The 134,091-nt window shown below is 47.2% G+C and overlaps 24 protein-coding genes and 1 pseudogene across 30 annotated transcripts in view; 14 read left to right on the top strand and 11 right to left on the bottom strand.

Annotated features, from left to right (window-relative positions):
- Positions 1-1,496, bottom strand: part of LOC112881889 (peroxidase 2-like) — a 1,513-nt gene extending 17 nt beyond the window's left edge. The window contains exons 1-2 of the mRNA XM_025946798.1: positions 1,115-1,496; positions 1-998 (exon numbers count right to left, since the gene is read on the bottom strand). The exon at positions 1-998 is cut by the window's left edge and continues 17 nt beyond it. Of these exons, the coding sequence (XP_025802583.1) occupies positions 237-998; positions 1,115-1,432 (1,080 nt within the window). The 5' untranslated portion in view covers positions 1,433-1,496 and the 3' untranslated portion in view covers positions 1-236. The remainder of the gene's footprint in view (positions 999-1,114) is intronic.
- Positions 1,497-3,286: 1,790 nt separating this feature from the next.
- LOC112879305 (peroxidase 2-like) lies at positions 3,287-4,777 on the bottom strand. Its single transcript, XM_025943528.1, has 2 exons — positions 4,382-4,777; positions 3,287-4,271 (listed from the first exon to the last, which is right to left on the bottom strand). The coding sequence occupies exons 1-2, from the start codon at positions 4,700-4,702 to the stop codon at positions 3,510-3,512; spliced, it is 1,083 nt and encodes a 360-aa protein (XP_025799313.1). The 5' UTR covers positions 4,703-4,777; the 3' UTR covers positions 3,287-3,509.
- Positions 4,778-11,762: 6,985 nt separating this feature from the next.
- LOC112879304 (peroxidase 2-like) lies at positions 11,763-13,692 on the top strand. Its single transcript, XM_025943527.1, has 2 exons — positions 11,763-12,606; positions 12,742-13,692. Exons 1-2 carry the CDS (start codon positions 11,776-11,778, stop codon positions 13,486-13,488), a joined length of 1,578 nt encoding a protein of 525 aa, XP_025799312.1. The 5' UTR covers positions 11,763-11,775; the 3' UTR covers positions 13,489-13,692.
- A 6,437-nt stretch (positions 13,693-20,129) lies between these two features.
- LOC112881986 (peroxidase 2-like) lies at positions 20,130-21,516 on the top strand. The gene has a single exon (XM_025946925.1). It carries the CDS (start codon positions 20,202-20,204, stop codon positions 21,324-21,326), a length of 1,125 nt encoding a protein of 374 aa, XP_025802710.1. The 5' UTR covers positions 20,130-20,201; the 3' UTR covers positions 21,327-21,516.
- Positions 21,517-23,223: 1,707 nt separating this feature from the next.
- On the top strand, positions 23,224-24,696 carry LOC112882110 (peroxidase 2-like). Its single transcript, XM_025947102.1, has 2 exons — positions 23,224-23,621; positions 23,737-24,696. The coding sequence occupies exons 1-2, from the start codon at positions 23,286-23,288 to the stop codon at positions 24,484-24,486; spliced, it is 1,086 nt and encodes a 361-aa protein (XP_025802887.1). The 5' UTR covers positions 23,224-23,285; the 3' UTR covers positions 24,487-24,696.
- A 1,382-nt stretch (positions 24,697-26,078) lies between these two features.
- Positions 26,079-27,864, top strand: LOC112882286 (peroxidase 2-like). 2 transcript variants are annotated; one of them, XM_025947309.1, is made up of 2 exons: positions 26,079-26,743; positions 26,936-27,864. In XM_025947309.1, exons 1-2 carry the CDS (start codon positions 26,117-26,119, stop codon positions 27,707-27,709), a joined length of 1,401 nt encoding a protein of 466 aa, XP_025803094.1. In that variant the 5' UTR covers positions 26,079-26,116; the 3' UTR covers positions 27,710-27,864. The 2 variants fall into 2 exon arrangements, with proteins under 2 accessions (XP_025803094.1, XP_025803093.1); XM_025947308.1 differs by having other exon boundaries at positions 26,079-26,812.
- Positions 27,865-28,616: 752 nt separating this feature from the next.
- LOC112881961 (peroxidase 2-like) lies at positions 28,617-30,145 on the bottom strand. Its single transcript, XM_025946895.1, has 2 exons — positions 29,775-30,145; positions 28,617-29,686 (listed from the first exon to the last, which is right to left on the bottom strand). The coding sequence occupies exons 1-2, from the start codon at positions 30,084-30,086 to the stop codon at positions 28,916-28,918; spliced, it is 1,083 nt and encodes a 360-aa protein (XP_025802680.1). The 5' UTR covers positions 30,087-30,145; the 3' UTR covers positions 28,617-28,915.
- Positions 30,146-31,454: 1,309 nt separating this feature from the next.
- LOC112881962 (1-Cys peroxiredoxin PER1) lies at positions 31,455-32,937 on the bottom strand. Its single transcript, XM_025946896.1, has 2 exons — positions 32,342-32,937; positions 31,455-32,253 (listed from the first exon to the last, which is right to left on the bottom strand). Exons 1-2 carry the CDS (start codon positions 32,457-32,459, stop codon positions 31,706-31,708), a joined length of 666 nt encoding a protein of 221 aa, XP_025802681.1. The 5' UTR covers positions 32,460-32,937; the 3' UTR covers positions 31,455-31,705.
- A 135-nt stretch (positions 32,938-33,072) lies between these two features.
- Positions 33,073-35,346, bottom strand: LOC112881960. The gene has a single exon (XM_025946893.1). The coding sequence runs from the start codon at positions 35,253-35,255 to the stop codon at positions 33,261-33,263; it is 1,995 nt and encodes a 664-aa protein (XP_025802678.1). The 5' UTR covers positions 35,256-35,346; the 3' UTR covers positions 33,073-33,260.
- Positions 35,347-36,733: 1,387 nt separating this feature from the next.
- Positions 36,734-48,104, top strand: LOC112879486 (kinesin-like protein KIN-12E). 2 transcript variants are annotated; one of them, XM_025943747.1, is made up of 33 exons: positions 36,734-37,244; positions 37,636-37,791; positions 37,879-37,962; positions 38,043-38,162; positions 38,240-38,353; positions 38,431-38,523; positions 38,634-38,794; positions 38,857-38,931; positions 39,277-39,364; positions 39,477-39,535; positions 39,637-39,700; positions 39,785-39,850; positions 39,928-40,074; positions 40,162-40,266; positions 40,407-40,603; positions 40,740-40,809; positions 40,888-40,944; positions 41,168-41,247; positions 41,413-41,470; positions 41,542-41,598; positions 41,688-42,758; positions 43,746-44,945; positions 45,028-45,135; positions 45,409-45,560; positions 45,653-45,737; positions 45,827-45,901; positions 45,973-46,209; positions 46,659-46,757; positions 46,847-46,921; positions 47,009-47,067; positions 47,164-47,275; positions 47,451-47,546; positions 47,622-48,104. In XM_025943747.1, exons 1-33 carry the CDS (start codon positions 36,825-36,827, stop codon positions 47,760-47,762), a joined length of 5,781 nt encoding a protein of 1,926 aa, XP_025799532.1. In that variant the 5' UTR covers positions 36,734-36,824; the 3' UTR covers positions 47,763-48,104. The 2 variants fall into 2 exon arrangements, with proteins under 2 accessions (XP_025799532.1, XP_025799531.1); XM_025943746.1 differs by having other exon boundaries at positions 45,650-45,737.
- Positions 48,105-48,607: 503 nt separating this feature from the next.
- Positions 48,608-54,439, top strand: LOC112883626 (serine/threonine-protein kinase haspin homolog). The gene is made up of 15 exons (XM_025948963.1): positions 48,608-48,634; positions 48,727-48,838; positions 48,946-49,026; positions 50,183-50,282; positions 50,358-50,896; positions 50,988-51,111; positions 51,182-51,297; positions 51,529-51,640; positions 51,753-51,845; positions 51,934-51,995; positions 52,381-52,523; positions 53,423-53,493; positions 53,573-53,625; positions 53,867-53,936; positions 54,041-54,439. The coding sequence occupies exons 1-15, from the start codon at positions 48,619-48,621 to the stop codon at positions 54,200-54,202; spliced, it is 1,854 nt and encodes a 617-aa protein (XP_025804748.1). The 5' UTR covers positions 48,608-48,618; the 3' UTR covers positions 54,203-54,439.
- A 110-nt stretch (positions 54,440-54,549) lies between these two features.
- LOC112883627 (novel plant SNARE 13-like) lies at positions 54,550-58,245 on the bottom strand. The gene is made up of 10 exons (XM_025948964.1): positions 57,944-58,245; positions 57,631-57,723; positions 57,336-57,429; positions 57,212-57,249; positions 56,954-57,045; positions 56,780-56,859; positions 56,527-56,583; positions 55,616-55,708; positions 55,460-55,534; positions 54,550-54,904 (listed from the first exon to the last, which is right to left on the bottom strand). The coding sequence occupies exons 1-10, from the start codon at positions 58,018-58,020 to the stop codon at positions 54,803-54,805; spliced, it is 801 nt and encodes a 266-aa protein (XP_025804749.1). The 5' UTR covers positions 58,021-58,245; the 3' UTR covers positions 54,550-54,802.
- A 7,789-nt stretch (positions 58,246-66,034) lies between these two features.
- On the top strand, positions 66,035-69,621 carry LOC112880139 (pyruvate dehydrogenase (acetyl-transferring) kinase, mitochondrial-like). Its single transcript, XM_025944633.1, has 6 exons — positions 66,035-66,359; positions 67,154-67,415; positions 67,772-67,952; positions 68,131-68,278; positions 68,527-68,731; positions 68,884-69,621. Exons 1-6 carry the CDS (start codon positions 66,123-66,125, stop codon positions 68,940-68,942), a joined length of 1,092 nt encoding a protein of 363 aa, XP_025800418.1. The 5' UTR covers positions 66,035-66,122; the 3' UTR covers positions 68,943-69,621.
- A 153-nt stretch (positions 69,622-69,774) lies between these two features.
- On the top strand, positions 69,775-74,937 carry LOC112880135. Its single transcript, XM_025944627.1, has 3 exons — positions 69,775-71,239; positions 72,140-73,694; positions 73,786-74,937. The coding sequence occupies exons 1-3, from the start codon at positions 71,008-71,010 to the stop codon at positions 73,970-73,972; spliced, it is 1,974 nt and encodes a 657-aa protein (XP_025800412.1). The 5' UTR covers positions 69,775-71,007; the 3' UTR covers positions 73,973-74,937.
- A 454-nt stretch (positions 74,938-75,391) lies between these two features.
- Positions 75,392-76,752, bottom strand: LOC112880141 (chaperone protein DnaJ). The gene is made up of 6 exons (XM_025944635.1): positions 76,687-76,752; positions 76,385-76,477; positions 76,018-76,048; positions 75,877-75,903; positions 75,655-75,775; positions 75,392-75,561 (listed from the first exon to the last, which is right to left on the bottom strand). Exons 1-6 carry the CDS (start codon positions 76,750-76,752, stop codon positions 75,507-75,509), a joined length of 393 nt encoding a protein of 130 aa, XP_025800420.1. The 3' UTR covers positions 75,392-75,506.
- A 72-nt stretch (positions 76,753-76,824) lies between these two features.
- On the top strand, positions 76,825-82,883 carry LOC112880137 (pentatricopeptide repeat-containing protein At5g48910-like). Of its 4 annotated transcripts, none has more exons than XM_025944629.1 (3): positions 76,825-79,100; positions 81,949-82,079; positions 82,233-82,883. In XM_025944629.1, the coding sequence occupies exon 1, from the start codon at positions 77,075-77,077 to the stop codon at positions 78,902-78,904; it is 1,830 nt and encodes a 609-aa protein (XP_025800414.1). In that variant the 5' UTR covers positions 76,825-77,074; the 3' UTR covers positions 78,905-79,100; positions 81,949-82,079; positions 82,233-82,883. The 4 variants fall into 4 exon arrangements, 3 of the variants coding, with proteins under 3 accessions (XP_025800414.1, XP_025800413.1, XP_025800415.1); XR_003226240.1 differs by lacking the exon at positions 76,825-79,100 and adding an exon at positions 80,458-80,556; XM_025944628.1 differs by lacking the exon at positions 81,949-82,079.
- On the bottom strand, positions 79,095-83,923 carry LOC112880138 (CBL-interacting protein kinase 21-like). Its single transcript, XM_025944632.1, has 13 exons — positions 83,446-83,923; positions 83,285-83,347; positions 81,680-81,751; positions 81,444-81,551; positions 81,257-81,337; positions 81,129-81,182; positions 80,879-81,004; positions 80,581-80,790; positions 80,385-80,486; positions 79,945-80,061; positions 79,787-79,858; positions 79,567-79,641; positions 79,095-79,450 (listed from the first exon to the last, which is right to left on the bottom strand). The coding sequence occupies exons 1-13, from the start codon at positions 83,593-83,595 to the stop codon at positions 79,346-79,348; spliced, it is 1,335 nt and encodes a 444-aa protein (XP_025800417.1). The 5' UTR covers positions 83,596-83,923; the 3' UTR covers positions 79,095-79,345.
- A 4,769-nt stretch (positions 83,924-88,692) lies between these two features.
- LOC112880140 (dirigent protein 5-like) lies at positions 88,693-89,553 on the top strand. Its single transcript, XM_025944634.1, has one exon. The coding sequence runs from the start codon at positions 88,800-88,802 to the stop codon at positions 89,409-89,411; it is 612 nt and encodes a 203-aa protein (XP_025800419.1). The 5' UTR covers positions 88,693-88,799; the 3' UTR covers positions 89,412-89,553.
- A 4,989-nt stretch (positions 89,554-94,542) lies between these two features.
- On the top strand, positions 94,543-95,418 carry LOC112882399 (dirigent protein 5-like). Its single transcript, XM_025947452.1, has one exon. It carries the CDS (start codon positions 94,577-94,579, stop codon positions 95,204-95,206), a length of 630 nt encoding a protein of 209 aa, XP_025803237.1. The 5' UTR covers positions 94,543-94,576; the 3' UTR covers positions 95,207-95,418.
- A 3,029-nt stretch (positions 95,419-98,447) lies between these two features.
- LOC112881335 (dirigent protein 6-like) lies at positions 98,448-98,869 on the top strand (the record flags this gene model as incomplete). Its single annotated transcript, XM_025946001.1, is given in 2 exon segments — positions 98,448-98,643; positions 98,646-98,869. Coding segments are annotated over 2 exon segments (420 nt in total), but the record flags the coding sequence as incomplete, so codon positions are not given.
- A 7,179-nt stretch (positions 98,870-106,048) lies between these two features.
- On the top strand, positions 106,049-106,694 carry LOC112881334 (annotated as a pseudogene).
- Positions 106,695-108,033: 1,339 nt separating this feature from the next.
- On the bottom strand, positions 108,034-110,329 carry LOC112882313. The gene is made up of 7 exons (XM_025947339.1): positions 110,118-110,329; positions 109,844-109,961; positions 109,672-109,731; positions 109,539-109,596; positions 109,296-109,436; positions 108,611-108,778; positions 108,034-108,525 (listed from the first exon to the last, which is right to left on the bottom strand). The coding sequence occupies exons 2-7, from the start codon at positions 109,900-109,902 to the stop codon at positions 108,466-108,468; spliced, it is 546 nt and encodes a 181-aa protein (XP_025803124.1). The 5' UTR covers positions 109,903-109,961; positions 110,118-110,329; the 3' UTR covers positions 108,034-108,465.
- Positions 110,330-111,211: 882 nt separating this feature from the next.
- On the bottom strand, positions 111,212-121,102 carry LOC112879483 (DNA annealing helicase and endonuclease ZRANB3). 2 transcript variants are annotated; one of them, XM_025943741.1, is made up of 24 exons: positions 120,709-121,102; positions 119,831-119,885; positions 119,652-119,743; positions 119,514-119,569; positions 119,314-119,389; positions 118,772-118,841; positions 118,416-118,482; positions 117,934-118,000; positions 117,517-117,600; positions 117,374-117,415; positions 116,486-116,641; positions 116,138-116,215; positions 115,845-115,913; positions 115,701-115,766; positions 115,492-115,620; positions 114,986-115,042; positions 114,259-114,348; positions 113,664-113,729; positions 113,096-113,164; positions 112,916-113,020; positions 112,164-112,289; positions 111,900-111,958; positions 111,776-111,812; positions 111,212-111,666 (listed from the first exon to the last, which is right to left on the bottom strand). In XM_025943741.1, exons 1-24 carry the CDS (start codon positions 120,991-120,993, stop codon positions 111,517-111,519), a joined length of 2,151 nt encoding a protein of 716 aa, XP_025799526.1. In that variant the 5' UTR covers positions 120,994-121,102; the 3' UTR covers positions 111,212-111,516. The 2 variants fall into 2 exon arrangements, with proteins under 2 accessions (XP_025799526.1, XP_025799527.1); XM_025943742.1 differs by having other exon boundaries at positions 118,772-118,838.
- A 2,117-nt stretch (positions 121,103-123,219) lies between these two features.
- On the bottom strand, positions 123,220-124,955 carry LOC112879450 (probable transcription factor At3g04930). The gene has a single exon (XM_025943698.1). The coding sequence runs from the start codon at positions 124,703-124,705 to the stop codon at positions 123,587-123,589; it is 1,119 nt and encodes a 372-aa protein (XP_025799483.1). The 5' UTR covers positions 124,706-124,955; the 3' UTR covers positions 123,220-123,586.
- Positions 124,956-125,683: 728 nt separating this feature from the next.
- LOC112883327 (H/ACA ribonucleoprotein complex subunit 4-like) lies at positions 125,684-127,879 on the top strand. Its single transcript, XM_025948609.1, has one exon. The coding sequence runs from the start codon at positions 125,749-125,751 to the stop codon at positions 127,498-127,500; it is 1,752 nt and encodes a 583-aa protein (XP_025804394.1). The 5' UTR covers positions 125,684-125,748; the 3' UTR covers positions 127,501-127,879.
- The last annotated feature ends 6,212 nt before the right edge of the window (positions 127,880-134,091 follow it).

Raw genomic sequence — 134,091 nt, 5'->3', positions numbered from 1 at the left:
CCAAAGGAGCTTTATTGCATCATCTGATCTCTAATCCAGTACTACATCTCGCAATTGCAATTGAAAAAGAGAAACCATTCTGAATTCCTGATGATCATCGGAATGCAGTAAAAGAATAAAAAACGTGCGTCTGAAGAAACAAATGTACTGTAAATAAAGATGCTAGCTGCAACATGAGCGGTCAATTATTAACTGCAAGTGGTAACAAATGTACGTTGTCTCGTCGTAGCTAGTAGCTAGTTGACGACACGGCAGTTCTTCCTGATCTCGCCATTGGCGAAGTTCTTGATCTCGATGAGCGACATCTTCACCATGGCTCTGGCGAACTTCCTTTCCCACCTCCCGCGGATGACCGCGTTCTCTTGCACCTTACTCGCCGTCTGCGTCGACGTCAGCAGGGCCGCGTCGGAGTTGAAGAGCACCTTGCGCCTCAGCACGTTCTTGTAGTACTGGTTGTCCAGCCTGTTGGCGGTGACGATGTCCTGCACCACCGTGGGGTCGTTGGTGAAGTTGGGATTGGACGGGCATTGCCCCCTGAGGACGGTGGCGAGGCCCGGGTCCATGTCGGAGGGCGGCGTGGAGATGCGGTCGGAGAAGGAGGAGCAGTGGGAGCGGCCGATGCTGTGGGAGCCGGAGAGCACGACGAGGTCGTCGACGTCGAGGCCCTTGACCCTGAAGTTCTCGACGAGCTCGGAGAGGTTGAAGGAGGGCGGGGGCAGGAAGGCGAGCGTCTCGTTCTCGAAGGAGACGCGGCCGTCGAAGCGCCCCGCGGGGAGCCTGTAGCTGACCCTGTAGCCGCTGAGGAAGAAGGCGGCGTCGCGGGCGGCGAACTGGACGACGTCGGCGCAGGAGACGACGCCGGGGCAGAACTTCTCAAGCAACGCCTTGGCCGTGTCGATGACCTCGAAGCCCCGCAGGCTGGGGAAGTTGGGCGGGCCGAGCTTCTCCGGGCGCGGGTTCGCCGGCGTCGCGTCGAGCAGCACGGACCCGTCACAGCCCTGCAGCAACAAGCCAACAACACGTACGCACGCATGCCACGATGTCAGCTAGGAAAACGCCCATCCATGCAACAATGCTTCGGAACAAACAGAAGAAGAGTCGTTAGAGGACGTGCCTGGACGAAGCAGTCGTGGAAGGCCATGCGGATGAGGCCGGCGCCGATGCCGGGGTTCTTCCGGATCGCCTTGGCGACGACCTCCCTGACGAAGTACTCCGCCGGGGGGCACGAGCGCCTGTAGAAGCCGAACCTGAGCCCTGGACCAGGGGGCGGAGGGGTTTGGGTCGGTGGCACTGGAGTTGATGTGGGTGCGCCCTCCGGCGTCATGACTGGAGCTGCAGCTGTATACTCGACATAGCCAGAGCCTGCTTGAGCCGTCGCGGGGCCCAGCAGCGCAGCCAAGATCAGGACGCCGACACCGAGCCTGCTCGCCATCTTCTGCTAGATAGAATCGTACCCTAGCTAGACCTCGTGCTCCGACAGGCTATACTGCTGCTGCTGCTGCGAGTTGGAGTGACACTCGTCTGTACGGCTACTTATACACACCAAAGTCTTCGGGCATGCAGAGGGTGGATGATGAGTGCCGGAACTGCATGTTCTCAACAGCTAATTCGTCCCGGGATGCACGCGCTGGGAACATGCTGGTGACACAGCTCGGCATTTTCTTAAAAACCCAAACACAACTCAGCATCTGACGACGATGATCGTCGATCGCTCTGACTTCCAGGGCTACCAAGTACCAAACCAAGCAGGCGCCATGTGGAGTAGTGGGCATCTCTCGATCACTACACGATGGATAAGCTTTATTTTCTGTCAGAGTGTTTAATCTACTTCCATGACAGGGGGCTCGCGGCGCCGCGCACATTCCGAACAATAATTCCCATGTAACTTATGCTCAGTTCTTGCCGAGAGTCAAATGGTTCTTGTGTCTTTCATGCGAGTCAAATGCTTTCAGCTGTTAGCTACATGCTCGCACCGACGACAATAAGGTTGGGTCGTTAGCCAGTAGGTCGATTGGAGCTAACAAAAGTTTGTGATTAGCTAAGGTTGTCATCACAATGCTCTGCACAAACACACATCTAGATCGAGCCACATACCGTCCTTTCACCAACGAGCATCTACATACTCGCACAAATGTTTCAAGGTTACAGTGGATCTATCAGAATATTGTGTATTTGCAACTGTAATCGGATAGTATAGAAAGTCAACACCAATGATCAGTAGAATTTACGGCTACACGAAGCCTTGAAGATATATAGTTCTAGACCTAGTAGAAAAAAGCATGGCACAAAGAAGTCGATAGGGATTTGGTTTTATGATGAACAACGAGTAGTGTTTTTTTTCCTTTGCAAAACGTACCCAAATTCTTGGTAGTTTCAGAAATTAATAAGATACGATCATTGTATTATGAGCTCTGTTTTAAGAAAATTCATGGATTAAATGTTAGGTCCATAGGTAGGCATATATATCAAACTGAAATAAGATCAAAGATTGATACAATAATGGTTTATCATAAATAATTGCCAGAAAGGCCTTCTTGGTTAAATGCCCGTAGCTTGAAATTTTTTTATTTTGTCAGGAGGACATGGGGAGAGTATTAGCAAGCCTCTGTCGCAAATTTTCTCCCTGCCTATAAAAATGGGCTCCTGATAACTGTCAAAACAACGTCAGGAAAGTATTTCCTGTCACTCTAAACTCGCTAGTAGAGATTAGCTAGTCATCTTTCCTATTAGTTAGCCGGCCGTCAGGAGTTAACAATTTTTTCTTGATATTTCAGATGCTCGTCATAATTATACCTTCATTCCGGTCTGGCCAGAGGCGGCCATCACTCCAAGAATTTCCACCTTTCCCAACATTTTATTTTACTGGTGGCTAACTGTATTTCTGTAGCTAGTTAACGAAATGTACTAGAAACTGCTGGTCACGTTAAAAAACTATTGGAAAAAGTAAAGAATCTAGTAGTGTGTCAGGAATACCATGAACCATCAGGATCGGAATTGATTTTGTATTGAAGTTAACTGAATCCATCTCATTTGGCTGAAATTGATGGCTAATGTTATAGCTTACTTGGCAGTAGGCTGGGCATATATATGGATTCTATAGTGCTACTACCATATCTACTGCCAGGCACACAAACTTTGCCGAGTCAGGATCATATTGGCAAGCAATTGGCTTTTTCTCTCAGCATATGTGTCAAGTGTTATCAGGCGATTAGATCGGTTCAGTACTGTGCATTACATGGAGAATCAAACTCATCACAATTCACAGTCTCAAAAGGGAAGATCCAGATTCAGCCAAAAAAGACAAGTAGCTTTATTGAATCATCTGATCTCTAGTCGAGTACATTATCTTCTGGCGAGTTCAATTAAAAAAAACAACCTGATCGATCATCTGGATGCAACGAAAGAATCGAACAACGTACGTGCCTCTGAAGAAACGGGTGCAGCATACCAATAAGATGCTGCTATAGCTGCAGGAGGATTAGAGGAATGGTCAATTTTTTAAGAGACATCTAGTTGACGACGTGGCAGTTCTTCCTGATCTCGCCGTTGGCGGCGGTCTTGATCTCGATGAGCGACATCTTCACCATGGCCCTGGCGAACTTCCTCTCCCAACTCCCGCGGATGAGCGCGTTCTCTTGCACCTTCCTCGTCGTCACCCTCGACGTCAGCAGCGCCGCGTCGGAGTTGAAGAGCACCTTGTGGTTGAGAACGTTCTTGTAGTACTGGTTGTCGAGCATGTCGGGGGTGACGATGTCCTGCACCACCGTGGGGTCGTTCGTGAAGTTGGGGTTGGCGGGGCACTGTCCCTTGAGGATGGTGGCGAGGCCCGGTTCCATGTCGGACGGCGGCGTGGAGATGCGGTCGGAGAAGGAGGAGCAGTGGGAGCGGCCGATGGTGTGGGACCCGGAGAGCACGACGAGGTCGTCGACGTTCATGCCCTTGACCTTGAAGCTGTCGACGAGCTGCGTGAGGTTGAAGGAGGGCGGGGGCAGGAAGGCGAGCGTCTCGTTCTCGAAGGAGATGCGGCCGTCGAAGCGGCCGGCGGGGAGCTGGTAGTAGACCCTGTAGCCGCTGAGGAAGAAGGCGGCGTCGCGGGCGGCGAACTGGACGACGTCGGCGCAGGAGACGACGCCGGGGCAGGCCTTCTCCAGCGCGTCCTTGGCGGCGTCGACCACATCGAAGCCGCGCAGGCTGGGGAAGTTGGGCGGGCCGAGCTTCTCCGGGCGCGGGTTCGCCGCCGTCGGGTCGAGCAGCACGGAGGCATCGCAGCCCTGCAACAACAAAAACGTGTGAACGGACGTGCCAGTGTTAGTTAGCTCCTCCCATGCATGGATGGATGCACGCACGGCGAAGTATAGGTAGCAGTAGCATCGGCACGTGCCTGGACGAAGCAGTCGTGGAAGGCCATGCGGATGAGGCCGGCGCCGAGCCCGGGGTTGACGCTGGTGCCGTTCCTGACGGCCTCCCTGACGATGTCCTCCGCGCGGGGGCACGAGCGCCTGTAGAAGTCGAACCTTAGCCGCGACGAAGCAGGGGGCGGGGGAGTCTGGGCCGGTAGGATTGCAGTCGGAGCGGGTGGGCTTGGGCTCGGCGGGGTCGGGCTCGGAGGATAGCCGTAGCTGGAGCTGGACCCTGGAGCTTGAGCAGCCACGGCGGCGGCGCCGAGCAGCGCGACCAGGATGAGAACGCCAAGCCTGGCCATCTTCTCTGGTAGCTGTTGCTCGATCACTTGCTCGGCACACTGTGCTAGAAGTCCAGAACAAGCTGCCGCCGCTGCTGCTGCAGTGAGTTGGAACACTGCACGGGTAGCTTAGCTATTTATACACGGGAAAGTCAGAGGGCAGAGTGCTGTTGGCGAGTTTCTTAATCTGGAAATTAAAAAGTTTAGTGCATGTTCTTTCTCATCTAGGTCATCCCGGGATGCACGCGCCGGGAACATGCCTCGGCGTTTCCTGAAACCAAAACACAGCTCTGACTTTGGGGGGCTGCCAAACCATGCACAGCAGGAACCATCCATGTGGGGGTAGTGGCAGGTTCAGTAGTGACCAGCCTTCTCCCTCACTGGATAAGCCATGCATTTTGCTCACTATCTCTGCCGCGCGGGGCGCTTAAACTAATTAAATCTCCTGCTGACAGGTCGTTGCGCACTGCACATATCCTTCCAACAATAATTCTTGGCCTCCTTCCCTAGCTTCCTGCCGAGAGTCTGCTGACAACTTGGCATGTGTGTCAAGGAACGGAGTGGCAGGCAGACTGGCAGAGACGACGCTAGCTTCCTTCGTGCGAACCTGCTGATGCGAGGTGTTTCAGGCTTCAGGCTTTCAGTTTCAGCTAGCTAGCCCCGAAAGATTGGAAGGTGCTCATAATGCAAGGACGACGCACTGCTGAGAAATGCCAGTCGAGCGTTATGCTGTTAAGTTGTTGTCAGACATAAAAAAAAATAAGTTCAGAGAAAATTTGCACGAATTTGTAAGAGAACAGATAAATCTTTTACACTGGAATCTGCCCTGACGGAAGGCCTTCTTCTACCTTGAAACACGGAAGAAGAAATTAACAACAGTTTCGCCAAAAAAAATAATAACAACTGAAACGAGCAGTACTAGTGGTGCACCGACAAGCGTTTAACAATGTGCAGCTAGCTAGGATCGTTTCAGAAAGAAAACAACCTAGTAGTGCAGCTCGGATCCTTAACCTGTTAACCATTACTGGATTACTGGACCGATTGGATCTAAGATGGCAGAGATGTCCCAGAAGTGGTATTAATCATATCGATCATCTGGCTGCAAATTGCATGCATCCGTTGCTTACCGACCGGTAGTTAGCTAGACTCGATCGATGCATATGCATATGCACGCGCAGTGTCCCTTCTTCTGTAGATCGAGTTCCTTTCTTTCCGGTATAGCATACTATGCGCAGAATGCAGCTGGGAAACTGTGGAAGCTAAGCTTCCCCCCCTTTTTTTTTTTGAGCAAAGCGGACGCTTCTATTTTGTACGCAAACAAAGTCATCTCGTGCTAATGTGCTGCTACTAGCTAGTACATGAATGTCGTCTCATCTGGAGCTTATAAGCTGTCGGTGTAGTGACTGTCGGCTAGGGTTGTGAACTAGAAATAGCACTGCAAGTATACAATGCAGCCTCGATCGTCGGTGGTGGTGGTTTTTATTAGTTTGCTACTACATTACTAGGCTGCAGAATCTCAGCTCGTCTTGTATATTGGTTGCCTAAGTGTAGGAGGCGGCTCGCACAAAGACTCCTAAATCCATCCCGAGTTTTTATTCCACCTCTCTCCTCTCCGATCCTCTATCAAACGTGGGCTGAAAAAAGGCACAAAGGCGGGAGGAAGCAGGAGTTTTTTTAAAAAAAAAAGGATAAAAAAATAAAATTCGGAAAAGGGGGCCGGTTGGGAAAAATTCGAAAAATAGGTACCTCCCGCCCGTTGATCAGGCGGGAGACGTGGGGCCGGGGACCTCCCGCCCATCCAGCGGGCGGGAGGTTCCCCGAGGGCCTCTTCACAAATAAGAAAGTTATCTTATTCGCGAAGACGTCCTTGCGGGGGAATTCCACCCATCCAATGGGCGGGAGGTGGTGCCGAGGGGCATCCCGCCCGTTGGTCGGGCGCGAGGTCCCCCCGGCTATATAAGGCCCCACCTGCCCCAAAATTTCTATTTTATTCAGCAAAAATCAGAAAAAAAAGAAAGGGAGGAGAGGAAGAGAGAAGAAGAAGCCGCGAAGCCCTCTTCACACGTCGATTTGGAGGTATATTCTCATTCTAGCCGTATAATTACTTGAAAATAACTATAATCTAGGAAATATTTCTTAGAATAGTTATGTTTTGAATAGTTTTTAGTATTTTCAATTGTTTTTAGTATAATTTATATTACGAATAGTTTAGAATCTGGAAAATATAATCTGGTAATCGCTGAAATTTAGGGTCGTTGTGTATTAATATATAGTATAACTAGTTTATTAATGATTGATAGATATGTCTTCCAAGAAGGGTATTTTCAGTATATATTACGGAGAAGCAAATGTGATTTATGGGCCGAATGGGGTAGATTTAAGTGAATCCAACTGTGCGGTCAGAGGAATTACCAGACCGCACGAGAGGATATTTGAATCCCTATGCAACTGGTTAATAAGGGGATTAAGGATTAATCAGAAGACACACACTGTGAGTGTTCAGCGCGTCATAAATCGTACCACTCACGCTTTGATCTAGGAGCTGATGCCACTTGCAAGTAACGATGACTGGTTAACTTATCTGCAAAATGCAAGTCATTGGCAATGGCCACTGGTACTTCTTATCAGTGTGCATCAGAATCCTTTGATAAACATTGAAGCTGCTCCGGGGGATGAAAATATTGATGAAGAATTTAAGGAGGCAAACATTGAGGCAGGTGGCACCGCAGCACCTCAATGCATGGCTGATGAGGGCGAGAACATACCCTTTATTGTTGAACAGCTGCAAGACGAAGAACGTGAATTGGATGAAGCAATGAATGCCGATTCGTCGGATGATGACGATGATGTGCCTGAAGAATGGGTAGGCAGCGACTTCAGTCATCTTGTCGTAGATGACGGATCTAGTGTGTCTTTGGATTGCAGAGAGAATGAAATTGTCCAGGGTGTGAGGTACCACTCAATTGAAGAGGTGAAGGAAGCTATTAAGTGTCGGTCTCTCTCTTATACGAGAGTTTAAAACAGTCGAGTGCAAATCTCGTAAGTACGATGTGGTATGTGTGAAGGAGGGCTGTCCGTGGCGGGTGCATGCCTATAAGGGTAAATGGAAAGATTATTGGTAATGCTCAATTGTCACTCAGCATACTTGTCATTTGCCGGGGGTGCAGAAGACCCATCGCAACCTTACTACGCAATACATCGCAAATGATATGTATGGGATGACAGTAGAGAACATGTCATTTGAACCAAAGTCTATTATCAGGCATATTCAGGAAAAGTACAAGTATACCATCTCGTACAGCAAGGCGTGGAGTGCAAAACAGAAGGTGTTGGAGATGAGATTCGGTACGTTCGAGCCTGCATATGATAATATTTCTCGATTGCTGGCCGTCCTATGTCAGAGAAATCCTGAAAGCTATTACGACCTGAAAAGTCTAGACAGAGGAGAAGGTCCGCCCTACATATTGCAGCGGATCTTTTTCAGCTTGGGTCCATGCATTAACGCATTCCAGCACTACCGGCCTCTCCTATGCATCGATGGAACCTTTCTCACAGGAAAGTATAGATTGCAAATGCTGACAGATATTGGAGTGGATGGAAATAATCAATTGCTTCCTATTGCTTTTGCTTTTGTTGAGAGTGAGAACAAAGACAGTTGGTACTAGTTCCTGGAATGGGTTAAGCTTGCAGTCGTTCGGGATAGGGAAGATGTCTGGCTGATTCATGATCGTCACGCCGGCAATACTGAGGGCAATACTAGATTTGCAGGAGGAGGAGGGGTGTGTGGAGACCGGAGAGCCGCCCAAGTGGCGTGATGTTCGCAGTAGGTGGTGCATGAGACACATTGGTGCAAACTTTTTCAGACAATTCAACAACAAGCACCTTATGGATATGTTCAAGAGGCTATGCAAAGAAATAAATCAGCAAAAATTTAATAACCAGTGGTAGAAACTTGATGAACTGATCGGGAAGAAAAGAAGCGATGACGCAGCAAAAACTAGAACTGCACAGAATGAAGCAGAGGCTTTATATCTTTTACCAACGGATACTACACGTACTCGCAGAAGGTCTGGGTCAGCGGTGAAAATCTTTTCTGAATGGATTGAGAATGAACCGAAGGAGAAGTGGGCGTTACTTTATGATACCGATGGTGCAAGGTACGGCATAATGACCACCAACTTCACCGAGGTTTACAATTGGGTGTTGCGAGGTGTTCGTGGGCTTCCACTGGTTGCAATTGTGGAATTCATCGTCCGCGGGTGTACCGATTACTTTAGGGATCGGTTCACTAAAAATCAGGCATTCATGCAAGATCCTGACAGATATTTAAGAAAAATGATGACAGAATATATGACTAAGAAGGCAGTTAGCGCCCAGCTACACCACGTACGGCAATGTGGTACACAGGAGCTCAAGTTTGAAGTAGCTCCCAAAGACAGAGCACGACGTGGCATGAGACGTCAAACTCCTCTAAAGGAGTGCATTCTCAAATTTGATAGAACTTGTTGTTGCTCGTGCATGAGGCCAAAGTTGCAGCACATATCTTATTTTTATGTAATGGCTGTTTGTGCGGATATTCGACATCCTGTCGATATATATGTTTCCCATTACTTCAGAAAGGAGACAATTGCCAGCACCTGGCAGCATGAGATCTACGGGTTCCGTATGGTTGGATCGTTCACTGAGACAACGAATCATGTGATATATATTCCAGATACAGGATCAGCTCGCGTTAATAGAGGGCGCTGTGAGACACGGCGTATTCATAATGATATGGATGAGTCAGAGCTCCGTCCGAGGATACAGCGCTGCAGTGCATGTAATCAGAGTGGACACATGTATAAACATTGTCCAAACAATGATGCTGGCTCCAGTTCTGCCGAAGCTGGCCCTACAGGTGATGCTACAGATGGAAGACCTCCGGTTGCATCAAGAAGTGGGAGACGTCGACGATCGAGTGCTACTACGTCATTAGGCATCGTTGAGTTGTAATTTTATTTGAACGTTGTTTGCTCATGTGTAATATTTGCCGCGTTGAGTTTGTATCAGACTTGGATGTGTATTTGTAATTTTAGTAGACCATTTGTAATATTTGCCGCATTGACTTTTAACATATCATTATGTGTGTTTGTAATTATAACCGTGACTTGACATTTGTATATTTAAACTTGTTTATTATCATACTATTTTATTTTTAGTGGTTTCATGTACCGTACTATCGTAATATTTGAATTCTACGTTGCAAAACGTTATCGCTTAATGATCTTCATACGAGCTTTAGATACCGTAATCTTCTTCGTAAAATTGAACTAAATTTTTTAATGTATACAAAAGAGTATGGCAAATAAATCTTGTATTTGAAAAAAGTTTGAATTTTAAATAGTTTGTAAAATATAAATTCCAACAAAAAATAATAATAAAATAAGTAGGGGAACCTCCCGCCCACTGGCCGGGCGGGATGCCTGCCTCAGGGGCCTCTTCCACCCGCTGGATGGGCGGGAGGTTCCCGGCCCCACAACTCCCGCCCGATCAGCGTGCGGGAGGTACCCATTTTTCAAAATGTTCCCAACCGGCACCCCTTTTTCGAATTTTATTTTTTTAAAACTCTTTTTTTTAAAAAAAGTCGAGGAAGCAGCCCGCCATAAAAAAGGACAAGGCAGACCGGGCCTTTTTCTTTTGTGATCACGCGGTGGAGTTTTGGGCCGGTTTTGTATGTTATGGTTCGCGGCCTCCGAATTCGAGCTTTTCTTTGGGCCGCTTCACTTCGTCGGCCTCCTTTTTTAGCATTTTGGGCCTCTTCCTTTACCTTCTTTTTTCTTTTGTTGCTTCGTGCGGTCATACCAGAATTATGAATATTCAGTGGAGTATTTCATACACTGACTGGACTGGATACCGCCAGGTTGCTGCGTGTGTACGTATGGAAATCTACGTGCACCAACCGGGTCGGTGGTTCGATCAGGCCGCCACTGTTCGGATCGCTCTCTAAAACAATTTTTGTACTGCGCACAAGTCAGATACGGTGGGGCGGCGGCATATTTAAAGCTTGGCGCTACTCGCTGTTTTGTGCAAGCAAGCATCCGGTGTATCTATCTGCTCAGGAGTGAATCCGTGTATGCGCTGGGCGTACAGAGTCCGATCGATCCAAGTTGCGTTGTAGCTGAAGCCAGCCAGAGAGTACAGTGACGGGTGCATTCCGGTGCTATTACCTTTATATTATTTTTTCATTACACAGTACAACTCAGACACTTCCGATATACACACTCACCCTCATAAATGTACGTACGCAAACCATACTCCAATAAGCATCTTTAAAGACTGAGCTGGCAAATTCTCAAGATTGACGAAGTAAAAAAAACACCTCGCTGTCAATAGGAACGCCGCCTACCACTGAAAATTCTAGAATATTTGCTTCCATGAGAAGTCGAACCTAGAACTTAATATGCTACCGAGTAACCACTGGGCTGTACAGGCTTTTTTCCACGGTGTGTCCAACGAAAACGAGCTATACTGCATATCATCATGCATCACTTCGCGTTTAGTACTTGGCTAATTGCACCGACATCTATCACATGGTCCTTGCGCATAAAACTATGCGCCGACACGGCGCGCGGCTAGCATAACCACCAGCCCCCACTTTCGATCAATTACATACATACGCATACGAGAAGAGAGATGTCGAGGTAGGTGTCAAACGGGAATAATGGCCATCAATCGGCTGCTGTGGTCGCCCACATCATCAGTACCTGCATTGTTTAAGCCAGGCAGAAGGACTAATCCCTGCCGCGATTTCAGAACCAATCATGCATGCATGGTCGTCGTACGCGCAATTCGATCTACCGGTCGTCATATCTCAGTGCGTGCCGTGGCAGTTGGTTGAACGCGCCGAGGGTCAACGGCCTGAGCTGTGTGCCTTGTGTCCTGTCCTCCATGTTACCCTTCATGCACCCCGTCCCAACTTCTTGCGGAGCCCACCGCGACGCGCGGGAACATTCCCTAGCCTTCGCGCTCTCTCCGCCTCCTCGCTCGCCTCAGGGCTATAAATCCAAGGGCGCGCGTGATCTCGAGCCAAAGCACACGAAGATCATCAGCCAACCATGGCGACAAGCTTTGCCATCCCAATAGCTCTGCTTGCGCTCCTGGGCTCCGCGGCGTGCCAAAACGTCGTCTACGCTCCGAGCACAAGCCCACCCGCCAGCCTGAGCCCGCCGAGCCCAAACTCAATCTCCAGTCCTCCAAGCCAAAATCCACCGGGCTCAAATCCACCAGCATATCCTCCGAGCCCAAGCCAGCCCGCTAATCCTCAGCCTAGCCCCAGCCCGGTGGCTTATCCACCAATCCAAAGTCCATCAAGTTCGACTCCACCACCAGCTTATCCTCCCACCCCAAGCCCATTGGTATCGACTCCACCTACATATCCTCCTCGCCCAAGCCCTTTGAGCCCATCGGTCCCACCTACTTATGCTTCCAATGTGAGTCCAAGCCCAACCGCATACCCTCCAGGCGCTAGCCCAAGTCCAACAAGCGCAAACCCACCAACGATGTATCCTTCACCAGGTCCAAGCCCAACCAGCTATGGCCCGAGCATGAACCCCAGCCCGATTCCACCATCTCACTCTCCGAGTGCAAGCTCGCCAGCGTACACTTCCCCAAGCCCAAGCCCATCAATCCCGATTCCATCCACCTTTCCAGCTCCAAGCCCAGGCCCGATCCCATCTAGCTCAATCTCAAGTCCACCCAATTACCCTCCTGCTAGTCTAAGCCCTGGCCCAAGCACCGCTCCATCAGGGCTTAGTGTCGGCTACTACAAGTACTCGTGCCCCGATGCGGAAAGCATCGTCAGGGAGGCCGTGAAGAGCGCCACGGACAGTAACCGTGGCACGGGCGCCGGCCTCATCCGTTTGTTCTTCCACGACTGCTTCGTTCAGGTAGTATTCCCCATCTCCCTCATTCAGCCAACGACGGCCTAGCCATTGATGGCTACCAATAGTTGATTAGATGTACTTATGTAGCATGTTCTGAATCTCTCTGTTCTGATTACGTCCTGCGTTGATGTGATTCAGGGGTGCGATGCTTCTGTTCTCCTGAACACGACTGGCTCTACCCAACCCACGGAGAGGGCCAGCGCGCCCAACCTGAGCCTGCGCGGCTTCGAGGTGATCGACTCGGCCAAGGCGGCACTCGAGGATGCCTGCCCCGGCGTCGTCTCGTGCGCTGACATCGTCGCCTTCGCCGGCCGCGACGCCACCTACTTCCTCAGCGGCAATGCGGTCGACTTCGACATGCCGGGCGGCCGCTACGACGGGCGCGTGTCGCTCGACAGCGAGGCCCTCGCCAACCTGCCGCCGCCGTTCGCCAGCCTGCAGGAGCTCAAGGACATGTTCGCCGCCAAGGGGCTCGACACCGAGGACATGGTCACGCTCTCCGGCGCGCACACCGTCGGCCGCTCCCACTGCTCGTCCTTCTCCGACCGCCTCTCGCCCAACGCCTCGGACATGAACGCCACGCTCGCCGCCTCGCTGACCGATCAGTGCGGCGGCGGCGGCGACCCGACGGTGCCGCAGGACTTCGTGACACCCGACGGCCTGGACAGCCAGTACTACAGGAACGTGCTCAACCACGAGGTGCTGTTCGGGTCGGACGCCGCGCTGCTGGCGTCGAACCAGACGGCGGACATGGTGAGCGACAACGCGTTCACGCCGGGGCTGTGGGAGGCCAAGTTCAAGGCGGCGATGGTGAAGATGGGCCGCGCCGGAACCAAGACCAGCACCAACGGCGAGATCAGAAAGAAGTGCTGGATGGTCAACTAAGTAACCACTACTAATCGGATGGTTTGCTGTGATCACGTACTACTACTTCATCATGCATGCCACATTAAATTATGGTGCCTGCATGTGATTGAGGATTATATAACACCGTGTATACAATTATATTTTTCAGCCACCACTGTACATGTTCATGTCATAGAACACACATATACAAATTATAATGAAATTTATTTATTTTTTATTGAATGCTTGGAATTTTGGTTTATTTGGTTTGGTGTCATGGAAATCTTTCCCGGTGGTCTCCAAGCAGAACAAAAGCAAATATAAACTCTTAATAAGTTGAACTTTCACCATTGGGCGAATTGAAACCTGATATCTCTCTTTTCACAGACCTTAGACTTTAACTTTCGTCCAAAAGAGATATTTTATTGGGTGATGATGGGAAGTGACAGGCGTTCTCAGCATACCTCACTCCAAAAAATGCATCTCTATCACTAGCTCTATGCAAGATACGTTGGAGGTCTGTGAGGTCAACTAAAAAGTTTTTTTTATCTCTCTCCTTTCAAAATTATGACACCTAAGGTAGATCGGTAGATTATTAAAACCATCAAAAGCTTTTCGCTGCTCTTGGTAATCTTTGTTCTGCATTTTCTCCGCCAAGCATAAACCGAGCCTGAAGGGAAGGGCTTATTACAGGAAATTGAGGACACACTTGCAAAAAGAAAAAAAACAGAACACACGTCGTGGATCCAATACGGAAATTGAGGACAGCGATACTTGCAACCCGTTTTCTTTGAAGTTTTAGGGCCACGCCTCAGCTTTTCATTCAAAGCCGCAGCATAATGGTTAACAGTGTTTACACCATCTGGATGGCCCTGCCATCAACACCCAGCATGAAATAGCAACCGCACGCCAAAGAACAAAGCTGGACAGAGAAAAACTAGCAGAAACCACTATCCACGAGCATACTTTGACAGAAACTTCTTCCGATGATAGCTCCAGATCCTGGTTGTGCGTTTCCTCTAGCGTATTTATCAGCATCCTCCACTTTTTCATGAACAGAGATGCCAGTTTAGGAGTTTCTTCCATCCATTTCCCTAGGCTCCTCCGGTTCATGCTCATGCTCAGCTTCTTGAAGTTGTTAGACCCCAGGATCTTCACAAAGTCTTCATCAGCTTGTAATTTCTTCAGGTAATTCTAGGCAGTTCTCCCAGGATTGAGAGCTATGCGCTTTAAAGCTGAGGTAGCAATCACGAGATTTTTTTTTCCTTCTCCGAGCATAAAATTTGCTAATTCTGCACCATCCTTACTATTCTTATGAGTAAGACCTTCGTACTCTGCCAATCAGCATTACGAAAATAGAGGATATTTCTTAATTTCCATAAACTTTAAAGCGTAGCAGCACAGACCATATTAACAACAGTAAACTTTTCTAAACTAAACCAGCAAATACTAATAGATTCAAAATTATTCCCCACATATCTCCCCACTGCTTGCGAGACAGCATCCCACATTTGTACTGCTACTACACACTCGAAAAATAAATAGCGACTAGTTTCAGTTTCAGAGCAAAAGAGATAAGTAGGAACCCGTTTTGTACACCAATGCACAAAGAGAATTACAGGAAGCACTTTCCACGGGAGTTGGCAATGATCTCTGAGCATATATGGCCGTCACAGATGAAAAGATGGGCCGGTTGGGCCTTTATTTTCTGCCGCTCAACAAGCAAACTTATCGGCGAGAGCCTCGCCTGCTGCAAAGGCGATAGCCGAGGAGTAAAGCAGAGCCCAGAGTCTTCTCGTCTCTTCCTCCGCTACAGTTGAGAGGAGGCGAAAATCGGGCAACCAGCTTCCGGCGCCGATTTCCGCCGTTCCCTTCTGCTCCGGTAGCTGGATCGGCACCGGAGCGGGTGGGGAACGAGGAATGTGGTGGCCGTTGTACATACTCCTCCTTTATTTGAGTAGTTTAGGTCTAAGCAGTGTTTCTAGGATGGAGGAGACGCTGTTGCCATGGAATAAACTTCTCCTGCCCCTTCTCCGTCTTGCTGGTTCGGGTTCCGGTTCATCCGAAGAGCTGGAATGCTGCGACCTTGCCCGGATCTGAAGGTCTCCATGCTTCGGATCTCGTCGGGTTTGCTTGTCCCTCCCTCATCTCTGTTGATGTTGGCGTCGGCTATGGATCTGGGAGGTATGCCTACCAACTCGTTACTGAGAAATCGGGTTGGATTTTGCTTCCCGCCTGTTTAGGTGGTACAGTTCCCCGATGGGTTGTCTCGTCGTTTGGTGAGTCGGCGTTCTTGGTGGATCTTGAGGAGTCAGATTTCTAGTTTCTCGGCGAGGTGATGGCCGACGGCCATCTTCAGCCAGGGTGTTCAGCGTTTCTACGGTATGTCGATGCTTTCAATATACTACTCTTGGAGGCAATCAAAAACTATGGTGTTTCATCGTCCGGAAGGGGAACGGCTTCAAGCTGCAGGAAGCTCCGTTCGCCGGCGACGAGAACGACCGGGATGTTCTTGCAAGGGCAGAGTTGTAGTTTTCCTATTTCCAAGGATGTCTTTGTAAGAATGTAAACATCAAGAATCATAGGTAATATATTAACCCGGTTTCTAAAAAAAAAAACTAGCAAACTTATCGACAGAAGAGACGAGACCTCCTACTACGAGTTTCATGGTGGGCTGGTGCTCCAGAAATGAGACAACGGCCCAAATGTAGTAACAGAGCAGACCTCAATTTGTTCTTTCTCATTTTGGCCCGCCCCTGTCGACACCTTTCATCTATCTATTATTACAGGTGGCTCCAAAGAAAACTATTATTATATACCCCGGCCACAATCATAAGTCAATTCCCACACGCATCATGATGATAAAAAAGAATACTAGTTGATCACAAATGTTTAATTTGGAAGGTTGGTCCACATGGCTGCGTATATCTCACCGCCTTGATACGAATACGGCCGAGCGGCGGAAAATACGGGGCATCTCGTAATTAATGTACAGCACCGACCGGTGGTTCGGCCTGGCTGGTGGCTGCAAATGCTTTTCCGGTTGCACGCATTCTCCATTGTTATCGATCGATATACATTATATAGAGCGAAAATATGTGTGCGCTGCACGCATTATACTAGTTTATTTATTTATAGTAGCAGTACCAAGACTAGGAAAAACGGCACCATACTGGATTGCAAGTTCCAGTACAAATTGGCACATGCATGGTCTCCCGAGCCTCTACCTACAAACGTACTGTATATCTGACTACTCAGCTATATATAAATTGGCACACGCCCGTGCCACGATGTGCAAGCCGACACAGTAGCTAGGATTGTTTACTGCTGAAAATTAAATGCCTTCGGTGACTGCGACACAAACGTGGCTAAACTAATATATAGCGAGCAGTTAGGTGCCCATGGCTTAGCATCCCCAAAGAGTCTTTGTAAATTTTACTCGCTAAATTATTATTTGAAGAGCGTTCTGCATAAAAATTATTATTTTTATATATTTTTTCTCTCCAACAACTTTTCTATATCTTGTGTACACTCTAAAATATCATTTTCGTTATCTATATTTGGCTACCGAGAAATGCGGAATGGAGGATGGCTACATTTGGATAACCACTTAGACAAGCTGTTCGATGGTATTGTCAGACCCGGGGCCACGGGACTGTGTACATAACGTAGTTTAAAAAGGTTTAAGAGATTAAGTCCATCTTATCTCTTATTTATCTCGTTTATCTCTTATTTATCCCGTTTAAGTAGGAGATAAAGCTAACCGATATAGAAGTAATCTGCTTAAGATATGCTCTGGTACGATTTCTTAGCTGGTGTTGGTTAGTATCCTTATAACCCTGACCTCCCGGATATATAGGGGGGACGGGGACCCTCTCAAAACAAGATCTCCAGATCATTCTACACTAAAGGCAATACAAACCACCACACCGTACGTAGGGTATTACGCACCTCGCGGCCCGAACCTGTCTAAGTTTTGTGTTCCTTGCACCTTCGAGTTCCTGATCTCAGCGTCTCCTCACCTAAAACTTATCACCTTGAGTATATCCTTCGGTGGGCAGCTGGTTAAACACCGACAGGTATTTTTCCATCAAAATCTCTATTCCTAACAATAAGGAAAGATATAGAAAGTTTCTTAAAGTTGCTCTTAATTTGTATATATCTTAGCTCGCTACTATACCATGCATTTCTGTACTCCTACGAGAGAGTCGATGTAACAGTATCTCCACTCATAAGAGTAAAGAGCAAGTATTATTAAATACTGTAATCAGTCTGAATGCTGAGGTGGAGGAGAGATAAAAAGGAGAGAAAGGAGAAGCGGGCTGTAAGCTTACGGCTGGCTTCGACACAAAAATCAATCAACTTTATGAGAGAGACAAGTGGACCATGTATTAATGGTGAAGAGCTCGCTATTGTACAAGTGTGCTGACAAATACGCTGCAAAGATCCTTGCAGCCAATAGCTGGCTGTATTATTAACCTTACTATAAGGATAGAATTGTATGCGTATATTCCTAAAAAGTGAGTTATTAATTTCCGCGTGTGTTTATGTATTTCATAAAAGAAAAAAAAAGATATCTGTGTTTTGTCCCGGATGCCATGCTTATCCCTCCCTACCGCAATAATTGTTCCAGCAAATATGGATCGATTAGATAAAACCTCTCGAGCATAATCAAGCGCGTGTGCCGCGGGGCGAATTTTTTAACGAAGCTCAACGACGACTAGATGACGATTGGGAGTAGACATGCATCCGGAGTCAGCTGCTTGAGCTGTACGTGAGCTAAACTAGCTAGCTTCGTGGCCGCAGCGCCATGTTCCCTCCCCTATCTTCATGGGATCTCGATCGCGTGCCTCCATCGCAACCTGCATGCGCCGCCGCGCCGAGAGGGAAACGTCATCCCTGTCGTCGTCGTCGTCGACGGCGCAGAAAAGTCAGAGTTGTAGACCCGGGTACGGGTGTCTATGGGAGTGGAACTGCGAATTCGCCGTAGGTACATTATACGTCTCAGAACTTTTTTTGCGAGTGTTATACGTCTCAAAACAATTATAGATATTCATCACCTGCACAAAATACGATCGTTATGAGTCTTTTTTTCAGTTTTATCTCCTAGTGATATTTTAGTCTATTATTATTAAGCTCACGTCGATAACTACAACACATGTTTACCATTTTCCGAGTGTTTTTCTTAAATGGTCAAAGATTGCTCTTCTTCAAGATATTTCTCAAGTGGCCAATAGTTGTCGTTATAGTATAATTTGGACAACCAGGGAAACACCAATTAGCAACTAGCAGGAAAAACTCTTAGGCTCCAAATGTAGCTATTGGAGGGTATGGTATTGAATTGGGTTCAATACCAAATTGACCATGATATTGAAATGGGTATAATTTGAATTATGTTGTTTGGATGACCATGTTATTGGATTTTGGAATCCTAAGAAGCAATCCAATGCAATTCATGTTTGGATGTAAAAATATGGAATTGAAAGAAAAAGGGGAGGCAAAGGGGAAGCGCTGCACCGCGAGTCCGCGAGGGGAGGCAGAGGGGCGGAGGGCAGTGCGGCCGGTGAAGCGCTGTGCGGCACACATGTGTCAGGGCGGGAGCACGACGGCACAGGGGTGGGACGGCGGAGGATGGGACGCACCGCATGGCCGCATCACGAGGGTGGAGGGGTGGGAGAGTGACGGCGGGCTGGCGCAGGGCGGAGGGGCAGGAGGGGCAGAGGAGCATGAGGGGCGGGAGCGGGCCAGTGCAGGGCGGATGGCGGAGAGGCGGGAGCCGGCTGCAAGGAAGAACGGAAGGAGCCAGCTGTGAGGAAGAAGGGAAGGGGCCTGCCCCGAGGAAGAACGGAAGGGGCGCTGGGCCCTCGGCCGCGAGGGAGAAGCGGAGGGTCGCCAGCTGCGAGGAAGAAGGGAAGGTTCGCGGCAGCGGTGGAGGCGTCAGGGAAAGGTGTCGTGCGCGGGGAAGAGTGGCCTGCGGGTGGAGAAGCACGAGCTGCAATTCTGCCCATACGAAGGGCATGGCTCGGTATTGAGGGAGGGTGCGCGAGTATTTTGAGTGCCGGTTGGTATTGAGGCCCAATTTCAATTCTGAATTATAAAGCAACCAAACAACTACAATTGGATGTTATAATTGCTAATTCCCAATTCCGAATTCTGAGACTGAATACCTACGTCCAAATAGAGTGTCAGCTATTTTAGAAAATTCTAAAGAATATCCATTATTGTCTCCTTTTTCTGAAGGTGAACAGCTGAACACATGTATGTTCGAATTACTCTCAATTGTATTATCCATCTAGTAGAGAACATCTGGAAAATGGACAACAGGTCATCACAAATACAAAATCAAGTGATGCACCGCCGCACCGGAGTGCAGAATCCCGACCACCCTATCATCAACGCCCGTCGTCCCCGGGTCCAATCAGAGGGTGCCAAAACTAGCAATCAGAACGCGTGTGCCGCGCGGCGAGCTTAACAACGCCCAACTTGATCTCGGACGAAGCATCGCCGGTCAGCTGCTTGAGCTGTACGTGCGCTTCCTTCCGGTGGAATTTCGCGTCCATGGCTGGCTAACATGCGCCGCCGCAAAGCATGGAGACAGTATGTCGTGGCCATGCCACACTCCTCTTCTTTCCAGGACCTATAAATTGCACCCCAGGACAAGCACACTGCACACACGATCAACTTCAGAGCAAGAAACCACAGCAGCAGAGCTAAGCTAGCTAGCAGGCCGATCGAGCAAAGATCGATCGACCATGGCTGCCGCTGGTAAGAAGCTTGCCGTCCTCGTCGCCTTGCTTGCGCTCCTCGTCGGGCCCTCGGCGGGCCTGTTGGGCTCCGGACCCGGTTGCTCCGTCTACGTGGGTTGGCCGGTCCCCGTGTTCTTGCGCTCCCTGATCTGTGGGATCCTGGGCCAGCCCTACACTCCTCCGATCTGGAGGGCCGAGCCCACAGGCGCAGGGCTCAGTGTCGGCTACTACAACAACCCCAACAACACCAACTCCTACTGCCCCGGCGCGGAGGCGGCCGTGAGGAAGGCCGTGGAGAACGCGATCTACCAGCAGGGGCGCGGCATTGGCGCCGGCCTCATCCGTCTCTTCTTCCACGACGCCTTCGTTCGGGGGTGCGACGCTTCCGTTCTCCTCAGGAGCACGGCCCTCGCGGGGAGCGCCACGGAGATGGAAGGGCCCCCCAACAAGGACAGCCTGCGCGGATTCGAGGTGATCGACGCGGCCAAGGAGGCCACCAAGGCCGCCTGCGGCGGCCGCAACGTGGTCTCGTGCGCCGACATCCTCGCCTTCGCCGCGCGCGACGCGTCCGACATCCTCAGCGGCGGCAAGATCAGCTTCCCCGTGATGGCGGGGCGCTACGACGGCCGCGAGTCCTTCGCCAACGAGACCGTCCAGCTGCCCGGCCCGGACTCCTCCCTCCAGGAGCTCCAGATGATGTTCGCCGCCCAGGGCCTCAGCTCCGCCGACATGGTGACGCTCTCCGGCGCGCACAGCATCGGCCGCGCCCGCTGCCTCTTCTTCACCGGCCGCCTGTCGGCCATGGACCCCGACTACGCCCGGCGGCTGAACGAGAACTGCAACGGCACCGGCAGCCCCAACAACAGGGTGGACCAGGACCCCGAGACCTCCGACGTGCTGGACAACCAGTACTACAAGAACATCGACAAGTTCGTGCTGTTCCGTTCGGACGCCGTGCTCGTCTCGTCCCCGGCGACCAAACAGCAGGTGGACGTTAACGTGGCCAATCCGAGCAGGTGGGCGAGCGACTTCGCGGCGGCGATGGTGAAGATGGGCAACATCGGGGTCAAGACCGCCCGCATCCCCAACGAAACCGAGATCAGGGATTTATGCTGGAGAGTCAACGCTTAGCTTTGCCCTGGTCGTGCGTAGCTGCTGCATGCATGTGATCGAGGATATGCATGAAGACTATTTCCTCACCTAGTACTATACTACCATGAACTGCTGTTGTTTGTTGTTGTGTTTTATAATAATACCATTCTATGTGCTGTGTTCACTACTTTTTATTGCACATATATTTCAGTTTGTGATTTTGCTGTAAGGGGACTTATTTTACTTCGAGTATTCTAGTGTTTTACTTTGTTAATTTTCCAAAAGTTTACCGTTCCATCTGCTGACAGCTGACAGCTTCCCAGTTCCCCACACAGGGAGACACAACTCCATAGTGGCATGCCAGACGCCCGGCACGCGAGTAGAGCAAGCTCGGTTGACGGCACGCGCAGCAAATATAGGCTCCTCCTCCTCCTCCTCCTCCTCACCAAAGAAACGAAGTGACTTGTTTCACCACTCACACCCACCAACCAGAAAATGGGCTCTTCTTCTGGACCAAAGAAAGAAGTGACTTGTTTACCCACCCACACCCACCAACCAGCCAAATGGGCTTTTTCCCTGACTAAGAAATTCTCCATGCTTAAGTAGATCAGAGCATCGATGGGCCGCTCAGCTCTTGAACACGTCGACACGAGAATGAAACCGGCCCAGATGAGTTAGCAGAAACCACTTTGAACAGTGCAAGAGTGGTTCCCTCTCGAAACGCAGGCACGCGTACGGAATTTCTAAATATCACCCGCTAATTATTTGTTAGTTTTCACCCTGATTTGAACGGCCACAGTGCTTTTTTCTTTTCGCATTCCTTCCTTATTTCTAGACCCCATTAAGATAGGAAAAAAAAAACAACTGAGAAATTAGTTGAGAAAAAAAAACAATTTCTCATAAATAGCTGAGAAATTAGTACCATCGATCTAACAATGTCAAGTCTACCTATCCCTCTCCCAAAGAGAAAGTTCACCTGCAATTGGGTGTGCTCTGATGCAACTGCTGACACGCGCGCGCGCATGCGGTGATCAGTTCATCATTCATACTGTGACTTGTGAGTCTAATAAGGGGTACTATTTGCATGCACTCGCTTTAATTCGTTTGGTAGCAGCACCACCGCACGAAAAGATTCCAACAGGAGGTCGCGAGGTTTCATACTCACCGGTGCATGCACAATGCATTTACTATCTCCATGTAATTTAATGGTCAACGGTATGACTTCGTGAGGCAGTAGAGCTCTGACACACCACGCGCGGCAAGACCAAGACTTGGGGACGCTTAGGAGGGGTCCTTGCACCGAGGGAGCCGGAGCTACGTTTTTAGCTCTGCCGGCTCCGCCTCCTACGTGTTTCATGCAATATGGAGTTAAATTTATTTTTCTATAAATTTTGCAAGTTGCATGAATTTTGATGCACTAACATTGTAAGCCTGTACTGTTCACATGGGCCATTTTCGTCAGCTCCACCAATACTGGCCGTACCAAGGCAGATTCAGAGAAAAGGAAAAATCGTCCACTTGTCCGGCGAAACCCTTTAGTTTCGCCGGGCGCCGTAAGACAATGGCGTTTCTTAAAACTTCCTAGATTCTAGAAATAGCTAGCTTTGTAATAGCGTACTGCAGCACACAAAAATGTACTAAAACTAAAAAAAGAGTTTCCACCTTCAAATCAGATCCTCCGGAGTCCGGCCGGAGCCTGCCAGCAGTCAAATGACCGCACATGCACTCACTGCGTGTGCCGAGTTTTTGAGACGGCGCCTAGCTAGATTGGATTATTTGGTCAGCTGCGGCGGTCCCTACGCCGACTTCGACGAAATTCGCGTCCTCCTCCATCGCAACGTGCGAGCACTGTGTCGAGCCATGGACACTGGACAGCACCCAGGCCACGAGCTATAAATTGGACCCGTAACCCCTGGAGGAGAGCACACACAGTTTGCATTGCATTGGCGCAAGAAACCAACAGCTTGTAGTTGTAGCTAGCAGACCGAGCAAGCAAAGATGGCTGCTAAACTTGGCGCCCTGATCATCACCTTGCTCGCGTTCCTCGGGTCCGTGGAGTGCCAGCAGGGCTCCGGCATCCTTTGCCTGGGTGGTTGGGTTCGTCCCGTCCCAATCCTGGGTGGCCTGATCTGTCCCGGAGGCTTGAGACCGAGCCCTAAAATTTTCAAGGGGCCGAGTCCTGCCCCCTCAGGGGCAGGTCTCAGGGTCGGCTACTACAATTCGTGCCCCAACGCGGAGGACATTGTGAGGAAGGTCGTGAGGGACGCCGTCGACAAAGAACCTGGCATGGGCGCAGGGCTCATTCGTCTCTTCTTCCACGACTGTTTCGTTCGGGTTCAACCAACTTTTCTCTTCCAACGTAACACAAGTTTGATTTAAATAGTGGGACGGAGTAAGTTTTTGCAACGTTGGGTGTGTTGTGGCCACGTGCTCATACATTATTCATCAGGGGTGTGATGCTTCGGTTCTCCTCGTGAACTCGAGCGGCTCCAGCGACCCATCGGAGATGTTTGGCCCACCCAACAGAGAGAGCCTTCGCGGCTTCGGCGTGATCGACGAGGCCAAGGCGGCGCTCGAGGCGGCCTGCCCCAACGTCGTGTCGTGCGCGGACATCGTCGCCTTCGCCGCCCGCGACGCGTCCTCCTTCCTCAGCAACGGCAGGGTCAACTTCGCGATGCCCGCCGGCCGCCTCGACGGGCGCGTGTCCCTCGCCTCCGAGACCACCGACCCCCTGCCCGGGCCCTTCTCCGACCTCGAGACGCTCAAGAACAGATTCGCCGCCAAGGGGCTGAACACCAACGACATGGTCACGCTCTCCGGCGCGCACACAATCGGCCACGCCCGCTGCATGTTCGTCTCCACCAGCCGTCCGGGCATGAACGCCACCCTCGCCGGAGAGCTGCGCCAGAGGTGCGGCGGCGGCGGCGGTAACTCCTCGGTGAAACTGGACTACAAGACCCCTGACGTCCTGGACAGCCAATACTTCCAGAACGTGAAGGACAACGCCGTGCTGCTGGACTCGGACGCCGCGCTCAGGGCGACAGAAACGGCGGCGCTGGTGGATACCTACGCCGCCGGTCTAGGGAGCAGGTGGGAGATGGAGTTCGCGGCGGCGATGGTGAAGATGGGCAACATCGAGGTGAAGACAAGCCCCGGCGCGGACGCGGAGATCAGGAAGAAGTGCTCGATTTACAACTAGCTACCATTAGATTGGTGGCTGGGACGATGCTCCTCATAAATAATTAATCCTGCTAGCTCCTCCCCGTATTGCAACAGTCTGCCATTTATGTGATTTAGCTGGATCAGGAATTTCTCACTCTAGCTGGTTGCTGCTCTCGGTGAAATGTAAACTCGCTCGGTAATGTAAGCTGGCGTCCCCCGCTGCTACAAAACTGCTCATTGGTTTTTAGCATTTTTCCGGAACGTTGTAAGACCCGGGACTAATCAATGTATTAATCCCAAATCCAATGGCTAAAGGACGAGAGGGGATGGAAGGGACCTTAATCCGTGTTGGAGCTATCAACCGGGACTAAAAGTCTCTCATTAGTTCTGGTTAGAGACTCCAACCGGGACTAAAAGTTAAGACTTTAGTTCTGATTAGTGTTACCAACCAGGACTAAAAGGGTTCTATAGGTTAGTTTAAAAAAGAAAAGCATCCTATCAAAATTCTATCAAAATCACATGTGTTGTGTAGGTGGGATGGCAAACAAGATATACGCGAGATAAAAGATTTTAGGTTCGAAGTGCAGCGAACTGCAGAATTGGATGGAGGTGCTCGTAACCGGGTAGTGCCCAACAATGGGAATGGAATGCTTTTTATAAAAAAAAGGGAAAATGGTAAAGGAGTCTATATCCAAGCATCAGAAGAAATCACTGCTAATAATTTTGACTGCAAGAGTGATTGCCAACAGTTAACAAACAACACCATTGCATTCTCGTACTAGTATATCATTGCATTCGTTCCGTTGCGACGGTTCATTTCTTAAGGGAACAGTCCATGGATCCTTTCAAATCGAAACAGTAAAGGCCCCGTCCATATTTTCTTTCTTTTCAGGCCCATTGAGCGTTTGTGATGGACCGCAGTTGCTGCTGTGTCTGGTCGCTCCTCGTGGCCTGCTGCATCGGGGGACTCTGTTTCGGCCCAAATGAAGTGAAAATTTTTCCTCCTTTTTGTCTTTTTTTCTTCTTTCGAACAGGATGATTTGAAAGAATATAGATCAGCTGGCGGATCCAACCTCCTCCATACAGTTGAGTTTCATTTCATCCATCGTAATTCCATAATAACGACCCGTATTTCTGACCGTGCACTTTAATTTGGATTCCAAAGTGGCCTTGACTTTCTTTTTTTTTTTAAAAAAAAGGTGGCCTTGACACATTACCTGGTCAGTGTAAGTACCAAATACTTGACGCGTTGGCTGAGCATGTCTGCATGTACATGTTATCATGTTTTAAACAATGCGCCTGCCAGGGCGCAAGCGCAAGGAATCCCTGCTATTATTAGATGCAGGAAAACACGCATCACTTGCGCCGTCAGGCGCATAGTCACCGCACTGCCACCATGCATATGCTTTGGTTTATCATGTCAAACAAACTAGCAGCAAGTCAACCGTCCGGGCTGTGCCCTGCTGCCTACTAGATCTCACTCACCTACTCGCCATGTTCTCTATCGGTTGACTCGCAGGGCTCGCAACGTGCGCGCTCCAGAAAACATTCCCACTCCAGATCGAGCCGGGGCTATAAGACAGACGATGGCGACCACTCTTCATCCCACTGTTCCGGCTTCATTCTCTCTCTAGCCAGCAAGTCGATCAAAGCAGGGACAAGCAACGATGATGGCCACTACGCTCACTGTCCTCACAGTGCTCGCGCTGCTCCGTTCCGCCTCATGCCAAGCCGGCTACAGAGTTGGTAACCCAGCCCCAGCGCCACAGCAATCAGCTTACACGCCGAGCACCCTAGCACCGCCCACTTATCCTCCGACAAATATGAGCCCTCCACCATCTATGCTTCTACATCCACCTACATATCCTTCGACGAGTCCCAGTCCACCACCACCTATGATCCCGCAGCAACCCACCTCTCCTCCGACGAGTCAGCCACCCACGAGTCCGAGCCCACCACCACCTGTGATCCCAAAGCCACCTACTTCTCCTCCGACGAGTTCGAACCCACCACCAGCTATATCTCCACAGCCACCTACTTCTCCTCCGACTAGTCCGAGCCCACCACCGCCTATGGTCTCACCAGAGCCACCGACCTATCCTCCGACAAGTTCGAATCCACCACCAGCTATATCTTCACAGCCACCCACTTATGCTCCATCGATTCCGAGCCCGCCACCACCTTTGCCTTCACCTCCACCCAGCTCAGATGATGCAGGGAAGAAACTCAAGGTCGGATACTACGAGAAGAAATGTGGTGGTCAGGTGGACGTGGAGGCAATCGTGAGGAAGCACGTAAGTAGCTTCGATGCCAGCATGAAAGCAGGGCTTATTCGCCTCTTCTTCCACGACTGCTTTGTCCGTGTAAGACTTCGATCAAGCTAGACGTTCATTGCAACATTGTGCAACGGTAGTCAATACACATGCTAATGATCGTAAATTAGTAGTAACCGGTAATGGCACCGTGATCGATGTGTGGCGGTTCAGGGTTGCGATGCTTCCATTCTGCTCGACCCGACCGGCGACAACCCGCAGCCGGAGAAGTTGGGCATACCCAACTTCCCGAGCCTGCGCGGCTACGAGGTGATCGACGCGGCCAAGGCGGAGCTCGAGGCGAGATGCCCCGGCACGGTCTCGTGCGCGGACGTCGCGGCCTTCGCCGCCCGCGACGCGTCCTACTTCCTCAGCGGCGGCGGCGTCGACTTCGCCATGCCCGCGGGCCGATACGACGGGAACGTGTCCCTCGCCAGCGAGACCCTGCCGAACCTGCCGCCGCCGTTCGCCGGACTGCAGCAGCTGGAGAAGATGTTCGCCGACAAGGGGCTCGACGCCTTCGACATGGTGACGCTCTCAGGCGCGCACAGCATCGGGCGCTCTCACTGCTCGTCCTTCCGCCGCGACCGCCTCCCTCCCGGCGCCACCGCCTCCGACATGGACCCGGCGTTCGCCGCCGAGCTGCAGGCCAACTGCACGTCGGCAGGCGGCGCCGACAACACGGTGGTGCAGGACTACGAGACCCCCGACGAGCTGGACAACCAGTACTACCAGAACGTGCTGGACCGCAAGGTCCTCTTCACGTCGGACGCCGCGCTCACCTCGAGGGACATGACGGGCTACCTGGTGCGCGTGTACGCGATGTTCCCGTGGCTGTGGCAGCAGAAGTACGCGGAGGCCATGGTGAAGATGGGCGGCATCGAGGTCAAGACCGCCGCTACCGGTGAGATCAGGAGGGCGTGCCGCGTCGTCAACAGCAGGACGTGATCGGATGGCCGGTCGTGCGCCTGCCTACTACTGATCGAACTCTCTGACCCTGTTGTTTTATCCACTTTTTTTCACCTAATTCTGGTTCATTCTTTCGTGGCGTTTGTGCTGTAATAATAATATCATAGGTTAATCATTGTTTCTATTGTGCTGTAGTCAAATCTTGGCAGTATCTTATCCTACTTGACAGCTGCTCCATGTGTCTGCATCGTTCAGGCTACTTGTTCAGAAAAATAAAGCAAACTGTACTGTCGGTGCGTATGACAAGGGTAGTAGCGCCTGTATCCCTTGCAATGTTTCCTGAAAACTGAAGATCAGCGTGATGGAGCATCTGGCGAGATTGGTCTTCAGCAATTCAGCCTGAATGCGTTGCCGAATATAGTTAGGCAGTCAAAGCACTATATTTGTTCCATCCAGGCATCATCTTGGTTTCAGATGCATGATAAGCAGGCGTGTGAATGATCAAGCTCTAGCTTGTGAATGCGATCATTTACGCAGAACCAAACTGTAGGATTCCCGGAAATTTGAAATCCTTCACAAAATAAGATCAAATAAAAAAAAATCCTTCACAAAAGGACCTCTATTTCCCCCTTCTTTAGGCAGACAAAAGGAGTCTGGTAGGCCGCAGGCCCATGTCATTCATGGGCTCATATGGGTGCGGAAACTTTTCAGGCCCCCCTGTTTTTTCATAACGGGGTCACTTGGCGACAACTTAAGAAGGGATTTGGATCCCTTTCCCAGCTTTTGCAGGCAGTCAAATTCTGAGCTGTGCTCATGATATGTGAGCATAAATACAGATAGCAATTTTTTTTGTTAGCCTATACAGGTAGAAAGTTAGTAATTTGAAAATACAGGTAGAAAATTAGTAAGCACATGATTGATGACATGATACAAGTGAGCTCTGGACTTCTGAAGCGTATAAGTTTTGTTTCCTTGCTGATGAAGATTGTATGTAAACATCAGTGATATCGCTTCAGTACTTTCTGGAATCTCAAATGGTAGTACAATTAAATTTGCAGCATATAAATGCAACAAAATAATGAAGCAACATTAGGGGGGAAGGATAAAGAATAACAGGATTTGAAAATGGAAATGATGAATGAAAAAAAAGAAATATCACAGTGGACAGGAGAGTAGACGCGTTGTGTTCTCTCGATCTCACACGTCAAGTTCGAACCCTCGGCCATCTGACGGTAGTTCTGACCATCAGCCGGAATACGGCTTGTTGATGAAGCCGCACATCTTCCTGATCTCCCCATTGGCAGCGGTCTTCACCTCGACGCCGCCCATCTTCACCATGGCCTCCCCGAACTTGTACTGCCAGCGCCTCGGAGAGAGGGCGGCTGCGTACACCAGTGGGATCGTCTCGTTCGACTTGAGGAGCGCGGCGTCCGACGCGAAGAGCACCTTGTGGTTGATCACATTCATGTAGTACTGGCTGTCCAGCTGGTCGGGGGTCTTGTAGTCCTGCACCACCGTGTTGTCGGCGCCGGTCGGCGACGCGCAGTCAGCCTGGAGCTTGGCGGCGAGCGTGGGGTCCATGTCCGAGGTGTTGCTGGGCGGGAGCCGGTCGGGGAAGGACGAGCAGTGGGAGCGGCCGATGCTGTGCGCGCCGGAGAGCGCGACCATATCGACGGTGTCGAGCCCCTTGGCGGCGAACATGGCCTTGAGGCGCGGGACGTCGGCGAAGGGCGGGGGCAGGTTGGGGAGGGTCTCGCTGGCGAGGGACACGTTGCCGTCGTAGCGGCCCGCGGGCATTGTGAAGTTGATCGCGTAGCCGCTGAGGAAGTAGCTGGCGTCGCGGCCGGCGAAGGCGACGATGTCGGCGCAGGACACGACGCCCGGGCACGCCGCCTCGAGCGTGGCCTTCGCCGCGTCGATGACCTCGAAGCCGCGCAGGCTCAGGTTCGGGATGCCCAGCATCTCCGGCTGCGGGTTGGCGTCCGTCGGCTGGAGCAGAACGGAGGCGTCGCAGCCCTGAACGTCGCATATTGTCAGTTGGAGAAGCGCTCGTAGTTCGATGCAAGCCGTACATGAAGCGAGTCGTGATGATTGTTGAACTTACCCGGACGAAGCAGTCATGGAAGAAGAGGCGGACGAGGCCTGCTTTGATGCCGGCGTCGGCGCCGCGCACGGCCTCCCTGACGATGCCTTCCGCTCCGGGGCACTTGTCATCGTAGTATCCGACCCTCAGCCCAGCGGCAGGAGGGCTTGGTGTGGGAGAAGGGTAAGTGGTGGGTGGGCTGGGTGCCGGAGGATAAGTGGGTGTCGGCGGGGTGGGATTGCCGCCGCCGTAGCCGTAGCCGCCGTAGCCCGCTTGGCACGACACGGAGCCGAGCAGCGCGAGTACGGTGAGGACGGCGAGCTTAGCGGCCATGGCTGCTTCGCGATCTCTGCGCCTTCTGTGTGCTCGAGTGTTAGAGACGGAGTTAGAGAGGCAGGGACTTCTGGGACGAAGAGTTGTTGTCGTGTTCCATGTCCATTTATAGCCAGGCACGGCGAGGAAGAAGAAGGCGGTGCCGCTGACTGCTGTGATCGGAATGTTTTTGGAGCGCACGTCGCCGTGACACGGCGCGAGTCAATGCGGGACATGGCAGCAACTCAAGCGCCGCGCCGCGAAAAAGGAGTACACAATTGACTTGTGGATCAAGGTACGGTGGTACTCCATGTCTCCAGCTGCGGGTAGACAGCTAGTGTTGCAGATGATAATTTTGATACATATGTATTGCAGCTGTAAGCTAGATTTTGATTTGATTATTACTAGACAGTGCAGGCATACATACAGCTATTGGAGTGCGCTTTTGTTCAGGTCTTCAGGATGTCTACCGTTCATCAGGCTGCTTGCATGCAGCACAAAATTGTTAATTATTGTTGTCGGTGCGTGTATCCATACATGCATCCATGTACGAGTATGTTCTAACCCTGCCCTGTTTTTATATTTAGTGATAACTAGTTTATACTGAAATCACTAGCGTTTTTTTAAACTAGACAGGAGCACTGCCGATGCATTTAGGAGAGAAGGCATAGTTTGAAGTTAATACAAGAGGTTGTGACTACATGAAGCAAAAAAGAAACTCGACTCGTGAATACAGACTAAAACACCACCGGGGTGCCACAAGCAACCCTACCCTTTCAAGGTTAACCTCCTCCTTGATTAGTTGAAAAACTTGCAGTGGCTGCAACAGCTTCTGCTCGAAGATCCTTCTCCTGTTCCTTTCCTTTCAAAGATTTCATCATGCAATATCTACATCTGGATAGCAGCAACCGATCGCTTTTACACTTCGCTTTTACGCTTGTGGATCGCTTTTACGCTTGTGGTAAAAGTTCCAGACTTCTCTTCCACCAATCTCCAATCCCTTCCTCTGGATCAGCTGGAACTTGGATTGCGCCGATGTCCAGTTACTGACAAGGAGCCAAACTTGCTCGGCAAACAGAGACGAAACGCAAACGCAGAGCCAAGAAGAGAGCGCGAGTAATTTAAGCGCGAGCAGCGCTGCCCGCACCGCGGTCGTGTCGCGTGTCCCGTGCGACAAACGGGGCGCACGAGCGAACCGCTCGAATGGGCTCCACGCCATCCACCTCCATCATCGCCCCTCGGGCCTCACCTCACAATTATTACTTGAAACACCGGAGCCTGCCAAAACATGTACAGTCCAGAGACGTACACGGGCACGCGTAGATGATGCGTCATGGCATGCGTACACGTACTGGCCTGTCCAGGCACACATAAATATGATACCAGCCGATCGAAACACGTACGGTTACTGCCGGGCGAACACGTACAGATGTGTACACAGGCACGACACGTTACATTTCAGCCAAGTCCGTCCAGGTCCAGGTACATACCACTACTACTGACACCACCGTACCACTGCTCGGCGGTGACGTCACGGCACACATACGTACAGAGCCATGACACAACACTACTAGTAGTTCACAGACACCACCAGATCACACAGAAGACGCCATCACGCCACGCCGCCGGCGACGGGTCGTCTAGACCTTGGCGAAGCGGAGGTAGCCCTTCTTGGATGGCAGGTCGGCGGTCTCGAAGCCGTCCGGGAACAGCTTCCTGGCCTCCTCGTCGGAGACGCTGGGCCCGATGACGGCGCGGTCCCCGGGCTTCCAGTTGGCCGGGGTAGCCACCTTCCCCTTGTGCCTGGCGGCCGTCAGCAGCGAGTCCACGGCGCGGAGCACCTCGTCCATGTTCCGCCCCGTGCACGCCGGGTACAGGAAGCTCAGCTTCACCGTCTTGTCGGGGCCGACGATGTGCAGCGTGCGGGAGGGCAGGCTCACCCCGCGCGCGTCCTTCTCGTCCGGGTCCACCATGTTGAGCTCCCTGATGGCATTGCGATCCGGGTCCGCCATGATCGGGTACGTCAGCTTGGACCCCGGCTTGAAGGCCTCGATGTCCTTGATCCACTCCTTGTGGGACGCCACGTCGTCGCAGGAGATGCCCAGCAGCTTCACGCCGCGCTTCTTGAACTCCTCGGCGTACCCCGCCATCGCCGCCATCTCCGTCGTGCACACCGGCGTGAAGTCAGCTGCAGATCTCGAGATGCCGTGATGAGGATTGTTTCGCACGCACAGACGACAGCCAACTAGCCGGGGCAGGCAGGGACAAGCGCGTACCGGGGTGGGAGAAGATGATGGCGTAGCCGTCGCCGACGAAGTCGTGGATGCGGATGCGGCCCTGGGTGGAGTCCAGCTCCAGGTTGGGGATGGTGTCGCCGATGGTGAGCCCCGGCATGGTGGCGTGCGTCGAGCTGCGGGGCAGCGAGCTACCGAGTACCGACTAGCTACTTGCTGGTGTTACAAGCGGGCGGGCGCTGCTGGCAAAGGTGCGAGGCCTTGCTTGAGACGGGAGAGGCACTGGGCGCAGCATATGTAGCCGAGGTCGGTGACGGACTGCGTGGAGAAGTGGCACCCGGCGCGGTGCATGGGCGCCGCGTACCCGTCCTCGTGGCAGCTGCCTCGGGCTCCTGCGCTCGGTGCGTTTGACCTGCCGCCTAACTGGTCTGGCCGTCAGACTTCAGAACCCGTGTGGCAGTGTCCAGTACTCCAGTGGCGCTGCAGCAGCATTTGGTTTGTTCTAGAGTGGGCCGTGCTGCATTCAGCACAAGAGAATGGGCTTAACTAGTTTCCCGGCCCAATTCTTTCCACTGACATGGAAATGGGCTAGCTAGCCAGAGGTATTCTTTGTGCAAGTGAGAGCAGCCTACTCGCACCAAAACACCAGTACTTTTGTATCGTTTTTTGCCCTTTTTTGATGTTACAGGTCGGGATCAGGCTAGTGTCAAGACGTCCAGCCCTTGTCACTGAGCAAGAGAAGCACACCGTACTCCACTGACACTGAACTTTACTTGAAAAAGTGACGATGGACAATGGAGTCCACGCAAGCGCATCCTTTTTATTCATTCAGCAACGAAACAAAGGAAAGCGTCCCCAACAACATCATTATTCCAATCCAGCTTATTACCATCACGCACAATCATAACTCGCGCACGGAAAAGTGAAAAAGCGACCGCCATCACAGTCGTCGTTGATCTCCTCAGACGTCGCAGGTGAGCCACAGCGGCTCGTCGAACTGGCCCATCGGGTCCTCCCCGGCGGGCGCGCCCAGCGACAGCGCCTCCACCCCGAGCCCGGCGCTCGCGGGCCCCCACGCCGGCGTCCCGTTCTCGTAGGCGTTGCAGGTGAGCCGCAGGAGCCCCGACCCGTCGAGCCGGCACGCGTACAGGTCCCCGTACGGCTGGAACTGGTTGGGCCCCGAGATGGGCTCCGCCATCACGCCGCCGAGGTTCGCCGTGAACAGCAGCCACCGCGAGTCCGGGCTGAAGCACACGTGGTTGATCCGCTCCTGGTCCGCCTCCGCGCTGCCCTCGGGCCCGGCCACGTACACGCGACGGAGCCCGGACCCGTCGGGCCGCACCAGGTAGATGCTGAACACGGCCGGGTTCGCCGGGTCGTGCCGGTTCGACGAGAACGCGATCAGGCTCCCGTCGGGGGACCAGCTCGGCATCGTGTCGATCCACTCGCCCTCCGTCAGACGCCGCACCCCGCCGCCGCCCTCCTCCTCCTCGCCGCGCGCCGTGTCGATCACGTACAGGTTCTTGTGCCCCGTGCGCCCGGACCGGAACACCAGCCACCGCCCGCAGGGGGACACCGCCGGGAACGCGTCGTTGCCGGCCTCGGGGCGGGTGAGCGCCCTCACCGTCGCGCCCACCTCCTTGCGGTCGTCGGTGAGCTCGCTCGGGTCGAACTCCACCCGCGCGATCCGGACCGTCGCCTTCGGGGTCTCGAAGATGGGCCCCGCCGAGGTGAACACGACCCCGCGCTCGCTCGGGCTCCACGTGGTGTAGAACAACCCGGGCTCCTTGCTGATCGTCCACCGCCTGGTGCCGTCGGACCGGAGGACCATGACGCCCGGCGTCGCGAAGAAGTCGCCGTTCACGGCGATGTGCGACGCGTCGGGCGAGAAGGACGGGAACGTGCCGTTCACGCGGAGCATCCGGAGGGAGCTCACGGGGCTCCGCACCGTTTGCAGGTAGGGGACCACCGATTCACCCGGCGCGCCGGCGCCGCGGAACCGGTGGTACCCGAGGCGCCCGCCCGACGGCGAGAAGAAGGGGTTGTAGTGGTGGAGCTCCGGGTTGAGGAGCTCGGTGAGCGGGGAGAAGCGCTCGATCTCGAGGTCGAACAGCTCGACGTGCCGCTGCGCGCGCCCCTTCCGCCGCGTCGCGACCGCGATCCAGCGGCCCCCGCCGCGGCCGACGGCGGCGGGGGTGAAGCAGTGCAGCCCCGGCGGCGTGACGCGGCGCTCGCCAGCGCCGGTGGGCTCGAGGGTCTCCGGCGAGACGTCCACCCGGAACACGCTCCACCACCCGTCGTCGGCGACGCGGTGGAAGAAGAGCGTGCGCTCCCCGTGCCAGGTCGGCCACCCGCCCCGCTCCGCGACGACGACGCGGCGCGCCGGGTCGGCCGCGCGGAACACGGCGACCTCCGTCTCCAGGACCTGGAAGTCGAACGCCCAGGGCCGGTCCCCGTACGACGCGACGGCTACGAGGTCCCCGGATGCTGACACGGCGGGGCTCATGTCCACGACGCCCCGCGGCGTGACCCGCTCCACCGCCTGGCCCTCGCCGCTCAGTCCCGCCGCGTACACCGCCGCCCAGCTCCGGAACGGCCGGTCCGGCTTCTCGTGCGCGGAGACGAAGTACACCCGGCCGCCCCGCACCGTGGGGCGGTCGTGGAACAGGCTGCCCTCGGCCGCCGGGAGCGGCTCGGGGCGCTCGGACCCTGGCCGGGACAGGAACAGGCCCGCGGCGCCCGTCCGCTCGGAGACGAACGCGACCGCGTCGCCGGCGTCGTCCGCGAACTGCGCGTTGAAGTTGACGGACACGCCGTCCGTGTGGCGCCTCTCGTCGAGCTCCGACGCGTCGGGGGCACCATCGTCCGAGGGGGCCGGCACGGCGACGGAGAAGACGTCGAAGCCGAAGCTGGTGACGCCGACGGAGGCGAAGAGGATCGTTCCCGTGGGCTCCATCGGGGCTCGGGAAGTGATTGGAGCTTTGCTTGGCTTGTGTGATGGACACGACTGATGGCGCGCGAGCCGCGAGCTGAGCTGTGAGTAAAGTGCCGCGGCGTGGCCCTATTTGTAGGTTAGTGGTGGGGCCCGGCCGCAGTCACGGGGTCCACATGGAAAACGTTATCTGCTTGGAACGTGGCTGACTGTTGGAGTGGTTGTCGGGGCAGTGCAGTGATAGTGATGTGGCGGGTGTGAACGAGCGTGTGGCAAACGGAATCTGTGGATCACGTAGCCCCGTGCACGACCCGATCACTCCTGCGGGTAGAGCGTCTCCTCCGAGCAGCTCGTGACAGAGGGCCACCGGCCACGTCACTACAATGTGTAGTTTAGTGGTAGGGAGGTTAATTTTAGCTTCTACGAAACTGCCGTGGTTAGAGAACGTGTAAAGCCAAAGCCATCGGTGCTCTAAACTTGGGACTCCACGAGCAGACAGCCGAGTGTACCTGACGCGAAAGGGAGGAAAGTTCAAGGCATTGCATTTGCACAGCACAGGTGTGTGTGAACGCAGACGAGCAACAGGCCGGGTTGGCAGATTCGAGTTTTGGTCGAGGACACAAGGATGGTCCTGCATAGTTTGAGCTTGGTGGCCGAGAAACATTTCCGTAACCACGCTGTGCGCTTGCTCATCATCTGTTGGACCATCCCCACGTTAGGCCAAGGAACTTTTTGGCAATCTGTGATCGCCTCTGCTTGCTACGAGTAGACTACGCGGAGACATCGGCGTCAGTCATGCAGATGTGAACGCAGGCTCATCGTCGGACGATTCCCATTTTTCGGTCAAAGCGAAGCTTTCGATCTTCAAATTCGTGCAAAATATAAGCTTCGCATTGGTGTGCATCAGACAGGCACGGCAAAATTCTGGGTCCGGCAATGATGTTGAGCCAGAACTAGGCACGGCCAACAGCCCAACAAGCTTCTATGATGCGTGGGAAAAAAATATTGTAGCCTACAAACTATAACCATTGTTTTTTTTAAAAAAACAAGTGACAAAATCTGACTTCTCAAGGGTAAGTGACTCAGGCCATTTCTCATCAGCCAATGCTCATCTCCAGTGGGTGCTGTTTTTTTATTCGAAAGTATTATTAATTTCTAACAGTATATGTTTAAAATGTACTTTATTTGAAACGAATGGATATATTTTACTGCATTTAATTTGACCAAATTGTATAAAGTTGGATTTTGTTCTACATTAAAAACAACACAATTTACAGAGAGTGAATGGTAGGAGCACTTTAATCTTCACCGTCAAACAACCAAAAGTGGAGCTCACCATTAATGAACGAACCTAAGCCAACGGCTTTCCCGATAACCATTTATCAGAACTGTATCAACGGTCGAGCCGGAAGCCTTCGTCCGATCCAGCTCCTGCCACGCACTCGCAGTTCAAATTTGAATTGGAGCGGAGGAGGGCCCGAAGACCAGGCAGACCCCATCGGCCATTACTGGTCGCCGCCTCCGACCACCCCGCTCCCACTCGCTCTCTCGCCACCTCACTCCGCCGCATCACTGCCCCGCCCGCCTCCCGCCATGGCCGCGCCCGGCGCCAGCGCCGGCGGCCGGCGCGCCTCCGCCTCGCGCCCCCGCCGCGCCGCGGCGGTGGAGTCCAACGAGAACGACGACCTCGCCGCCGCGCCCTCCTCCTCTTCCTCCGCGTTGGCACACCCCGCCGCCTCAGTCCCGCATTTCTCGCTGCCCCCGAGGTCGCCGCTCGCGGCCATCGCGGATCCCGGGCGGAACCCGCGGTCCGCGCCGGTGACGCCGAAGTCGCTGGCCGGCACACCCAGGGCCTGCGCGGCGGGCACTGGGGCCAGGGACCGGATCTCGTCGGTTGGGACGGCTAGGAGGGTGTTCGATCTGAGGGATGTCGCGGCGCCGGAGGTGCCCCTGGAGGTGCCGCACTTCGAGCTCGATGAGGATCCCGCGTTCTGGAAGGATCGCAATGTGCAGGTCAGGGGTATCTGTTGCTTGATCCTTTGCCCTCCGTGATGTTTCCCAGTAGAAGCAATGCAGAAAATACATAATCATCCTATGTCAACTAGATTGGCAACTGTGCCCCGCCCCCCTTAAATCCCTAATAATAATGGTCCAGATGACGATCAAGTACTCCTTGTATTATGCTGGCTCAACTGAAAAACTGCCAGCATCACATAATTATATCTAAACATCATGTAGTAATGCTGAGTCATGCTCGTTGAGTTCTAACATTCCATTTATCAAGGACCGTACATCACGCCAATTGTGATTAAATATGTGGCCAACTCGATAAATATACGAAACACTCGTAAGGTTTCTGAAGCTAATACAGTGAATGCTTGGACTTCTGATTTTGTTTCTACAGGTGTTGATACGAATAAGACCAATTAGTGATGCCGAGAATGCCACTCATGGTCACAAAAGATGCTTGCTGCAGGATAGCTCAAAGACATTGAGCTGGACAGGACCTCCTGAAACAATGTTCACCTTTGATCATGTTGCATGTGAAACAATATCACAGGTGTCTAGTGTGCTAGCACTGTTTTCTATTCCTTTCTGGATCAGTGTCCCTTTAGCCTAATCAATTTTTTTGTCAACAACAATTTAGGAAAAGCTATTCAGAGTTGTGGGTCTGCCAATGGTGGAGAACTGCATGTCTGGATACAATGGCTGTTTGTTTGCCTATGGTCAGGTAAGACAAAGTTGCACTATTCTGTGCTTGCAGAAGAATTCATCTGAGAAGTATGTTGTTTGATAACTACACTTTTATAGACGGGAAGTGGAAAAACTTACACAATGATGGGAGAACTTGCCAAGTTGGGCAGTGAGCTTAGTAAGGATGCTGGCTTGACACCTCGCATCTTCGAATATCTATTTGCACGGATAAATGAGGTAAGGTGTCTGTATGTCAGGTGAATACTTTACTGAATTATTGTTGATTAATAAACGTAAATGTAACAAATGTGAAGGAAGAAGAGCGCCGGAGAGAAGAAAAGCTTAAATATATCTGCAAATGCTCTTTTCTGGAGATTTACAATGAACAGATAACTGATCTACTCGAACCATCATCAACCAATCTTCAGGTGAGCTAATTATGAGTGGGAATTGCTTCGTCTTGTATGAACTGAATGTGAAATCTGACATCTATTTTTCTCTGTAGATCCGTGAAGATATAAAGAAAGGTGTATATGTTGAAAATCTTATGGAATGTTATGTGTCTTCTGTCAAAGATGTTATGTTGCTATTGCTTCAGGTGATAGAATGTTTACTTCTTTATTGTCCATCTTTTGGATCTGAATATCTAGGTGCTGTAATTGTTAATTGATAGCTTACTTCAATGAAGTTCCTAAACTATTTTTCTAGGGGGTTGCAAACAGAAAAATGGCTGCAACAAATATGAATAGTGAGAGCAGCCGCTCGCATAGTGTCTTTACATGTGTAATTGAGAGCCGTTGGGAAAGTGATTCAATGACACACCTCCGTTTTGGGAGGTTGAATTTGGTTGATCTTGCTGGTTCTGAGAGGTGAGTCATATATAATGTAGCAATCTTTTCTTGCTTCGCAATATTGACTGTGTTCAAACTAGGCAGAAAAGCTCAGGTGCTGAAGGAGAACGCTTGAAAGAAGCTGCAAACATTAATAGATCATTGTCGACCCTTGGGTAACCTTTTGTTCTCTGACAATATTCTACGTACTTTTTGGTGTTGATCATACTGTTTGGACCTGAAATAAGAGCAAATAACTGCACGTGTATATCCAGCTGTGAACATGTTGTATTTAGCAACGCAAACTTCATACTTATATTATAACACTAGTATGTTAAGTTAACTGTACTTTTTATCTCATGAAAACTGCCCTATTTCATGACCAGACGAAGACTAGTCGTGAATAATAATGTTGTTTACATTTTTAGAAAATAACATATGCCTGGAAGTTCATAATTTATGTAAACCTTTGTCATTATATCAGCATGTCACAATTATAATCCATCCATATCCTGTTTCAGGCTTGTTATCATGACTCTAGTGGATGTCGCAAATGGGAGAAACCGTCATGTTCCCTATAGAGATTCTAGGCTTACATTTCTCCTCCAGGTTAAAATACATAATAAAAGCAAGCTCCTGAATACCCCCCCCCCCCCCCCCGCGCGCGCGCGCCCCCGGCTGCGTCCATTGCTTCCTCTGGCTCATTATCATATTTTGCCAGGATTCCTTAGGAGGGAACTCAAAAACGACAATTGTTGCAAATGTCAGCCCATCTATTTGGTATCCATCTTCTCTATTTTTAGTTTTGCTATTCAGTATTGTTCTAGATACTTCACATTGTGCTTAACGCCTTGACCAATCTATGAATTACTCTATTGCAGTTCTTCCAGTGAGACACTGAGTACCTTGAAGTTTGCTCAACGTGCAAAGCTGATTCAAAATAATGTATCTATTCAATTATATCAAATTTTTTAATATATGGGGGCTTTTCCTTGTTGACTTAATTGGGGATTCATCTACTTATTCTAGGCAAAAGTAAATGAAGACGCTTCTGGAGATATTATGACTTTACAAAGGCAGATAGAGGAACTAAAGGTAAAGATTGTTTATGCAAAACTCCTTTATTGAATTAGAGGTGATTCTTTGTATAACGCATGACTTCATCCTAGCAGGATCAACTGACATGCTTGAAGAAGCAGCAAAGCTGTCCTGGATCACCTAGCTTGCAGCTGCTTGATTCAGACATTGCAAATGAATTCAAAACTTTGTGTGGAATAGATGATCAACCATACTGTGATCTGAATATCCTAAAGCAAAAGGTCACAGTGCATGATTTGCCCTTTGGTAAATTATGATAATTATATATAGTAACACATACATCTAACTACTCATACATTTAATAACAGGTTAGTCATCTAGAAGATGTCTTGGTTGGGAGCCTCAGGAGAGAGAAATCAGCAGAGACCAAGATTGGGAAACTGGAAGCAGAAATACAGCATTTGAACCGTTTGGTAATACTACATTCTATTGATGATATCTCAACTGCATCAAAAAAGAGAACTATCTGTTTTCATACTGATACTAGCTTTCTTCTTATAGGGAAGAGTAGTGTATGCCTTTTCATACTGATACTAGCTATCTGTTTTGAAAGGTCAACCTGATGGAATCTGATGCACAACGCTTGAGGAGGAGGCTTGAACTACGTGGTGAAAAACAAAGATTACACTCAATGGATGAAAATGCTGCATTGTCTCAGGAAGTTCAGCTATTGCAAGAACAAATCAATGAAAATCCTCAATTGACTCACTTTGCTTTGGAAAACAAGAGATTGATTGAGGAACTTACAACGTAATGTTTCACTAGTAAAGTTTTGAATTCCTAGTGGTTTTTGTTGCAGACAACAAATTTTACATAGTAACTTGGGATCTTTTGTGCATTTGATGAATAAACCGGTTGTAGCTTATTCTACTTTACTGACATACAGGCTTCAAAACTTCTACAAGCAAGGGGAAAGAGAGATGTTATTGACAGAGATATCTCTCTTGCGCAATCATGTATATTCAACCTTCCAGAGTTTTTCGTCTCATTTTTTCTAAATCTTACATGCTATTCTGATACTTCTCCTTCTGTAGTTCCTTCATATTCTTGAGCAGAAATACACAACAGCTCCAAAAAATGTAGAAACTCAGGTGTGTTCTCATTGGTTTTGGTTCATTACTTTTTTGCATCGACGTGATTCCTGTTCTCTGTTGCTGAGGAAGCCAAAAGCTTAGCCTAAAACTTTATCAAGCAATATAATAATATTATAACCTGTAAGGGAAAGTAGGATAATTCAGAAGTTAGCTTAATTTGCCTCAACATATAGGAGGAAACAGCCTAAGTTTATTTTCTAATTGGATGCAATGGCTTTAGGGTGATGAGATCATCAAGGAGCTTGACAACTGCAGGAAGGAACTGGATGCATGCTTAGAAAACAATGTTCTGTTAGCTCGGTGAGTACTTTCACATCTATCCTACATCTTGATGTGTATTTACACATATATAGTTTTTTATTATCATGAACTACTTCTTATGTTAACTGTTACACAACTTATGTCTACTTGTTTCTGGGACCTTAAACAATCTAATAATCAATTGACCATTCGTGTTGATTGCAGTGAAGTAAATAAGCTTCGCTGTGAACTGATACAATACCAGAAGCCTTGCACAAATCAAGTAAGTATGCATCTTCACAACCTCCAATTAATCACCGCTTGGATGCTCATATTCTTTCAACATATTTTCAGGTTGCTCCTGAGGCAAAGGATAATGTTGTGGCCACAAGCATCAATCTGATGCAAAATGTGGGATATTTACTCTTTTCTTGTATATAACTCATAACCATAGGTCTCCAGATGGCTTACATTTTGCTGTTGTCTTGAATTCATAACAGGATCAAGCTGGACAGAATTTTTCGTATTTATCATCAAATGATGTTAACAAGCAGTTCATGAACGCAGGGACCATGACTAATATTTCAGAATCATTTCAACTTGAGTCACCTTATGAAATTGATAGCGAAGATCTGGAGTCACCTTCTCATTTGCATGATCCAGAAACACGTGATTTCAGGGATCCAACGACAGTGTCAGAGTATGATGGTGTATTGTCTCCATGCTTCAACTTTGCTATGGGGTCTTCGCATAATTTATTTGACAAAAACACTGTTCTAAATGAGGCAAATTTTCTAGAGAAAGATGGCAAACATCATGTCTATGAAAAAGCTCCAGAGATGGGTATACATTTACATGACGAGACTTTATTGTGTCAAGAGATTGAAATGGTGAACTCAGGGAATCATCAATCACAGGATGAGTTGGAGCACCTTAAAAGAACAAATCAAGAGCTCAAAGAGAAGCTAGTCATTATGGCTGAAGAAAGTAACAGGCTTTCAGAGATTATTGTTGTAAAAGATGTAGAAATTGCTTCTCTGTCTGAAGAATGGGAGGCTGCTATTTTTGATCTAACAAGCTTCTTAACAGATGGGTGTAGATCACTAGATGATGCATATCAGAATATTGATAATATGATTAGCTCATTGCCTCACAGTAATAGTTCTGTAAGTGAACATGTGGAGAAGGCTATGAAGGTTAGCATTGAGAAGGAAAAGATGATCTTCAAACTTCAAATTGAATTACAGGCTGCGCAGAAAATTGGCAGGGAAGTGAAAGAAAAGTTGCACATTTTAAGAGGTGCAACTCTTGCAATTACTGAAGCTCAGCAGCTGGATAATGAAGAAAGCTCTCAGGAAGAACTGAAACTAGTAGGTTTATTGCACCAAAAGGATTGTATAATACAAGAACTAAAGAACAATTTGAAAGTGGAAAAATGTCTCTCTGCAGAAATGGCAGCAGGACATTCTTGTGATGACCCAATGTTGCCTGATAGTTCAGTTGACATGATTGAGGATCATCCTGATGATGAAAATCGACCAACTGTCAGTCAAGCTGATCCAGATTATCAGGTAAGCTCCAAGCTAATCAACAGCCACATACCATGTTTGGAAGCATGCATCTGATGTGTTATGTGAATAGTGGAAGATATTATTTGCAAACTAACCTGGTCAAAACAAGCAACGATTGACTTTAACCTTTCAGAATGCATTGTTCGTCATTAAGCTGACTGAATCCATTATCCAAGTTTCTACCTGCTCTTACTATCACTTCTTCAGCTCTACTATAACTAAATGCCAAGTCGTAGGCTGCTTCTGTTTTCTATTTACATTCTTTTGCTAAGAAACGATCACAATTATGGTTCACAAGCAGATTCTGCACTGCTATATATAAAGTATTTATTTCCAGAACTGGTGATGTACTTGGTCACTGAATATATATTTATGTCTTTTGTGGTGTTGTAGAATGTGTGCATCTGTATTTAAATTCTTGATCATTACTAAACACAAAAGTTAAACTTTTTCATGTGGAAAGATACTGGTATATTTGCCATCAAAATACATGCTCATGTTCTGCTAACATGTATTAATGGTCATGATGTCTGTTGGATATTTTGTCAGACATTAATGTAGAGGCTGTATCATGCTAGACCAGCACAGAAAAGTTAAATTGAATAGCATTTTTCAGGCAATAATATTAAGATCAAGTGCAGGCTAGGAATTATGCTACATAGACCTTTGCTATATGAAGACTTACGATATTTGCAGCTAGACACTGACCAAATGCTGCACATAACAATTTGTATAATCAAATAATCAATCATGCTTCTACATATGGACAAAGTGTTTTATCTTCCATACCATCTGTAAACATATATTTTAAATGGGTGATGACATCAGCATCACCAATTAAAATATGTAATAGAAATTGTGTTTTTCTTGAAATTCTATACGCATAGAAAAGTTACAGCTTTCTTCGTACACCGCAGCTAATGTTTTCTTTCTGGGTCATGAAAATCTGATCTATAATGTGGAATGTCATTGTATTAAATCTTGCAGTCAAAGCTTGACAGTGTGATACATCTTGTTGAAGACAAATCAAATAAGGTTCTCACTTTATTTTCAAATTTTGAGGCGGCTCAAGAAACCATGGAAGAGGCTGAACTTATGCTTTCAGCTCTGTTGAAGGCCAATGAAGAATTGAAATTTGAAAGAGATAATTGCAGGCAAGCGGTGGAACTGTTATTGTCTGAGAAAACCTCTCTGATTGGTGAGTTGAAGGAACTTGAAGCATCAAGTTCTTGTGCATCACAGAGGTATGACAAATTCCATCAACAGATAAATGATTGTGTAGTAGAGATGGCAAAGCTTGCTGCTATAATAAGGGGGTCGTTTCAGCAAATGCAAAGGGTCTCTACAGTAGAACTCTTTGCTCTTTGCTCGGAGATTATTACTTTTGGCCAAGAATTGAAGAGATGTATAAATGAGTCAAGGTCATATATAGTTGACATGGTATCACTTATAGAAGAAAAAGGCATATATACAAAGCAGTTTTGGCACCTCAATGCAAATGCTTGTGGCTCTGCTTGTCAACACATAGAGTCGCATTGTCAATGCGGTAGCAGTAAACCCGACTTTTCTCGATCTAATTATAGCACAGATTATGCATCACTCAGAAGAGAGTTTGACAGGAAGAGTAATATTGCAGAAGGATTGTCTTTTGATCTAAAACTACTTCAAGAGTCTACCTCAAACGCGAAAGATATGAAAGATAAAGCTGATGAAATATCTACTGTGCTTAGCAACATTCAAAGAGAACTATATATAAAAACTAATGCAATGGAAAACATGTTGGAAAAGCAAAAGGCACTTGAGGAAGAACTGGCTGAAAATGGTGCTGAACTCACAATTTTAAGATCAGAGTTAGAGCAATCTCAAAGTTTATCATCGGCACTATTGAAGGAGAACAAAGATCTGAGATCGATGTTGGATGAGGAAACTGTGAAGAGTAGTGAAATAAAAGTGCTGTTGGAAGACAAAGATGGTGTCATAAAGGGATTGGAGAGCCAAATACTTTTGCTAAATCGTTCTGAAGTGGGGCAGTTGATGTCAGATATTGAAGAATTAAATAATAGCATTAAAATAATGAGTAGTGATAAGGAAAATCTCCAGGCAGAGATACTTACGTTAAGGGACAAGCTTGAGATGGCAATGGCTTTATCTGAGGAAAATGAAGCTGCTGCTATTGAAGCTCGTCAAGTAAGTGTTTTGTATTTGGTTTTTGCCCCATCCATAACTCTGAATTTAATTGAAAATGGGTTCACTTGTCATGCTTCTGTAGATTGCAGAGACTAGTAAAATCTATGCTGAAGAGAAAGAGGAGGAGGTTAAGATTCTTGAACGATCTGTTGAGGAACTTGAAGGAACAATAACTGTACTCGAGGAAGAGGTAGGCTCTTAATTCTCTTTTTCCTTTGGTGCTTTCTCTTATTACCAGGCAACTTGTCACAATGAAATACATGGTTGCTAAATAGGATTGTAGTTCATATATCACATTGATTCGAATCAAGCAACACTAAAAGCACAACTTTCCATTTTCCATTAGACTTAAGAGCTTTTCTGATGTAACTATGCATGGATTAATGTGTGAACAAGGAGAATCATTGACTCATACACTTTTTTGCACAGTATTAGCTATAACACATTCTTGTTTTCACTAAAGGTATGCAACCTTAAAGAGGAAGTAAGGAACTATCAACTACATAAACAATCTGAAGACCAATTACAAGCTGTTGATGACATGCTTGCTGTAGAAAAAGCATCAAAATGTGATGCTGCTGAGGAATTGTGTCAAGGGAGATGTCGTCTAGAAAAGTAAGTATTCTGTTCAACTGCTTTTTGTCGTGAGGCCTGCATAAGATCTCTCTGTGAGCTTGTTTCACTTGATTGCATTTTCAACGTAGGAGATTGCAAGCTGAGATTCTTGCACATCAAGATATTAGAAAGAAGATCGAAGTTATCACGATGGAAGCAAAACGTAAAGATGTTGAGGTACTTGTCGAACTATGCACAACTATTTGAGATTTTGAACCCTGTCTCCTCTTAAATAATCTTCCAATACCTACGTTCCATTTATACAGATTAGGCAATACAAAGAGCATATTGCTGAGTTGGTCCTGCATTCAGAAGCACAATCTTTGTTGTATCAGGAGAAGGTATGGAACACTGCTATACTATTTTATAACTATTCGTTACTGCAGATATGCTAATAATTCTTGTTGTACAGTATCATGAATTGGAGCAAATGGTTTCTAGACAGAAGTTTAGTCCACATGAATCTAGTTCTGAGACTGTCCATGCCAAAATTGAAAAGCCTTCAGGGAGAGCAAGAGGATCTGGTTCGCCTTTCCGGTGCATATCTAGCATTGTTCAACAAATGAACTCTGAGAAGGATCAAGAAATCTCAGTGGCACGTCAACGTATTGAAGAACTAGAAGGGTTGGTTAGTGGTAAACAGAAAGAGGTAATTTTGTTCCTTTGCTATTGATAGCATTTTGGATTGAATTACTTAGCACTGGTCAGTCATGATATATTTTTAAATCAGAAAATATTGTCTCAAATTGTCACAGTGTTTCTGTTGCGTAAGGTTATAATGAGGTTTACTATGCTTACTGGTCTGAAACCATGCAAGCTAGTTGGTTGAAACCAATTGCTTAAAAATGTGATACATCAGGCGCCATCTCTTGGCTTAAAAAAAAGGTTTAATGATGTGAACATTACTACAAGATTTTGTGCCTGTGATAATAATTTGAGAACTTTTCATTTCTCCAATGATCCTCTCAAAAAATATACTAGTGACCATGCTCCATTCTTCACGGTCAATTGTAAATCACAGTATCACAATAATTCAGTGTCCAATATTAACAACATCCCTAAAGTTTATGCTAATATTTTTTCCCTTCTTGAGCATAGATATGCTTGCTGACATCGAGACTGGCCGCTGTGGATACCATGACGCATGATATTATAAGGGAACTACTTGGCGTCAAACTAGACATGACAAACTACGCTGTAAGTGGCAGAAGTTTCTCCAGGCTGTTAGATATTAGGTGTTATTGTTAAGCAGTTTGCTTAGTGAGATCTGTTGTTCACATGTCTAGAATTTGCTTGACCAAGAAGAACTGCAGAAGTTGTTAATAGCATCTCAGCAACAAGTTGAACAATCAAAGGCAAAGGTAGGCCACTAACAAATCTGTGTTTTACTAAGTTGCATTATAGAGTGAGATGGCATTCCTCATTTTTCATCTGTTTTGCCACTGCAGGGTGCAGAACTCGAGGTGCTCAAAGAAGAACTTGGTCATCTCATTCTGGAAAGGGACAGGTGAAACTTCTATTCCTGAATTGTTCATCTGATCATTTTTGTTTTTAGCTGAAATTACTAAATCAAGTGACCATGCTGGATTTTTGTTTCTTCAAGCTTGCTTGATGACATGGACCAAAGGAAGACAGATCTATTGGAGACTCAACTGCTAGTTGAACAGCTTGAGCAGCGGGAGCAAATGTTGGAAGCACAGATAGACATGTTGCAGGTCTGCATTCAAGAACTTCCTTCCCAATATCGTTCTGCTACTGACCTGCAAGTTATATGGGAAAAAATTCCTCATATGCCATCGGAAATTTTGAGATTGAAACGTGGATAACATATTGCTCCGTTAAACCTTTCCAGACTGACTAATGCTAATCTGTACTTGTGTCTTCTTGTAGATGGAGAAAGATAACCTTCAACAGAAGATCATGGAAATGGACGAGACCATCGAACTGATACTCGGATCAAACCAACCAGATACAAAGCCACGAATGGTGAGACACCTTCACTAGAAAAGCTGACCATTTGGCGGCAAATTCTGCGTCCTAATTACCGAAACATTTCTACAGGGTGGTAACCAGCATCATGGCAGCAGCGAGTTCAGCAGGAGGCTAGCCCAGTCGGACATGCTCCTCTCCCACGCGAGGCACGAACACTCTCGCAGCCACGCAACCAGAAGCTCGAGGACGCATCACGGCCGACATCGCTGAAGGATTGCTGGTGCATTAGCCACTTAGCCGTCGGACACTGCTTGTGTTTGCAGATTGGCAGCGGCATGGCCACGCTTGCTGGGACTGTACAGATTGTTTTGAGAGCTGTAAGGTCCAAATGGCATTGACTAGAAGAAACCTTACACGTGTACATCACGCCTGTAAATTTGAGAATGCAATGCACGCGTTGCTGCTTGTGTGTAGAGTTGCGGTTGCATGTCCCCATACTATATGAACCCGCTCAAAATGACACGATCTCGCCGAGATCGTTTCTCTCTTGTACAATTGTGACCGAGGGTTACGGCTCCAGTTGAAATGTTCAGAACTGGTTGAACAGTTGAAGTTCTGAATCTTGCTAGATTTCAGCTTACTGGTCATCAACAACAGGAATGTTCAGTACTCTAGAAATGGATTAATGTGCAGGTTCACGAATCATGCAGACTATTCGAGACGCAAATCGCAATGCGTCACAAATCTTCTGTTAATTATGGCAATAGCGATACCAAGCAAGTAACTCAGTATGTATGACGGAGTGTCAAAAAAAAACAGACGCGCGGTACTTGACCGGCCCAGTAGAACCCTTGTGGACCCGGCCCAACCCAGTTCTCCCGAGCCCACGAGACCGCCGCCGCCGCCCGCCCATCGTCCTGTTCGTCTTCTTTGGTTCTTCCCCTCCTCGCTCCCTCAGTCCCTCGGCCTCGCAACGGCCGCCGAATTCGAATTCACACGCACTCCAGTCTCCAGAGTCCAGACTCCATTCCATTCTTCCCCGCCTCGACTCCTCCCATCCCCTCCCTCCACCCCAACCCGACGCTCCATCTCCTTCCACCTCCCCCCCCCCCCCCCCCCGAACCCCATGGCGTTCCGAGAAGGTACGAGCACGCTGCGCCCCACTCCATGGCCGCGCCGACCCCGCGGAGAGATAGCGCCGCCCACTAACCTGCTCGCCCCTCTCCTCGTGCAGATGACACGTGGTCGGAGATCGTGGCCAGCGGCGGGCTTCGGCTGCCCCACATCGGCGTCGTGTACGGCCGTCGCCGGGTCGAGGAGTCGTCCGGCCGGAGGAACATGGATGTGTAAGGGCTCCTAGCCGCTGCCGATCGTTCGGTGGTTTGGTTCTAGGTTTTGTGCATTTAGGATTGCCTCCGGTGCAATTCGGTGATGCGTTTTTCGGTTCGCGCAGGACGGGCAGCTTCGGCGGCCAGCAGCGGCCAAGCTTCGCGCCGAGGAAGCGGACCAGCTGGAACCGGTCGCTTTCCATCAGGTGCGCATACCTTCGATTTCTCCTGCGCAATAATCATGGGACGGGCAGCTCTTAGTTTCACCATTTTGGCTCCATTTTAGTTGATACATGTCTGTTCGCGATATCATATATCATTTGGGGCTTTCTGTAAGACTGTTATTATAAGGGCTCCCAAACTCGAACCTGAGTAGGTATTGTTATGTCCTTGGGGAAGAGTAAGGGTCACAGAGGATTTGATCTCCACCAAATCAATCCACTTTGAGTAAAACCGTGGGAGTTTTGAAGCCTCTCCTTGTTGGGTCCTACGGTCCTACCTCTCATATTTGGCTTTATCTCATAGTGGATTGCTTGTATTCAGAGCTCTTATTTTAACTTATAGTAACACACTTCATTGTCTTCTTTTGGAGAAATTTCCAAGAGGACACTCTACAATCATTGAAATTGCTACAGGGTACTGAGGTGGACTCGATTAGCCCTTATTAAACTTGTATTAGGGTATTTCGCCAGGCTCTAGGGTGAGGTTGGAACCTGGACCCTCACAAACACGGGGAGATGTCCCTCCTGATAATTTTTTAGAAGGGAGAAATCAATCCCGGGTTGGCTAGCTCACCACGTATGGTGCTAGGCTGCCAGCCAATTCACCCATATTTATGATCTTTAGGTTTTTCTCGATGCTTTGGACCTCTATTTATACCATAAGCAGCTAAGCTTTTGGATTCAAATTTTGGAATAATCATTAGGTTCATGTAATGCCATTCATTTCAGTATGTAGCTAATGAATGAGGTTAAGCGGCATTATTTTAGCAAGTTCACAAACCCTAAGCAGCATTAACTCAGCAAGGTCATGGACCTCTCTAACACAAATTCAAGTAATTAAGGATTGAAATGGAAGAAACCGGTAAAGTCTAGAGACCAATTGTGAAAACAAGATAAATTTATGCTCAAGAGATACTATAGCTAGTTGTATTATATAAAAAAAATGGAAAGCAATTATCTTATCTCTGGAAGTTGATATCCCGTCATCTTGGTACTAGAATCTAATATACTTTCTGTGCTTTAGCTTATTCCTATCATATGTGGAGATTTTTGACGTATCAATTATGAAGTTTTGCAAGTTATAGTGGCATAATATGACTTAAGTTTTAGTTTCTAATGATGTTTTGGTGAAACTTAACAGAGGAAGAGAAAGTATCTTTGTTGCTCCTGGTGCAAATCTTCAACATCAACAGAAACCCTGCAGAGCACCAAAACGACCACCCAAACCGTGCAACCGAGTGGTCAGTATAATATTGCTACAGGCTTATTTACCAATGTAGTGCTTTACTTGTTAAGCTTGCCAACACTGTTTACAGAAGAAAACTCCAAGTGGCCCTCCCGACTTGAGGAAGGAGAAGGCATATTTTGAAGAAGTTGATGCATTTGAGCTCATGGAAGAAAGTCCTTCTCCCAAGGCCTCATGGACCAGAGGAATGGAGCAGAATCACATTGATCATGATCTGCCTGCAATATTGGAGAGGTGGAAAATTTCCAAGATTGCAAGACGTGTATCATCTGAGCCCTTGTTTCACATCATGGAGACGCCGATCATGCCATCAGTCCTTAGTAACAATAGTACATCTAGTAGTTTATTTAGAACCCCTGAAAAAGATACAGGATCAGGGACACACACCACAGGAAGGGCAATCCCTCTAGGATACACTGATATCAGTTTAAAGAGTACTGCAAAAGAAACCAACATTGTTTCATCATTCGGTAAACTGAACATTAAGGAGGAGACTGTTGAAGCCAGCATTCGATGGAGTAGTGAAGCTCTGACTGCTTTTGAGCAGCTCCTCATGGTTTGCAGGCAGTCTAAACCAGCTACACTGGCAGAAGTTTTCTCTGCTTATTGGTAGGTGTTTCAACCCTTCAACATAAATATTGTTCCACTTTCTGTATGGTTTTGTGGTTCACTGTTTTAATGAAGTTGTTCATGAAAATAGTGAGCTAGGAAGCATCAAGAAGTTGGGTGAAGGAACATATGGGGAGGCCTATAGGGCTGGAAGGACTGTTTGCAAAGTGGTTCCTTTTGACGGAGACTTAATTGTCAATGGAGAAACCCAGAAGGTTTATTTCATCAATTGGTGTTCTTCAGTCTGTATTTTTCTGGTACTCAGGATGTGCTGCTGTTTTGTAGAGGTCGGAAGAAATACTTGAGGAAGTCTTGCTTTCTCTAACACTTAATAATCTAAGATCAAACCGGCATGATGATGATAAAAAGGATTCATGCAATGGCTTCATCGAAACAAAAGAGTATGTGCCTTTCATAATCTTTGCAATGGGAAAATACTTAGATAAAACTTAACTGTAATTGTAGCTTATCTGAAGAACATGTGTGCTTTCAAACTTTTGCAACATCATTTATTTAGAAATTGTGTTAAATGATTAAAGCCTGGCGTGGTTGCCAATAGTTTTGACCTTGTCTGTACAAAGGCATAACAGTAAATACCCTGGTTTTGAGTGCCTTTCATACATTTCTTGCAGCTTTCGGGTTTGTCGGGGACCATATGACCCTTGTCTGATTAGTGCTTGGGAAGACTATGATGCCAAACGTGGATCCGAAAATGATCATCCAAAGGACTTTACAAGTGAGCAGGTAAGTTCTGATTTGAGAGAAACAAAATATCGTTATATAATTGTGGTGGAACATCAGAAACGTACGGTGCCTATAACTTATCTACTTCTTACATAAGCAAATTTTGTTTCAGTGCTACATTGTATTTGTGCTAGCTGATGGTGGCACTGATCTAGAAAGTTTTGCTCTGGTTGATTACAATGAGGCTCGCAGTTTACTGGTTCAGGTATGCACCATGCATTGCCTAAGAGTATATCTGTGCGCTGAACTAGAAAATGTTTAAGCATAACTAATATTTCTTTCTGTTGATGTAGGTTACTGCTTCCTTAGCAGTAGCTGAAGGTGCTTGTGAATTTGAACATCGAGATTTGCACTGGTTTGTCTTCTCACCACAGCTTTGGTTGATTCATGTCTTTAACTTGGAATCTCAGAGCCAATATCGCTCCATATATAATGAAAACAGAGCTTCCATTTATGATAAAATTGAGAAAATGCATTTCTTACTTAAATGTATTAACTTCCACAGTTACCATGTTATTTTGAAATGCCAAAACTGTTTTTTGTCATTAGAGTTGTACAAGTTCGTGTGGTTCTTGATAGAGCAGGTAGGTAGAAAATATGGTCATGCCTGAACTGGTGCCAATTCTAGGTAGTGGAGATTTAAGGAGTGGATCGTGTGACTTGCTATGAAAATTTCTAATGAGAATGTTACCAAGGGTTCTCATATTTTACTTACCACCACAATGTGCTTGGAATGGCAGGGGTAACATTCTTTTGGCTCAAGATGAAACTCCAGACACAAACCACACAATGAGCTTTGCTCTTCAAGGGAAGAAGATGCATGCAAGAACTTTTGGTCTGAATGTCTCCATAATTGACTTCACTCTTTCTCGGATCAACACAGGTGCTCCTTTGAATTTTAGTTCAGAATTTTTTGTGCTTATTAACAGACTAAAGTTTATAATTTATTTTTATTTTTATTTTTTGCATTGCATTTCATCACTCTGTGATTTAGAATGTTGAAACAGAACAATACTCCTACAACTATTTAATCTTTATCTGATATTGGTGATTAATTTTATCTTTTTGACAATTATAGTACTTTTTTCCCACATGAAATTCAAATGAATAATTTCTGCAACTGATAGAAGGGAATTACAAATACTTGGGGCCTTAATTGGATCATAGAAATCCCTTAAACCTGGATGTGACAACCTTCTAAATTATCTAAGTATACAATTTCATTCACAGAGCACTAGGTAGACATTCAACAAAAACAACACGGATATCACCTGGGATTGTGGGTTGTCTACACGCTAGAAATTTACCGTGGGCACCAGTGCAAAATCTAGGACTCAAGCTCTGGTGGGCTGGGGTGCACACCCATCCTATCCGTGCAGTCATAAGCCGGCTTCACAAGTGTGTTACTTCTGGACCTTCATGGTGAATGGAGAAATGAGAATGTTTTGTAGATGATGACAAGACACAATATATGTTTATTCAAGAATAGGTATCACTTTCGCTCTTATTCTGCTGCACTTTTTGTCATCTTCATAAGTTGAATCTGCGAAGAGAGTTGGGGAGCACTGAGATAATATGGTAAGAGCCAATGAGGTAGATTCATGAGACATCTATTGAAGTTTGCACCTCACACAATCAGCATCAATGACCTTTTGAAAGTCAGTTTTTCCTAGTGCATAAGTGATTACCGGTCATTTGAAGAAAATTTGTACATCACTTTAACATTTTGCTGCCTCTCTTATGTTCCTTGTCCTCATGGTTCTTCACAATGTTATTCTCCAGGGACCGCCATTCTCTTTCTTGACCTGTCTGCGGATCCTGCATTATTTCAAGGGAAAAAAGGAGATAAGCAGGTTTGCTTCTGATCTTCCCGAGATTAGTATGATAAAACATTGTGTGTTTTCTTAACCTATATGGATCCCGTGTGTGCAGGCAGAAACATATCGAAGGATGAAAGAAATTACCCAGGAACACTGGGAGGGCAGGTATATAATACTCAAGAGTCCTCTTCTGTTGCACATGCCAAGTTGGGTTCCATTATAATTTCTGACATGAAAAAAAATGCTAATTGTGCGTGAACATGAAGTAAAATTTCCCCAAGCTTGATAAATAGACTGGTAAAAATAATTACTCAGAACAAGAATTTTGAAATGCCTCAGGAATTATTTTCCATCTGCAAAACATGATTGCAGGACTGTTACTGATTCTCTACTTCTTGTATTGCAGCTTCCCAAAGACCAACGTGGTGTGGTTAATTTACCTTGTAGATATGGTGCTGCATAAGATGAAATCCCTTGTGAGTTCATCTTTGCCCTTCACTTTCCACTAGTTACTGATTTACCTGTGGCCGGCTCAACGAATCCACCTGCATCTGTAACCTTTGTTTACACTTTATACTAGGCGCTTGGTGCCAAAGTGGACCGGGAGCTTCGCTCTTTCAAGAAACGTCTGGCGTCGTGTGAGTCCGCTAGAGATTGTCTCGCCGATCCCTTCTTCAGTGATCTACTATCGGAGGAGGACGCACAGCTCTGTCCAATGCCGCAGCTGGAGTCTGATCTGTGAACTGGCAGATAGAATCGCTGTGGGGTTTAGGGTTTTAGGGTTTAAATTTATCGCCATGTGCGACCACTAATCACCTGACATGCGCGTGGTCCAGAAGAATAGAACGGATCGAACGCAGGTTCGTCAGCCCTGGGCATGCAAGAGAGCTTGCTGTTGGCTGTTGCCCAGGCGCCTTTTGTAACTTGAGTGTGTAATTTATCACGTTGGTGGTACTGGCCGTGGCCAGATTCGGGTGTTTCTGCCGGAGTGATCGTCTTTCTCGGCGTATTCTGCAACCACGTCGCGCCGAGTACCAAACAGAGACCTTCAATCAAGCTCACAAACCACACAGTCGCAACAAAGAAACATGAAAAACCTGAAACCTCACATTCAATCCCACATCACTACCGTGTATGCACAGACAACCAGAAAGCCGGGGGGATCACGAGCGATACACAACACGAGTGCCGCTAGGAACACAGCTACTACTCACCAATAGGGAAAGAATGGATCGATGTAAACACCGAAACGAGACAATTTACAAGCGATAAAGAATGGTGTCATCGTGTTATGTGGATGAGCGGGTCACAAGAGCACCGTGCTGCCCCTGCCCTGCAGCGCTCAAAGTCCTCCCAAAGGGTCGATGGAGAGCAGCTTCCTGTTCATAGCAGGAGGTGCCAGGCCCGGGATGTCTCTGATGCTCTTGTTGTGCGGGTTGACAATCTGCGAGAAAGGCAGACTTGGTTATTGATTGTACAGTGTAGAAAACCTTATGAAGTAAACCAACAATGGCCTAAATGGTTAATGGAAAGAGATGAGCAGGGTATCAAAATAAAGACAAATCAGTATGCTTGGGTGCCGTAAGAGCTAAATTGTATACAATGGTGGGCAGTTGCATCACCATTCAGATTTCAAACCATTCTCGGTCATCATTAGACTAGTTTTAAGTTAGTTAACAATCGTCTGCTTCTAAAGATGCAAGGTCAAACTTGCCCCACATTTATTTCCCAAAATTTGATGAAAACTTTTTTAATAACCAAAAAATTAGGTATTCTGAATTTTTTTCATGGATTATGGGGAAAGTTAGCTTAGATGTCACAACGATAGAAGTTAGAACTGACTCAGGCACATGGAATTGCACTACTAGAGGTACTGGCTTCTAACTGTCCTTTATACATGGAGGTCCTGTTTCTCAACTTAACACCAAGCACAACTAATACTGTTTAGGTAGAGCAAAAAACAAGCATCAAATCCTACGTTGCAAAGAAAATAACATACCTTAACAACAATTATTGCAATAACACCACAGACAATCAGAAACAGGAACGCCATAATGCATTTGTCAGTTGCAACCTGAAATGACAGGTCTTATCAGTCCAGGTACTGTCACTTCACATATCAAACAATGCGCATGCATGCTGACAGAAAGACTACCTGGCGACCAATCTCTTTCACCATTTGACTAGCTTTCTTCAGGGAGAAGTGAACAGAGTCAAGCTCATTGCCGATTCTCTTCATTTGTTCTGTCTGTAAAATTGGACAGCAAAGATATAACAAATTTAGCCCAGAAACTAAAACTTAATGAAGCTAACCCTGAAAACCACAGGTCATACAGGTAACACATCAAGAAATCAGATTCTAACAAAATGGAAAAGCTGCTCTGTCTTTACAAACATATCCACATTGACCCAAACTACAATATAGAAGAATCTAATGGTGGTATTATCGTCCCACCTCATGATTAAAATGTGAAGCTATGTTTGTGCTGGAAAGTGTGGATATTGACTGAAACCACTTTCTTGGAGGAAAATGGAAGTACAAGGCATGTCGCTCTTTGTTCTAAAGAAGTCTTATGAGCATACTTGAAATGGAGAAACGTAACACAAAGTTTTATGCTTTCACTGAAGCTGTATGGTAAAAAGATCATAGAAAGAGTGCCAATCTCAAAACAGATAGAGAGCAAAACTTGCATTAAAATCACCATGGATAGGAGCACAAGATGGTTATTGAGCATGAAATTAAAGCCCTTCAGGTTTTGGCAGGATAGACTGGCAATGAGTATCACAAATCACCTCTTTAAAATTTACCCAAAAAACTGTTCAAGACCGACTCTTTCAGGAGGATAGAGAAGCGATATCATTCCAAGTTAATAAAGCATAGAAAGTAACAAAACCGATGTCTAAAATGAGCACAGATAGCCCATAATAGTTCAGTAGCATATCCAAGTGAAAAATGTTCAGTGCGCCCAAGTAGGGGTTAGCAGAAAGCTTAACGAAAAAGTTTGTGGAGAACAAGCAGGCTATCATGCTCATGATTGGAATGAAAACACCATTCTGAAAACTTACTTGCTGTGCCAGACTTGCAGCAGTCTGAGCTCCAACTTCAACAGTTTGTGCTACAACCTACAAGAAAAAGGTTCTTAGGTTCCTGTAGAATTCACTAGGGAAGAGCTGAAGAAATGCATTGTTCTTTTTCTTCTGCTTTTAAAGGCTACCCAAGTATGTGGATTATGGCATCTTTCTACTCCTCAATGCAATAGCAGAGATTCTGCTGGTTGGTTAAAAAAAGGAAAGAAAAAGGAGTATGTTAGTTGCATACCATTTTTGAACGCTCAATAGCTTGGTCAGTTTGGTCCATTTGTTTCCTTCCAGCGCTAATGAGCTCTTGATTTGACATTTCTGTAAAATCATCCGGACACTTTAATGAGAAGGTCAACACATATACTGTCTCGAGAGGATTTTACTAGTAATATTAAAAGTTAGTGATGACCACCTGATGCCATTTGAGCTGGTGTGTCCTCAGCCACTTGATCGTTACCAGTATCGAATAACTCAATCCTCTTATTACCAAGGCTACTTTGGTACCTGCAAGACCAAAAGAGTTGCAATGGATGCGTTTTAGAATGAAGCGAACTGCAACAGGGCAAAACATCACTGCAGGTGCAAATATCCAAATGGGGCATTGAGTTTTAGCATTTGAGACATCCCAAACTCTGAGGGCATCATAAGGGAGAGAATTGAATGCACTTACGTTTTCCTCAAGGTGACATAGGAATTCAACTCTTTTATCTGTTTTAACACGCAAGAAAGAACATTATGCTTGTGCTGGATAACGACATAAGATACACTAGTGAAGTAGTGACTACAGTACCAACCATGAACTGCTTCTTGTCATTTAGCTGCTTGTTGACATCAGGAGGGTTCTTTTTCTCCTCATCTTTGAGTATGCGATCAAATTCTTTGATTAAGCTGCAGAAGAACAGGACACGTTTACAGAGCTTAAGACATCAGCGTGACTGAAGATTCTAAATTTGCTCATTCAACGGTCGCGAAAATAAATTTGCTCTACAAGTTACAAAGGGCTCATAGACTGAAAAGGTAGACGGATTGTTCAGTTCACGCAGGGGTGTTGCATCGACAGAACACACGGTGGAGTTTGGCCAGACTCACCGCTTGCACTCCCTCATCTTCCCGGTGAGATCTTCCAGCTGCTTGGACTGCCTGTTGGAGTCCTTGATCTTGTCCATCTTCTGGAACCCATTCCTGCAGCAAGCAGCAGCACGCGGAGTTAGCACACGGGGGGTAACTTTAACGCAGCCGGCTGCAATTGCTGCCGAAATCCGCCGCCGCCGCAACGTGGCGAACAATCCCTCCTCAGCTCAGTCGACTTTGTTCGAGCCGACGGCAGCTAGAACTAGAAGCATCCAGCAGGGACCGAATTGACAGGGAGAGAAGCGCATTGCAGCGGGGAGATCTGACTCACTGGAGGGCGCGGAAGATGTCCTGGATCTCGCCGTCCACCTGCTCGAGCTCGGGGCTCATGGGCACGTCGCTCGCCATGGCTCCGCGCTCCGCCTCGCGGGGTCCACCCACCCAGAGCAGAAGAGCAGCGGCGGCGTGCGGCGCCTCCTCGTGGTCGGGCTCGTCAGCCGTCAGTCAGCCCGGCATTCCGGTGGAGGGCGGCGGTTGGCGTCGGGAGGAGGTGGGAGCCTGGGAGGGGTGGGTTTGGTGCGAGCCGTTGGGTGAGCTGGGCCCGGGCCGAGCTGTGATCCGACGCGCATGAGCTGTATTGCAGCTCAGGTGTATCTTTATTTTTATTTTTACTTTTGGGGAATAGGACAAGAGAGAATTCGGGCCCTATTCGCCACAAAATTTGATGGGTTGTTTGATGCATGTGCCTGCAAGCGAACACGAAAATGCTTCTTTTTTCAAACATAATAACCGGATCCCTAAAGGATTGATGATTTCTTTGCCACAAAGCAATGCGACGGCTAGGTGGCATGCGCTGTCACGGGCCCACACTCCTCCCAAGCCTTCGGGTTCGGGATGATCGGAGGAGGGAAGTGTGTGGAATTTTTTAAAAAAAGTTAAAAAGATTAAATTCGAAAAAGGGGTACGTGGTGAAATTTTTTGAAAAATAGGTGCCTCCCGCCTGATCAACGGGCGGGAGGCATGGGGCCGGAGACCTCCGCCCGTTGGATGGGCGGGAGGTCCCAAAATTTTCCCAGACCCCTCCCGAGAGTCTTTTCGCGAATAAAAAACTTTTCTTATTCGCGAAGAGGCCCCTGACGCGGCCGCGGCGGCACCCCGCCCGTTGGAGGTCCCCCGAGGGGCATCTCGCCTGCCCAACTGGCGGGACGTTCCACTATCACTATATAAGCCCCCACCTACACCCAAAATCCCATATTATTCAGCAAAAATCAGAAAAAAAAGAAAGGGAGGAGAGGAAGAGAGGAGAGCAAGCGGCGTAGCCCTGTTCACACGTCGGTTTGGAGGTATATTCTCGTTCTAGTCGTATAATTACTTGAAAATAACTATAATCTAGAAAATATTTGTTAGGCTAGTTATATTTTGAATAGTTTTTATTATTTTCAATAGTTTTTAGGAAAATTTCTTAGGGTAGTTATATTTTGAATAGTTTTTAGTATTTTCAATAGTTTTTAGAAATATTTCTTAGGGTGGTTATATTTTGAATAGATTTTAGTATTTTCAATAGTTTTTAGGAATATTTCTTAGGGTAGTTATATTTTGAATAGTTTTTAGTATTTTCAATAGTTTTTAGAAATATTTCTTAGGGTAGTTATACTTTGAATAGATTTTAGTATTTTCAATAGTTTTTAAGAATATTTCTTAGGGTAGTTATATTTTGAATGGTTTTTAGTATTTTCAGTAGTTTTTAGAAATATTTCATAGGGTAGTTATATTTTGAATAGATTTTAGTATTTTTAATTGTTTTTAGAAATATTTCTTAGGGTAGTTATATTTTGAATAGATTTTAGTATTTTGAATAGTTTTTAGAAATATTTCTTAGGGTAGTTATATTTTCATGCAGATATGGCGCAGACACCGGAGCTCCTTGACGCGAACACTGACGAACGGCACAGGTCGTATCTTGCAGCGGTGGAGGGGCAGCAGCTTCATGAGTTGCGCCCTTGTATAGCAAAGGAGTTGTTGCACCTGGACGACCGCTGGCTTGACAGGTGATATTTTGTATTTTTTTACGGAATGAATGTATTACTTGTACAACAATTGTAACCATAATGCAAAATATACAGGTTACGTGAGACTGGTTTGCTGCCACTCGCATGTTTGCTTCAGACCGGCGACGGCCAAGACGGTGGCGCCAAGAAGCGGATGCAGCTGGACCGCTCTCTACTTGCGGCGTTGGCGGACAGGTGGCGTCCGGAGACGCACACGTTCCACTTGCCGTGCGGGGAGATGGCCCCCATGTTGCAGGACGTGTCGTACCTGCTCGGGCTTCCCATTGCGGGTGAAGCTGTTGGCCCGGTTGCCGTGCCACCTACCTGGAGGGCGGAGCTTCAAGAGCGGTTTGCTCCAGTGAACCCGCCACATTTTTTGGACGTACCTGATGCGCCCGGCCCCACCAAGCGTTAGGTAATACAATATAGGGTACGTACAATTATTTTTAATTAATTTAATTGAATCATATGTGGCTACCTCTAAACCTTGAACAAATATATCTCCACCCTCTGGCTGGGCAGTACGAGGTGTCGCGCTGCCTGGAGGCATATCTATTGTGGTTGTTCGGCTGGGCTCTTTTCTACAACTCTAGCGGCAACTATGTGGTCAAGGTTCTCATCCAGTACGCGCGCGCGATTGCCGATGCGGAGCCGGACCAGGTACCTTGGTGGAACTGGGGATTGGTAGCGCTTGCTACCACGTACCGAGACCTTTGCCAGGCCTGTTTCAAGACGGAGAGGACCGCCGTCATCACAGGCTGTCCACTTCTGCTGCAGCTATGGTCGTACGAGCGATTCGCCATAGCACGCCCCCTAATCAGCGAGGAGCCTTATCCGCCCGAGATGTATGGGCTGTGGCACGAGGATAGCCCCACGATGGATTCACTTTGGACCGATCGACGGGTAAGCTCTTTAATTTACTGTTGTACATTCCTATATATGCAAAGTACCGAGGCAGTTGTATAGTTATGCAGATGAGCTGGGCATATCGGCAGGTTCGAAAAGCATACCCACAGTTCGTGTTCGAATTTGATCGGATGCGGCCACAGGATGTCATCTGGACCCCGTGCACCGCTGCGGCTGTCCAGACACGTGCGCCGCACAGGTTGTCCTCCCTCTGCAAGCGTGACGAGACGTATTGGCTCACAAAGATGAACCTAGTGTTCAATATTGTCGTGGAGCCATAATGCGTCGAGCGAGTGATGAGTCAGTTCGGGCGACGACAGCACTTCCCTCTCCTACCCCGAGCGTTCCAGGCCGTGCCGCGGAGCGTACACGAGTAAGTTTGTGATAACTCATTTTCTATTAATTATATAACCATTATCATGAAATAATATTTTCTTCCAAATATTTGCAACAGATATTCGCGCAGGGGATATTATGCCAACGAAGTCAACTGGGTTGTCAAGCTGCAGGAGTACGTAGGATGGCTAGACGCACCTGACGATGTGTGGGACGAGCCGCAGCCACACACAGAGGCGTCTTACGGCGCATACCTCCGCTGGTACTTCACTCGCACGCGTCCGTACGTCAATCTTTCACGTATCCCTTTGTACCGTGATCAGGCGCAGCGTGGCGCGGTACGTCTTTCGCAACTTCAATTATTAAATTTTTTAAAAAAAATCGACAACAATATTACTCTGCTTCCCATTACTCATGCAGATCGATCTGATCAACTGCGCGGAGGTCGAAACTGCATCTCAGATCACGTTGTTTGAACGTGGAGTACGTGTACCGGATGCACAGTACAAAGAGAGCTTTCGTCGGATTCATGACAACTTGACGCGAGCGTTACGTGCATTGACGTGTTGCAGCAGAGACGACGTGGGGGCCTCCAGTTCATCTCATGCGTCCGCCCACGTGTACACAGTTGGCCCGTCGACCTCTGCAGCACCGCACGCAGCGTCCAGCGGTACTGCCACCAGTTCAAGCTGTAAGTACTTTATAATTGCCATTTCGATCAATTTTAATTTACACGACTAATTTCGTTTATTTTTATAGTCATGCACTCGACGGCAATGGGGCCTCCTCCTGCAAGAATGGAGCCTCAGACGTTTGGCGCCTATGCTCCAGGAACATCTCTCCCGTCGGGTTCGACGCCAGCTGCTCCGTATTCTCAGGGCTATATCCAGCATGCTTGGTCCATGGGAGCTTCTGCACACGGTGGTCTGTTCGGTGTGCCAGACTGGGACGGCTGGGATGGCGGCTCCGTCAGTTTGTCGGAGTTGGTGGGCAGCGGCGTCGGGTCTGACATCATTGGTCCCTCCCAGACGTATGACGCTCCATCTCCACTGTCTCAGGATGACCCGTTCACGCCGGCGCCTCCTCCGCCTCGTCCTCACCGTGCTCCAGATGCACTCACGTACTCGGAGGGGCACATACGCCGAGTCGCCGACGGCCTAGGGGGAGGGCCAAGAGAGCGCGAGACTCCTCCGCCTCGTCCTCACCGTGCTCCAGATGCACTCACGTACTCGAAGGGGCACATATGCCGACGGCATAAGACTAGGGGGGAGGACCAAGAGAGCGCGAGACTCCTCCGCCTCGTCCTCACCGTGCTCCAGATGCACTCACGTACTCGGAGGGGTACATACGCCGACGGCCTAGGACTAGGGGGGAGGACCAAGAGAGCGCGAGGACCGGGACACGCGGAGTAGATACTCCTGATTCAGTGGACTCTATATATTTAAACTGTTTTTTGTATGATACCAATTTATTTTTAATGGGTTGATATATTGTACTATCGTAATATTTGGATTCTACGTTGAAAAACGTTATCGTTTAACCATCTTCATACGAGTTTTAGATACAGTAATATTCTTCGTAAAATTGAATTAAAATTTTATATGTATACAAAAGAGTATGGCGAATAAATCTTGTATTTAAAAAAGTATGAATTTTAAATAGTTTGTAAAATATAAATTCGAACAAAAAATAAGAAAGATGGGAACCTCCTGCCCGTTGGGCAGGCGGGATGCCTTAGGGGACTGCCGACTTTTTGGAAAAAAGTTTGGGACCTCCCGCCCGTTGGATGGGCGGGAGGTCTCCGGCCCCACGCCTCCCACCCGTTGATCGGGCGGGAGGCACCCATTTTTCGAAAATTTCCAAAACGGCACCCCTTTTTCGAATTTAATTTTTTAACTTTTTTAAAAAAATTCGAGGTGTGTGTGATCGTCAAAAAGCGCCGTTTCGATCCGGAACCACCTGCTCCAGCCCAGTGGGCCGCCGTGATGTCGTCTCTATCTGCGGCAGAGGCCCACCCGATAGATGCTTGTCGTGGGTCCATTTGTATTTGGGCCCTGCTGGCCTCAGTCAGATCGGTGAGAGGCGGCCCAAATATCGACAGGACTACACTACCTACAGCTCTCAACATGTGTGCGAAAATGCGCGCCAGTCATCAACGTCACGAATTGCATGATTGTGGCAGTACAGGCTCTTCGAGAATCGGAATTCGGGCTGGTTGCATGGTGTCGGAGCCTCGGAGGCTTTGATCTACGAAGTCAAGCGATCAAGAGAAAAGCACACGAGCTCCTGGAAAACTGGAAGGCCAGCGCCGCCAGCAGAAGCCAAGAAAAAAAAGAAGACAAGCAACTGAAATCTAGGGCACATACAAGACAATAGCTTTGCAGTCCGGGGGTCCCAAGGCTGTGTCTGTGTGCGTGTGCCCTACGCAGCCACCAGACAGAAGAATATTCATCCAGTACAAAGCCTGACCCAGCTGTGTTCCGCCCGAGCCGAAAGCACGGCGTACATGTGGCCCTTCTCGTGGCGCCTAGATGCCGGTCGATCTGTCTGAGTGGCTGGTAACAGTGACCGGTCGATCCTTTCGGCATCGGGGCACGCCCGTTGTTGCTGTCGCCCTTCTTCCTGCTCCATCCAAGCGTCCATCGCACGCAAACTGTACTACTCACTCACATCCTCATTCTATTCATCAGGACCGCGCATCTTTCTTTCTTTCTTCTTCTTTTTTTGCTGCAGAAAAAGAAAACAGACACCTCAGCTCATCACAGCGTGTTTAGTTGGATAATCAGATAACCTCCGCTGCAGGATAGGATCGAGGCCACGACCAATCACTGATCAGCTCGCATCAATCAGGTGTTGCCCAGTTTTACTGCAGCGATGGGCTACCACGGACGCCCGATTCCGGCCGATCCGCCGTTTGCGGCCACTGCGCGAGCGCACGACAGGTGGGCCCGCGGCTCGTACCAAATGGACCGGGGACTGGGGGGAGCCGGGAGATGTGTCCCTTGGGCCTCCACGTCTTACGCTGGGGCCCGCTAATAATTCCGGCCGAAGCAATGGCTGGGGCGGCCTGGATGGAAAAACACTGACAGCAACGGGAGGGCCTGGGCCTTGCTCTTAGCCATGGATTTGTTGTGATGGCGGGCTTTGCATTGTCCTGTGTCTTCGTTGTCTGATGGCGGCTGCTCTCCTTCCGTAACCGTAATGGCTGCGTACACACAGTTCATCTAGGAAGGTGATGTTTTGCCCCTGTGTTATGCTACTCCACACTCATTTCTTTCGGTGTCAGCTTTAATTTCTTCCTTATCCCAATTGCTACTGGGATTCGATGGGATCCAAGTGCGTGGACCCACCGGGATTCGAAACCAGGAAAAAGATCTCGGGTTGATCGCTCCGATCTCTATTGCGCGTAACTTGGGGAGGTTGCATTCTTGCTTAGTATTAATTAGGACCAAAAATATGATGCATTATTATGTCTGCCTAATTCATTCAATCGATAGCGAAGTGGACTTAAGTGTGATGTTTGTACAATCAATTGTACATATGGTTCTTTTATAACTCAATATGGCTGGAGCTCACCAAAACCACACGTAAACATGTGGTCCTGCCGATTTTGCTCGATGGTTGGAACTCTCTCCATGGACCATGGCCTTAGATACTACTTTCGAGCTATTATTTCCCCTTTCTAAAAGATTCTACCGATTGTGGTTTTCCTTTATGAATTTAATTATGGATTCTTCGGTTAAGATTGAGGACTAAAATACTCTTGGAGTAATTGCCAAAAATTCACAACATGGTGAAAGCTCTAACCTCTTCGATGAGGAACCGTGTAGGCTTCAAGAGTTACCCTCCATCCTTCGCCTGACCAAACTCATGCAAACTTATCATGGAGTCGTGTTTTATTCTTTCTCCTCAAAGTGCTACAGAAGAGTGGTTCCGTGGAGTTCTACTAACGCGAAAAAAAAATCCACAGATTTATTCCCGTCATAGCATTTACATAATTTTTTTAGTCAAAAGCATGATGCATTGTGCTTGTCCATTTCAACAGCAATAAAGAAGACCTGAGTGAGATAAGTTTATCATATGAAATATATGGTTTTTCTTCTACTGTGCCGTATAGTTGGAGCTCCACAGAGCCACAGATAAACATGTGGACTTGCTAATGTGCACTATGCATGGTCAGAACTCGCTTCGGAGCCCCTATCCTTAGATACAACTTTGGAATCGTTTTTCTTTCTCGCGACCTCCAGCAATTGCGATCTTACTACTCAAATTTAACCACGGATTCCTGGAAGAAGATTGGGGCTCAAAATCCTCCCACAAGTAACTGTTACAACTCATAAAACTGCAGAAAATTCTAATACGCTAAGTGAGAAATCATGCACCCAAAGCTAGGCAACCGGTCATTTTCTACGATTGTTGTATGTGTGGGGATGACTTGTGGTGTGGATCCAGCCATGGATACTGTCCACTAGTTGGTGCAAATGAATCACAAAATCTTGCTAGTGGCCCTGTACCAGAAATTCCTCCGAGAAGTCATGGTCGCCTGTGACATTGACTTCAATGAGTGAATCCTCACAGGTCTGATCATCCCAAATACTGGCCGGATTAGCACTAATGCGCCACTCGTTGCTTAACCGATTATTCGATCTTTAGCAAAACGGGTATGCAAAGCCCTGTCAAAAGCAGTTTAATTTCACACCCAGCATTCTGCCTAGAGCCCTGGACACTAAAGTTTCAACACGAGGGCACTTTTCTTTTGCAGAAGAAAATTAGTGAAAAAAATCTCGAGATTGTTCGATGAAAAGCCCTTGATATTCACTCACCTGCTGATTGTGGCGGACTGGTAGTGTGGTTCACATGGGTTCTGAATTCTAATTCCCACATCCTCGTGGATAAGCCCATGTGTCATCGCACGCTGTTGGGCCAGCTGCTAAGCCCTGCTCTTTAACTGATTTGATCGACTCGGATACCGGCCACACAAACCGTTACACAGTCTGACACCTGGGCCAGCACCCGCCTAATCACGAGATACCGGCCGAGCCGGCCCACTGACAAGCGGGCCCACCAGAGATCCCTTCGGCCACCCCTCTCTGGCCCGCCTTTATAAGCCGCTCCGCCATTTGGCTCTCTTCTCCGTGTCCTCGTCCCGCCTGCTCGCTAATCCCACCGCTGATTGGGCGGTTACTGGCTGGTTAAGTTGGCGGCGAGGTTGGGGGCGCGATGGCGTCGGAGCCGGTGGCGCGGGCGGTGGCGGAGGAGGTGGTGCGGTGGGGGAGCATGAAGCAGACGGGGGTCAGCCTGCGCTACATGATGGAGTTCGGCTCTTGCCCCACCGATCGCAACCTGCTCCTCTCCGCGCAGTTCCTGCAAAGGGAGCTCCCCATCCGCATCGCGCGCCGCGCGCTCGAGCTCGACTCGCTGCCCTTCGGGCTCTCCAACAAGCCCGCCATCCTCAAGGTGCGTCGATGCATCCCACGCCTCCCCCTGTCTCCGTCTCCGTCTCTCCGAATTAATTTAGCTAATTTTTACTCGGTGTTTGAGTGGGTGGCCATTTCGTTGTCCTTATTGTTTGTCCTTGCTGCCCATCAGCCCATGGGTGATTTGACAGGCTTGGTGCACCTCTGTTCATGGATGAATTTTTCTCTCTCTCAGACTGATATCTTTCTTTCACTGTGGTTGGCTTTCGGTTTAGTTCACAAGTAACTGAAGTCAGTTAAGGATATTGGGATTCTTAGCAGGATTTTGATTCCGAAATAATTCTGGAAACGTGGTTCCCTTATGGGTAGATGCTGCTTCCTTTTCTTTTTCGTAGGTCTGTTTCTTTCGATTCCACTCGTGGAGTCGTGGTCCAACAGTCACTCATGTCTCATTTTGTTTTGCCACTCGAAGATTTTAGCTCTGCTTCCTTGTTCTTACGAGATTGTACATGCATTTGTTGGAGGAACAACAGGTCGTATTGTTGGATAAGAAGGAATCTTTAAATGTGGGAGATTCTTCCTCTCCTTTTTAAATGCAAATTTTGGGAGACTCTTGCTTGGTGACTTGCTTACCTTTTTATTTGGCCTGAGTGGGGTTCTGCATCGCCTTTGCCTTTCCTCGTCAATACTATAATATCTGAAGTCAGCAAAGAATGTATGTTTTATTGAGAGATATTTCTTTAACCAAATGAATATTCTTACCATTACCAAATTGACCATCTGATGGGGGAGTAGCACTGATGTTTGGTCTTTTATCCATTGTTCTTTCTTAAGGTGAGGGATTGGTACTTGGACTCGTTCCGCGACATCAGATACTTCCCTGAAGTGAGGAGTCGGAACGACGAGCTTGCTTTCACACAGATGATTAAAATGGTCAAGGTGCGGCACAATAATGTGGTTCCAACAATTGCTTTGGGAGTGCAGCAACTGAAAAACCAAATGTGTCGCACAAGGAAGGTTCCCTTTGGATTCGACGAGATCAACGAGTTCCTTGATCGATTCTACTTGTCAAGGATTGGCATCCGCATGCTGATAGGTTTGCAACTGAAACTGTTTTGCCAGGAGCTTACTTTCTGAAGGCTACTTCGTTCTTTTCCAGTTTAATTAGTTCTTGGACATGCTATATTAAATATTCTTTTATGTTCTAATACTTCTAACAGTAACAGTAATACTACTTTTTCCCCAAAAGCAGACTACTAAAAAAAAGTTCACTGTAAATCTATCAAGCAGAGCACGCTTTTCGGCTGGTTTATTTGTTACTAAACTCAATTTTGGAACATGGAGCATATTATTGGCCTCATGTGTAGGTCCTAAGTCAAATGATACATAATAATCGAGTGTCTGTTATTATTAGATACGTGGTCTGAGTTATCCGTCCTTGCTTAATTTCAGGGCAGCATGTGGCTTTGCATGATCCTGAACCAGAGCCTGGCGTCATAGGCCTCATTAATACAAGATTGTCCCCCATACAGGTGGCTCAAGCTGCCTGCGAAGATGCCCGTTCTATTTGTTTAAGGGAATATGGATCAGCGCCTGATATTAACATTTACGGTGATCCAAATTTTACATTTCCGTAAGTCTTATAATCTCTCATGAGTTACCTTCGTGGACTTGATCTTGTTGAAGATATCAGTATAGATTGTTTCTGGTCATGCATCTTTATAGTTATAGCTCACTGTTTATGTTCATTTTATTTAAAATACAAATAAAAAATGAAATTCTAGCTTACTCTTTGACTTCATCGAATACAGATACGTCGCATCACACCTACATCTGATGTTACTTGAATTGGTGAAGAACTCGCTTCGTGCAGTGCAAGAACGATATATGAATTCTGATAAAGATGTTCCCCCAGTTAGGATTATAGTTGCTGATGGAGAAGAGGATGTTACTATCAAGGTAGTCGTCTGACATCACCTATCAAATTTGATGGAACTTACACAGACATTTCTCACTGAAATTTGATGGAAAGTGCAATACTGTATCAAACAATTACAAAGTCAAGTGCTAGATATAATTCTCTTTTATGTGACAGATGTTTTCTTAATCTTGTTTGTGGATCAAGCCGATGCATATTACTGTAAATGGAAAAACTAAATATGGTGTGCACAATGTGGTTTTTGAGTTTGAATGCTTTGCTAATGCAGGTTAGTGATGAAGGTGGCGGGATAGCAAGAAGTGGCCTCCCAAGAATTTTCACATATCTGTATAGCACTGCAAAGAATCCACCTGATCTAGAGGGACCTAATGAAGGAGCAACTATGGCCGGATATGGTTTCGGGCTCCCAATCAGCCGCCTTTATGCTCAGTATTTTGGTGGTGACTTGCAAATCATTTCTATGGAAGGTTATGGTATGTTCATACTCCACTCAGTCCATTGATATTCTGTCAGTACGAATTAACCATGTTTAGCTGCAGTTCATGAGCTACATTTTTTTTTGTCTCGGATATAATAAACCACTAGAGTGGCGATCAAATATATAACTGCAATATCTTTGTTGTAGGTACAGACGCTTACCTCCACTTGTCACGTCTGGGAGATTCAGAGGAACCCCTGCCTTGATGACTTGATTTAGTCCTGACACGACTCTCTTCCTGTAATTAGGCTGCCCTTCATCTTGTAATAGAATCCAGTGCTGGTCTGCACGTATTGTTCTAATGGGCCAGCCACCTATAGCTATAGTTGGTTTCATCTTTCTGCTCTGCTGCATTGTGAGCACGAGCACTCCTACTTCCTATGATCCCTGTTCCGGGTTTCAGAAAAATAGTATACGATTATGATCTCTCATCCTCCCAGAAATTAGCATTACAAATAGGCTCTTGGAGCGTTACTGATAATCGCAAAGTGCAGTTTGTTCTCAGTAGAAGCTAATTTCATCACCTGCATCCCGTGCTGTACAGAGTCTGGATTCAGCATTGTGCAGTCTTTTAAGTTGTACTAGTTTCATCAACAAGCAATGAACACATGGAGGTCTCTACAAGGTGTGGTACCATCTACCTAGACAGACCAAGCTCTGCTCTGATGCACTGCACCGTGTGATCAGTCTTTACATTGAGCCCAGCTCAAGTTCCCGTGATGGAGAAGCACCGCACTGATGTAAACAGGGATGTCTCAGCCTCAACCAACCTCAGTGACATTTGCGTCAGCAGATTAAGCTCTCTGGTCTGCTGCACCCGCGGTGTCTGTGTAAATATGTAATGTTATCAGTCCTATTCCTGGAGGAATAAAGTTCGGTTTCCCAGATAGCAAAGCAAATGCGGAGTGTCACTGGCTCGCGGTTGGAACCTTCACCAGCAGCTTGTTTGGTTGCTGAGAAGATCTTTGCACGATGATTGAACATCTGAACTCGATAACTGCCTGTTAATAAACTAAGAAGACTAAAAGCTTGAAACCGAGCATGATCCTTGGTTCTTTTAAGCTCGAAGGTTGCCCCGTCTGCTCGATCAGTTACGGCAAAGGGGCACGGATACCAATCTTCTCTACAAAACAAAAAAGGCAAAAGAAAGAAAAGAAGATGTAGTTCCGTCTGTCACTGAGCAAGGGGTCCCAATCACGTGACGTGCAGGTGGTAGCACTGGATGGAATAGAACCTTCTGCTCTCCTCCCGTTTGGTGTGAGATTTCAGATTTGCAGGGTGGCGGCTGCAGAGGATCAGGACTCGGGACATACAAAAATGACGCACGGTTGCAGCTCGCATGCAGGCGCTCCCCTCCCCTGCTGCAGAAGATCGAAGCTGCAGGGAATGGCACAGTGCCAGCAGCCGTGGAAAGCAGACGAGCTCCGGCAGCCCCACGAGAGGAGCAAGCCAGCGAGCAGCTTTCCGCTCCCCCGCAGTCGCCTCGGTGTAACTCTTGGGATTTTAGCTTTCCGGTTTTGCCTTTTGACGCGGCGGCATTGGCTTTGTTGTGTTTTGCTTGTCCTCAGATGTCGCAACTTGTTCCTGCCTAAATGGAAAGTCTTCCATCGATTGGAAAACCGAGAGGGTTTGCATATCAGAATGAGATGTGTGTAGATATCATTTAACAAAGCCTTTATTTATTCGTTCAACAACATTTCCGCTACACCTTTTTTATAGTAGAATTTTCTTTTTTGCTTTAACCGATCCGGCACATCATTTAGGTACTACGTTATTTTTACATGAGTTGAACTATATTAACCATTATATGACATTTAGAAAAAGGTTCATCAACTGAGCTATTAATATTTTTATCTATTATCTATATCTAATAAGTGGATAGTGGTCCCCATGAAATATTTTTTCCAAGAAATTTAGAAAGACAAATTTAGCCTTAAAATCATTGTAAGGGAGGTAAAATTGAATGAAATTGTAATCTAAGTCAGTCTAACTTGGGGATATGAGGATGATATTAGTATGCAAAACCTTCCGTTAGGGAATATCACAAAGCTTAAACAAATTTAGTTTGGATGTAAAAACGAGGAAACTAACGTGCCCTTATATCCTGCAACTTCTCCACCTGGCAGCAAATTTGTAACGCTTTTTTAAACAGAGTAGCACAATACCTTCCTTCAGGCCGCCTCGACGCCGCCGCCGCCGCCGTCGCAAGCCATAAAAAACCCCCCAACCCCCCTCTCCGCCGGCGAAACCGGGCGGGCGGCGGCGGCGACTATGGGGGAGTACGCAGCGGTGAAGACTTCGGTGTGGTGGGACATCGAGAACTGCCAGGTCCCCCGCGGCTGCGACCCCCACCTCATCGCCCAGAACATGAGTTCGGCCCTCGCCGCCGCCGGCTACCTCGGCCCCATCGCCATCTCCGCCTACGGAGACACCAGCTGCGTCCCAAACCACGTCCAGCACGCTCTCTCCAGCACCGGCATCGCCCTCAACCACGTCCCCGCAGGTACGGATCCCCCCCGCCGTCCCGTACCCTCCAACCAGGCAACCACCCCCAATTGTTCCCTAACTGCTCGTCGCGAGTTGATCCGCTGACCCCTGACCAATGCATGCGGATTGAGCCGTTCCGATTGCATCTGAACTGGACAGCTCGGTTGCTGCTCTACTCACTCTCGACACTTTGGTCTGCGTCTGTTTGATGGATCTGTTGCGATACTTTAGGATAACTGTGGAAGCTTAGGGTTTGGAAGTTTCCTTATCGGAGATGTTTTCATCTGATGGTATCTACTTTTCTTAACTCGTGGATTATGCTGGCATTGGTGGGGTTGCCGCGTCTGGGTTGGGAAAGTGATTGATTTAGGTTTTATGATGGCTGCTGCGATCGTGGACTCTGCTGTGTTTGTTTGCTATTGTTCGTTGACCTGACTATTGATTGTATTTACAGGGGTTATGTTTTGAATTTTCTAATTATCATGTATTTTCTTTTTGCTTTGGCTCAGTGTATTTACTCATAGTGTATTTGTTTTATTATCCAGATTTTCTTAGGACTAGTATAGTATCTGAACAAATGTTGATTACAGTTACAAGCATGTGTGCTATCTGTCAGTGATGCGATTTTTAGTCTTATATCTATTGTGAAAGCTACTTTCTTTATGAATGAGTAATGAAAAGTACTGTCTTAATTATCATTCCTATCTGTAAGATTCACAGATATTTCATTGTTGCCATCTGTTTCCAAGTTTAATTTTAACATAGCTTGCATACAAGAATCTTGGTACACTCGAGCATTTTCTCTAAAACTCATGTGTTTGTCCTGAATGTTCAATGGTTCTCTGTTTATCTATGTGATGACTGAATGTTGTCTAATTATTATTATTATTATTTGTTTTCTCGTAACAAATGGCAGGCATTAAAGATGCAAGTGATAAGAAGATCTTAGTTGACATGTTAATCTGGGCTATTGACAACCCTCCACCAGCAAATTATTTGCTAATATCAGGTGACCGGGACTTCTCGAATGCCCTTCATAAGCTAGTAATGAGACGGTACAATATTCTACTAGCTCAACCTCCAAATGTGTCTCAAGCGCTTACTGCTGCAGCAAAACATGTTTGGCTATGGAAAAGCCTTGTGGCTGGGGAACCACCATTGGCAGAGTCACCATACATAAGTAGCATAGCAAATGGCAACGTGGATCATTCTGATGCATTGAAGAACATGCTTTCAGATTCTTCAGATGCAACTCCACACAACAGTACACAAGTGCCAAATAGCATTCCGTTTGATCAGCAAAAAGGTGGTAATGGAAAGGGAGAAAAACAATATAAAGTGAGGCAACCCCGGAAAAATCAGTCAGACAATGTATCTAAACCAACAAGGACTGAGGAAAACTCAGTCGGTGGAGTATCTGATAGTTCTAAAGGAAGCGCTGCTTGCCAGCCAAATCAATCTCATATGCCATCATCATCATCATCATCATTACCGAGTTCCGATTCGCAAGATGGGACACAGGTGGATCAGCTGAATACACCAAAAATTCAACCGTTTTCCCCATCCAAAAAGCCTGCAAAATCTGCTCTTTCCCATCAAAAGAGTGCTCCTCATGACTTTTATCATGGTAAGAAGCCTGGTGTGTCAACTGCGTCTTCGTCTAAAAATGGCACTTCTGATGTTAATAGCCATGGTCATCCAAAGTATCAGAAACCTCAATCCTCTCAGCAACCAAGACCGCAAAATCCAGTCAATCATCATCCTCATGGTGGATCTGGCAATTTTCAATCATCAAATTCACATAGAAGCAACTCATGTCCAGCACCAGCTGGGCATAATGGTATTCCTACTGCACCATTGCAATCCTGGCCAGGCGGTCCACCTTATGGACCACCAATCAATTATCCTGATATGAGTCGGATGAATATTTCTGAATACCCTAGAGGAATTCATAATAACCAAGGTTTGAATGTCAATTACCATCCAACCAATCCTGGTGCCCCACATATGGCTCAGCATGGTTACAGTGATTATAGTTACAGACCTCCAACTCAGCCTAACATACCTAGCAACATGCAAAATACTGGACATTGGGGTGCTAATCTGGGATGTCCACAGCCATCTTCGGACCCTCAAGGTCTTGTTAAATATATCTTAGGTGCTTTGGAAGTATTGAAGACTGAGAAGATTCCCCCAACAGAACAAAATATAGCAGATTGTATACATTATGGGGATGCTAATCTACCAAATTTTGATGTCAAGAAAGCTCTTCAGGTTGCCACGCAGCATCAAGCTGTTGTCATGAAAAAGTTAGGGAAAATGTCATTCTTTCTTGGGAAGAATGAAAATCTCTGGAATTGTGTCAATATAATGGATGATAATGCAAAATACCCAAAAGAAACTCTAGATGCTGTTCATACTTTCATATCTTCTGCCCATGGCTATTCTGGGATAAAGAATTCTCAATCTAGGTGAGCCTCCATTACCCAAAAATATGTGTCAAGTTTTCGATACATTCCTTGAGGAGCATGGTTTACTATTGTAATATTTGTTTTCTTGTAGGTATCAAGCCGCTACTATGTTGAAGAAAACATGCCTGAAACATCTTGCCCTTGCTGAAATTCTTCAGGTTCTGAATATCATTATCAATAAAAAAAAGTGGTTTGTGCCCCATTCTTCAGGGTGGCAGCCACTGTCCTTCAACATAATAGTGGCTGATGCTACTACACATGCTAGTGGGAAAGCATAGCATCGGTACATTTGTCTGCTCATATCAAATGAACACTTTGAGGTTCTGGTGGTTGGTGCAAACTGTGTCTGCAAAAGCTAAGTTACATCTGCATTTTGCCATGTTTAGGGATATTAAGTAGTTCTACACATATCTTATCAGGAGTGAAATAGTAAGTAGTCTTAAAGACTTGTTATGTCTTAGAGGGAGTCAGTCTGTCAATACACCATCTGGCCTGTTAAAAGAATTTGTCGGTTAGCCTGGTTGCAGTTATTCTTATGGTTGATAGTTGCTGTGGTAAGATGATTCTGCAATCGACTATAAAGCGGTTCGGAAGGACTATCGCCTTTTGTTCAGGCAGTAAATCAGTGCCTGATGCTAGTGGTTATGATGTGCTCACTTTGTACCTAGATGTTTTAGAAGGCATCCTCAAAATCTGAGTTGATTTCAAGGAAATATTCCATAGTACTAGCATGGCTGCTGCTATTAAGCTACTCAATGAAGTCTTGAACTATCATATTGAAGCCCCATTTTCTGCATATATTCACTGCAACAAGCATGGATTGATGGATCATGTGAAGTTCAGTGAATCTGGGTGCCTTTGGATGATTGATCCTATCTAGAGGACTTGTTCTTTTGCTGCATGGCAGCAGAGTCTGAAATGCAAACAAACTGCATTCAAGCCAGTCATGCTATTTGCTGCAAGGTTAGTATGTTACCATCGGTGGCTGCCTTTGTTGGGGGAAGGTTTGGAGGAAATGTAAGCGCCTATGACATCTTTATTTGCTTCTTCACACCTTAGATGATGGGATGCATATTGTAATGCTGTAAGTTCTCAAAACTATGGTGCTACTTGTAAATCTCATTCTGGTGCTGAATTCTGCTCAGCGCTTTGGTTGCCATGTTGCCTGGCAGTTTAATGGTTGCTCATTTTGTTAAATGCTTCGATCACGATATTACTGGATATATTATTGCTGTTGCACGTATGATCCTTTTTGCAGTAAAAAACTTACTGCAACTCAGAATCACTACGTTTCTGAGAGATGCTGTCACGACTACATTTTGTGGCTGTGCTTCAACACAGCATATGTAATTAACAGGTTTTGGTTCATATATCGCACACACTTGTGAATTGTACTGCAGCAGAGCAGATCATAATTTTGAAACGACTAGTTGAAAAGCCTTCCGTCGTCTATGGGTATGTCTGAATTCTGAAAGCAGCTTTTGTTGCAGGAACATTTTGACAGTTCCTTTGATCATTGAAGGCAGCAACAATAGTGTATGGGTATACTGTACAACCATGGTGTCTAGCTGAGCATAAAGAAAGCTTGCCATGAATCACTTCCAAAGAAAGGTCGTTCATTGAAAATAGAAACAAGAAACTGCAAAGTTAGACGAAATTAGAAAACCAACACCAAATGATTTTACATGCTCTGGAACAAAGTCACAAATCACCAAACTGTGCTTTTATTCAGGGTGGATTGTTTTACATCTGTACAATGTAACAAGACACTCTTCTCGCCTATGAATATGGACACAGTACAATGGTCTTCCACTATGGTAGAAAGGGGTTCTGAGAGGAACAGAGTTCCTTTTGCCGTTGATATGCTCTTCACAAATCCAAAATGATTTCATCAATTGGGTAAAAAAAAATAACGTGTTAAAAAATAAGAACAAAATAGAAAAGACTAGGTGTGGGTTACCTTGAGGCGCTAAAGGCACCAAAAGAAACTGCCGCAAACATTATGAGTATAAATGGGGCTTTAACCAGTGCTTTATTTGATCTTCCGTATCCAGACGGAACACCAGACGGCATAACATGTACTGTGTGAATGATATATCTCATTAGCTTTGCTGCTCCGGGTAAGAGAACTCATTAGCTATAGATGTTGTGTGAATAACTTTCATCATGCAATCAAGTTTACCTTCCATCCTACTCCCTGATCTTCTTCCTGCAAACGATGGATGAGAATGAGATACAACTCATCAGTCATACCACAATAAGCAACTTACTGCTTCTAGCAGTTTTTTCAAAGCAAGTAGTGATTATCTGAGTAAGAACATACCATCCTTCAGACAAGAATATGCTTCGGCTACCTGCAAAATTACAAGCACAAGTTTTGTAATTACAGGGGAGGAAAAAGTAAAAGCCAGGAATTGGATTACAGTGCTTGTGCAATATACTTAATATTTATGTGGAAATATCAACATGGATTATTGGATTACTTCTCATCTCTGATCAGAAATGCCTTGTGTTGGTCAGTTTAAAGAAGTTGACATCTATGCTCACTATATAATGCCCAAAATATAAGTGCAGATGAGAAAGAACCTAACAATTTCAGTCTCTGTACACGGATTCCACGATGAGCAATAGCAAGCAAAATTGACGAACATACATGGGATATAAAACTCTTAGCTAAAACTTTACCTTACCTCCTTGAATTTTGACTCAGCCTGAGATTTCAGATGCGTTGGGACACGATCGGGATGAGACTCCATGACCATTCTTCTATACGCAGCCTTTACCTGCATCAGAAGGACGAAGAGTGTATAGAAACAAATAATCGGAAGCGTACAGGCAAAATCTCCTCAACCTTTGCCCGTTTTGACCAGGATATACCAGAATTAGCTCAGAAATCGGCGCTGCGGAGCAACGACTAGGGAAACCAGGAGCAGATCAGTGCTAAATCGCATTCGCGGGGTAACAGCGAGAGACATGGGAATCAAGGGCGGACCTCGGAAGGGGACGGCCGGGAGTAGGGAGGGAAGCCCAGGAGCTCCATGGCCTCGCTGCTCCTCATCGTGCCGCGCCGACACCGTCTCCTGCGCCGGCAAGGGCGGCGGCGAGGCGCTGCCCGGTCGGTGTCAGGTCGGTGGAGAAGGCTCGCGAGTCGCGCACGAATCGGGCGGCGAGAGCCGCTCGACGTGCTTTGCTGCCCCCGGACGCTTCGGTGGCATCTCAGCAGCCGTCGGATCTCTCGCGGGCCGATCAGACGGCCAGAACTCTCCCTGTAATAATAACTGTGAGAATAGCAGGAAGCCAGCAAGCGCGGGCGGTTCCCGTTCTCCCGCCGCAGCAAACATCGAACGCCTCGCGACGCGAGCTCTCTCGGCTCTCGCGCGATGCGCGCGCGGCGCGGCGCAGCGGCGGCGGCGCGGCCGGAGCATCTAGCCGCGCGCCTCGTCAAGTCGGCGTCCCCGGACGCGCTCCTTGTCACCACTGCGATGCGCGGCTACCTCCGCGCGTGCCTCCCGCTGCAAGCCCTCCTCCTACTCCGCTCGCTGCTGCCGCGGGCGCCTCGCTTGCTCGGCAACTCCTTCTCCCTCTCAATCGCGCTGCAGGCCACCGCCGCTGTCTCTGGCTCCGTGCTCTCCACGCTTGGCCGCGGCCTCGGCGCCGCGTCCCTCCACGCGTGCGCGCTCAAGTCCGGCTTCGCAGCTGCTGACCTCTTCGTGCGCACTGCGCTCGTAGAGGCCTACGCCAAGGCTGGTCGCGCGGACCTCGCGCGCGCCGCGTTCGACGAGGCGCCACGCCGGGACGTGTTCCTCACCAACGTCATGCTCGCGGCCTACGTTGCGCGCGGTGAGGTTGCGGAGGCGAGAAAGGTGTTCGACGGAATGCGAGACAGAGACTTGGTCTCATGGAACACGATGATCCACGGGTACGCGGTGAAGGGGGAGGTCTCCATGGCAAGGGAGATATTCGATGGGATGGAGGACAGAGACGACTTCTCCTGGAGCTCGATGATGTCAGCATACGCCAAAGGCCGGCGGTCCAAGGAGGCGTTGGAGCTGTGGCAAGAGATGCGCGCAGCCTATGTCTCCCCAGACCGCATCACCATGGTGAGCGTGCTCTCGGCATGCGGCGACATGGGGGCGCTGGCCGTTGGTGCAGAGGTGCATCAGTTTGTGGAGAGCAACGGGATCGAGGTGGATGTCAAGCTTGGAACTGCTCTGATCGACATGTATGCCAAGTGCGGTGACATCGAGAATTCACTGAGAGTGTTCCACTCTATGCCAGCAAAGGATGTGCTGACTTGGAGCTCGATGATCATCGGGTTGGCCAATCACGGGCTTGGACATGATGCTCTCAGCTTGTTCTCAAGGATGATATCACAAGGACTGCAACCAAATGATATTACCTTCATTGGAGTTCTTATAGCCTGCACTCATCTTGGTCTCGTGAGTGATGGCAAGAAGTATTTCAGCTCAATGAGTGTAGTGCATGGTGTAGCACCAAAAGTTGAGCACTTTGGATGCATGGTCAATCTTTTGGGGAGATCAGGTCATATTGAGGAGGCAAGGCAGCTCATCAGGGACATGCCATTTGAGCCAGATGCAGTAATATGGAGGGCACTTCTTGGGGCTTGCCGCATCTATAAGAATGTAGAAGTTGCAGAGGAAGCTATGGCTAAACTGCGAGTATTGGATCCTCATGCCGATGGGCACTACGTCTTACTGTCAAACATATATGCACAAGCAAATTCATGGGAAGGTGTTGCAGAGATGAGGACGATGCTTAGAAGGGAGAACATTCAGAGAATTCCTGGAAGAAGCTCAATTGAGTGGCAGAACACAATTCATGAGTTTGTTTCTGGTGATAGATCACATCCAAGGTCCAAGGAGATCTACGAAATATTGGAGGAGATGATGGATCGCTTAAGACAAGCTGGATATAAGCCAATGACAGGCTTAGTGTTGCAAGACATTGATGAGCAATCTAAGGAGCGTGCATTGGCTGAACATAGTGAGAAGCTGGCCATTGCTTTTGGTCTGCTAACCACCCCTGCAAGGTCAACTCTCCGAATAACAAAGAATCTTAGAGCTTGTGAAGACTGCCATTCAGCTATTAAGCTTATTTCCTTGGTATACGATCGCAAGTTGATCATTAGAGACCGTAACCGTTTCCACCATTTCAGTGAAGGACAATGCTCATGCAAGGACTACTGGTGAAGTTGCAAACTTGTACCAAAGGAGTTGTTATTCATGAGCTTGAGAGGTGTTCCTTTAGTTGAACACGCATCTGAAAGGATTTCATTCAAAGAACAACATATCATACTCTCTTTCTTTAGTCATGAAAGTCGTCAGGGGCTTCAGAAGCAAAGAATCTTACATTCCGTTATCAATATGTAAGAGAAACAGAGACCAGGTAACTCTGAAACTCTTATATGTATAGTTTACTTGTTTACATAATTACATCATATTATTCCTTAGGAGAAGTTCCATGCATGTCAGTTGCCAATTTGTAGTAATCTAAGCCTCTTAAGGCTAGATTCATGAAAAAAGGCGTAAGAGAGCACATTTGTAATAGGTGCATGGCCAATATACTGTTTAAAATTCAGTATATTGTTTGTGTTAGTTTCTGTCTATAGCCTAGTTAGTAAGGGCTTTTTGTTAGAAGCTACTATTATATCTACCTATTTCTTGTTTGATAGAATCTTGCTTCAGAAGTTGCTGGCTTTTGCATATACCCAAGTCCTCTGAAAGCGTCTCACACAACTGCATCATTGAAACAAGATGACAGACACAATAAATCAAATATTTGCTAAAAATCAAATGGCCAGGGACAAAACCAAGCCTTTCAAGTACAGAATCATCAAGGGAGGGAGCAATACCTTTCTGTACAGGGAGCAGTCTCCAGATGACTTCTTTAGCTCGACAACATAAAGAGATTCATTTATCTCAAACACCTGGAATCATAATACCAAAATGTTCAGAACAGGAAGGTCAAGTATAAATATCATAAACAAGAAACAAGAAATTTCTAATAGGAACACATTATGAATCTGCATTAATTTATTTCTAAACTATGAATCTGTTATGTACTATAAATACCTCCGCAGAAACTAATAATGATTCTAGCCCTCTGGAATTTGCTGGTCCCTTGCAATCTTGGATCACTTTTAGCTGCATGACATGATATACGATTTTCAACATCCTGATTCTGAACACATAGAGCCTGAAGTCCATAGACACGATAGGAGATCACTTACCTTGCCATTGCTCTTATGTACTTGGAACCCCATTCTTCTGACAATGCTCTCAATCTTCACAAATAAATAAGCTGGGGAATGATTTGATGCAAATCTGATTTTCCTTTCCGAAGCATCCTGCAGTGCAAGCCACATGCCTGACTTTAGAGGAAGATCATAACAACAATGAAAAACATCTACATCACTAGAGTTTTAACAGTATCAATGCCCAACAAAGACACGTAGACAACTAAGGGAAGGTAGGCTTTGTCAATTTCTGGTTCCTGAATGCTATTTTTTCCATGCATTTTATTAGCATTTTACCATCTCAATTGGGACTCTTCCAACTTAGAACTTGCTTTGTATGTTGGTCTTGGACTTAGTTTAAATTAGGTATCTAGTACATGTGAGGAAATTAGAACACACTAAAATAATTAATTGAAACAAATGTTTGAACTAACCTCTTTCTCAAAAAATCCAGATAAATCAAGGCAGGAGGACATCCCAATGAGCTGGAAAGCATTGATTTGGTTGATTGCTATGTTGTCTTGAATGCCATTATGCTTCAGAAACACAGACATATTTCAGACTTTACCATTCTGCTAAAAGCCTAAAACCATGCTATTATAAAATGTAAGTACGTCTCACATAGGTTACCTCAGTCATATTTAGACTGCCTTCAGACATACTGATATCTTCATCATCATTAAATGGCACAACAGGAGCATAACCTTGCTTGAACCAATCGTGTTCCCTTATTCCATCCAAGTCTATGCGGGTAATAGGGTTAGGATCCAGAATTTTCCGCAGTATATCTTGGGCACCTTGTGAGAGCCATTTTGGAATGTGAGCATTCCCCTTCAGAATCTGAGAACAAATAAATATCACACTGAGATATGGCTGCATCAAATGAAATTAGCCAAACATTTTCCTGTAATGCTTCCTTGCTTTATACCTTCTGGTAAAGGACAACCACATTTTGGTCATCAAATGGAAGATTCCCTGTGAGCATTACGTATAGAATACAACCACAGGACCATATGTCAGACATCGAGCCATCATAACCTTTGTTCATCAGGACCTAAAAATATAACGTCAGTGATTCCCTCTTCCATGTGCACCAAGCAGAACTGAAGTAGATAGTAATGATGGAACCATGCATCCTAGTAGGCTCAACACCAGAACAAAGAGTGCTTAATTCTTACCTCAGGGGCTATGTAGTTAGGGCTGCCACATGTAGTATGCAACAAACCATCTTTCTGGAAAAAGGGCCATCATTTTAGGCACAAACAAAATGATTCAGATTGAATTGACGTCCAAGACAATGCTGTACCCTTTGATTTTGTGGAAGTGCACTTAGTCCGAAATCAGAAACCTTTATGTTTCCTTTTGCATCAACAAGGACATTTTCTGGCTGCAAAAGGTTCAGAAGAAAGGGTCACTGATGTAATCTGTTTACCATTTCCATCATTGCATGGTACCAGAAAATGTGAAGTCTCAAAAGCTAGGCTAGTGATTACCTTGAGGTCCCTATGATAAACCCCCCTCTCGTGGCAATAGCCTATGGCATCCATTAGCTGCTGGAATAGTTTTCTCGCTTCCTTCTCTGTCAGCTTACCCTTTAATGCCTGCATGTATCAAAGATTGAGTTCGATATACTCCTACATCAGAAACCCTTTGCTATTGAAGAATTTACTTCATTGGTTCACAAAGCATGTGGTGTAACTAGTTTACAGTTAAGGGGTAGAATCCTTACGATTTTGTCAAATAGTTCTCCTCCATTTACATACTCAAGGACCATGTATATTTTTGTTTTACTTGCTGAAACCTGCACGAGAAAAAGGTTAAATAAAGGTTTAGTCCATTTCTGAAACGAATGGATCAGTTCTATATTCTCCCACGACTTTATACTTTAGTCTATGTGCCATTTTTAGCATAGACCACTATTCGGTGTAATCCTTGTCAATAAAGCATGCTCTTATCTACCCTTTCCCCCTTATATAACAATGGATTTACTTAGAACAGCTTTTCCTAGCCTACATAGCTTTGGGGCTTCGTCTATCTAAAATATCGGCCAAGTCACATTAGTCTGCAGGCAATTACCAAAGCCGGCAGGAAGCAAAGCCTGACGTGGACACCACCCACAAATGAAATCAGTCAGTGAACCGAACACATTCATTTGCTTCTCTGATTGACACTTCACCTATGCATTATTGAATGAAATTCCTAGCGATGTGGGACCATAATCCTTGAAGATGCATATGTGAAACAGTGGGCTCATGCTGTGCAGCCTTTCTTTTGCCTTGCAGGACCGAAAGCTGCCTGAAGAAATGCAGAGAGGATGAGTACTGGATGACGCAGTGCATCCAATTATTGGGACCGTGCACGCCACCTCTACAATCGAAAAGCCATTTTATCCACTCGGTGGCTTCCGGATTTCCTAGAGGTAACCAGGCAAGCCTCAGCCCTCAGGAGTCAGGACAAGACAACTCCGTCGCAATCTCGTTCATCGGTGTGGCGTCCTGGGAGCAGCAGACGCCATCGGATCATCAGGTCTGACGGCTGGGATCTCACGTGACCCCCGGGTGTAGACAGTCCTCACACGATGATCTCATCGCCGTCAGCAGATTTGGAGGATCCGAGACGTGACATCCCGGAGGTTTGTTTTCGTTGCGGGCTCTTTTTCTTGAATTATTATACGGCTATAATTCTGCTCTGCACCAACTGGAAATAGACCCGGGGAAATAAAATGAATTGAAATGAAATAAAAATAAGAGGCACGAGGACAGAAACCATTCTTGGAATGCAACAGGAGGGGAGTCTGTGCTGGGCAGTTGGGTTTAACTGGGTTGGGTGATTGGGTCAGCCGGTCAGGTGGGTGGAAATTTTGTACTTAGGCAGGTCCTTTCGGGCGTCCGGCGTCCATTTGTTTCTTTGTTTTGCATGGGTGTCCAAGTCAAGGAAAGGGAACTGAAAAGGGGCACAATTTTTAATGCTAAATCTATGGAGACTAAACTTATTCAAAGAAGGTTCTCTGCTTATTTTTTTGGGCAAAAATTGAAAGAAGAGTAGACAACTGAGCTGCGGCCTGATTTTTCTATGTTTGGCCGCAGCCTCGAGGTCCACACGCAACTCGTACAAGTTCAACGGCACGGCAGCTGCTTGCTTGCCATCAGCCGCGCACGCAAATTAATTGCCCAAACTACCCATCCCCTTCGTCCTCTTCCAAGAACATTTCTTTATCCAATTCAGCAGGAACGGAAAAGAGCAGCATGGAATCATGAAACGGGCATGAATTCGAGGGAGAAAGTGACGGAGGATTTGGAGAGGGGAGAGGAGGATGTGAGGGAGTTTCGTTCACCTCGTACAGCCGGACGACGTTGGGGTGCTTGAGCAGCTTCAGCGTGGCGATCTCCCTCTTTATCTGCGCCGGCCATCCCATCAGCACCACAACAATCGAACTTGGATGAGCAAGAGGAAATCGATCGCCATCGATCAGAATGAATCAAGATGGACACGCACCTGCTCGTCGATCTTCATAGCGAGGATGCGCTGGCGGTCGAGGATCTTGATGGCGAAAGCGCGGCCCGTCTCGGCGTGCCGCGCCAGCCTCACCTTGCCGAAGTGGCCCTCCCCCAGCGTCCGCCCCATCTCGTACTTCCCCATCCGCATTCCTCCGCCGCCCGCCGTCGCGCCCCCGCGGTGGCGCTCGCCCGCCGCCGTAAGCACGAACGCACGGCTCTCGGCGGGTGGAAGAGCTAGCCAAGGCTCGAAAACGCTCTCTCGCGCGCGCGGTGAACTTGAGGCTCTGCGGCGCCCGGGCCTCGGCAAGTGGAATCGTCGAGACGTCGAGCTCGCAGGCGGCCAGGCGCGCGGTGGACCAGAGGCTGACCGGCCGGTGTAACGTTAGGTGGGGAGGGGGACTTGGTGAGCTAGCTCTGGCTGGGATGCGGAGGGAAGCTTGCGGCGTCGAGCCGAGCGGGTTTATACCGGTTGATGGATGGCGATTGGCGAGGCCCCGGTGTGTGTCCGCCGGGTAGGGGACGGCGACCGGGCCCCGCCTCTCACTATTTTAGCGTGCGTCTACTAGTATTTTATTTTATTTATTTCGTACTTTTCCCTTTTATTTTATTTTATGAGGAAACTGCTCCAGATCATGAGTGTCAGTTTGATGGTGTTCTGTTCATGATTTGGGGGAGATATAATCTTTTTTTATGTTAGTTTGTGTAGTTTTTTTTATAAGAGTTAATTCGTGTGTATAAGTTGGTTTGATTTCGCTGGTGTGGAGACGTGGATCGGTCAGTCTCCAAGATAGTGCGAGGATGTGGATAAGAGGAGCTAGGGTTTGATCTTTCAAGACTCCATTATTGTATAAGACTGCCGGTTGCTCATTGTTTGCTGAGTTGCTTTCACCACCTTGCGCTGTATCTCGTGGGATCTCTCCCCCAGTAGAATATTGTGTACCATAGATTATTGATTGTTTTTTGGCTTACTAGTTAACAGTGATGTGAGAAATATTTGTGTTTTATATAGGCTTATTTGACCGGCTGAAATGTGAGGGGCCAATATTTTGTGTGTTTTATTTGTTTTTTTGCCCCATGAGATATTAGAGCAACTCTAAGAGCCTATGTAAAATAAATTTGATCGGCAAATATAGCGAAACGGCGCAAAAAACACAATCCAACGGTCTCTGCATCCCGCTCGCTTAGCTATCCGGCTCGTCATCCCCCTCCTTCCCTCGGCAAAAATCCCTAACATACTCGACTTGCCATCGGCCCTGCCGCGCGCGCCCGCGCGCTGCGCGCGATGCCCTGGGCCCCTTCCACCTCACCTCCGCCGCGACGACCCCCGGCGGCCTGCCGCCCGTCGCGGGAGCTCCTCTGCCCGCCGCGTGTTGCCGAGGGTGTCTTGCTGCTGCCGAATAGATAAGGGTAAAGGGAAAGAAAAATATACGAAGAGTGAGATTTGGCTAATTAATTGGAGTGTACCTAAATATGTAGAGAAAATTTTGGCTAAATGGATAATTAAATAAGAATATGGAGAGTAGATTTGACTAGGCTGTTGGAGTCGGTCGTACCACCTTTCGCGATCCACAGTGCAAACTAACCATTATGCATGCGTTCGTGCACTGTTTCTAACTAGTGCTCTCTTCTTCTGCAGATCAAATATTATTTTTGGAGTTAAGTCTCCATATTGAACTTATCATCGCAACAACTAGTCAATCTGCTCTTCAAGTTGTAAGACTATTAGATCCAAGTGGTCACGTGTCTGGCGTTGTCATCCATGCGCCTAAACAAAAAAAAAAAATCATTTGAATCATAATCCTAGTCCTCTCAAGGGCTTGCTCGGTTCGGCGTGGATTTAAGAGGATCAGAAGGAACTGGGGAATCAAATCCTTGAGGATCGGAGATAATCGAACAAGCCCTAATAACTATACCACTCAACATTAAACTGGTTAAAATTACTGGAAATTTTCCAGGTATGCTGTCGATATTAATATAATTTAGGAAGATAGTATCACTCTTTGTTTTTGTTTGATTGTTTTTTATATGTTTGCAAGCGTAAAGATGTGGATAAGAAAAAAGTTGGAGTTTGATTTTTCACTCCATTCTATAAGACTGTTGAATATATATGTTTATTAGGCAAATATGTCCGTGCGTTGCTACGGATAAAATTGATATCAGTATCGGATACGTATAGTTGCTTATGCGTTAATTTGTAAGGATTTACGTAATTGAGTCGTGGATGGTGGCTGATCTGACTCGCATACGGAATGGACTAAGATCCACATGTCAATGACACGAGACGAATCATAGATTTGTCGTGTTGCTGTCACCGGGCAGTTCTTGTGACTTGTCAAATTGGCCGTGGAATATACTGTGACGGTTTTGGGCTCGCTCAGTTGTGATGATGTGAGAGCTCTTATGCGTTTTGTTCTCGACCAAGGGGTTCTTGACCTGCAAAAACGTGAGAGGCCGTTTGTGTTATTACATGCTGCCGACCTGGCCAAGAGGCTCTGACTAGTATCTTTCGATGTCCGCAGTAAATACTACGTGCAACCCGGATGATTTATAGAGGGTGCAAACATTTACGTGCTGGTAGCTACTTGGCAACCACTCGTCTCCGCAACGCAAACGACCTCTCGATGCACGTAGCTGCTCTGGTCTGATCTTCTCCCGAGTTCCAGACTGCCATCGTCAGTTAGCTCTTCTCCCCAGCACCGCAGAACCAGGCAGCTGGAAGGGGAAGCAATCAACCGCTAGCTGCACATGGTAGAGACGAGAGAGAGGAGCAGGGGAGTGCGTGGCTCGTGCTAGCTCGAGGCGCTGCGTGTGCGCAAGAGGTCCATCTATCCGTGCGTTCGATCGAATCTCGCCGCCGCGTGCGTGCGTGGTGTGGGCCGACAGCGGCCGGAGAGCGATCCGTATCCGTAGCGGCTTCAATTCACGCGTCGCGGTGGCGGCCATGCCGGTCGCCATCCGTCCGGCCGTCGGCGTCGACCCCGCGCATTATTGTGTTCACCCCCCGCGCGCGCATGCGGTGGGAGTGGGACGAGTCGTCGCGAGCTCGTGACCCCACCCCAGCCCCCCCCCCCCCCCCGGCGCGGTGTACGGACTGGTGGTTGGCCGGTTGGTCACTTGCATTGGTTGGTTCGCGGTGACCGGCAGCGGAAGCCGCAAGCCGGGAGTGGTGGTGGAGGGCCTCCTCCGCGCCCGCGCGCCCTGACTGCGGAGCCGGAGCGACCGGCCGCGTCGCGACTCGCAGCGGCGACGCGTCCCCCGGCCGTTGGCGCGGGTTTCTCCGGAGATTCGGGCAGCAGCAGCGCAGCAAGTCGGCCACCGGATGCACTGGTGATACGTTTGGTGGCGTGATTATGAATGATATGGTGCGTGCGTGGCAGCTGCTCCCGCGGACACGTAGCGGCGCCGGCACCTCGGCCCTGGAACGCGCGCGACAGCGTGTGCTGCCGTGCCGGCTTCTCCTTTCCTGGATCCCCGCGCCGCGTATACGTTAGATAGAGGACTCCTCATCTGCATAGCCGCACGGGCGATCGTCGCCGTTTAAATTAAAACCGGAGTGGCTTGCTGAGGCAGCTGATCGACGGCCAGCGCCCGATAGGCCCGTGGCGCGCCGACGCGACGGCCGGGGGAGCGAGGCCAGAACACGCGCGTACTCCCTGCGGGCGTCCTCCGTCGGTGTCCCGGGCCGGAGCCCCCGGGGGGGGGGTGTTCAACGGCGGTGTCGTCAGTACCGAGCACGAGCGTACTGCAGCGGCATCACGTCTTACATTGCCCCGGCCTGTACGTGTAGCTGGGTACGTCCGGCATGTGCTTCCCCACCACGAGGCGAGGCCGCGCGACACGACTCCGGCGCGCGGTGAGGGTCGATGCTCGGGTAGAAAAGCGCGCGCGCGCGCGCGGGTCTCGTGGCGCGCGTGAAGCACGCGCTCAGCGCTCTGATTGATGCGGCTGCGCACGAGCTAATGCGCTGCTGCTGCAGCGGCGGCGAAACCGGCCGGCCGGCCATGCTATGCTGTGGCGTGTCCCACCACAGCTCCACTCCACCGCAATCTTCATTCACATGGCAGCGCCGACGCGGGCGGAAAGCGACGCGCGCTTCCCTGCCGGGTGGGGGCGAGAGAGAGAGAGAGAGACGCCGTAGTTCCCGTCAAAAAAGAGGGAGAGAAAGTTCAAAAAAAAAGGAGGGGGAGAGAGAGCAACGGGCCACGCCGGCCACCCACATTTTTGGGCTTATCACACGCGCCGTCGCACGGCCCATCCCACCAGCCCGCGGCGATCCGCCCGATTTGCGCCGGCCCGCGTGCAGTGGCCTTTTCTCTCTCATCCGCGCTGCGCTTTCGCTGCACGCGCCTCCTGGAGTGGTGTCCATCCATGGTCGTCGCCCTCACGCAACCAGACTTCGGGGCCGTTTTGATCCCGGACTAAATTTTTTTTTTCCGGCAGATCAGACGTTTGAATAAAATATAGACTAATTATAAAATTAATTGTATAAATAAAAATTAATTCGCTAGATGATTCTATTAAATCTGATTAATTTATCATTTGGCAATATTGTACTTCAGTAAACATACAATAATAATAGATTAATAAGCTTAACAATTCGTCTAGTAAATTAATCTTCATTTTTACTCCTAGTTTTACAAATTTTATAGTTAGCTCATATTTAATTTTTTAATTAGCATCCTAAACCCTATGCGATCGTGGCTAAAAATTACTCTTCGGATCCGCAACCCTAAGCAACACACGTCCCATCACCGGAACGCGATGGCGCCATCGGGGCCGAGCTCGACGATGGCCTGACACCATGGAGCGGATCGACCAGGGGATGGGGATCGGAGCCGTATCGAGCACACACACCAACCAAGCTCGTCATCAGCGATTGGAATTAAAACTGCCACTTGAGTCTAAACAAATGAACTGATCGATTGCCACTGTATATAAACCTGCTGTTGGTACGACGCCAAGCTACAGTAATTCAGAAATGCGCACGCATGACACCGAGATTCGCCTAACACGCATATACACGCAAAGCACACCAAATCAAACAGCGATGTCACGGCACCAACCGTGCATATTTTCGTCAATAACTATGACTTTCATGTTGCATCCATCCATGTCCCAACCCTTCCCCTCAATGCTTCATCCAAAAAAAACTTCGGACAAATTTCACATCAGCTGTACTGCTCCCCATTCTCTTCTATAAATAGGCATAGGCGACACATACTCTAAGTCAGCGAGAACACAAGATCGAGCTAGCTGCTCAACCTGTAGCAGCTCTCCAGCCAGCAGCTACTAGCTAGCTCTTATCGACCAAAATAAAGAGTCGTTGCATTATATTGATCGATCGATTTAACAATGCAGGGCCACACTATTAAGCCATCTTCCAAGCAGCTCAGCAGCATGGTCGTCGTTGCTGCGGCTATCATGCTGGTATTGCTCGCCGGAGTCGCCCACGGCGGCAGGAGGCGGCTCGTCTCCAGCAGCGAGGACGAGCCGTGCAAGAAGATGACGGTCTACTACCACGATATCCTCTACACCGGCAACAACACCGCCAACGCGACGTCGGCGGCGGTGACGAAGCCGGCGGCGGCGCTGAGCACGTCGCACTGGGCGAACGGCACCTTCTTCGGCCTGCTCGTGGTGTTCGACGACCTGGTCACGGAGGAGCAGGCGCTGTCGTCGGAGCCGGTGGCGCGCGCGCAGGGCTTCTATTTCTACGACAAGAAGGAGGAGTACAACGCGTGGCTGGCCTTCTCCCTCGTCTTCAACTCCACGGCGTACACGGGCACCCTCAACCTCATGGGAGCCGACCTCATGTACGAGAAGACGAGGGACATCTCCGTCGTCGGCGGCACCGGCGACTTCTTCATGTCGCGCGGCATCGCCACGCTAAGCCTCAACGCCGCCGAGGGTACCGTCTACTTCCGCCTCAAGATGGACATCAAGCTATACGAGTGCTACGTCTGAAACCAGCATACTGCTGCTTCACATGCATACACATCTCGCAACAAGATGCACGTACGAACTTATATAAGCACGGGCGTTTTTATGATTGTATGTACCATAGTGTTGCATGCCGCGACACATGGGTATTTGTATCAACTTTATTTAATACGCTTAAAAATAATAAAACTTTCTTTATCAAAAGAATGGATGTTTTTTTTATCCTTGTCACTCTGAGCCGGTGGATTGTGGATGGCCAAAAATATGTCTAAAAAATTGATTCTTGGACGCTCCCTCGGGAGGGATAAAACTCAACACCAATGCTGGTTTCTATCCTAACAAACGACATGCTGGCCTGGGCTTTATTGCTAGAAATCACTTGGGTGAAGTTATCTTTTTAGGTTGGTCTAGTGACCGCCTGTGCTACTCAGCTGAAGAAGCTGAATGTCTAGCAGCCCTAATGGGCATCCGCAAAACCCTCTGAGTTTATAAGGGCTGTATTTAGCCGGAATCAAACTGCTTGGCGACGGTACAAGCACTAAATGGTAGTACTCCAAACCGATCCACCGGTTGCATCATCATAGAAGAAGCAAAAAAGATATGTTGATCAAGTGCATGATGAACACAAGATTAAAGCTTTCAATTTTACCAATTAAACCAAAATCCCCACCATTACATGTTGGTTTAATATAATCCTTTTTTACAATCTCTAGTACCTCCAAGATTGCCTCCCACGTTACCAAAATTCAAAGCAATCTTTTAACATGTGAGCCCCATCTTGTACCTCTCATATTAGAAGCACCGTCATAACCCTGCCCACGAAGCATAGAGATGGATAACTTGTGGCTGGAAAGCATATCGACCGAAACTTCTTCCAATGCGGCTGACGTACATTTCTCAATATGTTTAAATCCAAAAAACCTCTCCACAACCTTTCCTTCATCATTCACAAACCTGCATAACACATTCCATTGTATATTACTACTAAATAAAATCTAAAATTGTAAAATCAAAATGACATTCCATGAGACTACTAACCTCAAAATCATAGCCATTTGCTCCTTTATTGATACATCTCTAGACTCATCAATTAGCACTGAGAAATTTCTACCCCGAATCTCATCCATAATCACTGCAGTGACTTCCTTTGCACCAGCTTCGGTAAGGTCCTTTTGTATGTGAGGAGACAACATTTGACAATGTTTAGAACCTTTTTCATATGCATCCTTCACCTTCTTTTTCTTGTTCTTGTACCAGTCAACCATCTCTCTAAATGTACCTTTGTTTAGAGAAGTAGAAGACCCATCATGCCCACAGAAAGCTTCTCCTTGCTCAATGAGAAATCTTACAATTTATTTCTAAAGAAGATATCAAACGAATTTTGTATTAAGCTTCTTCCTCTTTATTGTACCTAACAACTTTGTTAGTCACACTTCTCCTCTGGTTCATGAAGTCATCACACTTCATAATTACATTGTTGTGAGATTGGAAAGCAGCATGCTTATCAAATCTTTCCAAAGCCATCTTCCATTTCTCATAACCTTTTTTTGCAAAGACATCACTCCCAAATTTTTCAAGCTTTCCAAGCTCAAAAAGAAAAGATAACTGTACAAGAAAAAAAAATGCAGCATCCTTTGATTCACTATACTCTAATCAATCATATTTTGCAAACCAACTTTGTTGGAAGGATCTCCATTCACCACTTTGCCGTTTGCGAGGAAATGAAATACCAACCGGTTGAGTTGGTCCTCTCAAAGCATATACTCTTTTCACTTGATCTCCAATTTCAAATGGATGCTCATCAATTGGTTTGCGCATTCCTAGCTCACTAACAATATCCGAAGAACAAAATTCCACTCGTGATAATTTTGGTGGCCTTGTGTTCTCCTTATTCTCTAGGCTAGGAGTATTGCTACTGCTTGAATAATAGTTGAACAATGTTCTTTTCTACATCTTGCAATTTAGGGATGAATTCAAGGTTGTATACTAAAAGTAACAATTTCAGTATTAATTTTTAGTTAATTGCATTTCTGTAGCATACCTTTTCTTGTTGCAGGGTGCCAGCCACGGGCCACTCCTCGTACTGCGGCCTACTGCCTGCGGTCACCAGTCGCAAGCTCGCGCCACTCGCCTAGCCCCCAAAGTCGTGTTGGCGGCTCGATGCATGGTGGGACCCGGGAGGCGAGCAGCGGCAGACGGTCGGACAGCGAGCAAGCGGCGTTGGCCGTCAGGCTCGGGATCGGGGAGTCGGGGAAACAGGGGTCGGGAGGGGATCGGTAGTGGTAGGGTTTAGTGGGGTGGTTGGGCTGGGAGGGGTCAGAATTGGGCCAACGTAATTCCTTTGGGTTGGGGCTATATGGGCTAATTTAGTTCGCTTTGTATTGCTGTTCCGCTGGCCCAAGGTGACCAATAGCGCAGATGCACCCTTGTTCAACCTGCAGGACCTCCTAAATTCCTTTCCATGGCGCAAAAAATGGAGGGGGGCTTGGGGGGGGGGCACTGCTGCATAGGGGGTAGGGGGCTCAAGTCCCCCTGCCCCCACGTTGGATCCCCCTTTGGCTGTAGCGTAAAAAGATGCATAATAGTTAACAGTTGTCCTCCCACGTCTCCTTCAGACTTTCACTCCATGACTGCGCTAACAGTTAACTAAAAACGACACCATGAAAAAATAGGATCACAACCAGAAAAACAATCAGAAGCAACCGAAAGAGAAAAAAAAGTTTTTTGGATTTCGATCGTGTCTAAGAGATCCTATTTTATCTGGGTTGCTAACTCAATGGTAGAGTACTCGGCTTTTAAGTGCAATGGGATGTAGCTATTTATCTATCTCTTGACTCGAAATGGGAGCAGAGCAGGTTTGAAAAAGGATCTTGAGACCTCCTAAAACAACTTTATTAATTATAATACCACAACCCACAAAAAGGAATCGAAGTCCTAATATAATCATTTGCTTATACTAGTAGTACATACTTAAGTCGTGAAAAAATAGTACATAAGACATAGTACTAAATGAGTAGATAAATAACTAAGAACCCGAGAATCAGTATCGTGGATTGGCAAAGAGATACTGTATCCGCACGCGCTCAAGGTGGTTAGGTGCATGGCTCTCTGGAAGGACTGCAGCAACATATACTGCAGTAACCCAATGTGCCAGTGCTCGTAGGCTGGCACCACCAATGCCGCCGGGCTGCGCGGGCCTTGGCTGGAACTTACGGGGTAGTGCGGAAGGTGGTAGGGGATTCGTCGGCACTGTCGTTGCCTCCACAGGTCCAAAGGGACCGCCCCATGCAGCCCGTGAGCGAAGGGGTTCCGGAGATAACGGAGGACGTGGTACGCCGGGACTTTGCGCAAGGGGCTCTATTGACTGTATGTGTTGGTGTTGAGGAAGGATTTGGTGATGTTGTACACTTTTGCACGCAAGAAAGAAAAAACAGAGCGATCAGGGGTGGATCTGGAACATAAAATAGGAAGGGGGGCTGACGTAACTAAAATCTATAATATCTTAATTCTCATAATAGACCAGCATCATAGTTCAAAGTAGCGTATATAAAAACATAGAGAAATAATATAAATTACATACTAAAAAGTAGCTAAAAACAAATTGATAAGTTTTCCACACCAAACACATGCTTAATACCCATTATTCTTTATGAAGAGCAATCTATTGACTGTCCGCAGAAAGGCACGAGTACAGTACCGTCGTCGCCTTTTCTTTTCTGTTCAGAAATGGAATTATGCCTATGCTATGAAGGGTATCTCTGTCGATATGCTTTGCTTGCACCTTGACCTCCTCACGTTACCCTGCGCCTGCAGTGCTTTTCTGTTCAATGATGATCATATCGTTGTTAGTGTCCTGTTGCTTCTTGGGCTGGCAGGCGTCGCCCATGGCGGCAGGAGGCTCATCGTTTCCAGCAACGAGGACGAGCCGTGGAAGAGGATCACGGTCTACTACCTCGACATCCATGATCTACGACGGCGGCTGTGCACGAGTGACGAGCCAATGCAAGCTGCTGCGGCGGCGGCGGCGAAACCTGCCGGCCGGGCATGCTATGCTTGCGTGTCCCATCAATCCATCGTATCAAGGGTAGCTCCTCGTTCGGTTTACCTCCACTCCACCACAATCTTTATTTACATTATTTTTAGATTATGCAGCATAATGTACACAAATTCTATAAATTCTCAAATTTTGACGAAATCACCACGTATCGTTGTCGACGGGAATATCGTCTGAAAGTATAATACCGTTAAATTTTAAAAAAATCACTTTTACATAAAATTAAATCCAAAATCTACTGAAGTTCCTGTAACCACTGCACTACGCATCCTTTCGCCGCGATCTTCATTTACATGGAAGCGCCGACGCGGGCGGAAAGCGACGGGTGCTTCCCGGCCGGGTGGACAGAGAGAGACGGCAACGGGCCACCACCAGCCACCCACATTGTTTGGGCTTGGCGCACGCGCCGTCGCACGGCCCGTCCCACCAGCCCACGGGGGGATCCGCCCGGCGCCCGCACAGCTGCGCCGGCCCGCGTGAAGTGGCCTTTCTCTCTCATCTGCGCTGCGCTTTCGCTGCACGCCTTCCCCGGTACCTATCCATGGTCGTCGCCCCAGCGAGGAGCTTCTCAGGCAAGGCAACCAGTCTTCCTTCCCAAGCAACTGAGCAACACACGTCCCATCCCCTGAACGGATAAAATCAGACGGCTCATGGCCGCCGCCGCCGCCGAAGCAGCTACTCGCGCTCCCCTGGCCAGTACATCATCGTGCGCATCACCAGTGAATATTGTAATTAATTAAAACTACATGCAGTCGACTATAAATAAATGAATGCATCGTTGGCACGGCGCCAAGCCAAGGTACAGTAATTGAGAAATGCCTGCACATGACAGCGAAACCCTACCCAACACGCATGTATACACGCACAACTTACCCAAATGAAAACAGTGCTGATGATGCCGCGCCAACCGTGCATATGTTGGTCTGAAATATTGCCTGCAAGTTGCATCCATCCATCCATTTCACAACCCCGGGCGTCACCTGAATATACCGGCGACCAATAGTAGTCCACATCATCTATCAGCACTGTACTGTATGCACCACTCCCCATTGATCTATAAATAGGCACAACATGCGCATGCTTGCTCCAACACAACAAGTACACAAGACCAGCTATAGACTACTAGCTCTTAACAATGCAAGGCCTCATTATTATTATTAAGCCATCGTCTTCCAAGCTCAGCAGCAGCTTGGTCGTCGTCGTTGCTGCTATGATGCTGCTGCTAGGGCTCGCCGGCGTCGCCCACGGCGGCGGCAGGAGGCGTCTCGTCGTCTCCAGCAACGAGGACGAGCCGTGCAGGAGGATGACGGTCTACTACCACGACATTCTCTACAGCGGCAACAACACGGCCAACGCGACGTCGGCGGCGGTGACGAGGCCGGCGGCGGCGCTGAGCACGTCGCGCTGGGCGAACGGAACCTACTTCGGCCTGCTGGTGGTGTTCGACGACCTGGTCACGGAGGAGCAGGCGCTGGCGTCGGAGCCGGTGGCGCGCGCGCAGGGCTTCTACTTCTACGACAGGAAGGAGGCGTTGAACGCGTGGATGGCCTTCTCCCTCGTGTTCGACTCCGCGGCGTACAGGGGCACCCTCAACCTCATGGGAGCCGACCTCATGGCCGAGGAGACGCGGGACCTCTCCGTCGTGGGCGGCACCGGGGACTTCTTCATGTCGCGGGGCGTCGCCACGCTGAGCACCAAGGCCATCGAGGGTGCCGTCTACTTCCGCCTCAAGATGGACATCAAGCTCTACGAGTGCTACGTCTGAGACTGAGACCATGCATACTGCTGCTTCACGATCTTCAATTCGTCACGTACTTAACATGTTTACTTATATATACGTGTGTGTTGCCGTTTTTTCTGTATTGTGTGTACCACAATGTTGTGTATAATATGTATGGCGCTATATGGGTATGATGTATTTGTATCAACTCTATAATGATGCACTTCCAAACATTAATAAAGCTTCTTTCTCTCCTCCCTTTTTCTCTCACCAGACATTCTCATGAATAACATGAAGAAGAAGGTGGTCAAAGATCAATGCAAAATGTGTTTCGCCTTTGCAGGTGTTCCACAGCATCACAGTCAGGATTATCTATGGAAGCGTTGGGACAACCTGAGCTGACTCACCATGGGCCCATGCATGGCTGGGCGCATCGCTCACGCTATGGCTTTCTCGCAATTCAACGCAAAGAGTGAATATATAGCCTTTCACCACTCATCTACGCATGCTTCCGATCGAATTTGTTTTCATGTGCATCCTTGCATGTCACATCATGCTTACGAATTGTGATATCGTCCGCAGAAAAGACACGAGTATGGTGCCGTCGTCGCCATTTCTTTTTCTACCCAAGAAATGGAATTATGCCGGGGGCCCGAGGGTATCTCTGTCGATATGCTTTGCTTCCACCTGGACTCCTGGAGTACGTCCTACTAACTACTCATATATTTCCGGAAATAATAAGAGTCACGCGCATTACTGGATATCATTGCATCACAGAAGACCCAATGTACGACGCCCACACGGCCCACCATAACAAGGAATTTTTAGAAAATAATAATATTATTTTAATGGAAAATTGCAAAAATAAATGCTGAAAAAAATAATTGCAAATATAGCAGCCTGTCGGCTACCCAATTACCGACAGGAGACCTATCGGCTGTTGAAGGACCGACAGCCCATATGGCATCTGATGTGATCCGTCGGGCTCCGCCGAAGACGAGCTGTCGGTGCGGATAGGGCCTGTCGGGTCCTAGTGGGCCAACTGGAACCTGTCGTCCCGACAAAGCAATCGGCTATTTGATAGCTGATAGACCTATCTGCCATGTAGAAGCGATAGGTCCCATTTCATAGTTTCTTTAAGTTCGTACCTTGCTGAAATTTTTATATAGGATTTATTGTAGTTGTCATGTATATCTCAACCTATTTTCAATAAATATAACTATGAAGTCTTGTTTCTAGCTCTGATTCGCAACGAATCATGAGAAGTACAGTATATTATTAATCTCTGACTTTGATAGATATTGAAATTACAAGTGTGAAAGAATCTAGCCTTTTCATTATGTTTTCAAATAGGCTTTTCAGTCCGATTTAAAATAGCCTTTGCAGTTTGATTTTAAATAGGCTTTTCAGTCCTTCGAAATAGGCTTTTCAGTGATACGGATATAATTTTTTTAGGTGCATTTACGCCTCCACACAACGGGTTCTAAACCGCCCTCCACCTATATATATGTATTGCTGGATGCATTGCTACTTACTTCAAAATGAGAATTCTGAGAATTTTGCTGGAGTAGTAATGTCTGGAGGGTCATCTAGTGGAAAGGGTTTGGGCACTAGAAGAGGAAATGGGGAAGGAAGGGACCTCCCATTGTGTGGGAGGGGTGTCTTGGTCCTGATTTCTTTCAGAAAGTAGTGTATGAGTTTCCTGTTTAGAGCAAGAGTGAATTCACCAACGAGAATCCTCTCAAAGGATAGGATAACCGCAAAGAAGATTGACCAAAATGCATGTGCGGTGAGGACTGCTTAGTGCAGATGTGCACCGAGGGGGATGGATAGAGGTCGTCATTTTTTCAAATGCCCGCGAGCATAGGTAATTGTTACTAATATTCGTTTATTAAATATATTTCTCTACTTTTCTACAACTTACAAGATATATTTGTTACAATCTTCTAATGCTCTAGAAAACTATAGGTTCGTTAGGTGGGTCGATCCTCCTCCCATTTATCTGCACTGGAGTATATCTACTACATGCAGAATCGTATCTTCGATCTAGAAAGGGAAGTGGGCAATGGTGATAAGGACGAGGAAGACGATGGCAGCAGCAATGGTGCCAGTCCACAGCAGGCACTGTGCACTGATCCTTATTGCAAATGCCCTTGTCACTGAAAAGATATTGGTGATGCCTAGAGAGCGGGGGTGAATAGGCGTACCTGGAAAATCTGAAAAATTCTTCGTAGCAATTACATGCGTCGGAACTTCCGATACTACGTAGGATTCCGACACTGGACCGGAGCTTGACTCTCGGTGGTGCCCAGGATTTCCAAATGCGGCCTTCACCTTGAAATGGAATGTGCATTTTTTGAGAGATACGCAAAAGTAAGGTAACATACTGGTGAACAATGTTAGTGATTGATCTCTACAGAAGATTAATTACTTCCACTAAATTGGTTTTGGTGCAAGCACTCATATCATACCATGCATATTCTGTCTGCAAAAGGATAAGAGACGGTTGTACTCTTCCAAAAATGGAAATGTGGAGCCGCCTTTGCTTGCTCCTCACTTATATGTAACACCTGCAAGTTGTGGAGTGTTTAATGATAACAAAAAATATCACTAGCTGTTGTAGGGTGGTAAATTTGCGCCAAAGTTTACTCTGATATATAGCCATTATTCATCTAAACAGTTGTTTAGCCCATTTAAAGAGAAGTAAGGTGGGAGATTTTTTAGAAAAAAAATGCTTAGAGTACAAAATCAACATTCCATATTTACTCGATTAGCAAATTATTTTTTCAGCTTCATGTTTTAGTGGAGCCAGCATATACAGCAACGTAGAAGTGGATCGATCCATCGTCACTATATATATAGTTGTGGTTGGTATGACACCAAGCTAAAAATAAGAAATAAATGGGCATATATGACACTGAGATCATACCAAACATACCAAAATGGACCAATATAATTGTGCCAAACGATAATTTGCTGCCAACCACGCATAATTACGTGCCTCTGGTTACTCCAATCCATTTCGCAACACAACCTGAATCAAACTAACTCCGGGCTTACTATATATATAGGCATGCACAAAAACTCAGAGCTCTCAACGCAAACAAACTTTCAGTGCCCTATATATAGTAACTAGCTGCTTAAGCTTCAAGTATATATCTTGCAGCGATTTACAATGCAAGGCGTCGGGCCATCTTCCAAGTTCACCAGCTTGATCACTGTGATGTTCCTGCTTGGGCTGCTGGCCGGCGTCGCCCATGGCGGGCGGCAGAGGAACGCGCCGTGATACGACGGCGCCAACACGGCGAACGCGACGGCGGCGTTCGCGACGCAGCCGACCCTGCTGAGCCGGTCCGCGTCCGTCAACGACACCTACTTCGGCGAGATCGTGGTGTTCGACGACCTGGTGACGGCGGGGCCGGCGCTGTCGTCGGTGCCGGTGGCGCGCGCGCAGGGCTTCTACTTCTACGACAAGAAGGAGGCGTCGCCTTCTCGCTCGTCTTCAACTCGACGGCGTGCAGGGGCACCCTCAACCTCATGGGCGCCTACCTCATGGCGGAGAAGACGCGGGACATCTCCGTCGTCGGCGGCACCGGCGACTTCTTCATGGCGCGCGGCGTCGCCACGCTGCGGACCGACTCCTTTGAGGGCCTCTACTACTTCAGGCTCCAGATGGACATCAAGCTCTATGAGTGCTACGACGTCTAATAACGCCGTACCTCACACACGTCGTGAGATTGTTTTCGCCAAGTTCTTACATGTCTTGCGTGCTGTGCTGTGATGTTGTGTTAAATTCGCGTCTTGTTGTTATACCTGTGGGCGTTTGGATTGTGTGTACCACATTGTTGTAAGCCGACATGGTTGTATTTGCATTCATTAATTGTTGGATCAGCTCGCCCTGCTGACTTCTTTTCCGACTGCACACTGGGCACCCTAACCAAGTGCTTCCAGCCCGGTGACTCCATCGCAGCCAGCAAGGTTGAAGAAGGCACAACGGAGCCCGTCAGCACTGATGCAAAAGAGTGTATGCCCATCACGCTGTTCCCCGGACCTGTCCCTGAGCTTCGGCTTCTCCCACTATGCCCGTCGGCACTGATGCGATTCAGCGGTCAGTTAGTCAGTGCATTGCACGCGAAGGCTTATCCGCCATGTCTGGAGCTGACGGATCAGGAGACGCGTCCGAGGAAAGAGACGCTTCTGCTTCGGAGTCCGGAGCGCGTGGCCGTTGCGCTTCGCCGCCGTGGCGCGGCGACCTGCGTGCCGCCGTTGTGCGATGGTGGGCAGCGCCCGGGCGCCCGGCAGGCATTCGTTCCAGGCGCGTCTTCCACGCGGTGACCCGCTCCGCGCTCCCACGACCGGCGGACAGCGGAGGGAGCGGCGGTGAACACGGCGAGGGGGTGGTCGGTGTTTCATCCCCGACCAGGGGTGGACGGTATTTCATTTACCGTCCACTCCTGGGGTCGCAGGAGCCGTCGGATCGGCAACAAGCGGTATGATCCGAGCAAAGGAAGGCGAGCTAGTGCGTCGTATGGGTATGGGCTTTACAGGCCCAACAAGCAGCCCAGTGAAGTTGGGCCGAGAGAAACGGAGGGCCACGAAACCAAAGCCCCCAGCCCGAAATTGCATCAACGCCGCCACTCGATGGCGAGGTTCCTGCTCCTCTGTCCTCTCTAAAATGAAGCTTCGACGACGGATAGCTCGTCGGGCTCTTCCTCCCCGTCGGCCATCGCCGGCATCCACATCCTGGTCAGCTCCCCCACGACCGATGAGGTGCTCTCCATTGTCGGCATCGATGACGACGGCTGCGGGGCGCGATCGGGGACTCCGGCCCTGTCCACGAGCCCGGGACGACTCCCGAAACTGAACGAGAATGAGCACAGCAGAGTCCAACGGCGCAGATTACAGACAGAACCTCCCCTGTCCCCTGTAAGCTTTAACCATGTATATCAAGAGAATAGGTTAATCATGTTTCAGGTGTGCTGCAGTTGAATCGGTTCTGCCATGCCCCTGGGTTCCATAAGCAATTACAGTTCACGGCAATGGCATTTGAAGATACAAGGGATGCGTTTTCTTGGGATCAAGGACGGCAGTGGTCACGGGGAACTCATGGAGACGAACCTCATGATGCTGATTGGTGGCTGCCGTTCCAATTGGAGGCGGTGAGCACGTTTCTCGTTGATCGATGGCCGGCTGGCTGCCAATCCAAATGGAGGAACGCTGTAGAAGATACAGAGAACGGCATCGATGACCAACGACCTCGGTGTTGACGCGGGAAGCTAGCTCTGTCTGGAATTTCCTCTAAACGTCGGTCGTGTCCACGCAGCTCGATCAGCTTTCAGACTGGTCAGTGGAGCCGCCGGGACAGGAGACGTGCCGTTGCGCTTCGCCGCCGTGGTGCAGGCGGCAAGCCGATGCGCAGCGCGTTGATCTGCAATACGACGGAGAGAGCGGCGGCGCCAGGCAGCAATTCCATGCGCTACCTTCCGCGCGGCGGAGCAACCGCTTCCTCGACCCACAGCCAGGGAACGGCGGCGGGAGGAGCGGTGACCGCGGCGAGGGGACGGTCGTTGCCTCGTTCCCCGACCAGGCGGGGTGGACGGTATTTCATTTACCGTCCACCCTTGGGGTCGTGCCAGCCGTAGGATCGGCAACGAGCGGCAGGATCCGAGCGGAGGAGGTCGAGATAGACGTCGCATGGGCTTGAAAGCCCAAGTAGCAGCCCAGTGGTCAACGTAGGCCGTGACTCGTGAGCCCATTAATGCGCGCAGGCCGCGGCCAACGGGCTCGCTGGCGATTGGAGAAACGCGGCGCTGCTGGAGAGTTTTTTTTTAAAAAAAGATAAAAAATAAAATTAGGAAAAGGGGTGCCGGTGGGAAATTTTTTGAAAAATGGGTACCTCCCGCCTGCTGATTGGGCGGAAGGCATGGGGTCGGGGACCTCCCGCCCATCCAGTGGGCGGGACGTTCCCCGAGAGCCTCTTCGTGAATTTTTTATTTGCGAAGAGGTCCCTGCTGGGGCAGGCGGGGGCATCCCGCCCATCCAAAGGGCGGGATGTTGTCCTGAGGGGCATCCCGTCCTTTGGTCAGGCGGGATGTCCCCCCCGGCTATATAAGCCCGAATCAGCTCCAAAATTTTCATTTTATTCATCAAAAATCAGAAAAAAAAGAAAGAAAGGAGAGGAAGAGAGAAGAGGAAGCGGTGAAGCTCTGTTCACACGTCGATTTGGAGGTATATTCTCATTCTAGCTGTATAATTACTTGAAAATAACTATAATTTAGGAAATATTTCTTAGAATAGTTATGTTTTGAATAGTTTTTAGTATTTTCATTTATTTTTAGTATAATTGATATTCTGAATAGTTTAGAATTTGTAAAATATAATCTGAGAATCGCTGAACTTTAGGGTCGTCGTTGTGTATTAATATGTAGTATAACCAGTTAATTCAACTGTGCGGTATTTTCAGATATGTCTTCCGAGAAGGATATTTTCAGTATATATTACGGAGAAGTAAATGTGATTTATGGGCCAAATGGGGTAGATTTAAGTGAATTCAACTGTGCGGTCAGAGGAATTACCAGACCGCACGAGAGGACATTTGAATCCCTATGCAACTGGTTAATAAGGGGATTAAGGATTAATCAGGAGACACACACTGTGAGTGTTCAATGCGTCATTAATCGTACCACTCACGCTGTGATCTGGGAGCTGATGCCACTTGCAAGCAACGAGGACTGGTTAAATTATCTGCAAAATGCAAGTCATTGGCAATGGCCACTGGTACTCCTTGTCAGTGTGCACTAGAACCTTTTGATAAACATTGAAGCTGCTCCGGGGGATGAAAATATTGATGAAGAAGTTGAGGGTGCAAACATTGAGGCAGATGGGACCACAGCACCTCAATGCGTGGCTGATGAGGGGGAGAACATACCCTTCATTGTTGAACAGCTGCGAGACGAAGAACGTGAATTGGACGAAGCAATGAATGCCGATTCGTCTGATGACGACGATGATGTGCCTCAAGATTGGGTAAGCAGCGACTTCAGTCATCTTATCGTAGATGACGGATCTAGCAGGCCTTCGGATTGCAGGGAGAATGAAATTATCCAGGGTGCGAGGTACCACTCAATTGAAGAGGTGAAGGAAGCTATTAAGTGTTGGTCTTTATCTCTTATGCGAGAGTTTAAAACAGTCGAGTACAAATCTCGCAAGTACGATGTGGTATGTGTGAAGGAGGGATGTCCATGGTGGGTGCATACCTATAAGGGTAAATGGAAAGATTATTGTGAATGCTCCATTGTCACTCAGCACACTTGTCATTTGCCTGGGGTGCAGAAGACCCATCGCAACCTCTCGTCGCAATACATCGCAAATGAGATGTACGGAACGTAGTAGACAACTTGTCATATGAACCAAAGTCTATTATCAGGTACATTCAGGAAAAGTACAAGTATACCATTTCGTACAGCAAGGCATGGTGTGCAAAACAAAAGGTGTTGTAGATGAGGTACGTTCGAGGCTGCATATGATAATGTTCCTCGATTGCTGGCCGTCCTATGTCAGAGAAATTCTAAAAGCTATTATGACCTGAAAACTTTAGACAGAGGAGAAGGTCCGCCCTACACATTGCAGCGGGTCTTTTTCAGCTTGAGTCCATGCATTAATGTAAGTGCAATCAAGCTCTTTGTGGGTTTTGGCGTTGATGACCACCTAATTAGGGAACTAATGAGATTCATCGAGATGATATGCAGGAAATTTAAAAAGAGGATGATGTACAGGTTGGAGGATCCCCCAAATTGATATGATGGCTATCTTGACTCATGAAGGCTTAATTTATTTTATATTTTGAATATTGAGTTTAAGGAAAGCCGTACTATAAAGAGGGATTCAAGATCAACTGTCCAACTGTTGAACTAAATGCTCAAATCCTGAAAACCACATCCTCGTACTCAACCAAAACAGCCAGCAAAATTTCACATCCAGCAGAGTTGTTTTGATGGGTGCGGCAGTGCCGCGCCTTGGTGCGGCAGTGCTGCACTTAATGTACCGCTGGGACCAGAGGGGTATAAATTCCCCAACGGTTACAGACCTCAAAACAGTGCTTCCCAACGTTCATATTCGCAGAAGACAGAACCAGTGCTTCTCTCTCTCTCCTCCATTGCTCCCAACTCTCCCCTCAAGCGGATCTCCACATCCCACCACCAAATCTTGAGGGAAAAGGCAGCAAACTTCGATTGGAGAGCGGATCTACTGATTCCCCCACTCAAAAGAGCATTTGGTTCACGTTTGGCCAGCGGATCTAGGGTTTATTACTCTTGGAGCTTGCTCCTAGCCGGCTAGGCGTCGCCCTTGAGCTTGCCCCTTCGTGTGGCAGCCTTGGAAGGTCTGTAACATTCTCTTGCAGCTAGTAAAATCACTCCTCATCTCAAGAGTTCACTCTCTTGACTTGAGAACGAGGACGGGCTGACCTTTGTGGTGCAGCCCAAGCCTTTTGTGGCAGCCTCAACAACGTGGACTTAGGCCAGCCTTTGTGGCGACGCCGAACCACGGGATAAATCCCTGTCTTGCGTGCTGTTTTACTTTATTGCTAAGTTACTCTCTTGTTCAAGGTTTGAGACCGATCTATTTATCTACTGCGGTGTTTTCTGTTTTAGTTCCATATATATGTTGCTGACACCTGCAGGAAACCTAGAAATTAACTCGATCTATTTTTGGTTCGGCAGTTCTTGAGTTCTGTAATTTGTGTTCTGTTTGAGCACGGCAGTGCCACACTCGGCACGGCAGTGCCGCACTCACCTCTAACGAGAATTTGGAGTTGAGTTTTTGCAGGCCTATTCACCCCCCCCCCCTCTAGGCCTCTTTACTGGTCCAGTGATCCTACAATTAACGCATTCCATCACTGCCGGCCTCTCCTGTGCATCGACGGGACCTTTCTCACAGGAAAGTATAGATTGCAAATGCTGACAGCTATTGGAGTAGATAGAAACAATCAATTGCTGCCTGTTGCTTTTGCTAATTGCTGCCTGTTGCTTTTGCTTTTGTTGAGAGTGAGAACACGGACAGTTGGTACTGGTTCCTGGAACGGGTTAAGCTTGCAGTCGTTCGGGATAGGGAATATGTCTGCCTGATTCATGATCGTCACGCCGGCATACTGAGGGCAATACTAGATTTGCAGCAGGGGTGTGTGGAGATCGGAAAGCCGCCCAAGTGGCGTGATGTTCGCAGTAGGTGGTGCATGAGACATATCGGTGCAAACTTTTTTAGGCAATTCAAGAACAAGCACCTTATGGATACGTTCAAGAGGCTATGCAAGGAAACGAATCAGCAAAAATTTAACATGCAGTGGTAGAAACTTGATGAACTGACCGGGAAGAAAAGAGCCGAGAACGCATCAGCTCCCAGATACTGCACGTACTCGCAGAAGGTCTGGCTCAGTGGTGAAAAACTTTTCTGAATGGATTGAGAATGAACCCAAGGAGAAGTGGGCGTTACTTTATGATACCGATGATGCAAGGTACGGCATAATGACCACCAACTTCGCCGAGGTTTACAATTGGATGCTGCCAGGTGTTCGTGGGCTTCCACTGGTTGCAATTGTGGAATTCATCGTCCGGGGATGTACCGATTACTTTAAGGACCAGTTCCCTAAAAATCAGGTATTCATGCGAGATCCTGACAGAAATTTTGGATTCATGGTAACACAATATATGACTAAGAAGGCAGAAAGCGCCCGGTTACACCACGTACGGCAATGTGGAACACAGAATCTCAAGTTTGAGGTATCTTCTAAAGACAGGGCGCGACATGGCATGAGACGTCAAACTGCTGTAAAGGAGTGCATTTTCAAGTTTGATGGAACTTGTTGTTGCTCATGCATGAGGCCCAAGTTGCTGCACTTACCTTGTTCTCATGTAATGGCTGCTTGTGCGGATATTCGACATCCTGTCGATATATATGTTTCGCATTACTTCAGAAAGGAGACGATTGCCAGCACCTGGCAGTATGAGATCTATGGGTTCCGTTTGGTTGGATCGTTCACTGAGACAGCGAATCCTGTTATATATATTCCAGACCCAAGATCATCACGGGTTCAGAGAGGGCGCCATCAGACACGGCGTATTCGTAATGATATGGATGAGTCAGAGCTCCGTCCGAGGATACAGCGCTGCAGTGCATGTAATCAGATTGGACACACGTATAAATGTTGTCCAAACAATGATGCTGGCCCCAGTTCTGCTGAAGCTGGCCCTACAGGTCATGCTATAGATGGAAGACCTCCGGTTTCATCAAGGAGTGGGAGATGTCGCCGATCGAGTGCTAGTACGTCATCAGGCATCATTTAGTTGCAATTTTATTTGAACGTTGTTTGCTCAAGTGTAATATTTGCCGCGTTGAGATTGTATCACACCTGGATGTGTATTTGTAATATTTGCCACATTGAAGACAGAATATTTGGATTCTACGTTGCAAAACATTATCGTTTAACTATCTTCGTACGAGTTTTAGATACCGTAATCTTCTTCGTAAAATTGAATTAAAATTTTATATGCATACATAATAGTATGGTGAATAAATTTTGTATTTGAAAAAAGTCTGAATTTCAAATAGCTTGTGAAACATAAATTCTACGAAGTAAATTCTACGAAGTATAGAAGTCTGAGTTTGAAATACGAGGGGGACCTCCCGCCCACTGGCCGGGCGGGAGGCCTGCTTCAGGGACCTCTTCATGAATAAGAAACTTTTCTCATTCGCGAAGAGGCCTCTGGAAATTTTTTTCGAACCTCCCGCCCGATGGGTGGGCGGGAGGCACCCATTTCTTTAATCCCCTTTTTTAAAAAAACTCGCTGCTGAACTGCCGGAGGACAAGGGCCACTGGGCCGGGTCGCCAGGATGTCGCCTCGCCAGCGGCCTCCACCGTCGGCGGCCTCGATGGCGACGGCAGCGGCGGCGATATTTGGGCCTCTCGCCCTGTCCACGATCGGAATTGAAGCTGCTTCAACGGGGTTCCTCTCCATGATCGAGGCCGCTGCGCGCCTCTCCGTTCGTGTACACGCTGGGACAAATCTCTGAGCCTCTGACGCTAGCTAGCTGCTGCTGTTCGGCGCCCAATGCGTGCCCAACGCCTGACGACACGGCAAACGCGACGGCGGCGATCGCCGCTCAGCCGACGGTGCTGAGCAGCTCGGTGTAACGGCACCTTCTACGGCGAGATCATGGTGTTCAAGTTCAACGACGCGGTGACGGCGGGCCGGGCGCTGGCAGTCAGCGCCGGTGGCGCGCGCCGAGGGGTTCTACTTCTACGACAGGAAGGAGTCGCCGGCCAGCGCTTGGTTCGCCTTCTCCCTCGTGTTCAACTCCACGGCGCTCAGGGGCACGCACGCTCAACCTCATGGGCGCCGACATCGTCATCGCCGAGAGGACGCGGGACATCTCTGTCGTCGGTGGCACCGGCAACTTGGCGCGCGGTGTCGCCATCGCCACGCTGCGCACCGACAGGCTTGGACAAGGGCCTATACTACTTCAGAGTTCAGGCTGAGGCTGCAGATGGACATCAAGCTCTACGAGTGTTACCTCTAAGACCATGCATGCGTTGGTAAAATGAAGAGATGCTTGACGTGTTGCACTATTGTTGCCAATGTCTTGTTGGGAGACGGCGTCTATTTATCGCACACGCGGATTCGCCATGCGTGCTGTAGCAGAAGGCACAGTCGTGGCACCACCGGAGCTCCGCCGCCGGGTTAGGGCTTAGGGGTTCGGGGTTGAGATCGGGTCACCGGGTTCCGAGGTACAGAGGATTGCCAACAGTGGCGAATCTAGCCAGGAAGTGAGGAGGAAGCTCATCTCCATTCTCTTCTTCTTCATCCCCTTCTCTTGTTCCTCATTCTTTCTTAAAAAAATGAAGGGGAGCTTAGGGGGTATCCATTGATCCTGGGGAGGTAGGGGCTCGAGGCCCCCCTTAGATCCGCCCCTGGTTGCTGGCCCGGTGGTGGGGCCGGTCGAGATGAGGGGTTGTTGCCACCCGCCTAGGCGGCGGGGGACGGCGGCTGGGCGGGGATGGTGGCGGGGGCCGCCCCTCCGGGCGGCGGGGGACAGCGGCTAGGCGGGGATGGGGGTGGGAAGGTGGGAGTGCGATAATTAGCAACGGTGGCAGTAGAAGGCTGCAGCGAAGGCGGGGAGCCGTAGCTGTGGGCACGCTGCGATTCAATCACCGCAATTCGCTGAAAGCGATGAATAGTAGCCCCTTGTTCGCCCCCTTGTTAGGATGGGTTACTGGTACGCATGAGCATCTGACATGGTTGTAGTCCTGTGTATTGTGCGTGTGTCACACGTGTGGGTGTGCATCTATGGTTTTTTTACTCCTGTACATGTAACAACAATTCTTGAAAGAAATATGCTATATAAAATTAGAATTTGACAAGTCCATTATTTTATTTATTTACTTATTGAATCGCCTGTCTGTTATATTTTTATTATATACAAAACCATTGAATTATCTGTGAGGTATTTTTGTAAACAAAAAAATATATATGCCACGAACTTAAACTAGTTATCCGTTTCATCTTGCTCATATTTTCCCTAGTACAGTACATCATTCCTGTCAGATACACACTTCATAGGCTCCCACCACTCCTGACCGGGTCCTCAAGTCCTCGCTAGAAGGCCAGTATTTCTGTTTTTCTCTTCTTATTCTGGAAATGAATGGTCAAGCCGTCAAAGTTGCATATTTAAGAGTCTTGTTCAAAGTGACATATTCTTGAACAGATGTAATATCGAGCTGGAACTGATTGCTTGAATACTTCATGGGTGGTTCAACTTTGAGTTTGATAATTAAATAAAGTGCCCAAAACAGATGTTTGTGGCTGAAGAAAAAAGGCTGTGGTGTCTCAAGTGCTGTGGTGTGGTGTCTCAAGAACTTGACACATTAAACATTCAAACTTACAATGATGCCAACATTACTTTTACATCAACTACTGTTGGTTACAGAGAAGAACATAGGCGACAATCTAAGATCACAATGGGCATGCTATACACAAATATCTTTGCGATCCATCCAAACAGAGTTGTACGAACCTAACAAACTAACCTGGCCTATTGCCCATGAGTATTGGTAGAAAAGGTTCTCCGAGTATCGGTGTAAGAAGATTGATATTGCCATACGATCTGGTAGAATCGTTTATCCCCTTCTAAAATTTCTTCTCTTTATGTCGATGTTAACCCCATCTCTCATATGCTCTGGAACTGTTGCACGCCGAGGAGTTCAAACTTTTTTGTCCATCATTTTGCTGCTCCCAGAGAGAATTTATGGTTCATTGCTTACTACACTCTAGCACCTCGTCGATAGTCTTGTTGACTACGCTGTCTCCAGCCTAACATGCATTTGAACACTGGTCTCATGAATACTTGCTAGACAGTAAAGCATATCGAATCAATGAGAAAAGAAAACAAGCTGACCTTTACTCCAATGGCAAGTGCTGTTCTGATATTCACCACATGACCCAACCTCACTGAGCCTCCTTTGTTGTCCTTGATGCACAGTACCGGAACCTGCCTTGTAGATGCCAGGGTCGGTATATGTTTTGTTAATGACTTGGGATTGCAATCAGCAGCTATAAGGACAGCCTGCATTGTTGCATTATAAAATGAGACATATTTGTCAGCCTGAGTTCCTCATTAAAATTGTTGTCATGGATGTATGTAACACTTGAAAGTTGAAATTGTCCATCTTTGTACTTGACTGAACATGTTCAGCAATATCCTTGACTCATTTGATTGTTGCGCACAGAGTGAAAGAGAATAAGCTAATGATGTAGAAATAAAACAGTACAGATGAAAATGTGTGCAATTCGCAGAAGACAGGCATATATTTGATGCGATAATTTATTATTAAGGGTTAACATCACAGTATGCAACAAAATAAGTTCAAAGTGGCCAAAGTCCAGGAAAATTTCCTAGGGAAGCAGAAAAGCACTTGTGTCTTTGTCTTCACTAAAAGAGAAGAGCAAAAAATAATGGAATTAGACAAAAATATGCTGCAATTTCACATGTCTTTGCACCTAATATATAAGCATAAGAAATTAAGAAGCTTCAATTTCATAGGTAGGTTTCTTATGAAGGCAAATTAGGAAATAAAACTAACCTGCAGCGGCACCAAAGGAGCTCTACGCCGACCTGAGACAGTTTGCGCTTCAGTAGAACTATGAGTAGAATTAGTGGCAGCAGCCGGAGGCATTCGCTCGAGAACCCTTGTCACGTCATTGACCCCGATAGCAAATTGTTTCTGCAGCGGCAAAATGGAATAAATGCAAAAGGAAAAAGGAGACAGAACAGACTGCCAGTAACGATGGCAAAATGTAGTGAAGCCAAGTAAGGATAACAATACCTTCATCCATATCTTTTCTGGTAAACCTCCCCTAGACGCCTTTGCAACCTCCACACTCCTAGAGAAGAATACCTTTTAGGCCTTTCTGGATCTAACAAATGAAGCAGCAGGAAAGGGGAAAAACAAGTGTTACCTGACAAGTTTCGACAGTAGGTCATCAAGAACGTCTCCTGCAATGTAATCTGAAGTTTGTCTGCATAAAGAAAGTGCACAAGTGAATTAGCAACGTGAAGAATCAGACGAAAGCATCACATATCATAACCAAGAGAAAAGTTAATAATATGATAATGAGGCAAAGCGCGTACACTTCTTCAGCATCTCTCAACGACTTGGCTGGTTTCAGGGACATCCTCTTCTTGCTCATCGGCACCAAACAGCGACTGCCAATAGCCTAATACCCAGAAGAGCGGAACGCTAGCGCTACTGCAAACGACAGAACAGGAACGCTTACGATACTGAACACTGAAAAATTGAGACTTGCGACATCGGAGTGCACTGACTAAATCAGGAACCTTGGCGGCGCGGGTTCACAAGCTCCACGAAACTCGAACTGTGAACCTCAAATCCACAGCGGTTTACCTGAGTAGAAGCCGCCGGCCGCCGGGTTGAGGATACCGGTCGCCTGATGAAGTCCCCTCGAACCGTCACAGGGGCCGTCAGCGTTGAAGTCACCGCCCGAGGTATTTGGTCGGCGGAAATCAGCAAGCGTAGGAAAGTGGCGCAAGTCCGGCGCGGGAGGCGGCGAGCGTGGCGTCGAGGTGAGCTGCCGTTGGTCGGAAAACCAGCAAGCAAACCTCTCGTGCTGCCTAGGTTTTCACTTTATGGGCCAAGATTTGGGAGGCCCTTTATCCATTAAAAGTTCAGGCCCATTATACGCCCTCCATGAGTATGCATTCTCTCGACAGCAAAATGTCTCCGGCCCATCTATGGCCCTGGTATCATCCGACAGGCCTCGGTCAACCTATATAGCTTCCGGAAAAAAAATTATATGACTTCCGATGTACTAAGATTCGTGCAAACAATTTCTATCCATCCGATTCCCTGACGCCGTCATCCATCTCCACCTGCTGTCCGCCGCTATGGCTACTGCCTGCTGATGCCAAGCACCCGCTGGGCTGCTGCTGCAGTCGCGCCTTGCCCCATGCCTCCGCACGCGCTGCCGCCGTGGCTGCTGCTATGGCCGTGCGCCGGCGCCACGGTTGCCCAGCTGCCCCCACCGCGAGCTGCCGCTGCCCACGCGCCCCCATTTGCGCGCCGTCGCCACGGCTGGTGCGGCGGCCGCCCGCTGCCTCCGCCGCGCCAACTGTTGCGGTTGCGCGACCCCAGCTGCCTCTACCGCGCGCCGCCGCCATCATGGGAGAAGATCAAGCTATGAACAATCCATTTTTTAAGAAAATGTTGATCTAAGTAAAATATTGAAGGTAGTATTTCTCAAAATGTTGATATATATATATATATATATATATATATATATATATATAGCAAAATGTTGAATCTACTTTTTTCAAATGTTGATCTATTTTTTCAGAATTTGTTGAATTTAGTCTTTTGAAATGTTAAAACTTCTATTTGGTCTAATGGGCTTTAAAGCTATAATGCTTAACTGGATTCCACAAGCTATATATATAGCCCACATTCAGGTGCTTATGTTTTCAGGAGACAGCTAGTCCCACTTGTCAGTTAAAACTTCGAGACTTCCTACGATTGAATCCGGACCGTAAAATCCAGAGACCGTGCAGCATAACTGACAGGTGGGTCAGGGATATGATCTCCCATTACAAATCTGAATTAGTAAGGATTTTACAACCAACCATGAGCCAAAAAAAACAACGCTACCACCGTGGACCGATCCAGCTGGAGCAAGCGTCGATCTGGTCGAAGTCCAGACAAAACCTACAAACAATGCCATGAGGTTGGCTGGGATCTTGGTACTTCACAACGACACCTTGATCAGCCGCTGTCACTCTTAAGTCAGAAGTCAGAACCGAGGGTGCTTAGTGCTGGGCTGGCCCTCAGTGGAGTTGCTGCGTCGCTTCAGGAAGCCGTCGAGCGTCTTCTGCTGCTTGGAGGGGCTTGGTCTGCTGTCGATCTGGGAGATGTCCAGTGTCTTCTCCTGCCCGTCCAGCATCTGAAGAACATAACAAAAGAAGAGGGTTGTTGATTTCTCAATCAGACTCATGTGTGGGTCGCTGAGTTGTCGTCGTGGAAAAAATGATTTAGCGGTATCAAGACAGTACCTGCCCCAGATTCTCAAGTTTGCCTTGAACAGCGCCCCTGGGAAACAAAACCAGGGTGAACAAGACCAATGAGTACATGGAATAAATTACAACATGCTATAGGTAATCAAAGTCCGGGACATACCAGATAAGGTCATCGATCGTGCCATGCGAGAGAAGGTAATATACATTTACTGATGAAACCTGGAATTGTAAAGAAAATAATGGGGCTACTGTTAAAGGTGGAACATCAAATTATCAACTGAAGGTATATAAATATTCAAAGAATACTAGAACATTTATATCGCAGAAAACATTGTGGTCCCATCAAATCAATGAACCATAAACTTTCACAGCAAAAAAAAAAAGGACTCTGCTGCTCACAAAATAATGAGTGTCTCATGCTCACCTGGCCGATCCGGTGGGCACGATCTTCAGCTTGAATAATGTCGCCAGGAGTCCATGATAACTCAGCAAAGATTACTGTACTCGCTGCTGTCAAAGTTAACCCGTAGCCTCCAGATTTGATGGACAACTACAGTATTACAATCCCATTAGGCTGTACGCAATAATACTACACTAAATTTGATAAAACCTGCCCAGAGTTTGAGCATCACAATACCATGTCACAATTGTGACTGTTAATTACATATTTAAAAACAAACTAGACCAACCTAAGAGGAACTAAGCGGCTTAGAAAATATGCACCCAAAATTGCCTCAGCAAGAACTCAAACTTGGGTAGTCGTACCACAGTTCCTTAACTACACATGTTCTCAAATCTCTCAGGAGAAAACACTTCGTTATCTAAGGAGTCAAATTTCCTATCATTGTGAAAAACACGTGGCAAGTGCCCTCTTAGTTCAACCTTTCTGCCATTGTTAAAGAAAGGTTATACTCGACGACAGTTTCAGCCAACTATGCAAAAGCCAAGATCATTGAGTAGGGACATGAGCAATTTTATAAAATCAAAACACCATGACTAATTTCTGGATCTTGAAATATGCATGTACCAGTTGTTGTATTCAATACATGTTAATAGTGGTCCCTTATATGCAGTTTCCTTTTTTCTAATTTATATGCAAAAGGTAATTTCAGCGACTTTAAGCTGGATTTAAGAAAAATGCAAGATAGAATATGAGGCACTAAAGTAAAAATGTACCACTGCTGCCTTGATGTCATCCTTGTTTTGGAAATCTGCGACTAACGTTTGCCTTGTAGTCACAGGTGTCTGGCCATCAATTCTGATACACTTTACTTTCTTTTTCTGAAACATGGTTATTACAAGTAGGTCCAGATGCATCATAAATAAGAAACATTAAATACATTATTAGATTCTTACCACGAGATATTGTTCAATGGCATCAATCAAGGGTTGGTGATGAGCAAATATTAAGAACTTGCAATCTGCCTGGATATAGATTGGCAAAGCAAAGAATTTAGTTATTGCCTGTGAGGACAAGGTACCTTTGTAAGCTTCATAACATAATTCAAATGAGAATAACGAGCCAACAGACCATTCTCACTAGATGAGATAAAAAAGGAATGGGAGAGCCAGTTCATAGAACGGGCCCATTCCTGGCAATACAACAACATTGTCGTAACCTCCCAAAACAGTTTTCATACCTAACTAAAGTTCAATCAAGCTGGTTTCAGTAAAACGCAATTGAAAATGAGGGGGATTCTTCGTTTTCCAGTTATACACTGATGTGGTCCCTAATGAAAGAATGGAATGGAAGAGAATTATAATTGGTGAAAACTCAACAGGATTATCCGCTTCAGCAAGTGAAAGTGAAGATAGAATCCTCAATTGGAATCATGAAATTGGCAGTAACTAGCAAGTTCCATCATGAGGGTAGAATAAAAGGAAAATCTAATAAATTTATGGAATCAAAATATCATGTGATCACCTCAATTATAGTGCCCAGGAAATCCAACACAGCTGGAGTTTTGGCTACTGCTGAATCGGTGTAGAGCTGTGATTAGGAAAACCAGAATCATACTTTGAATACAAACAAATCATAATAAGCTAAATGGAAGATAAAGATGCAAAAAATGATGCCAAATGCAGATAACAAAAAAATTGAATACAATTTTATAATATGGAAAATAAACATGCTGCTGACTTCAATACTAGTTTCACCACGTAAAATATTCGAAATGAAAGATGATGAAATTTATGTGGGTGTTCCAATGAAAAGATAACCTATCCAAAGATTTCATAACTACAATTTGCACCATTACCAAATTGGCTAATTCACATGACACAAACCAACAGGCAACAGAAGAACCTTGGAACAGCAATTTACAGAATTTGTAACTTTTAACTAAAGGTCACTATGCATGCCAAGATAAACATACCTTGGAAATGGTAAAATAATATAAATTTCAGCTTTAGTGGAGTTATTTAGATTGGTTTGTACTTGGTAGAAAAGTAGGATACTTGCTAAGAAAATAACAGCGAACAACTTTATAAGAGCATAAAAGAGTGCACTTTCAGATTACCTTAGTGATAAGATTCTTTTGTGTAAATTTGAGAGAGTCAATCATCTCCTTGGAGTCAGCAGACTCGATTTTGATCTTCAGTGTCTCCAACTAGACAAATACAAACAATTTTAGAATTATTTGAAGTAAAACTGTAACTTTAATGGTTGCACTGATGCAGAGATGGAACATGAAAACCAAGGGCAATGCATAATTTCCCTTTATTTCTGTGTTAAAATATGAAGTCTAAATTGCTGGGCCAGCCTCCAGGTACTCCTCCCTCCCTCCCTCCCTCTAGCACAAAGTAGGAGAAGGGGAGAACAGGGGACACCGAGAACTTGGTGCTTCTGAACTACAGCTGTAGCTGCTCCTAAGTCTTCATTATATCAAGAAATGCACAAGTCAAAAGTAGAGTACATGATCTCACTATCAATTAATACTACTACTGTTGGGACAAACTCCCACAGTAGTTGATACTGTTGGAGCATACTCCCACTACTGTTGCCTACTAGCTAGTGCCTGCTGTTGTCCAACATGACAACATGAGCATGGCCAAAAGGAAGGGGAGCACTTCCTCTCCTGAAACATATGAGGTGCGAGAGCATATCTATAATAAACGTTTCAAATGTGAAATACAGCATGCAAAGAAAAATAAAATACAACAAGAACTTTACTTTCTAGAACCAGTTTTTTGTTCTCATATGCTACAATATATCATTTGCAGGCAAAGGATAGAAGCAGATAATACCTCTTGAAATATAGGACGGACATGTTTCACATCTTTCTCACTTAAATCTAGAAAGACCTGTCGTTGAGACATGGAATCATTAAGCATAAAACTTCATATAGTCAAGAAAAATACTGGCATAATGGGAACTAAGATCACATATAATATAAGCTACATCCCTGAAAGGTTATCTTACTCACTGTGTAAGGTTAACGTAAACTTCTCAATGTTAGTTTTGAGCATTGCAAAGAAAACAGAAGCGTCAACATAGAAAGGACCACAAATAATCAGGCAACGAGGCACATCCAAAAGGTTGTGCTAGTGATCAAAGATCTGAGTAGCTGTCAATTCAGATGAAATTCACTTTTTTTCTCAAATAGACAGGAGAGCTGTGTATCATTTCATTATAGATGAAAACAGAATTTAGATTTAATACACAAAAATCTTGGATTTGAGTAAAATGGAATAACTTTCATTTACATATTACTCCATATTTCTTATGTTGATGAAACCCTCCAAGAGGTTACCTGTTGTCTACGTTTAACAGGCAACTGCGAAAGGACATCTTTCTTCAACCTACGGATCATGATAGTTGCTTTCATCAAATTATGCAGCTCCTCATGATTGCTAGCACCTTGAAACATCCCAAAAAAGCCCTGAAAAAACATATAGTAATCAGTCACAGATTCACCATTGGCAACAGAAATTGAAGCAAATTGATAAGTCTAGTACTTACACCCTTGCAATATCTATTGCCATACTCATTAACATTCTTGTACACAGTAGGATACAACGCCTGGAGCTGGATACGCAGCAGAAGTAGCTGTCACTCTACTTTAAGCATTGAATATGTGCGTATAAATACGGAAACAGCATTTACCTGAGGAAACAGCTCAATTGGGCGAGATAAAGCAGGAGTTCCACTAAGCAAAACAGCGTATTTAGCTTTCTGTGATTGCAAGTCACAATTAGTTGTGATGAAGTGTAGTGCATTACAAAGCAGGAGCAGGAATTCCACTAAGCAAAACAGCGTATTTAACTGCACCTAATGATCGATCAGGACATTGTGATTGGTTGTGATGAAGTGCATTACAAATATCCACTCGTCAGAATTAAGCCATATACATATTTACTCTCAACAAAAAGGTATTTTCCTCATAAGAAATAAGAAACCTGCAGAACAGGAAGTGAGGCAATCGTTCTCTTCGCTTGGCCATTCTTCATAAAATGTGATTCATCAGCTATAACAATCTGGATGAAAACCATTTAAAAGAGGTTACAGATAAATTATGCATAATTATAGTTCAATAAATTGCAATCAGACGACAATAGTGTCACTAGTTCTAGGCTTCTAGTTGTTACATCATGCAAAATGGAAGGTGTAAACATCATGAAATCAAATCCAGAAGTGTGCTTTCTATCTAGCTGTTAGATACATGCATGTTACCTATGAAAAGATAGTTATTTCGGGTATATTTCATTCTCCTCAAATGAAATGAAGTGTAAGACCAAAGTTTCTACCTTGAAATCCGAATCCAGAAGTGTGCTTTGTATCTTGGGAACTACATCATAAGATATCACATTGAATACCCCATCCAAACAAATATCTCCTTTAGTGTTTGAGTAAACTAGTCTGAATCCTGCCTTATGTGATCCTCCAGTTTGTGGCAGTACCACCTGAAAAGTCAATAATCCATATCCATCAACATAATGAATGAAATAAACCTGTATATTATATGCTTAGGAGTTAGGACTTGTCAAACTATGCAGTTTACTTCATATCAAGTTTTCCTGTACACTTAAGATAGTAACCGCTACATCAGATTCTATCCGAACAAAACATTATCCAGGTTAGGCACATTGCAACATTTTCCAATGGTTTCTTTCTTTCTTCGTTATGTTGTATCTCACTATATGATCATCATAAAAAATAAAAAATAAAAAATAAAAAAACTCAACCAGCGTGGGAAAGACCGCCCCCACAGCATCGCATTAAGAAGAAGCTTCTCGTGTGCAGGCCGAGAAACACCCCAAAGGCCGGCGGCCCTGGAATGCCACCGAGTGCTCAGGACACATGCCTGCGGCCATATACATGTTGCTGAAAGCAACTCAGGCGGTTACACGTATTCCTTAGGACCACAGCCGACGAGGGGTGCTTTTTAACCCAAGCCTATTTAAATTTGCTCCTGCAGGGAGTTGAACCCAGGACCTGGGGCTACTTGAGCTCTGCTAACCAGTCAGGTAGCAGGCCCGTTCACACTATATGATCATCATGATACTAGTAAATAAAGGGATAATTTACTTCTGGGGAAAGACTTCACAGATATATGTGTTGTTAACTAGACTAGATCACTAGCAGAGTGAAACTTTCTAAGGGAAAACTAGTGCACAATAAAGTTTAGGCTATACCAATATATCTTCCATGGGGATGTTGAGCCAATTCTGAATCGTCTGTTATAAAAGTAAATTATAAAGTTTAGATCCCCCTTGTATATAAAGAAACAATTGCTAAAATAAAAAATTGGCAGGTAGAAGAAATAAGAGGTGCTCACAGATGCCCAATGTAACCGCAAGGAAGATGGAGAGATCACAAGAACTGGCCAGAAATCATGAAGGCAAGAAGCAACAGCAATTGCCTGCATAGGCAATTAAGAAACAAAATTAGTCCCTGAAAGAACTAATGGACTCCACATCCATCAAATTAAATAAGTCGTCAGTGATCAGTCTCAAGAATCATGATTTATGAGTCGATAACACAAACCAATACCATTATGTGAGTCTATTCAGCATTAAACACTAAAGGTAAATCTATCAAACATATAATACTTTAATTTAGGTTGGTAGATCTGCAGTATAAGAATTGAAATCGAGTGCATAGTTCCATTCCAATGCGGGGCAAGGATGTCATTAATGCAGGCAATATGGAAATTCATGATGATGGATTGATGGTTCAGAATACGGTGTTTTACCTGTAATGTCTTTCCAAGACCCATTTCATCCGCAATTAGGGCTCTGCCACCATGCTGTAAAACAAACCTACAAGCATGCAAAACATACAGTTATTTATGGATCTACATCCATAAACAATAATTCGAAGCACATACTTAGGCTCCTGGCTTATGGTTACCGTACTACAAAGCTCAAGATATGGTCTCTGATATGGTGAGTAGTTGGGTACTGATCCGAACAGGCAAGAATAGCACAATGTTCATTTGCTTATAGTATGAGTACGAGTCAGCAAGTCAGCACAGAAATGTAATGCAATAAACATAAGTTGAACAGAAATGTATTTTACAGGATATTTGACCAATTGTGTTCTAACTTTTCATTGAAAAATGATCTCAGCATCATTAAACTCAAAATTATGCACAACATGCCAATCTTGGAATCAATTTTTCACCATCATGCACTAAATAGATTTACAGAATGTTGAATCACCAGTTCACCACACCTGATGCCTTCTCGCTGAAATGGCATAAGCTTCGACTCAACATCAGCGGGAATCCTGTCATACAAATCTTTGCCAAGAAAAATGAGGTCAGCAACTTGCAAAACATCACGTTTAAAATTTAAAAGTAAAAAAATATTATTCCAAATTGATCATTTTGATTTACATTCTGCAGCATACAGCACATTTGGATTTTCAATATTTCGTTGTATATTTCAAGCAAATACTAAAGAAAGCAAGAGTTTATATCTGAAAGCACCTTGGTCACAAGTAGGTGTGAAAAATTATCTATGTATATCCAGTAACTAAACATTAGGTGAACATGGATTCTATAAGCGCAACATGGTTAATTTAGATACCTCGAAGATCTTTGGTGCTTGAAGCCGCAAGTAAAGCACGCTGAACTAGCGGATCCAATTTGTGAACCTGCTAGGGAAGTACACTACGTGACCAAAATGAATATATGCTCCAAAGTCAAAATTTCTCTGTGCAGGACATAAAATTCTAGATAGGTTATGATGAAGTCTTGAAAAACTTCCTATGATATGAGGCGGCATAATGAAGCTTATACTTTGTGTCTCTTGAGTTTTTGTTGCAAGATGGAAACAAAAGCTTTGCAACATCCGGAAAAAAACAAAAAAAATAGAGAGAAAGAGAGAACTCCTACACACATAAATACACAAAAAAAAAAGCTGAACTATTCTTCCTCTTCATGTGTCCATGCTCATATATTTTAAGTGTTACATTGAACTTATTTGAGTTTAACAAGCTAAATGATGCAGAATTCACTACTAGAGTAGGAACAGCATATAGGTTTAATCAAAGCAAGAAGGCAATAAAATAAAATGATCAAAAGAATGTTACTGCAATAAACAGCATCTTTTTTTATTACAGATGATACCTCCACAGCTAATCCTGGTAGGGAACAAAGAACCTCCTCTGCTGTTGATAAAGATGAGGGAGGGAACATCCATACCCTAAGATTTTGGATTAAATAAAAACAATCAGAATAAACAGTGAATTTTTCACAGGCACCAACTTTTTCCAGATCATAGAAAACATCTGATGAACCTGGAAATAAAACGAGTGGGTAAAGGATACCTTTCTTTCGCATTCCAGCTGGCTTTCGGGATATTGCGAAATGCATCCACAAGTAACTAAAAAATAAACAGAAGCAAGCAAATTATAGTTTCATATAATTCTGAGACAGCTGATTCAAGAATTGTTGGGAGAATGTACCTGATTGTATGGGAACTTTGCTGCAATCACACCGCTAGAATGGAGGAAAAGATTTACAGATATCTTAGGTGAACTTCCCTGACTATTATTCACTTGAATGACAAGTGAAAAGAAGAGGGGGGTAAACTTAAGCAACAGTTCATATAGAACAAACAGGAAACATCAATTATGTTGTGTACCTGCATTTCTCGATGTGTTTGAGTCACATGACCGCGAAGGAGAAACCGCTTCTACCTGAGAAACAGTTAGTATATGTGAAATTGAAAAGTATACAGATCACATTTATCAGCGATGGAAGCTAAGGAATATAAAAGAAACTAAGAATTGCAGAAATTAAAGCCATCTATCACTAACAGATTGACTCCTGCTAAAACAGTGATCCTCTCAACACCAAAGCTATCAATTATCCAGCTAGAACAATATATTTTGTTTCGACAAGAAAAAACTTCTCAATTTTGCATTTCGCTCATGCACACTGCAACACAGGACAGATTAAAAAAACTCAAATATACATAAACAAAGAAAACGAATCAGAAACAATCCTACATTCGTCACCAAAACGATGGTACTTGAACTATAAACCTCCCAGCGTTCCATAAAATTGCCCATAACGAGTAATAGACCCGTTGCATTGATGCTGTGCACGAAATAATAAGCTTAGAAATCACATCAAGATTCACCATTTCTTCAAACAGAAAACCCAGTTTCCCAAAGAACTCAATTACAGAGATGAGTCAATGAGGAGGCTGACAAGTTTACCATGGCATATATATGCATTGACTTAAACTCGTGTCATAATTTCGAAACGCCATGAACCGACGAGTTCTTGGACAAGAACCCCTAAATTCTTGAAAACGGAGAAATCACTGCAGAGTATAAAGATTGATAAAAGAAATAGAAAAACGAACTTTTTCCCGAAAGTATTAACCATCTTCATAGCAAAGAAACCATTCGATGTGACTTGCCACTGGGAGCTACTAATTCGACCACCGAGCCAATCCCCAATGAGCCAATAAGAAAAACCCCCTAAACAGCAAAAGGGCGGAAAAACCCTAACCTTGACGAAGCGGGCCTCCAAAGAGGCCCTGGCAGCGGGGTGGTTACCCCCGAGCGGCGACGAGGCGGCCGCCGCCGGCGCGGTGGCGCGGGAGGGGAGCGGCGAGACGGCCCCGAGAGCCGGGGCAGTGACGGGAGCTGTGGAGGCCGCTGAGGAGGAGGCCTTCCGCTCGGCGAGCTGGCGGATGGCGTCCCGCTCAATCTGGTCCAGCTGTTCCGCGCTGAGGCCCCAATCGTCGTCGTCGTCGTCGTAGCCGCCCCAGCCTCCGCCGTCGAGGCCCGCCATTTTTGGCGGGCGTTTTGAGGCGAGTTTTTTTGAGAGGGGATGAGGATTCAGGCTTCGCCGCTTCGGGGTGCTTTTGGCTCAGGCAGTGGCGCCGCGGCGGCGTTTACTACTCGTGTCAGCCTGGTAGCCGTTAGCCCTTACTAGGCTAATGAGGAGAAACTGCAGAAGTGATGTGGATTGGTGCTGATTCATGTTTAATCATTCCTATAAAATTCTAGCGTTGCAAATACGAAATAGGAGGTTTTCATGGGGAGTGGGAAACTCCATTTACACGTAACTTCTCTACTATCAAACTTCTCGATGATAACTTTTCAGCACAACTTTTTTCGTTTCGTAGAATCCTAGCTAGCTGGGTTTTTGCTTTGGTCACACTTTCTTTCAGCTTTTCTGTAACTTTTCAAACTCTTGTTGTCTCTTTTCAATATATTCTAGCACAGTAGGGGTGTGCCTTTCCTGTTTCTCTCCAAAAAAAAACTTTTCAGCACAACTTCCAAGAATGTTGTTAGGAGAAATTCTTCAAACAACTTCTTCTCCAAACAATTTCTTAGTACAACTTTTGAATGGTATTCTTTTAGCATAGCATTTACGATAATTTTATCAGGATAGCTTCTCGATGGGAACTTTTTTTTTTGTAAAACTTTTCAAGACGCTTCACACACATAAGTTTTTCATAAATTTTGTTCAAAGTAAGTCTGTAGATTAAGTTGGTCAGCAATGTTTTGTATGAAAGGAACACGGAATCAAATGTTTTTGTGCAAAAAAAACTTGCTAAAAAGGTCTAGAAACGAGAGGAAAAGGTTGACAGAGATCCATATGAGTGATCATTTTTAGCACGCGTGATGAGACACGTGGTATACTAAAAAAGAAAGTAAAAAGAAAAAAAAACTAGAAGAAAAGAAGGGAAGGGAGTGAGAGAGGAGGAGGCCGCGCGGTCTGATCGACCGCCACGTCCCAAACCAACGGGTGACGGCTATACTAGATTTCCGATGCCCTCCTCGGCATGTCTAATAATCAAATCAAATGACTTGATCAGGGCATTCGATGGTTCGGTTTAGCCAAGCAAAATGGAAAGGTTATTTCAGAATTAGACATCAGGAGTCTGTGTCTTAGGGCGAGTTGGCAAGCACCATGGGTCGTGCGCTACACGGACATGGTAATATTCAACTACAGACAGAGTTCACACCTTGATCATAATACGAAGTAGTAGTGCAATCCCATCTTGATGTCTTTGAAACGACAGCGGTGGAAAACATGGGAGAACAGCAACTGCCATGAACAAAACATTCCGTTCTGGTACTTCACGTTTCAAAATTGCCAAGGTAAACCCCATCATCCAAATTGCAGTTGAAAGGTAAACAAGGTAACCAATACTGAAATTAAAACAGCATCCATTGGTCGTTCAATATTTCCAAATCGGAAGAGCAGTCGATCCATACAATGGCGCTACGTGAATAAAACAACCAGGTTCCAGACTTCCAGAGCAAAGGAGCAAATGGAGTGTGCATATATCTGGGCCCTTGTTTTACTTTTCCTCTTTTTCTCCCCTTCTCCCTTCCCATGTCTCTCGAGACAGAACAGAGCAAGGAAAGGGTAGACAGGTACTAGAAGGCATAGAACAAACCATGAGGATCTGACAACTCAACAACAATTGCAGTGCCTGCGACGAGTATCAGTGAGCTGGTGATTAGGGCTCTCTTGTGTAAAGCCCACCATACACCTACACAGTATACCAACATCATAAAAAAAATTCTGCCATACTCACATCCTGTTGTGTGCAGATATAGTATACAAATCTCTGTTAATAAGTGTGGTGGCCTGCCACCGAATTTGATGCACAAAAACAACCACTACTCTCTAGAATGGCAAAACGAAATGTTGAGCAATAAGCATAACTCTATTCCCACAGCTTTGCCATATTCTCACGGTGCGGTGGAAATACGAATGCAATCAGATGGGTAACCATTTATTTTATGCGGAGATAAAATGCCAAGTCCGCATCTTTACAAAACAGAACCATAGCCATCACCAACAATTCAACACGAGTCGAACTTTCACCCACTTGGTATACACGAGCAGATCCTTAAACTCATGGTCATTTACTCTACACAAGTTCCAAGACCTTTCCAAACATCCATCATCAATGTCACGAACCAGTTTAATCTCTATAATATAATCATATAACTTCATGCTAAGACACACAAAACAGAATAAGAAGCCAAGACAAAATAGCAATAATCTGTAATCTTAATAAGTCAATTGCAAATGTTCATCCTTCTATAGGGTACTTACTGTCCACTCAAAGCATACAACTACCTCAGTAAACAAAGGATAATGAACCTATCAAAATACCAGAAATGGCAGCTAATATCACATGAACAATTAGAACCATAAATAAACTATGAACCTATCAAAAACACCAGAAATGGCAGCTAATATCACATAAACAATTAGAACCATAAATAAACTAGTTCCAAGCCCCAACCCAGTTAACAATATTCTTTTATGGACGTAAAATATGCAAAAATACCTAAGCATCTACACTAAGAATCATAGCAAGAATCCTAAAACGAAAGAGATCTCATCTTATCATGGATCAAGTCCCACGGGTTGAGGACTTGAGCTCCTCAAGTGTTGCCTTCGCCTGATCCTGCAGCAGCTCAATCCTCTTCAAGTACACCTCCAACTCCAAAATCCGCTGCTTCCTCCATTTCTCCCCTTCCATGGGCAAACCAAGTGGTGGCTCCGGTAGTTTTGCACCGCAGGGATTAGTTCCGACATTTATCACTGCATGTATCATCTCCTTAAGTAGAGGAGTCAGGCAACTCTTCTCGGCATCCGAAACACCTGATTGAGGTGACATGACTGGCAACCTGAGAGGCTCTGAGCCATCCATGGTCACCGTCACTGGCATTGGATTCTGCGGCAGTGCTGGGAGGGAGTCTTCCATCTTGACAGGCACTGACACAGACAATTGCACTGGCTGAGAGGGCTGCACCATGCTGGTGGCAGGGGCGGTGCCAGCGGCTGCAGCGAAATCCGTTGCGCGCCTGCGGCGTCGCTGTCGCCCCGAGGACGGGGACTTGACTTCCCCATTGGGGCTTGTGTTCGCCGCGGCGTCTTCATCGTCAGAGTCAGCCGAGGGATCTCGACCGTGTTTATTTGTGGGGCGCCAGATGTTGCGCGCGATCTCAAAGATGGCCTGCTCGTGCGGGGAGCGGAAGGAGAAGGTGGCGCCGGACTCGCGGAGGCGGGAGACGCAATTGCGGTACTTGCGCTTCAGGCGGCGGAGCTTCTCAACGAGCTGGCTCTTGGAGAAGTCGAGCTGCAGGCGGCGGCGCATGTCCTCGTAGAAAGGGTCGGTGTCGTACTGGTGCGACGCGAACGCCGTGCCGCGCGCTGCGGTGAACTCGGCGAAGCCGCGGAGGATCACGATCTCGTCCTCCTCGGTCCAGAGGCGCTGGAACAGGGGCCGCCGTTCCCCACCGTTGCCGGAGGTGACCGGGCCGCCGCCGCTCCCGCCGGTCGGGACCGCGTGGGGCAGGCCGGTGGCGGAGGAGGTGGTGGGGTTGGGGAGGCTCGGATCGGTGGGGTCGAGGAGGTGACCGCCGGCGAAGTCGGCGTCTTCAGAATCGCCGCCGCCGCCGCCGCCGCCGTCCACGTCGGGGAATGAGATGCCTGCGGCGGCCGACGGGTCGTCGCCGGTGGGATGCATTGGATCGGAGATGGGATTTGGAAGCGATTAGGGCTCCGGTTGCGGGATTTGGGGGAATTCAGATCGGCGGGGGTTTGGATTAGCTCGGGGTTTCCCCATTTTGGGGGTCGTCGCAAATCTCTCTCTCATCGCAGTTCAGCGCTTGGAGCTGCTACGTCTTCACCCCTCTATATTTTTTGTTATTTCATGTTTGCCCTTGTGAAGCTCCAACTTGCAAAAGGTCAACCCCTTTCCCCATTATCGACACACACACGAGGCCTAATAACAAAATTGTGTTGCCCTCAAAAAAAAATGTGTTCCTACTTTCCAATATGATCAGACCTGTTGACAGTTCCTACCTTTTTTTTTGTTTTCCTTCGACCATACTAATTGTGTAATCAAGAAAGTAGTGCTTAAATGCTTAGATAAGGATTACACCATCATCTACAGCCGCCCAACATGTATGTGGTGATAGAGTGATAAGTCAATGGCATTCGTCGATAGGAGATTAAGAGGAGGCAAGTCCATGCATTAATGTCTAACATGGTTCGATTTGTATGGCTTGGTGGGTAGAGACAAAAATATGAAATTCTACAGCCAGACATCTTTTGCTACGCATGTAGCATTTGAATTCTGAATATTTGACACCTTCCATTTCATATGTTTAACTTTACACAAGTTTTTCAGGGGTTGAGATATTTCTTTACAAGCTGCACCTTACATAACAATCACTCTCGAGGCGACCTTTTGGTCTCTATCATATTTTTGAACTAAATAATAAGTTTTATAAAAAAATTTGAATGAAATGTGTTTGGTTTAAAAGTAATATCACTGCTGCTGGGCCTGGAAAAATAAGTTGACTTTTCTACCAAATCCAGGTCGTTGGGCCAATTCATCTTCGCTTCTCGTTTCCAACATCTAATCCGGCATGGCCCTTCTAAAAGCCCATCACCACGTGCCATGGTCGGCCCATTCTCCGCTCCCTAAACCCTAAACCCTCTTTCCCCTCCCTCGCGGAGACAACCAGAAGGTATCCCAAGTGCCCCAATCCCCGCCCCGCCGCCATGTCGTCCACACCGCCGGCCGTCGCGTCCCCTGCGTCCGAGCAAGCCAAGTCCAAGAAGAAGAAGCACAAGTCGAAGGACGCCGCTGCCGCCACCGCCACCGACCCGCCGTCGCTCGCCGAGGCCGAGGAGAAGACCGATGGCTACCTAATCAAGCCCCAGTCCCTGGTGCCGTCCCTCGACACCTCCACCTGGCCGCTCCTCCTCAAGAACTACGACCGCCTCAACGTCCGCACCGGCCACTACACCCCGCTCCCCTCCGGCCACTCGCCGCTGAAGCGCCCCCTCGCCGAGCACCTCCGCTACGGCGTCATCAACCTCGACAAGCCATCCAACCCGTCCTCCCACGAGGTGGTGGCCTGGATCAAGCGCCTCCTCCGCGCTGAGAAGACCGGACACAGCGGCACGCTCGACCCCAAGGTCACCGGTAACCTCATCGTCTGCGTCGACCGCGCCACGCGCCTCGTCAAGTCGCAGCAGGGCGCCGGCAAGGAGTACGTCTGCGTCGTGCGCTTCCACGCCTCCGTGCCTGACACGGCCCGCGTGGCGCGCGCGCTCGAGGCGCTCACGGGCGCCGTCTTCCAGCGCCCGCCGCTCATCTCCGCGGTGAAGCGCCAGCTCAGGGTGCGGACCATCTACGAGAGCAAGCTCCTGGAGCACGACCCCGAGCGCCACCTTGCGGTGTTCTGGATCTCCTGCGAGGCAGGTACTTATGTCCGGACTCTCTGTGTGCACCTTGGCCTGCTCCTTGGCGTCGGCGCGCATATGCAGGAGCTGCGCCGTGTCCGGTCGGGTATCCTGGGGGAGCAGGACAACATGGTGACCATGCACGATGTGATGGACGCGATGTGGTCGCTTGACAACTACAAGGACGAGACCTACTTGAGGCGCGTCGTCATGCCACTCGAGGTACTGCTTACTAGCTACAAGAGGCTTGTTGTGAAGGACTCTGCTGTGAATGCTATCTGCTATGGTGCTAAGCTTATGATCCCTGGGTTGCTCCGGTTTGAGAATGATATAGAGACTGGAGAGGAGGTTGTTCTGATGACTACAAAGGGGGAGGCGATTGCTATAGGTATTGCTGAGATGACCACCGCTGTCATGGCGACTTGTGACCATGGAGCAGTCGCAAAGATCAAGAGGGTTGTGATGGACAGAGACACGTACCCAAGGAAGTGGGGGCTTGGCCCAGTGGCTCTCAAGAAGAAAAAGCTGATTGCTGAGGGCCTCCTTGATAAGCACGGGAAGCCAAATGAGAAGACCCCAGCTGAGTGGCTTCGGAATGTGGTGCTTCCCACTGGTGGTGATGTGTCAATCGCTAGCATTGCAGCTGCTCCTGAACCAGAGAAGGCGAAGGTAGGACAGGATGCTGTCGGCGGTGAAGAGGTCAAGGAGAAGAAGAAGAGGAAGAAGGATGAGGAAACCGATGATGGTGATGCTACTGTTCCTGCTAAGAAGATCAAGGCTGAGGAAGCTGCTGAGACAGTGGAAGGGGAAAAGAATGAGAAGAAGAAGAAGAAAAAGAAAGATAAGGCTGAATCAGGATCGGTGGAAGTGAAGGAGGAGAAGGCTGATGTGGCTGACGACAAGGATGGAAGCGAAAAGAAAAAGAAGAAGAAGAAGAGCAAGGAAGGAAGTGATGCCGCAGATCCAGAGGTTGCTCAAACCGGAGATGGTGCAGAAGCTGAGAAGAGCGAGAAGAAAAAGGAGAAGAAAAAGAAGAAGAGTCGAGAAACAGAGGAGACGCAGTAGGTACAACTATAATTCACAATGGCTGGTTGTCTACTGTTTTCGAGTTGCAGGGGGCGGTGGTGATGTTTTCATGGAACTCTTGCACAACTATGGCTGTATTGTTGTGTCCGTTATCATACAATGCAATGAGGTTTTCTCTCATTCCGGCTTAGTGGTCCATTAGGGTGATAGCTTTTGAGCTTGCCGAACTGTGATAACTCTGCTGTGTTAAAGAGCTCAAGTAGCAGTTCTTAGTCATATTGTTGCATTTTGACATTTACTCCCCACTAGGAGTTTGCTCTGAGTAGCAGTCTATCGTTATACTGTTGGCATTGTCACCGGCTAGGAGTTATGCTTCTAATGTGCTTATGTTTGAATGATATGAGAGCTAGGACCTCTATCCTATATTGCTTTACATGCAAAATCACTGGCCTAGAAAATGATAGACCAGGGAGATACTACTCTCTGTTCTTGAGGGATGCTTTGTTCTTTAGTTAGGTCCAAAACATAAGGGATGCCTGTGGTGCAGATCGTGAATTGTGTTGTCCATCTTGGCTTCTGTCTGAATCCTTGGATGGACTTGTTGTAATGAAAAATTACCAGTCAGCTTGAATGAATTGTAGTTGTTTCCGGGAAGCAGCCAGTTTGATTCTCAGTTCCTAGTGGCACGGCATATTGTGAAAGCTGTGTTTCATAGAGAACATCTCCGGTGTTACCAGCAGGTCAGGTGTTACCGTGTTACCAAACACGATAATACGCAAGCATCTACCATCATGCACAATTTGTGATGCAATTGAAACTTGTGCAATGAAAAACAAAAAAGAGAAATCAGGCTATGAATAGTAGCGAGTTACGGGTCTGAGATGATCAGTTGCAGCCTGCACTATTGACACAATGTTTTTTTTCCATCTTGTACAAGTTTCCGTTGCATCTCAAATTTTGCATGATGGTAGAATGTGACATGAACTATCCATTCATGGTTTTATTAGAATTTTTTGAGTAATGTAGATGCAAAAATTTAAAATAGTAACAGCTAAGTGCTCGTAACATGGTTTTTGTTAGAATTTTTTGAGTAATGTAGATGCACAAAGTTAAAATAGTAACAGCTAAGTGCTCGTAACACCGGTGATGTTCATGTTGTCATCCATTCAACCCTTCCGATTGTGGCACAGGCCTGCTGCGCTATCATCTTGGGCCGTATTGCTGCTATCATCTTGGGCCGTGTTGCTGCTATCATCGTGGGCCGTATTGCTACAGTGTTTAATCACAGTAGGCAGTCAGCAGAGATCCCCACTCTCATTCCCTGTTTACGAGTGCCATGCCCACCCAACACGCACGTGTGGAAGCCCGAAGACCTACGCTGTTGGGCCTGTCAGCTCCGATGGGCCCGCCGTTCCATTGGCCGGCCCATAGGGGAGCCCGACGCTCGGAGGAGGAGACGGCGAGAAGCTTCTTCAGGTTCAGGGCATTCAGGCAATCAGGCTGCCTCTCTCTCTTCTCTTGCAGTCTTGCGCTTGTCTGTCGGCAGACGGACGGTAGCGCATGGCGCATGCCCTAGACCCCAACGTTCCAGCATCTGCCTCCCCACCGTGGCGCTGCCTGCGAGTACGGACGGACGGAGGGCTGGTCCCAAGCGGAGCGGAGCGGGCACATGCGGCGCCGGAGAAGAGACTCGCCGGCGCACCGCGCGATTCGCTACCGGTTCGGGCTGTGGGGCCGCCGCGCGGGGATGGAATGGGAATGCGGATGGATGGATTCCCCTGGTCCTGCTGTGCAATGTGCTTGGTGCGACCGTGGGCCGGCGTCCTTCCTACCTGTGCACGGTTGCGCGCGCCTCCGGTCGGCCCCGATGGAGCTAGCCCGCCGCGCAACTCAGAAACCACGGTGATGACATGGCACGACGACGTTTTTGGCCATGCGATCCGATCCGCTGCGGCGACGGCCTCGTCTCCGCTGCCACCCGGCGGCCGGCGCCGTCGTAGGCTGCTGGGCGGTCGCTTTCGGCCGTGAGCTGGTCTTGTCTGCTGCGATGCGATCCGCTCACTGCTCACACAAGAAAGCGAAATCCAACCACGGGGAACCGACCGTCCTCGTGGCACGCGATCGTCACCACGCCCCAGGTGGTGAACTGGCGATGTTCCGTTTCCCCCAGGAGGCCAGGATGCTGTGAATCGTGCACCCTCCAGTAGTCCAGTCAGTCAGGGGAGGTATGGCGACTCGACGAGACGAGGCCATCCTTTTCAATTGATGAAAGAAAGCTGCTAGATGCCAGTATCTGCCCATCGCTGGTACCGACTCCGCTCCGTATGGAGGCACGAGCTTCTGCATAAAAACAATGCCAGCATCTGATCTGACTTCTCAGAGCACAGACCACTGGCCACGGCATCATCCCGTGACTCGTGCTAGCATCGCATGATATTGAAAATTTAACCCATCTCTTTGATACCATCAAAGTTTAGCTCATCTCTGAGTGCTATTAAAATTTTAGCCTCATCCCTTCATTGCTATTGGTGTAAGTACGCTGTTACAGGGCTGTTAAATAAAGATGAAAAAAAACAATACTACCTCTATAGGTAAGAGATGAAATATTTATATTATTATTCCTTTTATACCATTATAGTTAGACAATGAATCACACAATCGAAGATGCAAGAATTAAAGCTTCAGACATGTTACATATTGATATTTAGCATATTATATAGTAGAGAGAGTGTCGGTATTTAACTACCAAACTCACCGAGGGATATCTCCAAGGTGGTAGATTGTATGTAGTGTGTCGCCGAGATTAGGAACTTGAAGGTGCAGGAACATGAAACTTTAGACAAGTTCGGACCGCCGAGAGCGTAATACCGGGCATCCTGTGTGATGGTTTGTATTGCCTTAGGTGATGTATTGTTTGGAGGGGATCTCTGCCCGTCCTTATACAGTATGGGGGATAAGGTTATATGAAAATTCTAACCAAATACGTGCTTAGTAGTCCTATCCAAGTGCTACCTAGGTAGTTTTCAGATAGTTTCTTTATGTTCCGACTAGTTCTACTCTGGTTACAACTAGTTTAGCGTGTGAGCCATATTCCATCTCTTATCCTATAATATGTATACCATGTGCGCAGTCCTATGGCCCCGGATCTGATAAGTCCCTAAGCTCTTCGTAGTCGAGTACTACAGGTTTCCGAGTACTTCTGAAGGCGTATTCGAGTTCTTCCGAACTCCGTCTTGAATGTGTCTTCCGAATACTTTCTTTACTGAATCAAGGCTGTGAGTTGATCATGCCCCGAGTAGTTTTCAAATTTTCTTTTATATGGGATGCGATGAAACTCGCACTCTATATGGAGTAGTCCCCGAGCCGTAGGTTGAATCGAGGAATCAGGCTGAGGGTCCAATTAGTCTTAAATCTTTCGATCTTTATCTTCCAAATGAATTTGAAAAATAAGCCATTGATGACACGTGTTCCGCAGACCCGAGCCTTGAATCCAAATCCCAAGGTTTGGAAAAAAAAGATCCAAAGTGTCGTGGTATGGATTGTGGAAAAAATAAGACTTTGACTTTAATCAAATTGGTTCAGAAATTCGAAAATCCCTTTTTTGGGTATAGCATCCTTTAAAAAATGGTTAAGCAAATAACTTTCCCAAAATAACCCGAAATCACCGCTCAAAATAAATCTTATCCGGATATGAACTCTTGACCTTCTACAAAGTGATACGCCGAGTTATTTCCTACACCCAGCCCCAAGCATGCCCCAAGCATGGGAGCCAGATGAGCTGCCGAAAACACGTTGAGTTCCCTATTACGCCCAGCCCCCGAGCACGGGAGCTAGACAAGCCGCCGAAGGTACACCGAGTGTCTTGTCGCGCCCAGTCCCCGAGCATGGGAGCTAGACGAGCCGTCGAAAGTACACCGAGTGCCTTGTCGTGCCCAGCCCCCGAGCATGAGAGTTAAACGAGCCACCGAAAGTACACCGAGTGCCTTGTCACGTCCAGTCCCCGAGCATGGAGCTAGACGAGCCATCGAAGGTACGCCGAATAGCGTAGGTACCGGCTGAATCAGAAGAGATACGCCACATGGTCGGCGGCGCCAGCCCCCGAGCCTGGGAGTCGGCCAAGTCGCTGCTAGCACTTGAGTGGTCTGTGCTGATGAAGTGATGGCCGAGTAAGGCAGCTCTCAGGAGCATACCTCACCCAGTGGTATGGTTCAGGTCTGGTTCTCTACAAGGTAAATATAAAATTATGTTGTAACTGATATACATGGCATTAGGTCAAGAGCAAATCACAGCATTGTAAAATGCATGATAAAAAATCATGTCTTGCTTTTATCAGGCCATCTAATTTCTTCGAGTAGTTACCCTGTTACATTTAAGCACGTGATCCCAGATAGCCGTAGTCGATAGAGCAGGGAGCTGATCACGTGCACGCGTAGGAATATAGGCGTACAAAAGAGTCAAGTTTCACGGATTAAGACGTGTGCTACCCGAGTACTTTAAGAGAAGATAACGAATGCAGAAAAAAGTAGTCGGCATGCGACAAAGAGAATGCGCATTGCGCATAAAGTAGTCGACGAAAGCGTGTGTTGCAGTGCGCTAGCCCGTAGGGTGTGGCAGCTGTGAGCCCGACACAACTCAGTGTACCAAGCGCGTGGGCTGTTTGTCAGCAAACCTTAGAATTAGTCGATCATGGTGTAGCCCCCAAGGGTAACTCTGAAAGTGCATCTAGAACTAATGACCTATTTTGGTGATTAATAACAAACTAAATGAATATCTAATGTTTCAATGGAGTATAATGAGCAGAGGTCAAAGAAACCAAAAAGGAGAAAAGAAAAGGAGTGAATCTTGACGACTATTCAAAATTGGAGAACGGTACCGGATCAAGAAAAGAGTTGCAAGCGGAGAAATTTATTTGTTTTATATTTTCTTGAGTTTAGGTATACCGTACTATCAAGGGGGATGTGGAAAGTGTGTGGAAGATAACCAATAAATCAAATCCGGAGAGTAAGCCCTATAGGAATTTATGCAAATCCGAGAGCTCCTGGCGGACAGTCCGAGAGCTCCTGGCGGACAATCCAAGAGCTCCTGGCGGACAGTCCGCCAGGGCTCTAAAAACAGTCTACACCCGAGAGCTCCTGGCGGACAGTCCGCCAGGCCCGACCACTAAAAACAGCATAACGGCTAGTTTTTGTGAGGCACTATTTATACCCCCCACGCACCCAAACATGAAATATATTTGCCTAACCTGCGAAACTGAGTCTCAAGCACATTCTAAGCACTCCAAAACTCCCCAAAGTGAAATCCTAGCTTCCCCACTCCAAATCTTTGGTCTAGGGTTGGGTTTGAGCAAGATCCAAGCAAGATTCAAGTTCTTCCCAAGAGATTCACCTCTCTTGGGCATCTCTTGGCTCTCTCCATCGCTTTCCATATCTATTACTCTTGGAGCTTGGCTCCTAGACTGTTAGAGGTGCTCAAGAACAACCAACTCGTGGTGTGGTTGGATTGAGAAGTTTGTATTACCCTTGTTGCTAGTGAAAAGCTCAAGTTTGACATTTGTGGTTGCTTGAGAGAGGAAAGGGTTGAGAGGAACCCGGTCCTTTGTGGACTCCTCAACGGGGACGTAGAATCCTTGAGTGGATTCGAACCTCGGGTGAAAATCTTGTGTCTCTTGTGCTTGATTATCTTACTTTATTCTAGTGTTTTTGTTATTCCTACCTTCATCTAGTATTCTTACGCGATCTATTTGTGTACTTACTTTGAGCTAGATTGCTTCCACATTTAGTGTTCCTCACTTGTTTTAGAGTCTTTCTATTCAAATGGATTTTGGTATACAAGTTTTATTCTTCGAAAGATTGCATTCCATTCCCGAGACCTCCCAGCGGACGTTGGAACTGCCCAGCAGACACTCCCAGCGGACAGTCCGCCAGGCAGCCTCGGGCTGAGTTTTCTGTGTGCAGGTTTTAAGCGACGAACGCCTATTCACCCCCCTCTAGGCGTACTTTCAAGTGGTACCAGAGCAAGGTTCCTCAAATTTGAGTCTAACAACTCGAGGAGATCATGGCCGGAGAAGATTCACACAAGAGTTTTGAGAAGAACAAGGGCAAAGAAGGTGAGATGCACAAGGAAGATGACAACGCCAAGTTTGATGTATCCGATTGCTCCAAGAAGAGTGGAGATCACAAGAAAAAGAGTAAGAGCAAGAGCAAGAGCAAGAGTAAGAGAATAGTAATTGAGTCATCCTCATCCTCAACATCAAGTAGTGATGAAGAGTCCATCTATATCAAGAGAAGAAAGAAGAAGAAATCGGTTACTTCTAACTACTCTCGCACTCCTTTTAACTATGATAACATGAGTTCCAACAACAATTTTCTTTCAGTTTCTCTTGGAAAACCCCCACACTTTGATGGAACTAACTACTCTCAATGGAGGACTAACATGAGATGGCATTTGTTTTCTATTCACCCTAGTCTTTGGGAGATTATTTGTGTAGGTATTGAGCAGCCGGATAATGATGATGAAAGCTTTGGACCAACTATGCAACAATTGTTCCACCGCAATGCTCAAGCCGCAACCATCCTCCTTTCATTCTTGAGTAGAGAGAAATTTGATAAAGTGGATGAATTGCAAAGTGCA

Source organism: Panicum hallii, chromosome 2 (genome assembly GCF_002211085.1).
Source record: "Panicum hallii strain FIL2 chromosome 2, PHallii_v3.1, whole genome shotgun sequence".
Classification (NCBI taxonomy): Eukaryota; Viridiplantae; Streptophyta; class Magnoliopsida; order Poales; family Poaceae; genus Panicum; species Panicum hallii.
This window is presented reverse-complemented; position numbering and strand designations above follow the sequence as displayed.

Coding starts and splice junctions, on each gene's coding strand:
- LOC112879305 (XM_025943528.1), bottom strand. CDS start 4,702: ATGGCCAGGCTTGGCGTTCTCATCCTGGTCGCGCTGCTCGGCGCCGCC. Junction 4,272..4,381: donor TCCACGACTGCTTCGTCCAG/GCACGTGCCGAT, acceptor TTGTTGTTGCAG/GGCTGCGATGCCTCCGTGCT.
- LOC112879304 (XM_025943527.1), top strand. CDS start 11,776: ATGGCGACAAGCTTTGCCATCCCAATAGCTCTGCTTGCGCTCCTGGGC. Junction 12,607..12,741: donor TCCACGACTGCTTCGTTCAG/GTAGTATTCCCC, acceptor GATGTGATTCAG/GGGTGCGATGCTTCTGTTCT.
- LOC112881986 (XM_025946925.1), top strand. CDS start 20,202: ATGGCTGCCGCTGGTAAGAAGCTTGCCGTCCTCGTCGCCTTGCTTGCG.
- LOC112882110 (XM_025947102.1), top strand. CDS start 23,286: ATGGCTGCTAAACTTGGCGCCCTGATCATCACCTTGCTCGCGTTCCTC. Junction 23,622..23,736: donor TCCACGACTGTTTCGTTCGG/GTTCAACCAACT, acceptor ATTATTCATCAG/GGGTGTGATGCTTCGGTTCT.
- LOC112882286 (XM_025947308.1), top strand. CDS start 26,117: ATGATGGCCACTACGCTCACTGTCCTCACAGTGCTCGCGCTGCTCCGT. Junction 26,813..26,935: donor TCCACGACTGCTTTGTCCGT/GTAAGACTTCGA, acceptor GTGGCGGTTCAG/GGTTGCGATGCTTCCATTCT.
- LOC112881961 (XM_025946895.1), bottom strand. CDS start 30,086: ATGGCCGCTAAGCTCGCCGTCCTCACCGTACTCGCGCTGCTCGGCTCC. Junction 29,687..29,774: donor TCCATGACTGCTTCGTCCGG/GTAAGTTCAACA, acceptor TGCGACGTTCAG/GGCTGCGACGCCTCCGTTCT.
- LOC112881962 (XM_025946896.1), bottom strand. CDS start 32,459: ATGCCGGGGCTCACCATCGGCGACACCATCCCCAACCTGGAGCTGGAC. Junction 32,254..32,341: donor CATCATCTTCTCCCACCCCG/GTACGCGCTTGT, acceptor CGAGATCTGCAG/CTGACTTCACGCCGGTGTGC.
- LOC112881960 (XM_025946893.1), bottom strand. CDS start 35,255: ATGGAGCCCACGGGAACGATCCTCTTCGCCTCCGTCGGCGTCACCAGC.
- LOC112879486 (XM_025943746.1), top strand. CDS start 36,825: ATGGCCGCGCCCGGCGCCAGCGCCGGCGGCCGGCGCGCCTCCGCCTCG. Junction 40,810..40,887: donor TATCTCTCTTGCGCAATCAT/GTATATTCAACC, acceptor CTCCTTCTGTAG/TTCCTTCATATTCTTGAGCA. Junction 46,758..46,846: donor TAGACATGACAAACTACGCT/GTAAGTGGCAGA, acceptor TCACATGTCTAG/AATTTGCTTGACCAAGAAGA.
- LOC112883626 (XM_025948963.1), top strand. Junction 52,524..53,422: donor TCTTTCTCGGATCAACACAG/GTGCTCCTTTGA, acceptor GTTATTCTCCAG/GGACCGCCATTCTCTTTCTT. Junction 53,626..53,866: donor CAGGAACACTGGGAGGGCAG/GTATATAATACT, acceptor CTTGTATTGCAG/CTTCCCAAAGACCAACGTGG.
- LOC112883627 (XM_025948964.1), bottom strand. CDS start 58,020: ATGGCGAGCGACGTGCCCATGAGCCCCGAGCTCGAGCAGGTGGACGGC. Junction 57,430..57,630: donor AAGATGAGGGAGTGCAAGCG/GTGAGTCTGGCC, acceptor GTTCTTCTGCAG/CTTAATCAAAGAATTTGATC. Junction 56,584..56,779: donor CTATTGAGCGTTCAAAAATG/GTATGCAACTAA, acceptor TTTTTCTTGTAG/GTTGTAGCACAAACTGTTGA.
- LOC112880139 (XM_025944633.1), top strand. CDS start 66,123: ATGGCGTCGGAGCCGGTGGCGCGGGCGGTGGCGGAGGAGGTGGTGCGG. Junction 67,953..68,130: donor GATCCAAATTTTACATTTCC/GTAAGTCTTATA, acceptor CATCGAATACAG/ATACGTCGCATCACACCTAC. Junction 68,732..68,883: donor CATTTCTATGGAAGGTTATG/GTATGTTCATAC, acceptor TCTTTGTTGTAG/GTACAGACGCTTACCTCCAC.
- LOC112880135 (XM_025944627.1), top strand. CDS start 71,008: ATGGGGGAGTACGCAGCGGTGAAGACTTCGGTGTGGTGGGACATCGAG. Junction 71,240..72,139: donor CCTCAACCACGTCCCCGCAG/GTACGGATCCCC, acceptor AACAAATGGCAG/GCATTAAAGATGCAAGTGAT. Junction 73,695..73,785: donor ATAAAGAATTCTCAATCTAG/GTGAGCCTCCAT, acceptor GTTTTCTTGTAG/GTATCAAGCCGCTACTATGT.
- LOC112880141 (XM_025944635.1), bottom strand. CDS start 76,752: ATGAGGAGCAGCGAGGCCATGGAGCTCCTGGGCTTCCCTCCCTACTCC. Junction 75,776..75,876: donor ATCAGGGAGTAGGATGGAAG/GTAAACTTGATT, acceptor TCATTCACACAG/TACATGTTATGCCGTCTGGT. Junction 75,562..75,654: donor GGTGCCTTTAGCGCCTCAAG/GTAACCCACACC, acceptor GGATTTGTGAAG/AGCATATCAACGGCAAAAGG.
- LOC112880137 (XM_025944628.1), top strand. CDS start 77,075: ATGCGCGCGCGGCGCGGCGCAGCGGCGGCGGCGCGGCCGGAGCATCTA.
- LOC112880138 (XM_025944632.1), bottom strand. CDS start 83,595: ATGCGGATGGGGAAGTACGAGATGGGGCGGACGCTGGGGGAGGGCCAC. Junction 79,859..79,944: donor TACATAAGAGCAATGGCAAG/GTAAGTGATCTC, acceptor CATGTCATGCAG/CTAAAAGTGATCCAAGATTG. Junction 79,642..79,786: donor CATTATTAGTTTCTGCGGAG/GTATTTATAGTA, acceptor TTATGATTCCAG/GTGTTTGAGATAAATGAATC.
- LOC112880140 (XM_025944634.1), top strand. CDS start 88,800: ATGCAGGGCCACACTATTAAGCCATCTTCCAAGCAGCTCAGCAGCATG.
- LOC112882399 (XM_025947452.1), top strand. CDS start 94,577: ATGCAAGGCCTCATTATTATTATTAAGCCATCGTCTTCCAAGCTCAGC.
- LOC112882313 (XM_025947339.1), bottom strand. CDS start 109,902: ATGAGCAAGAAGAGGATGTCCCTGAAACCAGCCAAGTCGTTGAGAGAT. Junction 109,597..109,671: donor CTACTGTCGAAACTTGTCAG/GTAACACTTGTT, acceptor ATTCTTCTCTAG/GAGTGTGGAGGTTGCAAAGG. Junction 109,437..109,538: donor CAGAAAAGATATGGATGAAG/GTATTGTTATCC, acceptor TTGCCGCTGCAG/AAACAATTTGCTATCGGGGT.
- LOC112879483 (XM_025943741.1), bottom strand. CDS start 120,993: ATGGCGGGCCTCGACGGCGGAGGCTGGGGCGGCTACGACGACGACGAC. Junction 119,744..119,830: donor AAACACATCGAGAAATGCAG/GTACACAACATA, acceptor TTGTCATTCAAG/TGAATAATAGTCAGGGAAGT. Junction 113,021..113,095: donor CCATTGAACAATATCTCGTG/GTAAGAATCTAA, acceptor ACCATGTTTCAG/AAAAAGAAAGTAAAGTGTAT.
- LOC112879450 (XM_025943698.1), bottom strand. CDS start 124,705: ATGCATCCCACCGGCGACGACCCGTCGGCCGCCGCAGGCATCTCATTC.
- LOC112883327 (XM_025948609.1), top strand. CDS start 125,749: ATGTCGTCCACACCGCCGGCCGTCGCGTCCCCTGCGTCCGAGCAAGCC.